Consider the following 125,684-nt stretch of genomic DNA (forward strand, 5'->3'; position numbering starts at 1 on the left):
ATCGGATGACAATGAGCTTTCTGACCTCCGGGGGGAGAATGGGATTTGGCCCTGACCTGCACAGTAATTGTCGAGGTTCTGGAATTTAACCCCTTGGAAACAGGGCGCCCTCTTTGAAGCTGTTCTTTTGTTACAACACTTCCTTAATTTGACTGAGATAGATTTGGTTGGAATTGACTCGATAGCTCTGCAGACACTTCTCATTCTTAAATTAATTATCTTACGTGGAGGTACAGTCTTTGCAATGCATCCTCGTATACCAGTCCCTGTGTTCAGCAGAAAGATAAAAGAAAGCTCATTTTAAAAGCACACATTTCACATTGCTTGAATAACTATTAGTTACTCTTTGTAAGTCTTTACGTCTCAACAACCAATTTTTGTATAATCATCACCATGGCCCAATTTCAAATAGTTGTTTACCCTTATGGGCTAACTGTAGCAGAAAAATGTGCGTAAGCATAAACGTATTTCACCATGATTTCTCAAGAAAGCAGACGTTTTGCATTGTTACGTCACTTGTGTGCTTACCGCGGGTTAGCCAGCATTTACGCTTGCTTAAGGTAAACAACTTTATGTAAATATTAATTTTGCTAGGGGGACGCTCCGTAAGCACAAAACGGCTGCTTACATGTTTTATAAAAATGGACCAACGGCATTGCGAATCTTGTTGATTTTTTGCACCTCAATTTTCAGGAATAATGTCAGGAAAGTTAATGAGAAACAGAAATCAGATGTTGTACATCCTATGTTTACATGGAACACAGGGGAAAGGGTCAACTTGGTCCTTTTCTTTGACCCAATTGTTGAAAAAAAGAAATTGCGGCTGTTTCGACCGATCTGGTGACGTATTTATTGTTAAGAACTTTCATAACATGGTTACCTACCCGTTTTCTGGCAGCAGCGCCGCCAACGGCGACGTGTAAGAGAACCCATGCCTGATCCACGGCTCATCTTAAACTCCCGACAGAGCCCTTGTGGATTTTCTACGGCAGAGTCTTGGTCGGGGTTTTCAATAATATTGTTATCGAATTCCTCGCTAGAATACTCCTCTTCTTCTGTAAAAGGATGAGGGAAAAAAATCAAAATAGTTACCATTGGACGGCGAAAAACAAGAACATTTCATAGGGGAAAAATACTTGTTAAAGCAAAAAGTATGGTATTTTGACATGTAACCTTATTCTTGAAAGCTAATTTGTTTTGTCTGTAGCTGGTTTGTTTTTGTGCTGAAGCAGAACAATGATAAAAGGCCATAAATAACATAGTTGTCCCGAAAGTTCTCAGCTTTCAACTACCTTTCATACAATGGGCTGTTCTTATCTACCTTTCATACAATGGGTTGTTCTTATCTACCTTTCATACAATGGGTTGTTCCTATCTACCTTTCATACAATGGGTTGTTCTTATCTACCTTTCATACAATGGGTTGTTCTTATCTACCTTTCATACAATGGGTTGTTCTTATCTACCTTTCATACAATGGGCTGTTCTTATCTACCTTTCATACAATGGGTTGTTCTTATCTACCTTTCATACAATGGGTTGTTCTTATCTACCTTTAATACAATGGGTTGTTCTTATCTACCTTTCATACAATGGGTTGTTCTTATCTACCTTTCATACAATGGGTTGTTCTTATCTACCTTTCATACAATGGGTTGTTCTTATCTACCTTTCATACAATGGGTTGTTCTTATCTACCTTTCATACAATGGGTTGTTCTTATCTACCTTTCATACAATGGGTTGTTCTTATCTACCTTTCATACAATGGGTTGTTCTTATCTACCTTTCATACAATGGGTTGTTCTTATCTACCTTTCATACAATGGGTTGTTCTTATCTACCTTTCATACAATGGGCTGTTCTTATCTACCTTTCATACAATGGGTTGTTCTTATCTACCTTTCATACAATGGGCTGTTCTTATCTTCTTTTCCTTTTATCTAAAGCTGATCCTTTACTTTGTCAGTTTTCTCATGAGTAAAATGCCGCAGAGCATAACCAGGCTTCACGCCATGAACAATTTAAGTTTTATTAGCAATTTGTATAACTATAACTCTAGTGTTTTCGTTTCAATGAGTTGGCACCTCATTTGTTGATATCAGAGAAACATTGAAAACAGCTATTAGCAAAATGTTATAGTGGGGGGGGGGGATGGATGGTAGGGTGGCTTGGGGGTTTTTGGTATAATTTTATCCAGTTAAACATTAAGAATACCGGGCAAAAGAAGAGACAATTACCTGAGGAAGGGGAGTTATCTAGATTGTCTTCAACAACTTCTGGGCTAACTTCCGCAAGGAGATCTTAATGAACAATATAAATGAGTAAATGTCAACATCATTGATATAGATATTTAACACAGAGCCATTGTTTCTGAAAGCTCACTAATTGCAAAGTTAATATTATCCGAAAGCAATCAAGTATAGCTCCGAGTCGAATAATGTCATAGCAAAGAAATAGCTTTTTAAAACCAGCTCTAATAGACATTGCGCATTGTTTACATGATGTGACTTAGTAGTCAAGGAGAGTCTAGTGCCTAGACTGCTCCCCTGCACTTAAAGACGGCGAATGGTACAGATGTTAAACCAATGATTTTACTGTGTAATTAATTGGTAATGCTTGTTTATATAACGTATTGCTGTTTTATATAACGTAGTTTTTTACTCTGAATCTCCATGTGAAACTAATGCGAAGCCAAAAGTGCTTTTAGAAGGGGATTGACGTACGTAGGCTCGGTCCCTGGCGTCAGATGGTCAGGCTACTTGGTGTCTATACCAATAATGACCTAGACTGGGCCCCTGTCTTTCGAGCCTCGAAGAATGACGTCAGACGTTCAGGCTAATAATGACCATGCTATTAAAACATTATAGCAGGAGGGCGCTATTTCGTGTTCAACACTTACCGTTTAGATATTCGTCCAACTCCTCTACACCAGGGCAAACTTTGATGGGAGTGAGAGTAGTTGGCTGTTTCGATGAGTCTTCATAAACTTTAGCTCTGTGAATAATTAATACATTATAGGATAATTAGGCATTCGTCCTGCTTTAGTCTGTCACCCTATTATGAAAGCATGAAAGGTCACACTAAAGCCTACATCATAGTGGGTCAGCTTGTACTCAATGAATAGTCAGTCGTACTACTGTACTTGTTTCCCATGACCAAATCATGTCTGGATACTATAGACCATTCTTTTGGTGACAAACGATTTAACAAATTGTTTTGTTTTTGGTAGAGTTACTATACGTCCATAATACTCACTTGTATACCACACATCCGCAAGATGGCGCCCTCCATTCGAGCACAAGTTTAGTCGTCTTCACCGGGTGGTCTGACACCACGACTCCTTCGCAGTCGTTTATATTCCTGACATTACCGTCAAGTGCGGGCACCAGATTAACATTCTCACATGTTTTGTCCAAGTTCTCGAAGGCCAAGATGAATTTCGTAAAAGAGTGAAACGGATTGTTTGCTTTGATTCGCACTATGAACAAAATACAGAATAGAGAAAAGACAATTAATGAAAACTTTAACAATTTATAGTAATAATATTAAGCAATAGAAATCTCTTTATGATTGTACGAACCCTGAAAAGGGACTATTTATTACTGACGCGTAGCATCGAACTTGGTTTTAAAAAGTCACTGCCGTACGCGAAAGCGTCACAACGATAAATGGTATATTGACTGCTTCGAGTGCTATGGTTAAAGGAACACGTTGCCTTGGATCGGTTTTCCTTTTACCTCGTCGACTAACATGGTCGGCCATTTATGGATTTTTGACTCCCATAAATGGCCGGCCTTGTTAGTTCGCACAGTAAAAGGAAAACCACGCAATTTTTCTTATCTTATCTTATCTTGTCATATCTTATCTTATCATCTTTGTACACGTAACGTTCGTATGCGCGTTTCAGATACACAGATGCACAACTGATATGGTTCGAGGTGGGTAAAAAGACGTCTGGGTACTGCACGCCGTGTGATAGTCGTCGGACCATCACACGGCAAACGACGCACTATCACACGGCCGCCGTCTAGTAAAACTATGACATGACATGTGACGCGCTCTAAACCAATGAAAAGGCAGAACATTTTAGGGGTGTTATAATACTAAATGTTCCACGTGTATTATGTTAGTACGGTACCACCAAGGACACACGTTTCAAGCTATGCTTTTTCTTTGTTCCACCCATAATTAAGATATCTGTAGGTTGAATATTTCATGGGTCATACCTCAATAGAAAGAAAATTGTAAAATAAAGTACAAAATCCCTGTAAGGACTTTGCTGCAATCTGCCTCCCTCTATACGGAGGACGCTCCATTCGAGGGACAGCATCACGACACAAGAGGGCGCTCTCGCGCTTCGGTGTTCATTAAGTTAGAAACTGAACCACAATGACCTCAACTGGGAAGTGTCAATGGATGATTAGTCTGGTTCCACAATCTCACGCCATGCGCCAGTGTCAGATCTAGCGTGAAGTCATGAATCTGGTTCATGATAAGGGAGGTTGGGATTACTTCGATCACCACAACACTGACGTCACAAAACGCACTGAATTATTTAAGTCCAAGCTGATCAAATACGAGTGATAATACACACTTAGGATACTGACAAATATTTCAGTTGCTTAATATAAATCCCTCTGTTGTAACAATTAAAGGTACGGAGCATCCTTTGTACATTGTAATGACTTTTAGTCCCGAGCGTGTTTGTCCTGTATTAAACCCCCAAAATATTGAAAATATATCCCTTGATTTAAAGGGTATATGTACTTTTTCCTAACAAAAAACACAATGTCCACAGATTTACATTAAACTTACACAATTTGAAAATTATGATAGTAGAAAGCTTCCCTTAAAATTTTACTTACTGAGGTGCTGTAGTTTTTGAGAAATGAGTAAAAGTAATAATTTTTGTCTCAGTTTTAGCATGTAAAAACGTATTAACCAGTTATGCTATGGTTTTGGTATAATATCATAACTGGTTAAGGGGATTTTACAAGCTAAAATAATTTTGGTCTCATGGGACCAAAACTATTTTGTGACTTGTTTTACTCATTTCTCAAAAACTACACAACCTTAGTTATTAATATTTGAAGGGAAGCTTTCCACTATCATTCTTTTCAAACCCTGTAAGTTAAATGTAAATCTGTGGACATTTTGAAAAAGTACCCAAATCCTTTAATAAACTCTTTAACCAGACAAGTTTGCCAACAAATGTTGTGCTTAGCAAGAATTAGCAGGATACCAGCTATAGATGGTTTATGTGACATGGTAGTATGGTCGGTAACCTTATTCTGGTAAGCACATTTTGTGCTTAGCTACGTTTTGTCCTTAACCAGCTATATGGAATCGACCTCATGTCTGGTTATGTTGTATTACACATAGCATGCCAAGAAGCGTATCGTATTATTTTAATTCGTCAGGCAATCCTCTTGAAAAGTGTATTATGAATACACATTTTAGAAATCATATTCCACTGTGTCATATAAATGACACAAACCGATGTACAAATACCCATTACCTTGGTATATCAGTAGATTCCTAACCTTGAGCCCAATGGTGGAACGCAGCCAGACAATCTTTGCCAGTAACGGCCAAATGGAATTTATGAAACGCTATACCACCTTCACTTTCAACTCGACTGAAAAACACAGACTAAAAAAAATCTAATTTGCAGTCTGTATTGTATAAAACGCAAACAATACATACATGAGCTTTGGTCATCTTAGAAATATTGTAATGTCTTCTGTGAAACCGAGCCTTTGTGCAGTGTGTATATTATTTTCCACTCTCAATACAGTTGTAAAAGCGAACTTTGCTTAGCAGCTCGAGTGCAATGCCATTAGTGGAAAACCATCACGTACTCTGTTTTAAAGGAAATGTACCTTTTGTAATTTGTCAGGACCTTAGGTACCCAGATTCTAGTCAATCATGACCCGGAGTATATTTCTTTAGAGTATAGATTAACTCAAATGAAAAAAAAAATCACTTTTGTTTACCTAGCTTATGCATAAATCGTTTTCTTTGTAAGCAAGTCTCGTACTGCTGATTTTCTTTTATTCTATATCAAAACAAACTCACAATCATATGTCCCGTTTGCTATGTATCCTTTCTTGGTGTCGCTCGTTGCCATCTCGAAACGAGGCTCTATGATGACGTCATTTTCCTCTGGGGTATTCAACTGGTCGTCAAAGCTAGGGCACCCGTCGAATGACTGACCTGAAAAAATGCAAAACTTAAATCAAATACACGTTAATTCAATTCAAATACACATTTATTTCAATACTTCCTTCAAAAATATCAACAATTTCTTGTCACCTGGAAATATATTTTTTTTTCTTTCAAACATAAGAGTATATGCTTACGAACAATAAAACAATTTTTTTAGTAATTGTTTGTAACGATTTATATGTTAAAAAAATATACAAAGTTGTTTGGGGGGCTGACTCCGCCTACCCCTTTTGTGACGTCAATCGAGGCAGACTTTGCCTGCAATGCGTATAGTAAACACACGTGCAAAGTACATGTACGTCCAAGTCATGAGTTGGTACATTTCAAAAAGTGTTTTTCTGCATTCAGCAGCAACACACCTGGTCGGCATTGCAGGAAAAACAAAAACAAATGTTTTGAAACGTACAAACTCACGACTTGGTCTGTACATGTACTTTGCAATTGTGTTTACTCTACGCATTACAGGCAAAGTCTGCCTCGATTGACGTCACAAACAGCGCCCTCTCGGGTCGGGGTCTACTCTTAAATTTGTTAATAACATAAGAACTGATTTTTTAAAACCTTAGTTAACTGTTTATTCACATTCCACTCAGCACATATTATTATTAGTGACAAAAGCTTTATTTTGAAAAAATACCACTTCCAGGCGACTTTATAACAGAAGACATAAATTTAATAACAAGAGTATTGGGCCGTTTTGATAAGCAGAAGCTTGTACTAAAAACAGCCAGACAAACAACGAAACAAAACAAACAGACAAACATGCAGACAAAGGGACAGACGAACATTATAGACATGACACAACGAGTTCATAATGTTAGCGACAACATGGCCGAACAGCGATTATAAAAACTTGATTAAATACATCAATATTTGAAAAGTATTACTTTTATTTAAAATACAATAGTAAAAGTGTAGGTGTCTGCTGACAGGTGCACTGAATAAAGTATAATACATGGTCTGACCGTGAACTTTTAGTCGTTTTCCCCTGCCGGACAGTAAGAATAATTTTAGATTATATCTAAAATTGGTTTGATTGTTTGCCTAACCCTAACCCTAACCCTAACCCTAACTCTATATTATAGGCTAACAAGTCAACCATTGGATACACTATAATGAGCTTTCCTGAATTTCATTTTGGTTTCTTTTCTTCTTCTTTCTTCTTCCTCTTGTTTCTTTCTGGGGATTTTATTTTTGTTTTTTGAAGACACTGACATTACTTGACTTCTTTTGTTGGCCTCATAAATCCAACAAACAAAACCACATTGGAGAATGATGTTCTTTGCAAGAACGCGATAAACTCTGATTAAATTGTTTCACCTTTTTACAGAACTGGACGGTTCACTTCTGCTTGGATATTTTAAAAAGAGTTCGTTTATGACTCAACACAACCAAACTGATTGCCTTTAGGGAAACTCTAGGTTTTTTCCCGTTTTTTTTCAGTTTCTTTTCAGTTTCTTTTTCTTTTGAGGGGTTTGGGTGGATTTAAAGGAACACGTTGCCTTGGATCGGTCGAGTTGGTCTTTGAAATGCGTGTGTAACCGTTTGTTATAAAATGCATATGATTAGAAAGATATTTTAAAAGTAGAATATAATGATCCACACTAGTATCACTCGAAATTGCGTGGTTTTCCTTTTACCTCGTCGACTACCACGGTCGGCCATTTATGGGAGTCAAATTTTTGATATAAATGGCCGACCGTGTTAGTTAGCAAAGTAAAAGGAAAACCACGCAATTTCGAGGCAAATTTGTGTGGATCATTGAATTCTACTTTCAAAACATCTTTCCAACCACATGCATTTTATAACAAATGGTTACAAACGCTTTTCAAAGGCCGATCCAAGCAACGTGTTCCTTTAAACAACTCACTTAATTCAACATCGATATCGGCAACAACATACCATCAAACAAAACAAACTTTAAGCGCTCCAATAAATACCGCTATGGTATTATAAGATAAAGAGAATCTATATATCTATCTATATTATCTACCTATATATATATATACCTATATATATATATCAAATAATAAACCACAAGGGAAACTGACTGGGAACATTTTTTTTAAATGATTTTGGATTGAACAAAGAAAATTGACTAGAGCGGGATTTGAACCAACGACCTCCGGTTTAGCGTGCCGGCGCTCTACCAACTGAGCTATCTAGCCCTATGTTGGTGGTCTCCCAATTTTGTCAATATCTTTGTTCGGGGGTGCCTGTCAGAAGCCATTAAACCGCAAACTGCCGTGTAGCCAGGGATCACACCCGGGTAACGATACAACCTGGGAAGCGGCAGACAGGGGATCACCTTAAGGGGATGCGACTTTTTTATATCAGATATCAAATAATAAACCACAAGGGAAACTGACTGGGAACATTTTTTTTAAATGATTTTGGATTGAACAAAGAAAATTGACTAGAGCGGGATTTGAACCAACGACCTCCGGTTTAGCGTGCCGGCGCTCTACCAACTGAGCTATCTAGCCCTATGTTGGTGGTCTCCCAATTTTGTCAATATCTTTGTTCGGGGGTGCCTGTCAGAAGCCATTAAACCGCAAACTGCCGTGTAGCCAGGGATCACACCCGGGTAACGATACAACCTGGGAAGCGGCAGACAGGGGATCACCTTAAGGGGATGCGACTTTTTTATATCAGATATCAAATAATAAACCACAAGGGAAACTGACTGGGAACATTTTTTTTTAATGATTTTGGATTGAACAAAGAAAATTGACTAGAGCGGGATTTGAACCAACGACCTCCGGTTTAGCGTGCCGGCGCTCTACCAACTGAGCTATCTAGCCCTATGTTGGTGGTTTCCCAATTTTGTCAATATCTTTGTTCGGGGGTGCCTGTCAGAAGCCATTAAACCGCAAACTGCCGTGTAGCCAGGGATCACACCCGGGTAACGATACAACCTGGGAAGCGGCAGACAGGGGATCACCTTAAGGGGATGCGACTTTTTTATATCAGATATCAAATAATAAACCACAAGGGAAACTGACTGGGAACATTTTTTTTAAATGATTTTGGATTGAACAAAGAAAATTGACTAGAGCGGGATTTGAACCAACGACCTCCGGTTTAGCGTGCCGGCGCTCTACCAACTGAGCTATCTAGCCCTATGTTGGTGGTCTCCCAATTTTGTCAATATCTTTGTTCGGGGGTGCCTGTCAGAAGCCATTAAACCGCAAACTGCCGTGTAGCCAGGGATCACACCCGGGTAACGATACAACCTGGGAAGCGGCAGACAGGGGATCACCTTAAGGGGATGCGACTTTTTTATATCAGATATCAAATAATAAACCACAAGGGAAACTGACTGGGAACATTTTTTTTAAATGATTTTGGATTGAACAAAGAAAATTGACTAGAGCGGGATTTGAACCAACGACCTCCGGTTTAGCGTGCCGGCGCTCTACCAACTGAGCTATCTAGCCCTATGTTGGTGGTCTCCCAATTTTGTCAATATCTTTGTTCGGGGGTGCCTGTCAGAAATATATATATTATATATATATATTTTTTTTTTCTCTTGATGTGGAGTTATATTACTCCGTTTATTCAACATTCATCAGCAAAGGCATACATCAAATAAACACACTATCAAAAGACACTCCAGTAAATACTTCTAATATATAACAGGCACAGTAAGTAACAGAAGCTCAGAAAATAACAATAATATATATATTTTTTTTTCTCTTGATGTGGAGTTATACTACTCCGTTTATTCAACAACAATTATCAGCAACAACATACATCAATACAACAAGCTCCGATACATACTGCTATTATATAACAGATTAAATGAGCTACGGGTTGTAATACATATAAATTAAATTGATAACATACAAACAAGAACAAGAGACATAAATATTTATATATACATTTTAGCGTGATCTAATCACGGTGATCGAGAAAAACAATGGGTAGAAATTATTTTAGACAATCAAGGTTAACAAAACAAAAATAAATAAACAAAAAGGTCATAAATAGGAACACGGCGACGGCCTTTGGTGAGAAAAGCAATTAGTAATCGAAATTGACATCATCATTAACAGTGAAACACAACGCATTATTTCTAGTGTAAATAGTTTCGAAAGATTCTGGGCTCAATCTGGTCTTCTCCATACGGAGAAAGTATTTCAAGGATTTTTTTAACTGACTGATGATGTCAATTTCTGCTGGTCTGGAATAACTGTTGAAAACCTTTTTGCATCTTATATTCCAGATCAGTCTGAGCAGTTTAGCTACGACAATAGCCTGAACTGGTTCTAAATTATAACCAAGAATTCTATTAGAGTCATTCAAGTAATAGTGTTTGTTACCAGTATATTTTCTGAGCAGTCTTTCCACAAAGATCCAAGCCTCCCAAGTGTGGGTACAATAAATAAAGATATGTTCGTGAGTTTCATTGTTAGTGTTGCAAAGCGGGCATGTTAGTTCTTTAACGACACCTATTTTCAGCAAAACGTCTTTAGTTGGTAGAATTCTATGTCTAAGTTTGTACATAAACTGTTTGTCATCCGGATCCATTAACCCATTTTTCCAATTACTCATCCAAACTGAAGCCCAAGGTAAGTCTTGTCCTAGGTGAAAAATGGGTTTCCATTTAACTTGCACCTTGGGAGAAACAAATTTACACATTATGCAGTTCATATAATTAGACTTCACATTAGTTTCACAGATAGGAACAGTTTTGCTTTGATGATCACAAATGGCAAGCCAGTTACTTGTGTGCACTGCCGGTCCTTCTCTTTTCTCTTTGATTAACGTATAATCTATGTGTTTTTCAATTCTCTTCAAAATTCTACCAGCATTAATATGTTTAATTTGACATGCTCTGGCTATATCATGAAAGGAAAATAGTTCTCCTTGTCTGACAACATCACCCACATTATAACAACCCACAGATTTTAGAAGAGGGCTCTTTAAAAGTGATTCATCCCTAGTAACCTTGACATTATTCCACAATGGAACTTCCATGGCTTCCCAAATGCTGGTAAAATTGCATACAAGCTTTCCTACTGCGTACTTAAAAGCAACGATAAGTTCATGGTAAAACGGGGTGATTTGAAGATTCTTACGAATGTTAGCAAATATGTACCATTCTAAATGATCGTCTGCTCCGGCACATTTCAACCAGTAATCAAAATACAGTTTCCATTTACCTTCAGAGGATGGGTACCGAACTAACCATTGAAGCTTAAGACTCATTAATTTACTCTCAATATTCAAAAGGCCCATTCCCCCCAATTTTGGGGGACCTATGATGGTATTTCTCTTGATTTTCTCCATTTTCCCACTCCAAAAAAATTTCCAAATAAGATCATTCATCTTTTTGATCCAGTAGTTGGGACATTCAAGCACGCTTCCCAAATAGTTAATCCCTGCTCCTATCAAATTGTTCACAATAACTACTTTACCATTCAAATTGAGGTGACGTTTGGACCATTTGTCTAGAGTAGAGCTAATTTTGTTAATTCTGGGACCCCAATTGTCTTCAGGCGTAATGTCAGTCCCAAATATGATACCGAGAATTTTAAGTTTCTTAACAAATTTGAAACTACTAGGGCTATCTTTTCTACTTCTCCAGTTCCCTAACCAAAGACCCTTAGATTTATCAACATTAAGTTTAGAACCACTACCTTTACAATACACGTTGAGAATGTTCTGAATTACATCGAATTCCTTATTGTCACTAACAAATATATTAGTGTCGTCAGCATGTTGGATTAAACGAACACTGCATTCCCCATTAGGGGTAACAATACCTTTAAGTTTACAACTACTTCTGACTAGGGAGGCTAACCCCTCCGCACAAATGGAGTACAACAAAGGAGATAATGGGCACCCTTGTCGTATCCCTCGTTCAACTTTAACGGGAGCGCCAATAAAATTGTTCAGGATAATACTACAATAAGGATTACTGTAAAGAACTTTAATCCACTTAATCAATTTCGGTGGCATACCCATTCTGTCCATAACAGTAAACATATAAACCCAGCTGATACGATCAAAAGCTTTTTCTTGATCTATACTTAGAAGACAAGCTTGTAAATTATTCCAGTTAGCAAAATCAATAACATCTCGTAAAAGCATAATATTCTCTTGAATATTTCTAGAGGTTACCCCACAAGTTTGCTCTTCGCCGATAATAATGGGCATGATTAGTTTCAATCTGTTTGTCTATATATCTATGTATCTATCTGTCTATCTATCTTGATGTAGCTATACCTATACCTATACCTATATAACTATACGGATATAATTGATTATAAATGCACATAACAATCCGTATAAAGCTGTGCTAAGCTGTGCTAAGTTTGATTGAAACGGTAATGCTACTTAAGACCACTCTGACAGTAGCAACGGTTTGTGTTTAACGCTTAATTGAACTCAAATAAGGGAGAGAAAAACATTCAGAGATTTGTTTTATTTCACACATCAAACCAAATCCCGACGGAATTGGACTCTCGGGGGGAAATTTATGTATAATGGTGATTATACTGACAAGCACGGGCTGTCAGCGATGAGCGGGAAAACACGTTAATAACAACAGAATCAGTGAAATGACAGAACGTGTTTGACATATTGTTACAGGTGCATACATTTTGATCATTCTGCCATACAGCTATACCCTTTTGGTTTGCTTGAAGCCCACATGTTTAAGCACCTGTGGTATTTCAACACCACTGCCTATCAGTACACAAAATACTATTGTTCAGTTCAGTGCATTTGGCACAATTATTATGTAATTGCCATGTATGCCTTTTGTGAAAGCTCTTTAAAAGACTGGGGTTTGCACCATGCTCTTCACATTCGTCTGAGCACCACCACCCTGTCAGCCGTAGGCTCTGCTCTGCAGTGACATTGCCAGATGTTTGTCACACCATCAGCCTTTGCCACACACCCTGGTACAGCTAGTGCTTTGGTGCTTCGGCCCTACAGAGAATCTTGACTGTTCTCGTTCTCCTTCAGACCACAAGACAGTGAGTTACCACTGTTCTGATCTTCTTCAAGTTGATGGCGCTGATCCCACGCCCGGTTCAGTGCTCTGCCTAGATGGCTCTGAACCCACGCCAGGTTCATTGCACTTCCTAGATGGCTCTGAACCCACGCCAGGTTCATTGCACTTCCTAGATGGCCTGGACCAGACTGGTCCAGTGCACCAGTGTGCCTACATCCTACCAAGCTGTTCCGGTGCATCTGTCCAGTGAGCTGTATCTTATACCAAGCCTTTCCAGTGCACCAGCGAGTCTCTAACTTCACCACAAACCGGTGCGACGAGCCAGCCATCAACTCGACGATCGCAAACCCAGGTCTATCATTTAGGGCCCTTTTCTTATATTCATATATATTGATTCTTGTTTTGTTTTTGTAATAAATGCTTATATGTTGTATATATAATTGCTGGTTACCCTTTTTCATGCATATTATTTGTTTCTGCCGTGCTCTAATTCCTTTTGGTTTTCATGAATTAGGCGCACGTAACAGAATTGATACCTGTAGAAGCAGTGATTTTAAATTGTTTTCAAACTAATCACAAGACAGAATGGCTACCACTTCCCCCCCCCCCCCCCCAACATGTCAGCAAGTACTTGGACATAATTTCGTGTAGCACACGTTCATGACATTCGATTTCCATGGACTATTTTAATTGAATTAACTCTTCAATTAAAACAATTCAATTCTTATCAGAATTCCATTTGTTAGAGTCTGGAAATAATTCACTGGCAGCACTGCATGGGGGTTGAGACCTGTCTAGTCAGATTGTTTATTTGTTGCTTTTGTTTTCGGTTTGTATTAATGTCAGTTGACATTTTACACAAATCTCATTTCGGCTTTTTACACAAATCTCATTTCGGATTTTGAAAATTCCCACATATTGGCTGCTATAAATCCATTTCATTGTTTTGTTTTAATCAATTAGTTCTTGATTGTCATTGAGATTCTGTTCTTAATTTTTATATTTTCACCAACATGGGAAGTAATGTCTCATCTGCTCTCAACAACTTCAATGACAATGCATAGGTTTATTAGTTATTACGATTTGGGTGGGGACAAGGAATTGAGCGGGATTTGAACCAACGCATTAGAACGACCTCGCGGTTAATGTTCTATAACTCGGCTTTAGCCCTATATTCATAGGGAAACTTTTTTTTTTATTGCAACCCCAAATCTTGAATATTTACCCAGTTAGTTTTCCCTTGGTTAGTTGTTTGTTAATTATAAAACAACAATTCTGGAGCTTAGTCTTCATAAAGTTCATATAAGTGAAAATCCTCAAGAGAATTATGTATCTTGTGGTAAATTACTAAAGAACTATTTTCGTCTGAAATACTCTACTGCCAACTGGTGTATATAAACAAGTAGACCTACTTTAAGGCCCGATTTAAACGTTGGTTTCCGCATAAGTATCTATTGGAGTCTCTTCTCAAAAGAAGCAATTAATTATTCAAATGGCTGATATAAATTACAATGAATTGAGCCATATTCACGAAACCTTCAAATTAGTTAACAGCATTGTCAAATCTTTTACAAAAAGAATAATAGTGATTAATTTTTTACTTTTTTATTAAATAGTGCCTGACATTATTTTGCCGGACGACTACTGCTAGATAAGATGAGGGTTACAATAGCTGGTTTGGGCTATCGACCCAAATCACACTGCTTGCCACCAGGGGCACGTTGCAACAAGGGGCACGTTGCCACATACTACTAGGGCTTAAAGAGGGTTAATCCCCTTACCTTCACAGGGATGTACTATAGGTATGGGTATCATTCACTATTATGAGCCTGGTTGATAGGGCAGAATGCACTACCTTACCAACTTCAACTTATCTTGATTTGGATTAGCGTGAAATAGTTCAAAACAACTTCTGCTTATCAGCTTATGTGTTTGTATTGCCTTGATTCCGGGAAAGGATAATATGTTAATGGGTCACTGCCACTCAATCAAGGGTCAAGACTATAATAACTTAAAGTACCTTATGTATGGACACTATTGGTAATTACTCAAAATGGTTGTTAGCATAAAACCTTACTTGGAAACAAGCAATGGAGAGCTGTTGATAGTATAAAATATTGTGAAAAACGGCTCCCTCTGAGGTAACGTATTCTTTAGGAAGAGGTCATTTCTCACTCAACTATTATTTCAGACCTGAAGCCTTTGATGAGGCATCTGCACCAATTAATTTGTGCAACAAGGTTTTGTTTTTTCATCCATTATTCTTCTGCAACTTCGATTACCAAATTGAGTCAAATTTTTCACAGATTTGTTATGTTATGCATATGTTGGGATATATCATGGAGGTAGACTTCTACCTCCATGGATACACGTGTCGGTATTTATTGCGACCGTTTGTTTCTACTTGACTGGCTTGACGTAGGGGGAACTTCAATGTCTTGGTGAATTGAGAAGCAACAACCTTGACTACTTACCAGGGTCCGAGAACACACCTTCCATTGCCAATAGGCTGACTAGGATGAAACAACGCAGAAGCGGCATCGTTCCCGATCGCTGCTGCCCCTGCTGCTCAATCAAACAAGTACCGGGATAGTACGTAAAAACGAAGAGCGATCACAGAAACAACTTTGCTGCTACTTGGCCGGTGCTAAAATGACTACTGGTGTTGTCGAACTCAAGCTTGAATTCTTTAATCTCCTTCCACTAAACATACAGGTTGTAGCTTTTGCAACGTGTTGTTCTGAACTTTTCTGATCAGATAACTACAATAATGTAATCAGCAAAAGCATTATGACGTAATCTTCGTGAAATCTTAAGTCATAAAAACAATATGTGTAGATTAGAACTAAGTGGGCATGCCAAGTTACATCCGTTCCTTTATGTCTAAGAGGGTAAGCCCTCCCCCCCCCCCCAATTGTTCCAATAGTTTTTCACACTCTTTTCATCAATACGCCTCTAAAGATCTCATAAAATTCCCAGAACACAACGAAAATATTGGGTGCGTTCGTTTAGCTTCCCTTGGTCGACCCTGGACTGCCCCCGGTGCGTTCGAATAGCTTTGACGTCATTCAAGGGGCTCACCCGTGTCAGCCCTCAGTGCCCTGCTTGTGGAGTGGATCACTTGGGGGCTGGACCCAGGTGCATGACGCCACTACTATACGAGAGAGTGGTGAGTGGTTGTTCGTTTAGCTCTTGTCAAGGGCTCACCCGAGTGAGCACCGCGGGGTAGACTCAGGGAAGCTAAACGAACGCACCCATAAGGGGATGGTTAAGGGTCGCCATGGTCGCTAAGACCATTTCAGAGATAGCGCTTTATCCGATAGTCTAATTCTACCTCCATTGTTTTATGTAAAGTAGAATTGCAAAATGTGCGTGGTGGAAATTAGATATAGACTATATACATGTCCATACATGTCTCCCTGTCCATTGCCTTGAATGTCTGTCATACCTTGAAAGCAACATTGTAGTGCAAGTTAATGACAGACCATGATAGAAACACAGATTGGATCTTTTAAATGCATAATTAGGCCTATACGAAAAACTACTCACTTATATGGCTTTGTTGTTTGAAACTTTTCAGTTTACAAATTAATGTTACAATATAAAATTTGTAAATAAAAACAGATTATAAACAAATAAATGAACAGGACTCCTCAACCCAGACGAGGTAATGGTGTAATATAAAGCAACCTAGTTAAATTATTGTGTTTTGGTTCCGTAGGTCTATACATGGCTTCGATGTTTCATGCAAAGGACAAGGCAAATATCGGATCGTATGGCTTAGGGTCAGAGGCTACAGTGTCATGGCCAGGACCGGAACCCACGTCCTGATAACCAACAGAACGTGAGTGCAGTGCATTAGACAGCTCGACCTTAACGTGCTACCGTGTGTCTGCAACATACTCACGACATATAGACTGGAGACACGGCTAGCAAGCAATAATGGACAACGTTTTGCGTCAGTATTGTAAGTGTTCACGTTTTCCTCGTTGCGTCTATTAAGATTTATCCCCGGTGCAAATTTAGCATCTATTAGATATTCCTTTTCTTGGAAGTGCATAGGTCATTGTGACAGAAGTTGGGGCGCTAACAAATAATGAATTGTCGACCATTGTTGCAAAGCACTTAGCGTACATTCAATTCGATCAAACCGTGGTCGCCATCTTCCACAAAAGAAAAACAACAAAGCACGTAAAGACAGCAAGTATGTTTTTTTCATGTCACACCCCAGCTACCATTGAAGTGTGGTTCCCCGCTGGACTACACACAACAAACTCTCCTATCATCAGTTCTTGTCTTTGTGTTCATCTGCTGTGACCATGTAATGTACCTCCATGCTTTGATACACACGAGATTATTAAAAGCATTGTCCTGTCAACAGCCTCTTGCTTGTAAGTCCCTGATAATATTGAAGGGAGATTGACTGGTAGGGCGTACCATGGAGGAAGCACGGACCTCCATGGAGGAAGGAAGAGTACGAAGGGAGATTGACTTGTAGGGCCTACAGAGTTGGTCTTCAGCGGGTTTGACTTTCTCAATTTGTTTCCTTCTAAATATCAAACAAAATTAAACATTTCTTTTTTTTTTTTTTTTTACTTCAGACTGGTGTGTAAAAGAATACTGTACTTTAAAATAAAAACAGTGGAAAATTACTGAAGTAATCGTTTCTCAAAGATAGTATATGCAAAAACCTTAGAAACGGAAATTATTAGATTTATTGTTTCATACCGTACTGCAAATAAAAGAAGTAATGAGAATGCAATGATTTGATCAAACACCATGGGTTTTTTTTTTATTGTGGGAGAGGGGGGCAGACATCACCACAATTAACACCATCTGTGAAGTTCCAGATTAAAACATTCTTCCAATCTCCACCGATGTGTATTTATGTATGTATTCCGATCGTTTAACAATCGGCGGGGTTGTCTCTTTCTCTATATCCCTGTTACGGTATAAAACCAGTCCAAACAAAGCTTTGGCTCTAGCATTGCCTGAATAATTAACTCAATCGGTCGTTGAACTTCACACGAATTATATCAGCGAGTAAGATTGGTCACATCGCTGCGTCACTGCTAAATCTATCTAATCAGAAAGCGTGTTATATTATTTCAGATTGTCAAAGACACAAGTCAGGTTGATCGGGTAGTCGCGACTGTTTCATGTCGCTCATCTCCGCAAATAGTTTAAGACACTACATTGTAATTAAAAATCCAATGCGATATTTGGATTAGATTTCATCGAAAAAGCTCAAAAAATACGGAGAGCCTGAAACATTTTGTCCGGAAAAACTTGTGACTAGCTTTAGCCTGAGGAGGGATGAATTATCGTAAAACCATAATGCACAGCCTTAGGACTGCCGGGCTTACCACGTTATGGCTACCCCATCTAATTGGTTTGACACTCGGAAGTATTCCCTGGGCATTTCCTTAGAAAAAGTTAGGTATTGATTCTGAATGTACTTTGAAACATAACTCATTGTATAATGCTTGCATTCAGGCATTGAAATACAATTAAATTAAACATTTCAGGAAATCTTTTCCATTTTATTTCTTTTACTTATTTGGCTGGTTTCCACGGCGGTCTGGCCACAATTTCTTCTTAGGTGTATAACATGTACCTAAAGGCAATGTGTACATTAAGTTTTTCCAACCGTTCAATTGTGTATTCCTATATTAAATATAGATGTTAACAAAACTATTAACCTTAAAATTTTAACCTAAAATTTTATTTGAAAAAGGTGGTCGTGTTTTTGAGATATTGCTGCAAATCCGGAGTGATGATATATCCACACAGGAGGAATAATCGCTATAGGAATACACAATATTGTATGAGGATATAGTCTAAATGTTTTAATGCCAAACACTGTACATCGTATCGAATAGCCCTTACTAAACGATAGCTTTAAACTAAATGTAGCCCAAACCATGTGCATCAAGGCAGCCCACAAAACATTGTACCTAAACGTAGCCCCAAAACCAATATGTCACCATCACATGTGCTACATTTAGGGCCATTCACACGTCTCACCTCTTAACTGATCATTGGGGGGGTGGTTCCAGAACTCCAAATGAATTATAAATTCTGACGTAAAAGACCGAGTTAGATCAATCTCAATTTAACGAAATAGTGTCTGATAAGAAACACAAACAGACAGACCAACTGACTGATCACCTTGTATAAACCCAGTATGGCTTGAAGAGAGATCACTACGTCACTATGGGTCCATCCGGTGAACCATTAAACAACCTATTAACACGATGCTACTTGGCGTGTTACGCCACTGGCTCGCCAGCTTTCAGGTGTAGTCGACTTGGCTCAAAGTGCACAAAATGGCTGGCTTTTCCGCCCCAGCTATCGATTAACCTATTACGGTGCCTCAGTACTCAATACGGCCACTTCCCAAGGTTTCCAAGCATGCATTTTCAGCAATTATGGAGCAGTCATACGACTCTGCCGGGCAACCATTATACAATGTTATTTACAATTTGAATCCAAGTCATTGTTCTAAACCCTTGTTGAATTGTTGATGATGCTTCTGAATTCCACCCCCACCCCACTTTATGTATAATCTACATGGTTACATGGGTGCTTACACGTCAATACCAAGCCTAATTGTCCCTAACACGTTGTTATTACACATTGCTTCAACCTGTTGCTGTGGCTGCGCTAGTTCGTCTTAGTGTGATGATCCACAATTGCTCATTTTGTTTTGAAATAATGGCATAGTGCACTTTATACTGCCATGTCGCTAGTCAAATCAATTGCATTGGAGGGACGATATGCAATAATGTTTAAAGGGAAATGCGTGGATAATGGTTGTAAATTTCGATATCTTTGCAATGTTGAACACATCTCTTGGGATCTTTTCGTTTCTACGAACACACTACATCAATGCGTATACAATCCACGACAAAACCTCCTGATGAACCAATATACATTTTATTTTTCTGCCACCATTTTGGTCGTGTTCCCTGTGTCCCATACAAGTATTGGTAGTCAAGTGTAAATTAAAAAACACAGACTTAAGGTTACATTTATTAGAAAGGGAAGAAAATCAAGATGGCCGCACCATCAACTTTTGTCTAATTTATTCATCAAATTATATATTTTTTTTAAACACTATCTTGCCTGGCATGCGACTACCGGAGCGCACAAGGTCACACTTTATGTTTATGATACCACAGTAAATTTGAAACCTACACTAAGTTGTCTCTCATCGTATGACACTATACTCGCCCATTCGACCTTCGAGCTCGCATCAAGCTCGATTTACTGGGATTAAACTACAGTATCAGGAAACAACAATTGTAATTATGTATTTCTTTTGTTATTAGTGTGTTGACTTGGTAACGTAGCCACTACGGTGTGACGGATGCGATGGGAAGGTTAGTGAAGGCAGAGATACTGACACTTCGTCCTTACGCATCACGAATGAACGGCAAGCTCAACATGAGTTAAACCTACAAATGATAACATAGCATGGAAACTAATTTTGCTAAACCTTAGTTAATTGTTTATTCATTCCAATCATCAAACACATATTTTAGTGACAAAAGCTTTCTTTTGACAAAATACCACTTCCAGGTGGCTTTAAATCAGGAATCTCATTATGTCCGTCTCTTTGTGGAAATCTTGATGTTTATGAGGGACATTGTGAAGGAGTCAGAAGAGGTACAATCATCTACTGGGTTACCCCTAATGCTGGACGTCCAGTGAGGACTGAGAGAATATAATAACCCGATTTTAATTTCAAATCATGGTTTCATTTTCGTGATTGATGATTGATTAGTCGGTGCAAACTAATCAGAGTTGGGTAAAACAAATTTCTCCTCGTTACATTCATGAAGACCCGCGGGGTAGGTTTTACATAAGCTGTTTGAGGTCATATAATATAAAAAAAACAATGTCATGATGTAAACCGTTATCCCGTGCATTAATAAAGGGGACTTGTTGTAGGTGGATAAAGATGGATAGAAAGCTTCCCTGAAAATATTACTTGCTGAGGTGCTGTAGTTTTTTAGAAATGAGTCAAACAATGTAAGGGAAATAACTAAAAACTACAGCACTTCAGCAACTAATATTTTAAGGCGTTCTACATCATCCAAACGGTGTAAGTTTAATGTAAATCTGTGGACTTTGTGTTACAAAAAGTACCCAAATCCTTTAAAGCCATTGGACACTTTCAGAATAGAAAAAATAAAAAGTTCACAGATTTACGAATAACTTACAGGATTTACAGAAGTTAATGGTGAAAGACTTCCCTTGAATTCCATGAAATGCTTTCTTTTTGAGAAAAACGTTAAAACAATTATCAATTCTCGATATCGAGAATAACGGATTTATTTTAAACACATGTCATGACACGGCGAAACGTGCGGAAACAAGGGTTGGTTTTTCTGTTGTTTTCACCCGACTCCGAGGACCGATTGAGCCTAAATATTCACAGGTATAAAATGTGATACACGAAGTGTGGGCCTTTGGACAATACTGTTTAACATTAGACTATTCCTCTTTTGTAATTCGTCACGGCAAACTTGCAACAAGCAACAAAGGAGCTGCTACTACGTATTCAGTTGTGAAGATAATAGTTGAGAGTCAGTATCAAACCAACGTATTTAGTTGTATAATAGTTGAGAGTCAGTATCAAACCAACGTATTCAGTTGTATAATAGTTGAGTCAGTATCAAACCAACGTATTCAGTTGTAGAGATAATAGTTGAGAGTCAGTATCAAACCAACGTATTCAGTTGTATAATAGTTGAGAGTCAGTATCAAACCAACGTATTCAGTTGTAGAGATAATAGTTGAGAGTCAGTATCAAACCAACGTATTCAGTTGTGAAGATAATAGTTGAGAGTCAGTATCAAACCAACGTATTCAGTTGTATAATAGTTGAGAGTCAGTATCAAACCAACGTATTCAGTTGTATAATAGTTGAGAGTCAGTATCAAACCAACGTATTCAGTTGTAGAGATAATAGTTGAGAGTCAGTATCAAACCAACGTATTCAGTTGTAGAGATAATAGTTGAGAGTCAGTATCAAACCAACGTATTCAGTTGTGAAGATAATAGTTGAGAGTCAGTATCAAACCAACGTATTCAGTTGTATAATAGTTGAGAGTCAGTATCAAACCAACGTATTCAGTTGTAGAGATAAAAGTTGAGAGTCAGTATCAAACCAACGTATTCAGTTGTAGAGATAATAGTTGAGAGTCAGTATCAAACCAACGTATTCAGTTGTATAATAGTTGAGAGTCAGTATCAAACCAACGTATTCAGTTGTAGAGATAATAGTTGAGAGTCAGTATCAAACCAACGTATTCAGTTGTAGAGATAATAGTTGAGAGTCAGTATCAAACCAACGTCTGCAAAACGTGTTATCGTACTTGGTTTTCTCAGCAATGATTGGCTATTATTAATGCAGTGAGTTTCTATTCATTTCAAATCAGGGTCCAATGTCATGTCTCTGCATGCTTACCGCAAATGTAATGTGTTTACTGTGCCTGTTTAAGCGCAGAATTACATGTTAAGCCGAATTGGAGCCGTGAAACGGGGCCGTGACAACAGGTTGAGGTTCTATCGAAAACGAGGCAAGCTGCCTCGCCTTATTGTCTGAATATAGCGTCGCTCACTACAGTTTAACCTACAAGGACGGATGTACATAGGTTTCTCACGTGCAGTTGAAGGAAGGAATTATAATGGGGTGTGACTTAAGTCTAGCAAGACCTGGGTGTCACTTGCTAGTGCTGACCAGTTATACAGACTTAAAGTGATACCTCACACCCACTGTTTAAGCATTTTCTTCCTCCATGGTTTAAGCAAACCTCAAAGTTAGAGTCAATATTTCACAGGTTGTGTGTTGTAGGGGTTTATTCCGCAAGGTGTGACAGTGTTTATGCAATTTTCTCTACATTGGATTACATCTCCGTATAGCGCGTCTTTACAAAGCAATGTTGCGCGTAAACTTTTTGGTTGTTAAACTAACGCCACATTTAAAGTGTTTCCAGTGGAGTTACGGGTAACGGTAAAGTGCCCAAGGATGCCAATCTCAAGTAAAAATGCATAGTCCAAAACGAGTACCCACTGTGGTGTTACAAATATGGATGTGTGCGTTAAGATTACTCCACGTGGCAATCTATATAAATTGAATATCACACGCTTAACTCCTGTGATATTTCGTCACCAGCGCGGAAGTTGTGGGCGTAATCAAATGAATTAAACAGCCAATGTAATGATTCTCAAGGATGGATGGATATCAAGCATCTTACACGACTCGGGCTCAAGACATTGGGAGACTTTCAAGACTTTTAAGGCCGCCTGACTTGGACGGTTTTCAGACGCAGGCCTTTCCTTAAAGAGACGGACTTTATCATTGGGGCTATGTGACGCAGCGAATTATATATTTGGAAGGTCGCCGTATGGTTCGGTTGCAAAGGATAGTCCATGCATAGAGGCCATGTATGGAGGCCATTAAACATGGCCTTAGTCGGATGAAGAGGAAGTCTGCAATGTATTAAAGTATCAAAATGAGCCTACAGCAGATCAAAATGGCGGACAAGTCACTCACACCCTTTGAAAGTACAATGCTTTCTGTCGGGTTCGTTTCTGTGTCGTCAGAACAGGGGTCAAATTAGACACTTTCGCTAAATTGGTTTCAAGAATTGTTTTCGTAGAATCTTTGACACAAATCTATTGTTTATTAATAATTGCATAGTGACAATGAACCATTGCTTGCCACGTGGGTAAATTTGTTTGTGTCACAAGACATCGTAGAAGCAAAGACGTACAGGAATAGCCCGGATATGAGCGTCTGAGAATAAGCCATACGGACTGGCCACAATATTTGGTTGGGACCTAATATATATGTTGGAGCTGTTGACTTGATAGACATGTGTGTGTTTTAGGTAACAGAATCGAAGATAAGTGTGTCAGATGCTGGTATAGTTAACAATGAACACCACTACGCTATGGTATGATATGGGAGTTTTAATCGATGGAAAATAGAGTCTAATCTTATATCAGAAACACTAGCCTTGCCCCGTATACAACGCGTTCCGAGCTATTGACAAAAAGAGAGAAAGGAAAAATTACCACAATGCAAAACAGGTTGGACTTGTTTAAATTAATTATGTTGCCTTATACCGTTTGGAATTTAATTCAACTGATTGATTTACAATTGCATTGACGAAAGTTCCTGCATCCTAAAAATAGATAAAATGGACCTTCACTACAGATAGACTATATAGTGTGATTCTTTCACAATAACCCAGTGCATGGTTCTGATCCAATACACGGTTAGACCTTGCGAATCTCATTTTAAAAAGACTCTTTCGCCTGAAAACTTAGACCTCTGTGCTATGCATTGCCTAATTGACCGAATTCATCAAAGGCAATTCCGAACTGTAAAATCCCACGTGTCTTCGAACAGAGTTTATAAAATCTGGTATTTTCCTGTTACTGTCCCTCTGGGCTTCAGTACGTGCTAGAGTAGAGCAAAGGTACCGCAGACTCAGTAACCAAAGAGAAAGGTTTCAGTTACCTGAAATAAAATAGTGAATCAATAATGATGATTGAAAGCCTTCAAAATATCTTATACGCGACATGTTTCGCTCAGCTTATTAAAAATGAATCCGCTAGATGTAATTGGGGGGGGGGGGGGTAAAGTCAATTTAGCGGAGTAAACAATTTTTTGAATGTTTTTCAATTTGTTTTAATGAATCACCACCTCCAGCAGAGCCGGCTTTATTTAGAATACAAACCCCCACGAACATGGAAGCCTTCGCAAACAAAACTATTTAAATTTGTTTGTAAATAAGAGGGCGTACAGACCGTGGGATGATCACCAAAAAGGGCTCTAGTTTTCGAGTTTTGTGATCTACCCTCTGCAACTACCTGAATTTGTCCCCAGATGTTCGTATGGTAGTCCTGAATAACATGTGAAAGTCGTCAAGGGCAAAACTTGCACAGTAATGAGTTATTTTAATTAGAAAATAATTATAGGAAAATAGCACCCTCTATTGGTAAAAAATTGAGAACTGTGCACAAACTCTATGGGCAAATCCAAAGTGCACAAACGAATGGGGAAAATATACTGGCTTATTTATTTTGCTTTCATTTACAGGTGTTCAGCTCTTTTCTCTCAGATCTCAATTAATTAATTATTTAACACCCCTGGAAATATTATTCTGTACATCAATCATTTCCCCAATTAAGTTATTTCAATTGTTTCTTAATGTCACCAACAAACTTTCTGGACCTCATTTTGGTCATTTACTAAGTCTTCAGAGCTTAGACAAGCCTTAATTAAATTTTAATCGAATGAATGAACTTAACAAAAAAAGGATATTGTTGACAAGAGACACACATTTAGATTTTTTTATTCCTTCTCTTCATATCATAATGACATATTTCTGGTACAATACTCATTGTTATTATAAACATTGAAATTTAATATTACCCTCATGATGAATTATGTTACTTTCTTGAAAAGGCCCTTTTTAAATTCCCCCAAACAATTCAATTTAAAACAATTCAAATTCAAATTTAACAGCTGAACACCCAGCGTTTGTTCTCTTAATCATCATTGGTTTAGAACACAAAAAGCTAACCAAGAAATTATGCCCATTGGATCTTCTTTGCAATTTACAAATTGATGATCATGTATTTAGTGTCTCAAAACACAGAGTTTTTTTATTAAGGGGCTTGCCACACCATGGCATATCACCTGCTTGTATGTTAACGTTTGCGATCGTTTGCGAAATATCAACATTACGTTTGTACGCTGATATAGGTTAGGGGTAATATGTCGCTTATGTTATTAGAGCACGCTGCGATACGCTATTAAAATTTGGAGCACGTAGAGCCCGCAACAAAATATTGAGCATGTTCAAAATTTCTCGTTGCCCGTGGTACGTTAGACATACGTCAGAGGTACGTTACTTGTTGGCTGGTATAGGGCTCTGTGATGTACTTTGGCTGACGAAATAAATACCTTATATAACCTATGCCTGGCGTATCCCCAACAAGTCTCGACGTATTCTGACGTATCCACCTGTGTAACATACATAACTTCATTTTAAGTTAGTGATACGCTATCAATTCATTAATCATTAGTCATACGCTTTGTATACATTCAGTACGCTATGGATGCGATTCTGGGAAGTTGGACGCTCTTGGACTTTTAAAATGCTCGAACTAGTTTCTGTAGGCCTATACGCCGGCATACGTTAAGGCGATTCGCCATGGTGTGACAGGGCCTTTAACAATTTCGAAGATTTAAAGATTTTACAAAATTGAATTAAAATTATATAGTTTTTCTACTTTTCTATTGAAAATGATGATTCAGGCAACATTTTGTTTAAATTAGTTATCATCAGAATAAACATCCCCATCCGAGTCCTTTGAAGTGTAGTGGAAAATTTCCACTCCACAATTGGCACAAAAGCATAAGTCTGTGCAGGGGAAATTGATTCGTTGACAGGAACATCTTCTGTGTGATATTTTCCTTTACATACTTTCTTCTTCAATCTGCATGATACACTGTACGGGGAGCACGTTCAGCTGAGGCGTTTCAGAATCACCAGTGTCAGAGCGTAGCAACCTTTTGATCGTGGTTCACCTTCAGTTGTCTCTTTGCTAATGGCATCACTATTCTCGCGTTCTGCAAGCGAATTAGAAAAGCATACTCGATGACTGAACAGACAGTACAAAAAATAAAAACAATTTGTAGGAAAAGCAAACATGTACGGTTTTGGTGAAGGTACAATATTACAATAACATAGAAAAGCAATCAGATCAACTCATTGTTCCGTAATTGCAGATACACATCCAATCCAAAGTTTATTTAGGCAGTACGAATTTCTCAATCCAAGTAGCATGACCTCATACCCTAGTCAACTTGTGCCCAATTATTAAAGGTCAATCCATACAAAACGTATGATAAAGAGCACTGGAAAGCTTTTGATATAAAGAGGACATTTTTTACCCAATACTTTGAACTTTTCATTATCTTGTAGCAAATTCTTGCCAAAATTTACACAGATTTTTTATTTAATTTGAGGGCTGTTATTTAACACATAAAGTGCAAATACACCTAATAATGGGGATACTGGTCCTGTTCACAAATACCAACAGTTTACCATATATTCATTTGATTTTTTTCTCTTTTTCCTTAAAACAAAAGAAAAGAAGGTTACGCACTTCTTCTGGTGGACGAGAGTAATGAACAAGTTATTTTTTTTTACCTTCAATTTTTTTTCTTCTCTAGCTTTCTCAGATTAGTTTCTGCCTTTCTTTGTTTCTCCTTCTACCTGCACGCTTCATTGTCAGCGAATTTGCAGAAGTGTTGATAGCACCAACCCAGAGCGGACATGTCTTACTGAAAAGAAAAGAAATACAAATAAATGAGGCCCTAGTTTACTCATCTTATTTTAAAACAAAATTAGGCTTGTTCCCCTTAGTTTAAATACAAAATTTAAATTTAAATACCACATCTCAAAGAAAGCTGGTTGGCGGGTTGTTTGCCTCTAGAATTTTAAGAATAAAGATGGGGATGTTATTTATTATTATTAAAGCATACTTCATCACGTGATTAGTATGGGGGTCTTGGGGTATGTACCCTTGCCCTTCCTCCACTTCAGTGTTTTAGTCTAGTAAGTAAGGGTCAGTTTTTCCTAAATCGTGTAAATTTTTAAAAGGCCTAGTGCATTAAATATTTAATGCTTATTGATTTTTCATACTGTAGTCTGTATGTAATTACTTATTGTAACAGTACATGTATGTTTTTGTTTTTAAGTATTAAGTAAATAACTAAAACCGATGTGTGTCATCATCATGATTCATCAACAAAATGTGTATCCTCAGCATGTGATCGTGACTCTGATTTCGTTTCATTTAATTGAGAGATCGGAGGAGCATTTCATTTTGTTTAACTTGACAAAATAAAAATAAAATAATGATTAACTGCTTTGCTTCGAATTGAAGCACAACTATTTCTGGAAAGAAATGTTGCGCTTCCACTAGTAGTTAGTACATCCACGGTACTCCAACCAGGAGCTGCCGGGAAGGTCTTTTGTATTTGTAGGTCGCTGTCATGTCATCATCCATCATCCATCATCCATGGCGTCCGTCGGCACATCACCGATGCTGATAGTTTTTCCTAACCACTGCTGGGCCAACGAACTCCTGCCAGCGATAATTATTTTCCCTAACTAGCTTGGATTTAATTTATGTTGTGTTCATGCAACACAACACGAGCCGATCTTCGCAACTTTCTTCCCCTTCACACAGGACGAAGTTTCCTGAGAAGTGTAGACGACGACATCTTTCTGAAACCCTTTTCGAAACCACGGCTTCGGCTCCGGATGCTAGCTTAGCCCGCGGTTGTTTTGGCAATTGTGCGTGCTTTGCGTACGCGCTCAGTCAGGGCTTCAGACGAGATAAGGGAGCCTGAAGCTGAATCAAACGCAGACGCCGTCGTTTCAAAAAGGGCCACAAAACCACAGGACTCCGAAACAAGCTCTTTCATTGGTCCACACATCCACATGCATGTCATATGCGCTATGATTGGCCGAGCTTACAAGTCATCTATTTTTTTGTTGCACGTTCAGCCATTTATTCTCGCTGTATTTTTGTGCTTCATTTCGCGAATAAATCCATACTGCGTAAGTTTTGTGCTTGACGATTTTTTTTTTGGTGGTAAGTTGAATTTTCTTTAAATTTTTAGACCAAATGTAAGTAGTTGTGTAAGGTAGATCACTGAAAAACAGAATTTGGAGCATCATCCCACGGTCTATAATGGGTTTTCGGCAGAACCGTTACACTATTAAAATGTCATTGACAGCTTGCATGAGTTCAACCCAAAACCATTCGTTATATTTCAAGTAACTCGGTGCGCTTTGGGCGCGAAACTCGAAGCACAAATTATAGAAGATGTGGGATCTACGCACGTGATTATTCTTTTATGGAAGTTTTGTCTCTTCTTGGCAACAATTGTGTTCGTGTGGTCATGACATTACCAGGGGCACCCTTGAATAGCCACTACACATCTCAAGAGTTTCGTTTTGCTTTAATAGCACGACTCTTATCAAATATTGGCCCGTCATTATAATGATTCCGTGTCATGACATTCCGTTTCAATTACATTTTGTAAGCAAAAAAAAAACGTTCGGAAAGAAAACCAAGAGAGAAATTGTGTAGAACTTTGACCTTGACATTCACATTGTCTTTCATTTAAAATGGGATTTATAATTATTCACTTGTCGTGAACCAAATTAAAAACAAAACACAAAAACATCCAACCTTAAAACGAAAAATGGTTTGATATCCATTGATTACTCCTATATAGTTATCATTGAACTCCTGAAAAGAGGGTGATTGTTCAGATTTTAAGAAGATAGCAACTTGGGTTGTTTGGAAGATGTGACATTTTACGACGTGTGAAATTGTCAAACTTTGAACTGAAATCGTGACCTAATACATGGATTGGAGTAATGATAAAGATGATAAATGGTGTACGCATTTCCTTCCTCCATGGTAAGGCAGACACGAGAAGTAACAAATATGACAAACTCTTGGGTTATAAGTCGCCAGAAACACTCACTGCTTTGCCACGGGAACTGTGGAATTCAACCTCAGACCTAATTGTGTTGTACCCATCGGGAGAAAAAACACACTTACAAGTGATTTCTTAAGATTAGCAGATTATGAAAGAACCAGTCAGGAGATGCTAAGGAGGTTTCTCTGTTATCGTGTTCTGTTTCTAAGATTAATTTACCACCCGAATATTTTGCTATTACCAGATTCACGAGATATGATTTTAGGTTAAAACAAATTAGGTCTAAGTACTTGATTAAATTGAACATTAAGACAATTGCATTTAGGGCACCTCAAGTTCTGACATGAAAAATACCATTGGTTTGGCGGTTATTAGTCATTCTAGTGCACCGAATCAGCAATTCGTTCCAATAAGACAAGTCACTTTAAAAACTAAATCGGCACAACTTAGTTCGCAAAATTCAATCAATCAACCAATATGTATTTATATATTGGTAAAAAAGGAGAATAATAACAATAAATTAAGTACATTTATTTCAAGTCAATGACAGTCAAGGACAGATCAAGGAAATAATTACTGAAAATGAAATGAAAAATATAAAGTAATAAATATACGAAGCAAACCAATTAATAAATCATATTATTGATTGGAAGCTGTATAAAAGCTTTTGTTTTCATTGGGTTGCAATGATTGTTGACAAGGGTTTAATATGTACATTATCTTGTTTGATGACTAGCTTTATACTTTTTAAATCCTTGACAGCCCTTTTGCAATCTGCAACAAGATTTTTTCATCATCTCTCATGCGGCAGTATTAGTCCATTGTCGGATGAAGTTCTCTTCATAAAATTTCTGGATTTCTGGATTTCATCTCCCCATCTTCTTTCCATCTCTCTGTCTTCATATTCTTCTGTCAGTGATAGTCTCTTCATCCACCTGTTGTCATGTTTTCTTTGTGTCCTGTCCATCTCTTGCCCATCTCCTGTCCATCTGGATTTCATCTCTCCATCTTCTTTTCTGTCTTCCAATTCTTGTTCTTTTTTCATTTTCTAGTTCTGTTTTCATTCCTACTCCCCATTTGTCCTTACCATTATTGCATTATTTTTTTCTGCATGTCTTAACATTACTGATTCCCAACAGTGGAAATATATCCCAAACTGTTCTGAAAAAGATTGTGTGCTGTTGTCTTTATATAAATTTACCTAATTTATTTTTGATATTGCTCGTATTCAATTCGTTTTTATAAACATATTTTTGTATTAATACAACTTTAAAATTTTACTGTGTATGTAGTTACTGGGCACTTCTGAAAAACAGTGTTTCACGGAGAGGTTTCCCCAGGGTAAAGAAGAAATAAATCACAAGTAAAACAACTTTCTAATGCTTATATAGGATTTGAGGCATTGCATGGTGAGGTATGGATGTATATTTGGTTTGCGGTAACACCATGTGTGTATCTACTTGCATGGTACATGTACTTGCCAACAATTCAGAACTGACTCCGCGGCAGTACAGTTAATTACGATCCTATAAGCTAAAGTAGTAGTCCAGTCTAATTTCTATACCATCCGCCCTGGTAATAGTTAAAAAGCAGGACAGTTCTTTTCAGAACTGAGAAGTCTCCCGAACCTCCGATTATCTACTCCACGGCAGTAGAATAAAGCAAGACAGTTCCCTAAGAACAACTCTACCTGGCAAGTAGATACGCACATGGTGTTACCGCAAACCAAATATACATTTCTAATGCTTGTTTTGAATGGGTATTCAACACCCATTACTTGCCTCATCAGTTCTAAATAGATAGAAATTATAGTCCAAAAACGACCTTAAAAAAACGGTTTTCTGAAATAGCGTTTCAGTCAATGTACTGTTGAGGAACACAAACTAAATCTTCTCTTATTTCGTTTTTTCGTTTCTCCATGCCCCTACGATAAGATATAAACGTTTGCATTCCTTGTTTTGTTTTACAGCAAGAGACAAGATGAAGTGGTTAGTGTGAGTGATGATCAATCAATACATTGGCGCAGATACAATAACAGAGTATAGCAAACTGAAACACTGTGAGTACAAACACAAACCCTTTTTCCAAACGTCTTTCAGATGATAATTTATGTTCAAGACAACGTGCGACGTATGTTATTCTGGAAAACTTCAATGGCGTTTTAATATGTGACATCACTGATTTATCATTGTCTGAAATTGTCTGAAATAATGTTCAAGATCGGAAACGAATTGACTTACACGACACCCAAGAATCACCATTGTTTTGGAGTAGTTTGTGTTTGTTGTTGTTTTGACTTACACGACACCCAAGAATCACCATTGTTTTGGAGTAGTTTGTGTTTGTTGTTGTTTTGACTTACACGACACCCAAGAATCACCATTGTTTTGGAGTATTTTGTGTTTGTTGTTGTTTTGACTTACACGACACCCAAGAATCACCATTGTTTTGGAGTATTTTGTGTTTGTTGTTGTTTTGACTTACACGACACCCAAGAATCACCATTGTTTTGGAGTAGTTTGTGTTTGTTGTTGTTTTGACTTACACGACACCCAAGAATCACCATTGTTTTGGAGTAGTTTGTGTTTGTTGTTGTTTTGACTTACACGACACCCAAGAATCACCATTGTTTTGGAGTAGTTTGTGTTTGTTGTTGTTTTGACTTACACGACACCCACGAATCACCATTGTTTTGGAGTATTTTGTGTTTATTGTTGTTTTTTCCTGGTTGCAATCGAGTCCATCATATCTTTCGAACTCGCTCAAAATCTCGGACAAAATGCAAAACCGTTTTTTGAGTGTTATCACAAAAACGGTATCTCCTGGTACAAACACAGTTATTTGATTTATAACGTTGATTGCGTCTATCTGGAAGAGACGATGTGAATAAACTCAGTTCCCAAACCAAAGATGATATAAAAGCTATAACAAAGATGGGCTTATACAATAAGTTTGTTTGTTTGTTTGTTTGTTTGTTTGTTTGTTTGTTTGCTTGCTTGCTTGCTTGCTTGCTTGCTTGCTTGCTTGCTTGCTTGCTTGCTTGCTTGCTTGCTTGCTTGCTTGCTTGCTTGCTTGCTTGCTTGCTTGCTTGCTTGTTTGTTTGTTTATTTATTTAAATATAACCATTCTACTTATGACTTGTTTATAAATGTGATTTTTTTTCCCTTGTTTTTCTTGATTTATTCTAGTTTTTGTTTGTCCTTTTTCTTTGAACCTCTTTTATATCAGCTAGCCAGGCTAAGCTGTATTAAATACAGCCGGTAAACGACCGTGCACTTGCTACTCAAAATTTAAATTGTGTTTCTCGAGCGGGTTCTCTTAAAAGTCGTGGGGAGCATTTTTTCAAATAAAATCAAACACAGTGATGAAAACGCTTAGTTAACCAATAAGTGGCAGTCCAATGCACTTTATGTAATAAGAACTGAAAAGAACCAGGTATTTCCTTAGGTTCAACAATTGTAAAGTGACTATTCAAATTTCTCCTTCTGCTTGAAAAGTGCGCTTAACCCCAACCTGGCATAATATTTCATCCGCTGTTGTACGTTGCTTGAATAAAGAGTCGAACCCTTAGCAAGTCAAACCTTCTTGTTACAGAGAACCATTTAGGTCGCGTCTCGTTTATTATGAGAGAAAAGCACTCAAGTTGAAACCGTACCACGCTCGTATACTATGTAAATAAACACAACTAAATGTCGCAGTTTTTGTACTCGTGTTGTTTTAACCAGACCGGATCACATTTGTGATCTTTTTTCCCCTTACACTCTCTTTTTCGACAGAGTTAGAACATTTGGGTTATTTTCGTACATAGTAGCTAACAATCACTCAATAACAGTTGTTGCATGCTTTTCAAGTAATTTGTCGGTCTGCTCATTCTTGGGGGTGGGGGAATCGGTTATCTTCAAATCTCAAGACACACTCCTGGGGTTGCACTATTTTTTTGAGGAGATAATTGGAGGTAAAAGGAAAGTCATGCATGGTAACGATAAATCACGGGATGCGGGGGCCTACAAACCCGCTGTACTTTTTTTTTAATTTGAAATATATTATTTGTCAAACAAAAAACAGTGTACCCTGAAACTGGTCCAATCAAACTTAGGGTCATATGTTCGTATCACAAAATAAGAGTAAAACAACAAACATTTTTAACAATATAACTACAACAACTAACAACACGATAACATTTATATTTAAACAGTAATAAAGATCAAATGTGCACAGCTATATTCCGGATGAGGATACAATTGTTCTCGTTTCCATTTTATGAACAGCAGTTTGGAAAAAAATGATTGTGTTTGAATACAAACTGTAAAGAGTTACTCTGTATATCATTTGGTGCATTTGTTACCAAAATGAACAACATACTGAATTACCGCAAGTTAATTCAAATGGCGGAATTAATGTAAACAATTTCAATTTCGTTCGATTGTTCATCAATGATGTATTTGAGCGACAGTTGTCATATATTATTGCCAATTGTCGCCGTAGAGGTTCATCAATTATTATTATCCAATTATTTATTTACAATGGCTCGGTTTATTTCCAAAATCAAGGCTTAAAAGCCTTTAGGAGGCTGAGTTTATTTAAATTTTTAGCAATATTTAGAAGAATTAAAAACGTACATTTTTAAAATATAAAAAATGAAGACGCTTAAAAGTCGTTCAGCAAAGTACGTGTGGCTTACAAGCTCAGAACATTTACGACCAATTAGTCCAAACCACGCATTCAACGCCTTCTATATGTCCACCAAGACAGGGTTAAAGGCAGTTCGGTAGTGGACATGGTCACAGTCTGACGAAGCTCCTAGTTTAATTTTTTTTAACGAATCTTTTAATTTACGTGGATGACTATTTTAAAAAATAATAAACGACAACAACGCAGATAATGGATGACAACAAATTGACAACATTGAAAGCAAGTCTCTGTCATAAACTAAAATAATTATGGACAAAAATTAGAGCAACTCAGACATAGATAAAATGAGGACGATATTTGAACAGAACTACTTTTATTATGAAGCACCTGCTGGGATGAATTGTTTTCTCATAAAAAAAAAAATGAGAAAATAGATTAAGCTGTTGCGAACTATGCAAACATACAAGTAAATGGCCTGGCCCGTGCAGAGTCTCACTCGAAAGCCACATACTCATAGGTGTCAATAATTTGGATGAAATTGATGAAAGCTAAATCGTTCATGAAGCGTAAAAAAGGCTTAATTTCTTTTCAAATATTTTATTGTTAGGCTATAAGTGCGGTAGAGGCCAACAAATTGCATTAACAATAGATTAGAGTCATTTACTACCAACACCTAATTACTAATTCTCATTAGTGCATTGCCCTTGACAGTGGATTTAAGAGATATCAGTGTTGAAATAACAAGTTTTCATGTGTTTGCCTTTCGAATGTTTCTGGTTCTTTCGAGTTTTGATTCTTTCGGGTTTGGGTTTAGATTTTTGACTTGCCCATGCAGGTTACAAAGTGAAGACGAATCAATCGTCAAAGAACGTGATAACCTCACAGTTTGAAACCTTGACTCGTTCGGTGGGATATCATCTGATGATGATGATGATGTAACATAATATGTGTAGTGCTTGAGTAACTGTCATTGTGCGTGTAACTGTATAGACTAAATTACAATAAACAACAAAAAATATAGGATTTAAAACTGTGCATGCGAAAGGTTTGTTATAACGCCAAACGAATATCTCTATTTGAGCAGCATCCAGCGACGAGGCCAGCATTCTCCTGAAGATGATCAGAGCATACTGATCGAAACATTGAGTCCTTAAACAACAGTTTTTTCAGAACCAACACTCCTCAAAAGGTGATTTTCACATGGTGTTACCGCAAACCTCTCTGTTAACTGTATACATTTCGCTCCGTATAAACGTGTTCTTTTCCGTATACATGTTTGTTCTTTGGATTCACCACTATTACAAGCTTCGTGATAAACAAAGGAATGCTTAATACGGCAAAGCAATGAGTGTGACTCTCTGACTAAAATGAAGTTATAAAAACATTCAAAGTTGCTGATAAAGCTAACAATACGAACAAAACCCATACAGTACACGAACCTCTTAAAATGCCTCTCAAGCGTAAAGCAGTTTTAATTGTATCCGATTCCCCGCCCCCTTTCTGGGATGTCGGTAATCTCCGGGCATTGAATAATTCTATATCATAACAAAACCTTCCCGCTCAGCTGCCTTCCAGTAACAAGAGGCAGTGACGTCACTTTTGTTCTAGCCAATGGCGATACCATTAGGACGAATTTGTCACGATCGTCGTAACGGTATCAACTCCTAACATGACACGTCGGGGACAACGGGTGAGGACAAGCGCCCCATCAAATAACCCCCAAGCGAATCAAACCATCCAAGCTCAATATAAGCGAGTATCTACGCATAGCATCCACCCACCGGTCTAACAATAACTCCTATTACATTGAAGGAAGGGCAGAGGACTACTGCACACGCAATACGGGAGCAGAGTGGTGGCTTTTTATTTTTACACAGTATGCTCTTTTTCAAGTGTCGCTCAGCCTCACCAGTCTTAGTCAGGTATCCACTTTGTACACGGTGCTCATTCTAGATGGAGCGCCTAATCAGCATTCACATCAAGCTTTTGGCGCTCATTTTACTCTTTCTCCTACCGTGCCTCCGCGCCGCTAAGCCGCATCTGCCTGTGGACCAGTGGAGATCGAGGTACGTAAAATACAATTTATTTGCTCTTGTTGTTTCCTGTTGTTTTTTTGTTTTTTTGCCTCTTCTTCATTTAGATGAAGACTGGCATTACTCACCATCTTGAAAAAAACTTACGCTTCATTTATTTTGTTGAGTTGCTGAAGTTGTGTTAGAACCAATTTTAGGCCTATCTACTAGGTGTTTATTTTTTAATTTTAACATCAAACCCATCTTCTTTTACAAATCTTTTAGAATAGACAAAAGCTGTTTACCAACTTAATGTTTAACTTATTTTGTTTCAATTACTTGTTTATGTCTTGCTTTTTGCAAGTAGTAAAGGGATTTCAAGTATCCACAAAGACGATAGAAAATTAAATTCGTGGACTTTATGATAAATTGTGATTTAAGAGAAAAACAACCAGTGGAACATGCTAGAACACCTATCCAGGGAATGAGGATGGCTACGTATCGATCTCATTTTCGGTGAGACATTCATATGACCCGTTTATGACAGATGGAGAAATGAAGAAATGACAATGTTAAGACACGTAGTGGTACGATAGTCCAATGAATGCCTCGCTAAGCAATTGACCGTCTTAATTCATTTGTCTTTTTTTAAACCGGTCGATTGTTAGTGAACATAATTATACCATAACATAACCAATTGGTTTCATTTCAAAATTTAATAGCATTTTTTGAGATATCGCCGAGAATCCGAAGAGGCTTTCCACGCAGGAAGAATAATCCGTATTTGGAATACACAATCTGAGAAAACGTTAGCAACAATGCTAAGATTCAAATTGGGGTTAAGGTTTTGCTCTTTTTCATATTCACATTGCTTCGAAATCATTCTCAAAATATTTGATCCTAACGAGAGTGTTTGTCGAATTCAAAGTGTTTTGTGGTTTTCTAAAAAAAGTTTGAGAAACAGCCGTAAGTAATGTAAACCAATTAACTATAACAATTTGTATAGCGCCCGTTACGAATAACACGATACAAAACGAATAACAGATGTTAAGATGTACATAATTGGGAAAACCAGATAAAGAAAACACACTGGACACCAGGCCAGTGCTCGCATTATAGAATAGGCATACATATACCACGCCAAGAGATAGTCGAAAATTACTTAATATTACAGATTTAAAAAGCAACGGGAAGATACAACAAATTGCATTTCAATAAATAAATAAATAAATATGCCCAAAATGCCATAGAGTCTCAGAACAACGAAACAAGATGGAATAGTGTGGTCATACCTAATTATGCGTACTCTCCTTTCTCGGCCTTTCAAAGCCCTTGAGATAAATAACTGAAGATTGTCGTAAAGCTTCAAGACGATTTCGGTGTTTATACAAAGCCTTTAAGTTCATGACTTTGGTTATGGCAGTCTCTAAACACGTTTATCACAACAACAAACAACAACAACAACAACAACAATAACAACAACAACAACACACAAACAAAAACAACAACAACAAACAAACAATCAAGTGAGCTTAGCACAAACAACAACAACAACAAACAAACATTTGAGCATTGGTTGACGACTCAACGTTTTGATCAGTATATTATCTGGTCGTCTTCACGATCCTCGCTGCAACGGTCCTTTTGTTCTATGTTTTCTATTGTTTTCGCTATTTTATCAATATTTAATCATGGTTAAGGCTATCTTATACATATATTTCTTTATATGTAACTTTTATTTAACACTTCATAGACTTGCCAGTTTTGTGAACAAGACATCCTTCTCACTTATTTTGAATCATTGCCGTATTTGTTTATAGTTTTTCAGCGTATCCATACTTTACTCGATGTAAATGCCGACTTGAATTCCCGTATGGGGTGTTACAGTGAGGAAAATCGAATTGATATTTTCATAGAAACAAAAACATAACAAAGAAATTAAAATTTTGAAGACAGCGCAATAATTATAACGCAGACGAAGGCCATGTATGGTTTCTAGGCAACGTGTAAAGTTGATAAAGCGACCGGAAGACGGAACGTTTTTTATTTTGTTAAGGATGCAGAAGTTAAAAACCTTGACTCATTGCCTGGCGTGTTCTCTCAAAGATTGCTACAACAAACTGCGTTTCAAATCAATTCGTCTGAAGCTTGAGCAGTCAACCTATCTACCCGTGTAATGCTCATTATTTTCCTATTTTGTTTTTAAAACAATCAATGGTACCTAGCAGCTGAGTTATTACTCTGTTGGGTCATTTGAATGAAAAGTGCGCTTCAAAACTGAACGTGTTTTTGTTTTGTTTTTTTTACCAGAAAATGTCAGCTCCATCGGGAGTTCAAATAATTACCGCGCGGCGGTTTCATATTACAAAAACAAAATCGTCGGAAGGATTTTGTGAACATAAAGAATATTCCTGACATTCAATACAATAATAGATTCCACTTCAGTCGAGAAAACAGCCAGGGCGTTAAGAGATTATACTAAATAGGTTTTTTTGTGGGTTTTGTTGGGGGGGGGGTTTCTTCTTCATATTGTGCTATTATGCGGCATGTTGGTGAACAACAAATAGCACTATTCCAATGATAACATACCATTAGAAGAATCATCTATGAATTGCCGAGAGGCAGAGTGTGCTGAAGTTTGCTTTCATCTAGAGGGTGGGAATGTTGGGAGGGGTGGGAAAGTCGGGAAGAGGTTGGATGTCTGTCAGGCCTGGATTTTAATTTTTATGCCAATTGTCACAATTACCCCGGGGAAACATATCTACTTACGATGGTGTCAGTCTTTGAGAAACGTCAAATCACATACATACAAACAAACATGAACACGTTCACGAAAAGAAGAAAGCTAACGATGTTAACAATTGTTACGAGAGGGACTGAGGAGGAACAATACAATTTAAAAGACATATTTTCCATCGAAACATCCATGAGATTCTGATTGATTGATCAGTCAGATTCATTGTGGTTTATTTTCTATTTGGAGTACCATTTAATACAGCCACTGTTGGATTTATCTTTGAAACCATAAATAATTCTCTTGCAAATTGGGAGTCTTAAATCCTGTTATGCAATTAAACAATTTCTTATTCGATTAAGAAAGTGCATATTAAGAAAAAATGGGTCGGTTGATTGGAATTATAACCATGAGTTATAAAGGCTTAGCAGGAAGCTTTTTACAACTTTTTCATCGATTTTTTTTACAACAAGAAATGAAATATTTTATTTCAGTAAAAATTTTGGAGCTATGTTTTCTTGCGTAGGAATGCGCGTCTTTGTAAAAAAAGAAAAAGAATCCAACAACAAATCTACATATTGGTAATCCATAAGGCACATTAAAAGCCAAATGATCAGTTTTAATGCCTCAATGATGCGATAAGATCAATAGATCTTGGAATCTTTTACCACGGACATACAATGTTGCGTACCTAGAAATCAACCGCTCTCCAAAGCCGTGTGTACGATGCAGTACCCCATAATACCGAACGCTGTGTAATAAGTCCACAATAGAGTAGATATTCCAGTTGTAAAAACATTGAATGCCAAGGTAATGCATTGTCTTCGCTCTTTAATTGGAGCAAATCAGATGTAACCCTCATCTTCAGCTGAAACATGAAGGTATGATTTTGTTGAGAGAGAGCCCGCCTTTTCCGTTTCTGTTTAACGCGGACGTTGTCCGTGTAGTTTCAGCTGGTTAGACTGGCCGTGTAGTTTCAGCTGGTTAGACTGGCCGTGTAGTTTCAGCTGGTCAGACGCTAACGTGACTCTTGAAAGAGAGAAACAGAGAAAAAACAACACTCCATTATATAGGTCATTCTTTATGATGATGTCCTGATCCTTCGGGGGATTATTGTTAATTATTGTAAAAACATAATCCCTGAGAATGATCCGCTTAGTATTATTGCGTGGATGAAGAGGTTAGCAAAATAACCAGGATAAACTGGCAGTGCGTTATAGGCGATCTGGATCTAGCTGGGAGACTTTTATTGGGGTTCTGAGCCGGCCGTATCTTCTAGGAAAGTAGGAGAGTATATAAGACCCTGATATTAGGGACTTACAAGGTTGACCTCAGGGAGTGAAGCTGTCTTATTATATCACTGGTATGTCTACTCCTCTCCCCTTCTTTTCAAAAGGCTGTCGGCAGTTTCAGCATTATTAATAATCCTTCAGAGTAGGTACAGTTGGGTGCTAGCTTGCACTGCGTTTGCAAGAACTTGTGCGGCATTTGCAAATGTTGATTTTGAAGAACCCCACATAAAGAATTCTGGTGCAGGACGGGAAGTTTTAATTTCAAATGTACTACTTCGAAGGTGAGGGAGTTTGGTACAGTTGGGTGCTAGCTTGCACTGCGTTTGCAAGAACTTGTGTGGCATTTGCAAATGTTGATTTTGAAGAACCCCACATAAAGAATTCTGGTGCAGGACGGGAAGTTTTAATTTCAAATGTACTACTTCGAAGGTGAGGGAGTTTGTCCATTGCATCTAAAGGTTTTCAAGAAGCACAATCGTATCTCATCATCCCACTGAAATATTAAACGACTGCTAGCACCTCGGGATCACACTTTTGGGTGTTAACTCTCCTGGCACACTTTTTAAGGCCACTGTCGATAGGGCGCCTGACTATTTGCTGTGCCAATTACATGATGTTTTGTATGAAGCATTTTTCTGTATAAGAAGTATTTGGGTTTAATAAATAATAAAAAATATTGCAAACTATCAAATGTCAAAAATATGTCTGTATCGGTGAATTCGTATTTTTTTTAGAATGTTGCGCTCAATACAGAGTTGCATGTTTGATTAAATGTGTATTTTAATGGTTTGCCACTCTCAGCTTTAAGCGAATGTATACGTTTGGTAGTCACTATGGCAATAACAACGTTTGATAAGAAACTTACAGAAGCTTTCAATAGTATAAAACATTTTGATATTCAGTCCACTTTGAAATAGTATTTGTCTTGGAAAAATGTATCCCAAAAATATTTAAATGTCGGAAGCATTACTGTCAGTAATTTTGCTCTGACTGTGTATTCCAATAACGGATTATTCTTCCTGCTTGGACATATCGCTCCGGGGTCTTCCTGCTTGGACATATCGCTCCGGGGTCTGAGCGATATCTCAAAAATACTACCACCTTTTGAAATAAAAGAGTCACATGTTAGTTTTATGATATAAAAGGATTTAAAAAACCAAGGCATACTTTGCCCTTTAAGAAAAAGTATGTACTACTTTGTTCCTGTACACTTTTTATTGTGGTAGCTTGTGGCTCAGTCAGTGCTTTAGTTGATTTGATAGCAATATTGCATTTACATTATTTAAAAATGTTTCTATGAAGGCCGTCCGTACTTTATGTGAGCCAAGGTTTGTGAGACTGCCGGGTGTGACGTAGCGCAAGAAATGTCTAGAAAACACACATTGATGACCAATCGTGACTTATCAGACATGTTTCTACTTCTTGATTTGGAGGTTTTGTTGTTTCCTTTCTCAGCATTCCATAGATTAATCCAACTTTGCAATTATTGTTGCCTGAACATTTCTGATGACATAAATGGGAATTCAATATACTGCGATACATGACTTGTCATTGATCCGAACGTAAACTATCTGTTGTTATAAAGGTATAAGGCTTATAATAAGTTGTGCTGCCATTTAGCCTTCAAGAAAGATTCTGCTAAGGTCTAAAAGTCAGGCCATTAACTACAAACTTTTTTAGTTTTATATCTTTATTTTAAATAGCAAGGCCCTAAAGGCTTAGACATTAACTTCAAAGAATTGGAACTCTTCTTTGTCGTTGACCAAGAAAAGGGTTTTAAATTAGATTAGTTTTGTACTTTTCAACCAATGAATGCACATTAATCTCAACGGTTACATTTGACATTGAAGACTGTTTGATTTAATTTGTTTTTTTGTAAAATCGTCGTGGAAAAAAGACCACTGCCATCATCGTTCATCAACATTCGAGAAACATCCAAACTCTTCTATTCAGATATTCCTTTATCTCAACCTAGAGATATCAGATATATTCCCCCAGGTGTTGTTTTGGGTTTGTTTTGTTTCTCACTCAATGCAACCGTCCCCTATAGATAGCCGTCAGGAGGAATAATATCCAACGTAATAATAATTGCGTGTCTCTGTATTTCACGGCCATTTACACAACAAACCTCAAGGGACGAATGAAAATTGAATTTGACCGAAGATTCTGTTGTAGTGCATCAGTAGCCATAACTATAAATCGCTACCTCTCACTGTATGCGGTGAAACAAGAAATGAATAATATGCATGGGGTATCACACCGGCAGTATGAAACACACATAACCCGCCAAAACTGACGGACAAGATGTCAGTGATACATTGATTGATATTACTAGGGAAAAACACCTCCCATGCAGCGAGGCAACTGGAGCGTGTTCAATCCAAACACACGCCATTTCAACAGTCAACGGTCTCCGTTGCAAGTCGCGTTGCGTCGGTTATTGCAATGAAAGTGGATATATTTATCTGCCATTCGAGTTTCAGAACTCATGTAATAAGTATGTAATCCCAGTTGCATGCAATTCAACTCTGTAAATATTTATTTATTTGAGAGTGATTTTAATGTATATAAAGAGTCGTTTTTTTTTAAAAACAACACTTGCTCCTATGACTTGGAAACAAACGTAAAAGACAATATTGTTTCAATCCCTGTGTTGGGGAAGGTGGGGTTTAGACATTGATTTTCCTTGTATAGTGGAGCAAAATGCTGAAATCAATGTTACAGTTCCTATATTCAAACATTATCTTTAGTTTATAAATAACTAGCATTCAGTGTGCACATTCAGTCTAAACAGATCTGTCTTGCAACATTACTGTATAAATTTGTACTTTGTGGTTACTGTGTTATTTTAAAAAAGGAAAGCAATAAAGATAATTTGTGACAATGACCTAACTTTGAATTTTCTATTTTAATATTGAATTATACATTTACGTTGTTCAAAATGTAACACGTGACCGAAGAAACTTGTCAGATTGGATTGCCCTTGATTCTGAGTTTCATAGTGCCTGATCCATTATGGGTCAGTTTGAATCGAAATATCAGAAGAGGGTCCAGAAATAGGTAAAACTTCTGCGCAGAATCCGAGCTCACTGAATTTTAAAGAGCCATTCCCACAGTGTTTGAAGATGATACAAAAATTACTTACTTTTCATTAGTCAAGATGGATAACTCATCCCGTTCCTTTTAAATGGCATTCGAGCCATAGGGGACTCATGGATAGATTGTGCGCTTAAAGGGCACTTATTGCTCGTGTTAAAGATGCAAGTACATGTATGTTGTAAACCCTTAAACGTGACGAAGCATGTATGACTTGATACATCGTACCACGTTATGCATCACACTTAAGTGGGTTAACCACAGGACTAACTAACTAAACTGTGCCACGTGTTTACAGACTAAAACACTAAAGATTCCATTTTGAAATCAATATTTTGAGTAAGGTATGGCGAACAAAATGGCGTGGTGAAATCGACTATACAGCCATTGCATTCAGATTGGTTTGTTGTTATCAAATAATTTGTAAAGGCAGGTTAACGATGCTCCTTAAATTCCATGTATTGTTTTACATCTTTTCCATCCATTTTATTCCGAGTATATCGACGGTTATTATTGCCCTGTTTTTCAGGTTTTAACTGTTTTGATTTCTGAAATGACGAAAAAAGGTTAAGTTACATCTGCTCAGTTTGGACGGTTTTACTTCGTATTTTTCTCTCAAATGTGATTTTAAAATGAGATAGATAGTAAAATAGAAAAATCTCAGCGGAGACACACTTACTGCAAAAACTGCGGTGTTAAAATTGACACGATGGGTGTTATCACATATATATCAAACAATAATTGTTTAATTTACAATATAATAATAAATGCAGACCGTATTTATTTACCGCATGTTCCAATGGGAATGGGATGTAAGCCTAATTCACGCATGCTTGTGACCGGCTTCGATCCTAGTAGAGGAATTATTTTCGAAGGCTAAAGGATAAACCTAAAAACATAAATATAACAAAACATAACTGCCGTAACAAAAGCAACAAAAAAGATAATAGAGATGACATTGCTCGTCGAAAGCAGGGGATGAACAAAGAAAAGGGTAAACAAAGCGAGATTTTAAAGGGAAGGGGCTGTTTTGACCGTACCCATAAGTAATAGACGAAATCAATGACAAGAAGAGGGGGGGGAAGTAATTAATTTGTGAATTATTGTTATATTCCTCCTTGTCCAACCCTGCTTTCTCTGTGTGCGTTCATCTCTCTCATCTATTTCCCCTTGACTGATTTTGTTGCACCAGGGTTGTAATTTTAGCCTTCGTGAAAGACTCTGCCTGAAGGGTCGAAGCGTCAGGCAACTTACTTTACTTTTTACATTTAAACCAAAGGTTCATTTGGTTAGTAAGCATTATGTAACAGATAAACTTGGTTTTTATTTTAATTTTATTACCTATACATACATTTAAATTGGATGAAAGTGGATGGTAAATGGCACCTTGTTCTTACAAAAAACGCATATTTACCCGTAATATTGTCACTCGAAAATTGTTCAATTTTATCCATCAAACAAAACAAGCTGTAGACTTTCCGGCCTGCAAACCAGTATGGAAACTAGCTGAGCCTAATATTTACTGCTAGAATTGAGACCTCTTTCTAATAACTCGTTATTGCCTCCCTTCATGCCGTCCATGCGGCAATTTGACCGGTACCCCCAAGGGAGCGTGCCCGCTAATATATAGTACCTCAGTGGTTCAATTAAGTGATGTGTATCTCAAGGTATACATCGGGTAGGGACGAGATACATCTAGCTCGCCGACGCTAAAATCCATCAAAAAATACAAATGGAGGTACGGATTGCTATCTTGGGATCGGACCTGTTGAATTGCCGGCAGCGTGTTTAGGGGCGGATCCTGTGTGCAAAAAGAGGGGAGCAGGCTGAAGAGGGGGTTGAATTGACACGTGTATGTAAGGAACTCATATTCCCCGCTTGTATAGTCTGTATAGATTGTCAGATTAGCATCAGTAGACTTTTGGGTTCTAGGCGGGTTTGGCTCAAGCTGGCGTTATCAGTTTAAACGTGTCGAGACGGACTGTTTAGCTCAGGTCCAACATTTCTAGCAACATTCATACGTATATGTTAAAGGTTGTTGTAGCTTTCCTGATTCTTTGCATAACAAATCACGATCGCATCCCTCAATATAACCCCCCCCCCCCGCCCAACGGAGCGGTAAAATTGTACCGCGAATTAGTGATTGGACATTTTTATCAAGAACTGCGTCACGATTACGAATTCATATTAACTGTCAGTGTTGTTGTGTATGGATACGAAGTAGCATTTTGGTTTCGTGAAAGCATGAGCTCATTGATATTTATTTGATGAATTTTGAAGTCTTTTGAATTAATATTTAAAAAAGTACGATTAGATTGTTCTTAAGATGGTTATTTTGTTGAATTTTGTTCCGGACTCGACATTTTTTTTTATAAATATGTTATATTTATTTTTTTCTTCATTATGTATTGTATGAATATACTTTGAAGATGATGTATGTGGCGTTAGAATAATATTGAATATTGTCATATGTGTATCAAAGATTACACATAAGGGTGATAAAATGACACTAATGTCTGCCAAAGCAATAATATTTGTGTTACTTTAACACAATTTTGATTGTATACCTTCAGTATCTTCAATTCTTCTGTTTCAGCTAAGTTCTGTCTTTATAAATCCCTAGTTCTCCCAATTTTAGAATATGGCATGCCAGCTTGGCTCCCTCATACATCTCTCCAGACTCAGGCCCTCGAACGGGTACAAAAACGTGCTACTCGGTTTATTCTTGGGCAGAGGATGGGTGAGATGTCCTACCCCGATAGACTTAAGTCCCTCAACTGGTCGTCTCTGTCAATTCGTCGTAATTTTTCTGTTTTGTATTTTATCATTAAGTGTAAGTTTAACCTTATTCACTGTGATGTGGCAGACATCATTTCTGTCAACCATAGATATCCTAATGTTCTCACCTTCAAACACCTGTATGCTAGAACCGATGCTCTGCACCTATCTGCTCCTCATCTTTTTCCCAGGCTTTGGTCTAGTTTGCCAGAAAACATTCGTAATTCACTACTGCTCTTGCCCTTCCACAGCATTCTCAAATCACTTAGATTTTCTGTCTATCAATCTCATGAATCTACTGAATAGTAGCTTTAGCCCAATCACTTGTGCAATATTTTAGGTTTTATTTATATATTTATTTCCCTTTATTGTTTATCCTTACCCCATCTGTTATTTTTACTTATTTATTTATTTTTAATTTAATTTATTTTTTATTCTTAGTATATATTTATCATTTTCTATTGGTTTTTAATTTTCTGCTTTTATTATTGCTTTGTGTACTATATTATGTTAAATCTATATTAATTTTATTGTGTACCCCAGATGTGGGGCAACAGATCTACGGATCACAGTATGTATTTGCTTTTGTTGTCCCTTGCCCATCTTGGGGTATAATGTTGTCAATGTATTTTGTTTTGTACTGTTATGGCGAATAAAATAATAATAATAATAAAAATAATAAATAATAATGTGACACGCCCGCGGTTGGTTTCAATTTTACACCCAGTAATTGCAGTGTAGGGAATACGTCATCGAAAGGCACATTATTCCAATCATGACATTGAAGACTGTAGCTAATTAGAAAAGCTGCATGAGCTTTCGATCACTAAGTTCGTTTTGTCATCTATTACTTAGACTACCACGGCTACCCTTTTTTATATGTTCAACATTGAAGACCTAATTCTCTGTTAGTAAATCAAGTACCCTTTATGTAACAGCCGATGTTCATTTTGAGCGCAACGCTCCCTCTAACCACTTCCCCCAGTCAACACCCTTGAGTGGCATATCCCCCTACAGTGATCCCCTGGGTTACGAAACTTACCCAACTTAAATTGCAATTAACCCTATGTACCTTAATCGAGCTATTTGGCATGACAACCCCTTCAAGTGAAAGAGATATATCTCATATTACCCAATGCCTCTTGCAATAACATGCACAGTATGAGAGAGGCCGACGGCACATATTTGTCATCGGTCCCTTTGCCGAACGGTGGACCGGAGGAAGTCTTAGTTGTAGACGGGTAAAACGGCTTCATTTCAAGGGTCATTACGTCTGTGTCGAAGCAGGAATAACAACCTCTTCCTTGATGTTTATATGGACGGCATTTTGTAAACTCAAACATTTCGAATTAGACAGAAAAATACTGAGTTCCAGAGATTCTAAAATGACGCGGGGATAGAAACCTTATAGTAAATGGAGAGAGCGTGGAAAGTTTTATGTGCTTATACTTATTAGGTATTTCGGTTGAAGGATGGAACTATTACGGTTTCTTTATTTTGGGTATATTGTTTTAGTAACACTGTTTTCGTTTTCATGTTTGTTTAATCAGACGCACATTTTTTATAGCGGGAACAGTGTGAAAGAAAAAATGATGTGGCCATCATAACGCTATAGCACAAAGTGCCCAATTAGTAACACATTATGATTGCTGTGGTGGTTTTTGATGCATAATTACCGTGACTGTATAGTTACACTCCTATTTCACTCATAAAGTATTTTTCTGTTGTGTTGCGTTTACCTTTGTGTTGCTGCTTTACTTCTAGAGATGTTTTATAAATTGATTTCGACAGCAATTAGCAAGGGTCCCTTGCTAAATTGTAGCATGGTTGTAACATTTTACAAAATGTACCTCGTGTGAAAGGACAACGATTTAGTGTCCATGGTCAAAATCTTACCTATCGGAGGTTTTGACCAAGGAGCTGCGCTACCTCATCGTGGGAAGGGAACCTTGTTTTAATATTGACCGATGTCCTGGGTAAAGTTGCCCATACGGAGCATGCTATTGTGGGTGCTATCTTGGCCAATCAAGGGGATCGGATTACCAATTTATCATATCCCCATGACTTCTTGCTCTGTACTCTCATGGCGCACACGGGTTGTTGGTCTTTTTAAACTTGGCAGTGTGAAAGCTCACAAAAATCAGTCACACACGGTGATAACAAACAATCCATGCTCGTAATTTTTTTAGCAAGGGTCCCTTGCTATATTTTTGCCGTGTGAAAAGGGCTATACGACGTTTGGTTGTTTGTGATTATGAGTTGTGGATGTTGTCGCGAACTCCACACTAAAATATAAACAAATTAAAAACAAAATATTATATTATAACAATAATTAAATTGCGTTAACATTATATAAAATGAACTCAAACACCACATATATACTGTACTTGATTATAGTACTTCACAACCATACATTGATGATAAAGTGTCATCTTTGCGATACCACTGTGTGTATGGTTCTCAAGATAGATGTTATCATGCCCTTATCAAAGCGCAAATTATATCCGTCCTTAATCGTAGACATTAAAGTTAGAAATTACTATAAAATATCCTTATTACCAAGAATACTGCATTGGTACCCTTTGTTGTATAAGACGATCGTAAACCATAACAGGAACTTCTTTTGTTCAACTAAATCGAGTTACCTTGACAACAACAAACAATAAAGCACGCAGCATCGTTGAGGCTAAACAGTGTTGGTCGATTAGCAGGGATAATAGAGGACCTATAATTAGGGTTGTGGCGGACTAAGCTTTAGGCTTAAAAACTACTTTGTGCAATGTATGTATTTAACTGACCGTATCAATTGTATTATCTTAATGGTCGTTGTGTTTCATTGACATGGAATGGTTGCGGTGGTAACCATTTACGCCCACCACGGCTATAAATACACACTTTGACTACATTATCGGACTTCCACAGCCTGCGTAGCCGAAACTATCTTAAAATACTGCTGCAGTTTCTTTCTGACGAGTATGATAGACAATTCTTCAAAAGAACAAAAGAAACACGGATAATAATAATAAGACTTGAGTGTGGGTTCCCTAACTGTAACCCGTGCCCTGCGTATAGCTCGACCTAAATGTAACCCGTGCCCTGCGTATAGCTCGACCTAAATTCGGCTTCAATATTATAGCTAAATGTATCCCGACCTAAATGTAGCCCCAACGTTATAACTAAATGTAGCCCGAACCATGTAGCTCAAAACTTGTAACAAAATGTAGCTCCGACCTAACTGTAGCTCAAAATATGTAGCCCGGGCTTTTATTGTGAGGTACTGATTGTATTTTTTGTTTAATGCAAACCTCGTTTTTCCTGTTAAAACGTTTGAAGATAGAGGACATGTTTGCACTGTCCACTTGTCGGGGTTTGTACGTACCAAACCATCGCCAACACTTTGTTTAGATACATCACTCAACTTAAAGTCATTGCGTCACGCGCTTGGAAAAAATGGCTAATCGTTTTTATATAAATTACCCAAAATCACCTTTTTATCTCTAAAAGGCTTTTACTTTGTTAAGGAAAAAACTGTTGCTTCAAGAATACTTCAGTCTGTGCGTGAAACTCAGACATAATGTTTAACTTTTCTTGCATGAAGTCATCAAATACAAACTAGCTCGATTCAGGCTGTAACTATGGGAGCCAGTTTTTGTAGGAGTGGCTTACAGTGGAATGAAGTCACACTTAAGAACAAATTTAGACACAAAATACAGTCGTGGATTCCTCCTTTGTGACTAAAAACTCCAGGGACTCTGCAGTCCCATGGGCCTGATCGATTTTCGGGACAGGCTCGACCCCGAGACTGGTTTTAAAAATTGAATTTTAACTCCGACAGTGCGTCAGTTTGACAAATATTTTTGTCGTTTTCAAACAGGTTCCGGGTCAAGCTGACATAGGAGAGGGTCAGGTCCCAGTCACTCTCGGGATTCTGATCTGGGAGAATTCATAAAGAACAGATTCGCGGTCAAGCTGACCTAGAAGAGGGTCTGGTCCCAGACTCTGGGGTTGATCTGATCTAGGAGTATTAAGAACAGATTCGGGGTCAAGCTGACCTACTAGAGGGTCAGGTCCCAGTCACTCCGGGGTTGTTCTTATCTGAGAGTATTCATAAAGAACAGATTCGCGGTCAAGCTGACCTAAAAGAGGGTCTGGTCCCAGACTCTTGGGTTGTTCTGATCTGGGAGTATAAAGAACAGATTCGGGGTCAGGCTGACCTACAAGAGGGTCAGGTCCCTGACTCTGGGGTTGTTCTTATCTGGAAGTATTAAGAACAGATTCGGGGTCAAGCTGACCTAGAAGAGGGTCAGGTCCCAGACTCTGGGGTTGTTCTGATCAACGAGTATTTATATAGAGCATCTAGACCGTATGTTGTTGAGATTGTTGGATACGTCAACGTGCCATGGTTTAGTACCGTAACACTTAGTGGTGTCCTTACTGAACTACACCCTACATTCAGAGTAAGCTGGTTCTGATGAAATAAAAACATTAGTTTGAAATGTCCCCTAAGGGTGTATAGAAGAGTAGGCTTGTTTCTCACCACTCCAATTGAATTAAGAAAATACTTAGTAGACGCACTCAACACGCATCTATTTTGGATGCGTCAAAAAGGCTTTGTCAGTCTTCAAACTCGCCCTAATGTGATAAACGGCGCCAAACATTTATCACATTTGATAATCTGTTAAGAAAGTGTTTGTATTATTGATCAGATCAAATTCGGTCATTTTTATTTTGTGTTATTTTGTAATACTGATTTATTTTTTAAGCACAGAGCGTTTTTTAATGAACTTAGGAAGACTTGAGCCTGCAAAGTAGCTTCGTTAAAACGGACTGTAGCCGCTGGACATGAGATAATACAAAATGGCTGTCGGAAGTGGACATTGTCATCACGCACTAGCTGACGTCACTTGCTGATAGAGTAACGATGTTGCACTAATAATAGGTTCCGTAGCTACAAGTTCTTTGTTTATTAACAGAAGTTTTGGTCAAAACGTTTCTCTACTTGTAGCTTTTTTCTCGTGGATATCCTTTAATATCGAAATAATTTTTTTATAAGTAGGCAAATAGGCTTTAAAGAAACTTAAAAACCAACAAAACAAAAACATATTCATTTGAACAAATTACATTGCGTTGTTGTTAAATTTATCACCACTCCAAAAGCTTGTTTTCCCATCCCCGTGCGAAATGTTAACCTTATGACTGAAGAACGGCAAAAATGTGGGCAAACATCCACGCTCAGTTAAGCGCAATTTGCACATTTTGCAAACGCCATTCCTGCGGGACTACTTTTCGTGACGTCATTCTTCCGTTCACAAACTGCGTCGTTTGGTTTTCGCTAGCTCGTACAACAACCATCGTGGCTCGCCGATCCTTGTCTTTAGACTTACATAGACTCAAGCACTGCAAACAGACATAGTCGAGTTATAATAGATGGTCATTCGTAACTTGCAGTGCTGTTTCATTGTTTCCAGAATTGAGAAACATCTAAGACGTAGATTAACAGCAATTATCACCTTGAGCGGCCAATCAGGGTCCCAATGCCCCCTTCCCCTTTATTAAGCCCCATTGGTATTTACTCTGACCTAAATAAAAACCTATCAAACAATTGATTGGTTTCCCCAAACCGTCACCGTGCAGCAGCGCGCTCAGAGTTCTTCCCCTTCCCATTGGAGAAGCAAAATGCCCGTAAGCAACCCAACAGGGATTCGAAGCCACAACCTCCTGTTTACAAGTGCAGCTACCTCGACCGCTCGACCATCGAGTTTGCCCGGTGGCAATTGTCGGGCTACCTCCCCTGTGATGCAATTTGAATTTAATTGATGGGTCGTTTGAGGTATAGTATCCTATCCATCAAAATGTATCCTATTCCAGTGAAACTCCGGCTGTAATGTCTTGAAGGGAGTAAAGGGGTATTACAAAGCACGTTTCTTGTCTTCGTTTACACATTTATTTCATTTCCAATTCATCTCGTTTCACTTTGTCCTTAGGATAGTGCGCAACAACATTTTCGCTTTACCCAGAGCCTTGTATAGTTTGCTACTTAATGTACCTAGTGCTGTGACTCGGTTTGATACAAACAATGTATAATTGCGTTTCCAAGGATATCCTTGGTATAAATGTATTTATTGAATTTAAATTATTGATAAGAACTGGCTCATATGCTTGTGTGATCGATATTACCATGTATATGTACAAGCAAATGTGTTAGTAATGTGGACATTTTATGAATCTAGGTTTAAACATTTAAAAGTGACTAAAAATATGCAGTATCACATCAATCAATTACAGTTCAGAATAAAAAGTAGTTTTGTTTATTCAAGATATTCAATGTGTGTCATATCAAACATTGACAATCACATGATAATACATCCTTCTGTTATTCAATCATGTCTTTTGTTGTATCCTCTTGCCGACAGTTGTATTGAGCTATAATTGTTTGGGGCAAACTTTAACTGAAAAAGAAAAGCAATTATACAATTTAGATATCAACGAATGATGACAATTCCAAGGTGATTTTCGATGTCTTGTTTTGTTGTTTTCAGACTCGTAGGCTTAACTATTAATTATTGTTTTATTTTTTTGCGATGCGGTGGCATTGGAAATTTGTAGATAATGTCTTTGTTTATTACGCAACCATAAATATGGTGTTGCTAATGCCGATATGTAACATCTGGTTATCAATAACAAACTTTAATATATCAGTTTATAAACATAGAATTAATTCTGGGAGAATCTTGTTCTGACCATTCGAAAAATCGCAGTACTGGATCATTGCAGATAGGCTTATGATCGGTGTGTAGTTTCATGAACTTCGCCCGACATTTTAAGATTTTGAGTTGAGACCAAGAATGGAGAGATCTGATTCGTTCACGTGGAAAGAATGAAGGCTTGAGGCCACGATAAAGCGTGATGTCATCAAAACTTAGACCAGAGAGCTACAAAAAAAAAGTGTTTTGTTAATAACAAAACATGAATCAAACCATGATTTAAATTAAATGTAAATGATATATATTAAAAACAAATCCTCTTAGCTATCCATCAATGTGTTACATTTCCGTTGCTTTGCCATAAAACTCGTCCTCAATCAATCTAATAATTCCCATCATCACGCTTCCGGTTGTCTCACCCACAAATGTAACTCAACATGTTTTTAGTACTTCCCTTGGATTTGTGTTTAATTACATTTCCTTGAGTAAACAAACACCCAAAGCACTGAGCGCGCAAACACAACATTACAATTTTAGAAAACGTCGGAAGAATATTCGGCAACAACCTCCTCACCGGAGGCGAACAAACATTAGGAGCAACGACCGAGCTCAACCAATGTATCACCCACTAAAGGAAAGGGATGAGCAGCGATTTACAATTCGCCCTGAAATCATCGATCTTTGGCGGAAAATTTATTTTATTTCAACTTTTAAATTGCAATCCCAGATGAGAATGTAGAAGTGACGTAAACACTTCAGAAGTTGTGTTCGGCAGATTCAATTTCACAAAACATTGTGACCAGAAGTGGTATTTCATTGAACGACTTCAAACAGTGGAAAACATGTTAAGCACTTAATAACATATATGGCTTTAGCAGTTAGGTGTTAACAATATTTAATTTTTTTCAATATCCGGCCTTTCCTCCCCAGAAGATTTGCTGTATAAGTGTGGCGTCTTATGTGTCTTTGTTTACCGTTGAACACAAATCTTTTGAATGCACACCACGAATAGATCTATGTTTGCTTGTTTGATCCTTTGACACATTTTTATGTGTTTGTCTCTTAATATTTATATGGAAAACAAAATGGAAAGAGGGCAGTGGCAGAGTGTTTTTCAACCCCGGGAAAAATTGGAAATGGATAGAGTGAAATATTTGAGATGAATACGGGCATAGTAGAACAAATACAGCATTGCCCAACACGTAATACGCTAGGAACTGGAACACAATCTACTTGTCATGTATTTGTTCTTTTGGGATTTCAACCTTCATCCGTAAATCTCAGCGACAAGGAAATGACTTTTTTGCGATCTGAGCATCTAGTATGACATTTCAAACAAATCTACCCGACGTAAACAAAGCAACCAACTTCATCGACATCATTACGTGTAAAATAATAACAAGAGAAATAGATTTAGCTGTTGTAAATTGCTTGCCAACCAAATGGAGCTATGGTAAAAGTGAAAACAAATCTATTACTGGACTGATGTTTCGACCGTAGTAGATCCTGTTCAAAGGCTTTTGAAGCCCTTGAGAAAGACTCTACTATAGCCGAAACGTCGGGGCGTTAGGCCAAACCATTATTTGTACAAACTGGAAACTATTATTTGGAAACTTTTGGTAATTTGTCAAGACCAGTCTTCCCACTTGCTGTATCTCAACAAATCAAAACAAAACAAATCCGTGAAAATTTGAACTCAACTGGTCGTCGAAGTTGCGAGACAATAATGGAAGAGAAAACACCCTTATCACACGAAGTTGCGTGCTTTCAGATACTTGATTTCGGGACCTCAAATTCTAATTCCGAGGTCTCGAAATCAAATTCGTGGAAAATAAATTCTTTATAGAAAATTATGTTTCTTCAGAGGACGCCGTTTCTCACAATGTGTTGTATTGTCAACAGCTCTCCATGGCTTGTTACCAAGTACGTTTGTATGCTAAATATTTTAAGACCAATAGTGTCCATTGCAATGTTTATTTCCACATATCATCATCAAAAAGTACATTCAGTGTTATTATAAGCTGCGTCTTAACTTTGAGAGCCGACACAAGTAATTGTTGTTTTCTCTAAATCCTTGGTGCCGTTGTAGGTGACCTCTCTGCAACTCAATGACTTTTGTCTCTCTCCGATAGTTAGTAATTAGGCTAGGTGCTTTGTCTTTAATATAATTTACATAATTCACATCGCTGTTTTAGGGGAAAGCATTTTCTATATAAAAGCGTTTTAGATAAAGTGCATGTACATTATTCAAAGAGTATTCGAACTAATTGCCTTAGAACTATTTAAGTTCACTTAAAATCAAAATGTATTTCGTTTAAAATATTTGATGAAAAATATATGTGAAACCTTAAAGTTTGTTCTATTCATGTTTCGCAATTGTCAATACGCCAATAATCACTCACATTATTTCAGTTTTATATGATAACTGCATCAATGATGAATAATCTCATACCGTTATCTGAAGCGAATTTTAAGAGGGTGTGGGGCATTTTTGGCCATACCGGTTTTGTTGCCGGGGCTTGACACCATCAGACGAAAATAGCGAACATAATTAAACAATCAATTGTTTAGCTCATTTCACACGAGTACTTATAGTGTACACAGCTAGAGAATAGAAGTTGTATTGGCCAGATTATTTTTATGGTTGTTTTACAATTTGAGACTGTGCTCTGTTGACAACCTTTGTATTTCAAATATATATTTTATGAATAAAATGCATCCCAGTTTGCTTTATATAAGCATGGAGCAGGCTACCTCACACATTGATCCAATTGTTGTTAGATATCATTCATTTCATTAATTATTTAAATATTTATTTATTTCAACCATAAAAAGAACAAAGTTCTGAATAATTATAAGTTATTTCAATTATAATGTATTAAACGGCTTATAAACACATAGGTGGAAAGTAGCACGTTCTGCTATCATTACGCGTTGCGGTGCGCAAGCTTACGCATGCGCTTATAACATATTCTATCGCCGGTGCACGCGAAGGTTCAGTGCGAAAAGTTGTAAGTGTCCTATAATTATCAATATTGGACTTCCTTATAAAATGTGGGTGTGTCGGTATACATGGAAAACATATAGTATGTCACGTAACGCATGTTCCACCAATCAAGTGACAAGGGTCTATAAAGTGCGGTCCTTCTACGTCTTTGCGTTGTGTGTAGATGCATTATATTATCTCAATGCATACTTGGTAATGAGCAACGGAGAGCTGTTAGTATAGTTTAAAACATAAGTAACATATTTTTTAATCTGAGAAAGACTTCAGGCTTAAACCTTTTTTCAGGCGTCTGAAAACATTGTGCAACAATGGTGTTTGTTCTTTCTTTATTCTCTTTCATCATCGATAATAAATTGAACTCAAATTTACACATATTTGTTGTTTTGTACAAATGTTGGGATACACCAAGTGAGAACACTGGTCTTTGGCAATTACCGAACGTGCACAATGTCTTTGAGGTAAAACCTTGACATATACAGAAAATGTTTGTCATTCAATTTAACTTCTATAAAAAGCAATCTTAAATGAGCCAGTCACATTACTCACGTCATAATATTAACTTAATTGTAATGATGACTTTAGGGACGTATTCGGTGTTTAAAAAAAATGCAATGTCATCATCGAGTGTTAGAACCAATCGTGTGTGGACAAGAAGCAACAAAGCCTCCCATTGGCTGGGTTTGCATTCTATAAAATGACGTTCTGACCAATCAAATAATCGGTTGATCTTGATGACGCACCTTCCTACGCAGTGTGCGTGGGCGGAGTCAAGTGGGAGTCATTTCGGCTCGAATCATTTTGTAATAATGGTGGAATAAAATGATGGCAAAACTGCAAAGGTATTAAAAATAAGTACATAATTTGAGCTTGAGCTGGATTGACACCCTCAGGCCTAAAATACAACCTCCAGTAATTTACTTAACTGTTTTAGCAGATAGTTGAAAGCAGTTATTGGTTTTGTGATCGGAGCCATTAAATTCCATCAGAGTTCGGTTCTTTGTAATATGATATATTTTTAAAGTCCAAATCTCAAAAATCTAACTGCTTAAATTTCGTCTATACATATTTCCAGGTCATTATTCTTTTGGTTTGAAACACAAGCTGTTCTTCTTCTTGTTGTTTCTGCTCTTTTTCTTTTTTTTTCTTCATTTTTTTTTTAATTTATGGTCTGTCTTTTTTATCTATTTTCGTTAATATCTGTTTTTCTTGTTTTTGTCCCTTTCTTATCGTTTGTATTTAATTGTGTGTTATCTTTATTGTTCGAGGAGGGGAAGGGGTGGGAGAAGTTTATTAGTACATCTTTTGTATTCCCCACCCCCCCCCCCCCCCTTCATACCCCCCCCCCCCTCTCTCTCTCTCTCTCTCTCTCTTCCCTCCCAATATTGACGTTTAGATGGAAATGTACACCTGGTCAGCCCCGGGGAACGAGTGTCACAAAAGGAACAAAAACAATTTCGTAATTTTTCTCCAAAATTATTTCATCAATCAAAACAGACAAAGCAAGCAGACGGTCCTAGACCAACTAAACATATTAATTATCTGTTGCACAAAAACTGGAACGTGATGAAAGCAACATGTCCTGAGGGATTTATACTTTAGGCTGTCACGTGGTCTGATGGTTCATATCTTCCCATTCTTTGTGTTTTTATTTCATTTGAATGGGAGTGAGCTGTAGGACATACATGTATTTGAATAGGAGTGAGCTGTAGGACATACATATAGGGACCTACGTACTGGTTCGTATTCCCTTTGTATACCAAAGAGAGTGCGTATTGCGTGTAACCCCCATAGGAAGTCAGGCCTAAGATGGCATCTTCATATCTGAATTAAATTAATTTGTCTTTGGCCAGTGTTCGGTTTTGCTTTCCCTGTTACTAAGCATCAATATTCAAAATGATCTTGCCAGTAGTGGTCAGGTCGGTTACTTCAGACACGACCCTGTTGTTGCAAAGAACCTAGGCCAGCTGTCTGAAACAAGGTAGTCTGACATGTTGTCGTTATAATTGTTTCTTTGCTAGAGGCTAAAGGGAGCTGTAATTCAGGGGCATCAAACTGAGTTTTAATTTGGAGTTGACATGCAAGGGTATTTATCTTACCTGAATGAAAGCTTATTTAGCCAAAGGCAAATGTTTGAATCAAAAAATGTAAAATGAAAGAAATGATTACCATGAAGTAAGAACATAATATAATGTTTATATACGTGGAGGTAAAAACACAGACTTAATTAAATGGTGTCAAACGAATGTTCATTTGGTTGGGGTTATTTTGTTGTTATTTATTTATTTATCTACAGTATTTAGCTATTTACTTTGTTGGAACACAACTTTAATTTAAATTTGTTAAAGATGCATTTCAAAGTATTGCTGGAGTTCGAGGAAACTCCTCAGTGGGAAGTGGGAAAGGGGCATGTGCTAAACATGGATAGAAACCTATTGCATCGTTGAAACCAATTCTTGTTTTCCATGTCTGTTGGGAAATAAGTGGAGAGCAACGAGATAGACTTGGCTCTTCATTCAAATCAAACTTAGTAAGTATATTTCACTTTATGTGGACGCCTTCATGAACAAAGAGCCTTCATATAACTGGAGACGGTGCTACCCTAAACTTACCAGAATCATAAAGCTGGTTCCTAGCTCTATGGTCTAAGCTTACCAGAATATCAAACTGACTATTTACCAGTCTAACCATAGAGCTGGTTCCTAGCTCTATGGTCTAAGCTTACCAGAATATCAAACTGACTATTTACCAGTCTAAGCATAAAGCTGGTTCCTAGCTCTATGGTCTAAGCTTACCAGAATATCAAACTGACTATTTACCAGTCTAAGCATAAAGCTGGTTCCTAGCTCTATGGTCTAAGCTTACCAGAATATCAAACTGACTATTTACCAGTCTAAGCATAAAGCTGGGTCCTAGCTCTATGGTCTAAGCTTACCAGAATATCAAACTGACTATTTACCAGTCTAACCATAAAGCTGGTTCCTAGCTCTATGGTCTAAGCTTACCAGAATATCAAACTGACTATTTACCAGTCTAAGCATAAAGCTGGTCCTAGCTCTATGGTCTAAGCTTACCAGAATATCAAACTGACTATTTACCAGTCTAACCATAGAGCTGGGTCCTAGCTCTATGGTCTAAGCTTACCAGAATATCAAACTGACTATTTACCAGTCTAACCATAGAGCTGGTTCCTAGCTCTATGGTCTAAGCTTACCAGAATATCAAACTGACTATTTACCAGTCTAAGCATAAAGCTGGGTCCTAGCTCTATGGTCTAAGCTTACCAGAATATCAAACTGACTATTTACCAGTCTAAACATAAAGCTGGTTCCTAGCTCTATGGTCTAAGCTTACCAGAATATCAAACTGACTATTTACCAGTCTAACCATAGAGCTGGTTCCTAGCTCTATGGTCTAAGCTTACCAGAATATCAAACTGACTATTTACCAGTCTAACCATAGAGCTGGGTCCTAGCTCTATGGTCTAAGCTTACCAGAATATCAAACTGACTATTTACCAGTCTAAGCATAGAGCTGGTTCCTAGCTCTATGGTCTAAGCTTACCAGAATATCAAACTGACTATTTACCAGTCTAAGCATAAAGCTGGTTCCTAGCCCTATGGTCTAAGCTTACCAGAATATCAAACTGACTATTTACCAGTCTAAGCATAAAGCTGGGTCCTAGCTCTATGGTCTAAGCTTACCAGAATATTAAACTGACTATTTACCAGTCTAACCATAGAGCTGGTTCCTAGCTCTATTGTCTAAGCTTACCAGAATATCAAACTGACTATTCAGCCAGGCTTCTAAACATCTATAGCCAGTCTTCAAATCGACACTCGATTTCACCGCAGATTGATCGAAAGAGAAGTTTACACGCAGTGTAAGCTCCGGTCGAACTTTAATTCAATTTACACGGACACTGGCTATAATAGTCAAACGGTAGAAATAAGAAGCGCGGCCAGACGGAAATTGTTCAACATTTTATTTCGCGACGAGTACAACGTATCTTCCCCAAATACCGACAGATTGTCGGTATCTCGTGGTTTCACAGTGGCATGATCACGTGCTAAATGCAGCTGTCCACCCTGCGTCAAGTTTTAATTCCACAGTTTGATCATCGATTCGCTTGCCTCTAATACTTATGCATAAGTAGAGTAAGCGGTGAACTTGTTCATCTGGCAATAATTCTAACTAGATTTCCATATTCTGAGTATGCGGAACGTAAAGTTGACATCACAACAGTATTCTCGAAGCATAGTTTATTCAAGTATTTTGAGTTTGTTACTTTTTTCAATCAGAGGTTTGTACATTTGTATGTCATTCATTCATTTAAGTAAATTGTAAAAGTTTTATTCTTCAATATTGACTTTCTGAATGCGGTCGAGGACGCATTTCAAATACCTGTTCAATAACTGGATTGATCCACTCTATAATTAATTATATCGGCTCAAATACTTGAATTTACATTGAATTTATACGGATAAAAGAAAACAAGAAACGTTGCCTAAAATAGTAAATTACAAAGAAAAGCCCCCAAAAGCTAATGGGTTTGTTTCCATACGGGACTAATATAGAGATAAGGATACAAAGCACGGAAGCAGGCAATAAAGAACTGAAGACTAATCATAATTACCCATTTGTCAACTTGCTAGTTACCTTTGAACTGAGATCCTTGTAGATGAGTACCATGTATATCAAGACAGTCTGACAACTATTGTATTTTAGATAGGTTCCCTAGATATTCTAGCAAGTAGTAATCAATTTTAAATACAACTATTAGAAATATAGTTTGGGCTAGCTCCGAGGTCTATGTAAAAAATCTGCAATTGCAATGCAAAGGTCGAGGGTTCAAATTCAAACCAAGTGCATTTGCCTGTTGGCTGTTGTACAAAGACAGACGAAAAGTACTAAGTACAGCACACATCTGTGCAAGTTTAGAGGCAGTGGACAATATTGGTAATTACTCAAAATAATTATTAGCATAAAACCTTACTTGGTTACAAGTAATGGGGAGAAGATGACAGTATAAAACATTGTGAGAAACAGCTCCCTCTGAAGTGACGTAGTTTTCGAGAAAAGTAATTTTCCACGAATTTGATTTCGAGACCTCAGAGATGTAGGACTTGAGGTCTCGAAATCAAGCATCTGAAAGCACACAACTTTATGTTTACAAGGGTGTTTTTTTCTTCTTTCATAGTTATCTCGCATCTTCGACGACCAATTGAGCTCAAATTTTCACAGGTTGGTTATTTTATGCGTACATTGAGATACACCAAGTGAGAAGACTGGTGTTTGACATTAACTAATAGTGTCCAGTGTATTAAAAAGCTAATCATATTTATTATGCAAAACATATATCATACCCGTTTGATGTTTCCGGAGTTTTTTCTTTTGTAATCAAGTTTGTAGATTTTTCCAGTAAGCGTTGTTTGATCTATTGTGGTCTAGTTATCGATTGTGCCTATTGCGTATAGAGAGAGCTTCTGTGTGATCGATTTCTTCTCCTATCTTTTCACCATTGAAAATTTCTGAGGGGCTATAGCATCCTCTTCTCTGCAGGCTGTGCATGTAAATGAACCAATTTGTTCCGTTCAAGACCAAATTACCAGCATATCTTTCCCCTAATTGGAAAAACTTAATAATGTTGACGAAGAACCCACACTTAGCGTCCCTGCTCGATCAATGTCCTGTTTTTCTCTCTTTTGTTTTTACTTCTTTTCTTTAAAAAAGTAAAAAAGCTGGACTAAAGATAAAACTGTTTACATGTTTTCATGTGCGTTTTGCAAAACCGGAGCAATAGAGCAGACCACATATGAATATTTATACAGCGTACTTAGCCTATATCGTCGTCATTCATCATCAGATAGGCCTAGATGGGACGCAGTCACGTGTTATACTTTTATTCTGCCAAGTTCCGACACTCCAAAGTTTCGTAGATGAGTCCTCCATTTATAGCACGCTTGGGATGCTTAGCAGCGTGTGTGATATACTCCGGGTCGGAACTGACCCGGATCCCGGGTCCAGGGTCCAGGTGCCGTGGAGCCCGAGCCATTTCTGGGTCAGGATACATTACCCGGAATCAGTGTCAAAATTACCCAGAAATGCGGTCAAACTGAAAACGAACATGAGTTTAAATCATTTTTTTTTTATTTAAAAAGGTTCAGGCCCACATGGACCAATTCTTTTGGTCACTTCTGACCCGGGCGTGCGGTTCATACTTCATGCGGAACGCGCTGCCCATCAAATTGGTAAGGCGCAATAAAATAAATTGCTTCACACAGTATTTGTCAGTCTTAAATCATGAGTCTTGGTTTTGTTAAGGAACAATATTTGTTCCTTTTATTTGAATGGATTGTTCAGTCGGGACATGAACCGGCAAGTAATGCTTACAATACGCCCAACAACTTTTAGATGTTTACCAGAATGTAACAAGGTTTGGTCGGGTTTGACGGGATCTGTAAACACTAATTTGTAACGGGACTTAGGCAAATTGTCGACTGCCCCATCACTAGCCGTGACCTGGATTTGTCAGTAAATTTGTTTATACAAATAATACATATACGACCCTTTGGGTCAAGAGAACACAAGGTGTTTGGAGTGAAGTTAGTTGGGTCTGTGGCCGTCTATCAGAAGCATAACATGTTGTGTGCTATTCGCTGAGAAGCATAATATGTTCCAAGACTAGCTGTAAATGTCTCCGGGTGCTCTCTGGTTCGGTATGGGTGTAATTGCTGTAGGAGTGTGAAGCATGACTTGGACTACGAGAGGCTACTCGTGCCGTTTCAGCCTCTATTGCTTCGCTCAAATTCATAACCCCCGGTAAACTGAGGTAAAAACCAACAGCCATTCAATGCTATTATCACGTTCTTTGGTTCTGCTCACGAACTGTGAGGTGCAGTACTGGTCTTATTTATTAGAAAAATACGTAACGTGAAATGTCAAGAAGTGTGCCTATTATGAGAGGCTACTTCTCGTGTTCGTTTAGTTCATGAGATTTGGGTCTCAATATGCCGACGGCCTTTTCCAAACAGAGGAAATGAAAAAACACAAAACACAAATTAGCCTTGGGGACCATTCAATGATATCGTTTTATGAAAATTTTTGCTTTTCTTTGTCTCAGATCTTTGGTCATTTCTAGATATCAAATTGGGTTATCGCTTATAACATCTTGTAAAAAATACAAATTACAGAGAACTCAAGAAACGAAATTGACCCCAAGGCATAAATCAGTTTTGTGTTTTCAAACGCTCTTAGAAAGTGGGTGAAAGTATTACAAAATGGGAGCCCAATGCGAATTGCGTCACAATAAACAAAAACATCCAATGACGTCACATTTGAAATATAATAGAGTTGTAAATTCTTGTACAAATTCTTGTTTGGTTAGCCCTAATTCTTGAATTGTTATGATAGTCAATCACAATGGCATTAAATTTGACTTTTTGACTGACGTACTAATTCCTGGGATGGAATGCACAGTCTGATTTGTTGTTGATGATGCTTGTTGTTGACATTTAGCTCTAAGAGAATATACAATAATATTATGACATGTGTACACCATTTAAACCTGAGGTTTAGAGATTCGTTATCTTCCCCCACTTTTATGAGCACTCTTTCTATTCCTGATACTTTGGAACCATTTTTCTTTTCTACAATATTTATCGGTTAACTACGGAAGAAGGGAAGTCTAACTGAATTCTATCTTGACTATATCCATAGACAAGGATGTCTTATTAAGGTTTTTCTCCTTTGTTAGCCCCCCCCCCCCCCATTATTTCCCCTTTTTCGCTTCTTCTTCCATTATGTACATCTCGTTTTCAACGACCTCCTTATCTTGGTTTAGTAAAGGAAAGCGAAGCGCTTGACGTCCTAGCTCCTTATCTCGGTTTAGTAAAGGAAAGCGAAGCGATTGACGTCCTCGCTCTTTCTAAACACACGGATCCCGGTTCCAATAAGTTTCCATTACACAATACAGTCATCCAAACTATTAAAAACAAGAAAAACTAAAAACATTGTTTTTTTTCTTTTTTTTTCCAAATTTTCATATATGGAAATAAATCGACTGTGACTTTCGTACCTTCTATGGGGAAAAACGAATTGTGTTTTTCTAAATTATTTACTGATGTGATTATTTATGTGCAAGTGTGATTAGGATAATTGCCAAAGGCTTCTTTTGACAAAGATCCTGACTATTTTAACATGGATTATTTTTCTTGTGTAACATCATTAAGAAACAGCTACGCTATTTGGTGGAAACCCTGACCCAGTTTCCTCAGGACATCATCATTGATGTTTGTTCTTATTAAGTATCGGCACGAGCTTGGCGCATGACTTCCGTTGGGAAGCTTTTGTAAAGTTTACTGTTCAATTATTAATCAACTGACGCTTTATTACAAAGGTAGAAGTGATTGAATGATGTGGTGTAGTGTGGTTAAAATTGCTGTTGCCGCGTATAGATAAAAAACAAAGAATCGACATTATATCATTAGCTAATAAAATAACACTAATTTGAGCAAAACAAAACAATTACATTTGGTGTGTGTTAACAACCATTATGTTAATAAACCTCTCTTTGGTATTTATATGTGACAACACCCGTGTCAATTTGAACACCCCTGTACTAGCAGTGTAAGAGCATTACTTCAGTTCTAATTCCATTTTCTTTTTCTAATTCCAGTTCTTTCTGCCCCAATCCCACGATAACTTTTAATTAGTGTTTGTTGAGGTTTGTGAACAATCAACGTAAACCATTTGATGTACATGTACAGTTATAAAGGTTATACAAACCATTATGGTTTGCATACAATCTCATGAGATAATCGTGGAATTCACTTAACGACCATAGCTTGAACTAAACCGGCCACTAGACATCCGCTTTACTAACAACTGTTTTGCGTTTATATAAATACTGTAGGTTCTTCTGGATGGTTAACAGTTTGCAACAGCTCAATTCTAGTTTCTTCTGGCTGGTTAACAGTTTGCAACAGCTCAATTCTAGTTTCTTCTGGCTGGTTAACAGTTTGCAACAGCTCAATTCTAGTTTCTCGTTTTGATTACAGGAGTAAAGCTGATTGGATACGATTATGGAACACAGAGCGACACGTTAATGTATGTAACGAACATCTTCAGCCTGTCTTTGATGCGGCCTGTCAGAATGATGTACGCAAGATCACGAAAAGAACCGGAGAAGGTATAAACTAGGCTACCCCTTCCTCCTAACACTGCAAACAATGGTTGACGATCGATACTCAAGATAATCAAAATTAACATCTGTGTGTGTTACAAAGACATCAGTGTAATGGTGTTTGTAAAAATTAGTGTTAATATGTTCGCCCTAGTTTTTGCAGTTTGGTCTTACCCTGTGTCAAACTACAATTTTTCTCGATCCTTGGTCTACGAGGAAGATCCACAAATAAAAACTAAAATTACGTAGGAACCCTTTCGGCGTATCCCTCCGCTGCAAACTTTTCAGACGTTTTTTTTCTTCGAACTGAAACGAAACTACTGCCAATCACATTCTATGAAAAAGTAAAGCGGTTTTATTTCGCTTCGGTGCCAGCCAAAGACCGGCAATTTTAAAATTAATGTTTGGATTGGTATTTTGCTGACAATAATATTTTCCGTCTGAAAATCAAAAAACAAGAAAAAGACTTGGAAATACATTGATCTAGTGAATCAAATGTTCAACCTGCCTTTAATTCTTATTCGACTATATGGTTCGCTTCCACAATAAGTCCAACATTGTCTCTTTATTCGATTAAGTTGAGCAACCAATCTTACCAGGCTATTTATTGACCATTTTATGCAATGATGGTTAGAGAAGTCAATTGGAGATATCTTTGGGATAATGGAACTGCATTATTTACAAATAGTTGCACTCCACTTTGGCGTCGAGCGTGTTGAGCTCTCCAGCCTAACTCCATGAGTGTCACATCGTACGCCACTTCAGCTGAAGACGCGTACATTCAGTATGTAATTGCTGGCAATGTTGCGAGAGCGATATTGATGCCTGCTGACCATGAGACATGGCTTCATCTCTAAGGGGGTAAATTGAATCACAGACCCGTAAAGTGGGGAAGCGAGAGTAGGGGTTGGGGGTAACTTCCCGTTTACATGAAGATGAGTATTTCCCCCTCCTCCTGCCCCGTTACTCCGTGCCACGCTAATTTCGTGTTTAACTTCTCAACCTTTCTGTATTGATCTGTACAGTGAGACAGTGCGCACATAATGTGTTTATCGATAACACTCAATCTCATCATTCATCCTTGAACAAGTCAAATTAAAAGCAGACTCTCTTTAGTTTGACTGTGAAATGGACAACCATCACAAGCTGAATACATACGATCATTAGCTAATGCAATAAAATTAACTTCACCCTGGTAACTTACAAGCTGCAAAACGGCTTTCCAAAGTATTTTTAAGTATACCGTTTTTCATGTCTCAAAATACAGCCTCTTTTGAACAGTGCATTGTTTAGCTATCTGACCCCTCTTTATACAACTTTTACACATGGGATGGTCTTGAACTAAAGAGTACTTCCGGTCCAAGTAGGCAGCAGAAATTTGAAAATGAAGCGTGTAATGGTAACAAGTGATTTGATATACGTGCAGAGTTTACCAATGTAATGTACGAGTGAGATAGCATCGAGAAAAGAAACAGATCTCACATTCCATCATAGTGTGAATACATCAAAGACACGCCATTCCTCTCGCGAGTGATTTGAAAGTGAAGCTGTCATCTTAAGTGACTTTCTCATCTTTGAGTATACGGCCCATATCACGCGAGGCAAATTACAGGCAACCAGTTGCAGGCAATCTCCGAGAAGAAAAGCCAGTCACATTTCATTATTTACCTAATCGTCAGACATTCGAAACATAACTTAAAATATGTGCTACCAATGGTGAATGTTCCAGACAACTGCTGTATGCTTCTACTCCAAAGTTGGTAGTGCAATTCATATTAAGAGTGATTTCCAAACGTTCACCTTCCATTTAATTGTACCATTTTGATCTTGTATTATTACATTCTAGTATATTTGCCCGTGGGTCACGAGTTGACTGTGATTGGACCCAGTACCAATTCCTTTGCCGGCCAAACTACCACATTTTCATTGATCATTTACCGTCTGCTCCTGTATTTTTTCTTTTCTTCCAGAATTTGTAAAAGAATGGGCAGCCAAGGACTTTTTGATCGGAAGTAAGAGGAAACGTGGCTTGAATGAGGAATGTTGCCATGAGGATACGGGGTGTGTTTGGGAGGAGGTGGCCGAGTACTGTAAGAAGCATGGTAGAGAGAAGCATAAGCCGGGAAGTACAGTAGCACAAGGAAAGCAAGGCCGATAGCGTGCACAAGGAAAGCAAGACTGGTAGTGTGTTGAGACATACCACGTGGAGATGTTTGAATCACTGGCACCGTTATAGATCTTATGCACATGACGTCATTATTGAGTAGGGCGCCCTCTCCTAGAGATCACAAAAAAGATTGTTCATTGGCCAATCATGTGCGCTGCGCTACTAATCTGTGCGTTTTCGATTGGTTGATCATTGGTTGACCTCTAATATGGCAGATGTATCACGTCAATGCATAAGGTTTAACCTGTAAAAAGACATGTTATATTATATATAAACGTACTTTATCAATCATTGAATTATTTTAATATGTTTTTGCCTACGACTATTTTGTGTTTTCCTTCAATGATAGGATCTGACTACATTAGTATTTTGAGATATTAACGAGCTTTATATTACATTCCTTCATATGTGTACGAACTATCACAAAGAAAATTTGCATAATTCTATTTTCCCATTGTATGTGATGGAATGATTAAAAAAAAAATTAAAAACAACGATTAACCTAAACAACTTCTTATTCCTGTAACATAAACAAATGTGTGATTTAAAAACAATTGTCCGCAAGTCCCTTTCGTAATTCTGGTACCCGTTGGTAGGTCCGTATCATCGGTTTTTACATTGTTTGTTGTGTGGGTTTTTTTTTTTTTTTTTTTTCACCTGGCCTGTAGTTACGAGATTCTAAATTATTACTTTCCTCCAAAATATGTCATTCAAGGGAAGTCATTACAACTGGACGTAAGGAAAATAACGATGGTTTAACAAATAATAGGGGTGATTTTAATCGGTTTCAGTTATAGCATGCCTGAAGATGTCCTTCTTTAATTACAGAAATACAGAATGGCTGAATGGGAATTACTACAACCTAGTTGGGGAAAGACCTACATCTTGAGAGGGTTAGACATTGCAGTTTGACCAACATTGCATAGTGTTGGGTGTTTTAATCTTAATTGATAAGTTTCAGTGGGCAATCCGTACATTTCATTGCTTTGACAACTTGTAAACAAGACCAACTGCATTTAAACTAGAGTTTAATCAAATCAAGAAATAGAAGTGAATGTAAAGCTAGATATAGGTTGTCCTTAGGATTGATGTTTGGACCACATCAGCTGATCATGTGGGTCTCACATTGTATCAAAAATACATCAAAGACAAAATGTGAAGTAATACATCACGTAATTAACTGAATGAGTAAAATATATTAAATTAATTTTGGGTTGAACAACCTCAAGATAAAATACAAAAAACGAAAACACTTAGCAGAAACGGCACCGAAAGGAAAACAGTGGGTCTTATTAAATGAAATAACGTTTTAGCTAACAGTCTTTGTTGTGTATGGTCATAAAAGATGCAAACAAATATGATAACTTATTTACTGTCGTTGCGCAAGTTAGACTAATATTGGTATTGTAAATTTAACCACTTAGTTTAAAGTCGAGAGCCACTGCGTTATTACAAGCTTAATGAATCGAATAATTGGCTCCAAGGATAGTCAAAGGTGACTCCATTAAACAGACTACTAACAAGAGCTTACATTTGTTAGTGTGGATAATCTTCTTATATAATATTCAGTTATAATGTGCCAGTTCAAAGAATAACTAACCTGACGTTTTGACCCTAACAGAGTCTTTAATTAAGGCTAAGACACAAAACTCATAGGTTTTCTATATATAAATGAAACAATAGCAGTCAAGTGGAAGTGCATGAATAGAGAGAGAGGCAGACAACACACATCAAAACCAAGGGGGAAGCCGAGCATAATGGAGACAAAGGGGGGGGGGGCTGGTTTGAACACAGGAAGTTGCAAACACAAAGGACAATATCAAAGATGGGAAGATGGAGCAAGAGTAATTAATTAGTGAATGGGGCAGGCTGAAACCGAGGATATGTGTGGGGAAAAGTAAAAGGCAAAGACAAAAGGTTATAATGAATTTCCTTCTTGGATATTTAGACTGCTTTGAGTTACATGGTTGCAATATCTAAGTGGTGGTAGCGAGCGGTCAGAGGTGGGGTTGTGATGGCGGTGGTCGGCATGGTGGGGTTGTGATGGCGGTGGTCGGCATGGTGGGGTTGTGATGGCGGTGGTCGGCATGGTGGGGTTGTGATGGCGGTGGTCGTGCATGGTGTGGTTGTGATGGCGGTGGTCGTGGTTGGTTGTTGTGGTTGTGGTGTGGTGGTGAACGTTATGCTAACTTTACATCCAATGTTAAACCTCCTTTTCCTCCGTAAACAGAGCTTTTTGTTGGCTTAATATTGTAAAACAGTACTATTACCTAAAGCTCGGCCCCAACCCCATTAATGTAAATGAATTGAACACCCAATGAAAAGTGGTTATGTAAGGAAATGTTTACTTTACTTGTAAACAAATATTTCGACCAAGAGTACCAAATTAATATGTAGCACATTTCTGTGTGTTGGCCTATATGCTGAAGAATTACAATTGTATTTTATGACCACATTATTTATGTGTAGTGTACCGCACAGCTATACATTGTTGTAATTATTTACTTGACGATTATAAACATCAGCCCTTTTAAGTTATAGATGTAGCATATATAATAAAAGTAATGGAATAATTAACTATAACCTAAAAACTGCCATCAAAGTAATGATCATGAATCCTAAACAGACCTACTGCCACCAAAAACATATAGTTGAACCCTATACCCACCGTAAAATGAGAGCTAATGTGAAACAATTACCACCAAACTTAGACCTTCTTGACCTTTGTGTAATCCATGTCCAAATCGCCATGTTCATTAATACGACTATTTTTATTATTACTTGCGATTTTGTGTCGAATAACATTCATGTTTTTTCGTGAAGTAGTATTCGCCTAAAACCTTCCGTTTACATGTATAATAACATAAAACGATTGAGAATTTCATCGCATACAGTATGATACTAAACGTTTGTGGATACACGGAATATAATAATATTTCGGCCGGGGCTTCTCCGTGTGAAAGGAGATTAATGTGCAACTTTCTGCCCAATAAATATCCTGATAGAATTCGTGAGTCCCAGAGAATAATCGCAATTTAAACCTCGCGCCTTTGACCTATAAATGGGCACAGGGGGCTTTATAAAAGTATTGGACATTCATACAATATTCCTCACTGACGTGTGAGTTTGCAGGGCCACCTTGGTGTCTGAATCTCCACGTGATTGAACGAATGAATTAGAACCCGAACAAAAATAAGGGGAGAGATATACCAATCTAAGCCCAATGTCGGTCAGACAAGCAGAAACACCTTAGCCTGTAAATACCGTCTTCTATGGACACACATCAATCGATATCATGTTTTCATCCACGCGTATATACCGTAAAAGCCAGACTGTGTTTAGACCCCATTGACGCATCATTACCTGTGGATTTATGCTCCCTCTGATCTCGTTGATTACTGCTGACATTCAACAAATGATCAAACAATTATCTCATGGATGATGGGCACTAAAGAGGCGTAACCATACCTTTTCAGGTGGTAACAAGTCCAACAGGAAACTTACACTAACAGTATATTTTATTCCATACAAAAGTTGTACTCCTGTGTGACCACAAACCTTACACCTAACTGACCCCTACCGTTAAAGGTTTTCGAGGCATACTTTCGCCATAACAAAATAATAAACCAATGTTGGAAGTTTTACCTTTTTATTGATAATAATAAGGTTGACTTTGGTAGGATACCACACGGCACTTTAAGGCATGGTGTCGGCTTGGGTATCCTATGTTTATGCGTGGAAGTAGTATTGTCAAGCTACAGAAAGAAATGGTGGAGTTTTCTCCATTGTATATAATTGTCTATAAAAAAAGCATTCTATATGTAGTCCTATGCGTAGTTATTCACATCTGCTTTGCATAATAATATTATTGTGTCTCTCAAACCTTGGTGTAGATCTTGAAATTAAAAACATACAAATATTGCAATATGTGTAGAAAGAATAAATGGAGGATTGTAACGCTTTGTGTCAGGGCAACATTAATTTTATGTACAGCTTAAAATAATATGGATGTAAACATTTTAGTGAAGTTTTAAAATTATACTCTTTGTTTCCACGTGTATTCCTTCAGTTTGAATAATGTGATGATCATTAAAAAATAAAAGAACATTTATTTCAGATGACCTTTTAATTGTCCATAGCATCTTATTTGTTGTAGTAATTTACATGAGGGTTTAACGTTTAACATAATGCTTAACAGAAATCACATCACATCGTTGTCACGGTTCTCGTTTGTAATAAATTATTATTGGTACATTTTCATGAAAATATGAAAATGTACCAATAATAAATTATTACAAACGAGAACACTTTACAAATACCTATTTCCATAACTAATTCTTTTGAACAATTTTGAGAAAATATAATTAGCTGTTTTAAACTAGCAACCAACAGGATTGGTGGTATGCCTCCTGCAAACAGTAAGTAGTAAGTGGCATGATGTTTCGACCACAGAGAGTCGCTCTCGCTTTTACCTTTCGAGAAAGACTCTGACGTTATCGAATACGTCAGGCCACTAATGATTTCAAGAATAATTATATTTTCAAACACTTGAAACAATGATCCTCTTATTTGCCAACCTTCAAAAAATAGTTAATGGCCTGACGTTTCGACCCTAGCAGAGTCTTTCTCGAAGGTTAGAAAGACTCTGCTAGGGTCGAAACGTCAGGCCATTAACTATTTTTTGCATTTATACTCTCGTTCCATTTGGTTGGTAAGTTGTTTGCAACAGCTAATTCTATTTTCTCATCTATTTGCCAACATGTTAACAGATTGGTTGTATATGGAGTGTCTACTAAAACTAAATTATAGGTCTGAGCTGAAATAATCACACCAATACAAAGAAAGCAAAGCTTTAGCAAAAGTTTAGAAATTAACAACAACTGCTAAAACTCAAGAGTCAAAAGAGTTAACACAATTTCATATATCACAATCAGCGACCAATACTCTCTCTCTTTCTCAGAACGCTGTCTGAATGTCACTCTATTATTATTAATTGTCCTTCAGTGAATGTTGAGTTATTACTTACATTTCCACAAACCTTGAATGATTTGACGATTTTCTGAGCTTTGCTTCTCAGCAACCTTTCAAACCTTCACTTTTAAAATATTGCAATACTTCAAGTTGGGATTGATAGGGATTCAGGGAAAGCTCACTCTGTAATAGCTTCCCGGGGTTATACTTGATTGAATTGTAATCCCTTTGTCATACTGCGATAAATCTGATGATTCTTGTGAATGTCAAGGTCAAATTAAAGATTGCTCAACTGGACATAAACATGTATTCCCCTCGCTAGAGTAATTACAAACATTATCTCGATGCTGTCACTACAAATTAGTCATTTCGGTGATTTATATTCACTTGCCATTTATCAATAAATCACGTTGTATTTATTTCCTTTCCTATTACATCGCATCACACCTGCCCGGATTAGTCTGTGATTGTTTTAATTTCCTGTTTTGAACAGTCTATTGGGTGATGTTCTGGTACGACAATAGAATACAGACATATCAAATCAATTGGTGTTTGTATCTCTTGTACTAGCAGATTGTATCAGCTTTAGTCGTGGCTAATTTGCACGTTGTTCTGTACAGTGACTGTCCGTACGCTGTGAGCGGCTGTTAAAACCATGCAGCGTAGCGACCTGTTTGGTTGCAACGCTCCTCGTAGCACGTTGTCTGAGCATTCTGACAATTTTTTTTCATAGGTTAAGGGAGTTTGTTTTAAATTTACTAGCGATTTTTGTTATTTTGTGTGTTGTAAACAGGCTCTTGTAAATTTTAGCTTGTTTATCTGCTTAAAGTTGTTGGTATCTTGTACCAATGACATTATTGACAGAACGTTTTTGTACATTAAGAATGTTTTGTCATGTTTTGTCATGCCCTCTTCAAACCAAACCAATGTCTCATTTGATGTGACGCCCCTACGACAAGTGGCGTGTTCCAGCTTACGATCATATTAAATATGAGCTGACAAGTGTCTGCGATGTGGTGAAGAGAATATGAAATATTAAAAGATGCCAAAACACGCCAAAACATAACGACAATTTATTTGATTCAACCGGAAGGGGGCGCTGTTCACACTTCACAGATTCAATACATTTTTCCGAATCAATAACTCACTCAGTTGTAAAGAGTGAACCATAAACGCACTTTTAATAATAGAGGATTATGTCTTTACGTTGCTGATGCGGCATGCCTTCTCAGGGTTTACTCGTCTGTTTAAAAGTTTCCGTTTATAATTATAGTTCATGAACCCAATTAATTAATCACATACACCATATATTTGTTTTATTTTGTTATAACATTGCCGCCGACTTTATTGAAAGCCCGTTTGGTGTTTGATATACAATACCTATTTAGTTGTATTCGTCGTGTTCCGAAAATCTCGGTAATTCTTAGAGGTTTTAATAAGGGAAACGTTCATACAAGATGAAAATAGTTAGTTGAAGTATGGGAACTTTGTGTGAGACGCCCTGTGTCAGATAAGTGGGCGTGGTATAGAAAAGACAATCACCAAAACAATGCCCCATCCCAGAAAACAACAACAACAATAACCCCAACACCCACAACAAACATTCAAACAAACAAACGTTTTATACTGCTATTCTGGGGAAGTTTGAGGTACAATTCTTGTGGGCAAACTAGAAAGCCCCTAAGCGTATACTATTGAAATAATGTCGAAGTCTTTAATCAGTGATCTTTTTAACAAAGGCCGGTTTCATTCCCCAATAAGACTGTAGTGTAGCACCCGTTTAGTAATTCACAATGGAATAGTCAAAATGGCAAGTGAATTGGAAAGAGGCGAGCAAGAATGTGTTTTGTTGCATGTCATCAGAAACGTGCTCCTTTGTGTTGGAAGGGATGTATGGTAATGAGCTGTATAAACCCAAAGAGTTCGTGCGTGCAAAAAGACTTGATGGGAGCTTAAATTCTGAAAATGTCTGCATTTCTCTTTTCAGAAAGTGTATTTTGTATTTGGAGCAGACACTGTAGAAAAGTGTGTTTTATAGCACGGGTTGCGACACCTGTTGCAGGAAAATGCTGGGGCCTGTGCCAATCCAACTTAGTTTTTTAAACTGAATGCTTTCACGGCGTGTGAAATCAAAAGATGTTTTATAATCATGATGGAGCAGTCGACTAACTGGACCCAAACTTCAACCCTCTGAAAACATGTGAGTAAACCATTTAGCCTTGTATGATTTCAAAATTTACTTTAAAATTACGTTGTGGAACGTCGTGCTCGCAAAGGAACCATTATGTCGAATCAGACCCACTATCTTATCATTTTGGTGTTGTATGATACAGTATTTTGTGGTCACAAGTATTAATGTGTGTTGAACGACTTCCCAAAAAATACCATAGTATGCAAACCGTGCGTCGCATCTTAGAGTTATCGTGCCATGAGTCCACTCTCGAACATGAACGAAACTTCTTCAGTTTTGAACATATCTCAAATTAATAGAATGATCTCGGATTGCCCGTGCATGAAGCTGCGCTTACCATACGGGCCTAATTTCCTTAAAGCAAAAAGTAGCTAAGCACAACGAAGTTTTTATCGGGAGGTTACCGTATACCAGCTGCAACACCAAATAATGTGAGTGGTAGCGTGGCCATTGCTGCTTCTAGAAGACTGTAAAGAAGCCCCTTTCAAACAGCGCCCTGACATTTGACCCTGGTTTGGTTTTGTTCCTTTTAGCTTTGAAACCTACCCCTATATTGGTTTTGACAACCCTTGTGCAACACATAAACACACATTTTGTAGTGTAGTCACTAAAATAAGACAACCAACTAAATAGCAGCCACTGTTGATTTATTCTTCTTCTGAATCAGATCAAGAGGTTTAAATCTACTCAGAATAGAATTATTCCTGTTCTTCCCGAGTGTGTTGATGCCTTTAAAAATCATGTCGAAAAAAGAAAGACTTGTGGCAGAAAAAAAAAATAAGTCTGAAATGTGAATGTGTCCCCCACCCCTCTCCACGCTATGTCTCACAGAGTCAAAGATGAACAATATATTATACCGCTAAAAACAACAAATATTTAACATAACAAAGTTACATAAACACTACCACCCCTATAAAATACATTCAAAAGAAATCCTTTACCAATTATAATTACATAATTATTCAACTCATTTAAAGGAAGATGACACTTTTGTTAACTACAACAAAAAATTAATGAGCATAAAAACTTATTTGAAAAAGGCACTGCACTAATGGAAAGCTGTTGATATTATAAAGCATTGTTACAAGTTGAAATAATGTAGTTTTAGAGAGAGTGGTAATTTTTCACCAAATCCAACAAGGGTGGGTTTTTCTCTTTTATTAATTTCGTGCAACTTCGATGAACCCTAATTTTCCCAGGTTTGTTAGTTTCGATAAACCAAGTGATGATTCTGGTGTTTGGCACTTTAAATAACAGCAGCTAGAATATTAATCATTTTACATATTATACAAAAATTACTTGTCAAAATGACAATCAAGCTAGAGTCATAGACCAACTTATAGTCTGCACACACAAAGAGGAAATACAAAAATATAGGCCTATGTCTTTCAATTTATTGTATGAAAATAAACATAATCGACTGTGCAAGTCTCGCGCTTTTCGAAAACGAGAAACCAACTCGAACGAAGACTATTAATTCGTTGTTCGATGAAATCAAGTGTTATATTATTTTATTAATTATTTTTAGGCCTATACAAAATTCATGAAAATTAAAATTACCCCCAGCAAGTTGTAACAAATATAATTCCAACGTTTATATATTAATTATTACTAAATATCTGTTCAAAATATCTTTGAGAGAAAATTAAAACTTAGGACGATTGAGATGCTTTTTTTTTCTTTCTTTGCGAATCACGCCCGAATTCGTGCGTCCATTTAGATTAATGTATAATGAGTGTTTTGGGTACCCGTGACCAGATACCAAGGTCAATGCTTACTCGTTGATGTTCTTGGTTATTTTGTTAAATTGGTTTTACTTTCAAATTGTTTATCAATGAGTATTAACTCTCCTAACAACAAATTTAATTTTTATAGCCAAAAACATCGTTAGATTATTAACTAATCGACAAAACAAAAACCCGCTCACTTAAAACTCAATCGGTCGGGACGACAAAATTGTCCGGGATGATCAAATACGCACGAGACTTTAAATAGTACATTCAAAAAACACCCTCTATCTAAACACCCTCTACCTAAAACTACTTAAAATACTTGATACAAGGCCCACAAATGACTCAAATAAAAAATACCTAAAACTACTTAAAATACTTGATACAAGGCCCACAAATGACTCTAATTAAAAATACCTAAAACTACTTAAAATACTTGATACAAGGCCCACAATGACTCTAATAAAAAATACCTAAAACTACTTAAAATACTTGATACAAGGCCCACAAATGACTCTAATAAAAAATACCTAAAACTACTTAAAATACTTGATACAAGGCCCACAAATGACTCTAATAAAAAATACCTAAAACTACTTAAAATACTTGATACAAGGCCCACAAATGACTCTAATAAAAAAAAAACTAAAACTACTTAAAATACTTGATACAAGGCCCACAAATGACTCTAATAAAAAATACCTAAAACTACTTAAAATACTTGATACAAGGCCCACAAATGACTCTAATAAAAAATGTTCGTATAAAAACAGAATCTACAATACTTGGTTATACATACATGTGTTCGTATGAACTCCTTAGACAATTAATGTCTATATTTACACAACATAATTATAATAATTTAACAAGTAAACAAAAACATGTTGCATTCATGTGTCACTCCAGCTTTAGAAAGTGGCCAGCATGTCTAACGGCAACATCAAACATTCTTTCTCAGTATACTCAGTTCGGCATCACATATAATATCAGGATTAAACGAATTCGCCAAACCAAAACTTAATTAATGTTTATAAAAATCGAAAAACTACAAACTAAAACACTACATCGTGTCTATACACGATGTCAATTGATTGTTTTCTTTTTAGTCAGCTTATTATAGTTGACGTTGACGGCTGTCTAACAAATAATAGGAGGGTTGAGAACCTGACATAGAACGTCTTGTGGGCTACGTGGGCTTTCTTGTCAAACTTGATGTTGATGTTGAAAAACAACTTGTTGTCCTGGAATGAAGCCTTACTTGGCCTGGGAAAGAAAGTGTACACAATCTGAATACTGGGGTTGGTTTGGGTGTGGTAGACAGAATCTCTTGGGTGGGGGTGTGGGAGAGGGCGGAGGACACTCACGAATACGGTACGACCCCCCCCCCCCCCTCATTCCTCTCCCCATCATCTTTGTATGAGTGGGTTTTGGTTTTTTTTTATTTAGTAGGCCTACGTGTAGCTCGAATACCTTTGATAATAAGTTAATGTTCGTAATTCATTGAAACAGTAAAACTTCTCCTGATTCATCCTCTTATTATGCTTGGAACAGTACAAACTAAATACCAAATAACTAATTTAAAAAAGTAGTAATGGTGTGACGTTTCGACCCTAGCAGAGTCTTTCTCAAAGAGTCACCAAAGTCCGTGTTTTAACATTCTGTAACGAATATCTAACCAGAGGAAAACACCCATAATTTTCATATATAGGTTAATGGTTTCTGCAAGTTTAACAGTGACGGGCACTTACATTGCTTTTTCTCTTTCGCCTCTCTATGGTTCTGGGGAAACTGTTTGCCTCAACCACTGCTTTCTTCGTCTCGTAGTGCTTTAATAAAGAGTTCCATGTCTCGTCTTTACGGAGTAGATACTTGTTTCCTGATACGAAACAAAAAGTCTGCGTTACTTAGACTGGTTAAGACAGGCACTGGTTTAACAGACACAATTCATTGGATACAGTGATCTCATTGAACAAACAAACGTGCAGTGACTTAAGCTTTCCATATCTGTGTTTTGATTGGTCCGAGGTGCTGATTGGCAGGTGCAAGATTTAACTGTGAATCTCCATGTGAAATGAATGTGGGGTTAAAGGTGATTATGACCGAAGATTGCCGTAGGCTCAAGGCAAATCTCTAAGGTAATTAATTCACGAGCCCTGAAGTTTGACGTCAGATGTTCAGGCTATACTAAGTTTTGATTGATTGACACTGCCTCTATGGCGTTTGGTATGGTCCAACTTTAGGATACCATGGCATTTATGTACTGACTATTGTGTAACGTGGTTAAAACAATGCATCTTTAACCATTTGTCAGCATGTGCTGACAACAACCCTCTTTGAAGGGTTTTAAAGAAACAGAATATAGTATTTACAACTTATACAATTGAACCATAGTACAAATTACAAACAAAGTATACGTTTAAAACTAAAGTCTTACCCAGAATGATAAGTCCGAGTTTTGGGCGCGTAATGGCAACATTGATCTGATTGACGTCAGTTATGAATCCAAGGTGTCGTTTCCTCCAAGCAAGTGGCGGTTTCTCATCAATCTGCACCAAGGGCAGTGATCGAACTGTAGACAGGATCACGTAATCCCACTCATTTCCTAGAATAAAGAAATTAAAAACATCATAACAAAAGTACCACGCTTTGTTTCCATTCATTCATTCATTCGTTCGTTCATTCATTCGTTCATTCATTCATTCATTCATTCATTCATTCATTCATTCATTCATTCATTCATTCATTCATTCCGAATAGTGTTGAAGAATGTTTGTTTACAATCTTTGATCAAAGTGGGATAAGAATCAATTTGATCCACCTGCTGAAGATTTATTTGTAGGGTTTTTTCAGTTTAGGTTTCTGTTCGATTTGGCCAAAACTTCAGAACAGATAGAGTATGATAGGTTTCCCCAATGTCGGTGCAAAGCTTTATAAGCATTTTTAGCATTAAGTTACTCTTTTCAATAACCACTCAATCGTGTTTAACTGGTTAGTCTGGTTGCCGGATTCCCCTACCGAACTGGCTTTTAACTCTCCTACCGGATCAGGTAATTTTTTTGAATCGAGGTTGGACAAGGTTTGATCATGATCCCTGATCACCTAATGACACATTTGCCCGAGTCACAATTCTTTAAAAACGGTTCCCTCATTAATCCGAACTTAACTTAAGCTCAGATTGATCAGCCATCTCGGCCAATGTGCTGATCCATTTAACCCTATCCCTCATGAAATCGTTAAATGCCTGCAAAACTGTTGTCTAGAAAACTGTTTTTAGCCAATCGTCCCAAATTATGAAAACGGTAACGATTGAATGATTTCCTTAAAAACGCATATTTTATTGAGCTTTCTTTTATCAAAACTTCATTCAACAAGTAAGAAAATGAAAAACTAAAATACTCAGAAGGAGCTTTTTACCTTGACTTGTGATGACTGTGCTAACATTGATCTTAAGACCTTTCGATTTCATGCTTTCTTCGATCTTGAATTTCTGATGTCGATACTGGGTTAGTACAACAAGATTGTCTGGTTTCACATGCAGATCTCCCACTAAGGATGATACCATACGTACCTACACATAAATCAGTGTTGAGGGAAAGATGTGGTTGCTATCGTAAAATCAATGAAGTTTATTAATGCGTGAGTGTCCACTGAGCGGTTTAAAGTGTTGAGTTCAAGTTCTGATGGCTTCAGTGTGGGTTCGGATCCCAGTCGTGACATTTTAGGATCTTCGGCAGTAGCCTACACTTACTTTCATGTAACTACGTGTCATCACCCACGAGTAAAGTGGTAGTAATTATGGGCGTTTATATAACACCCAAGCAGATCCTTGCCATTTGATTGGAGGATTGTCCGTCACGTGATAGCAAATAAAAGTACCATTGCACGCTGAGTCACTCGCCGTGCTTTTTCGTTCCATCCGAAAAGTACCATTGCACGCTGGCACGCTGCCAGCGTGCAATGGTACTTTTCGGATGGAACGAAAAAGCTGAGTAAAAACATCACTGCGTGCGCGTGTCTTTGGTAACGCAGCAGGTGTTACTGCAAGAAGGCATAGTAAAATTACTAGCATTCGGCTTCTACAGTTGAAATTGTTTGTTTTGAAAGTTGTTTCTTTCAATCAAAATGACACAGTTCTACTTGGATGTTATATAAAACAAATAATGAATGTTTTTCATTCGTGCAATGGTGCGAATATGTTCATTCGTTGAAAGCTGGAATGTTCCATTCAACTCGGCTCCGCCTCGTTGAATAGTATACACATAATGAATGTTTATGAGTGCAATGGTGCGAATATGTTCATGAGTTGAAAGATGGAATGTTCTATTCAACGAGGCGGAGCCGAGTTGAATGGAACATTCCAGCTTTCAACGAATGAACATATTCGCACCATTGCACGAATGAAAAACATTCATTATTTGTTTTATATAACATCCAAGTAGAACTGTGTCATTTTGATTGAAAGAAACAACTGTCAAAACAAACAATTTCAACTGTAGAAGCCGAATGCTAGTAATTTTACTATGCCTTCTTGCAGTAACACCTGCTGCGTTACCAAAGACACGCGCACGCAGTGATGTTTTTACTCAGCTTTTTCGTTCCATCCGAAAAGTACCATTGCACGCTGGCAGTGCCAGCGTGCAATGGTACTTTTCGGATGGAACGAAAAAGCACGGCGAGTGACTCAGCGTGCAATGGTACATTTTATTTGCTATCACGTGATGGACAATCCTCCAATCAAATGACAAGGATCTGCTTGGGTGTTATATAAAACATTTTATATAACACCCAAGCAGATCCTTGCCATTTGATTGGAGGATTGTCCGTCACGTGATAGCAAATAAAAGTACCATTGCACGCTGAGTCACTCGCCGTGCTTTTTCGTTCCATCCGAAAAGTACCATTGCACGCTGGCACGCTGCCAGCGTGCAATGGTACTTTTCGGATGGAACGAAAAAGCTGAGTAAAAAGATCACTGCGTGCGCGTGTCTTTGGTAACGCAGCAGGTGTTACTGCAAGAAAGCATAGTAAAATTACTAGCATTCGGCTTCTACAGTTGAAATTGTTTGTTTTGGAAGTTGTTTCTTTCAATCAAAATGACAAAGTTCTACTTGGATGTTATATAAAACAAATAATGAATGTTTTTCATTCGTGCAATTGTGCGAATATGTTCATTCGTTGAAAGCTGGAATGTTCCATTCAACTCGGCTCCGCCTCGTTGAATAGAACATTCCATCTTTCAACTCATGAACATATTCGCACCATTGCACTCATAAACATTCATTATGTGTATAATGGCTAATGCAAATGTCAGGGTATCAATATCATTATAACGAACTAAGAGTTTGATAAGAGTTCTGTATTATTTGTGGAAATGTGTTTGTTGAAACAAAATAAAATGTGAATTGAATTGAATTTAATTGAATTAAAGGGGTAAGGGTCATTTATTTGCAATCATAATCGGGTTGGATTCGTTCTAAAAAATGCATCAAAAGTTACAAAAACATCACAAAAACTTAAAACAAATAATTAATCTCTTATTTGTTGAAGTTGTAGCCGATGTTAAAAAGGTAAACGCTCCTTATTAAATACCTTGTGTAGCTTATTTATGAGAACTAGTATGAAGGCAGGACTAATTTGAAGTGAGTGGGGTTCTACATACCACATGTAGCTTATTTATGAGAACTAGTATGAAGGCAGGACTAATTTGAAGTGAGTGGGGTTCTACATACCACATGTAGCTTATTTATGAGAACTAGTATGAAGGCAGGACTAATTTGAAGTGAGTGGGGTTCTACATACCACATGTAGCTTATTTATGAGAACTAGTATGAAGGCAGGACTAATTTGAAGTGAGTGGGGTTCTACATACCACATGTAGCTTATTTATGAGAACTAGTATGAAGGCAGGACTAATTTGAAGTGAGTGGGGTTCTACATACCACATGTAGCTTATTTATGAGAACTAGTATGAAGGCAGGACTAATTTGAAGTGAGTGGGGTTCTACATACCACATGTAGCTTATTTATGAGAACTAGTATGAAGGCAGGACTAATTTGAAGTGAGTGGGGTTCTACATACCACATGTAGCTTATTTATGAGAACTAGTATGAAGGCAGGACTAATTTGAAGTGAGTGGGGTTCTACATACCACATGTAGCTTATTTATGAGAACTAGTATGAAGGCAGGACTAATTTGAAGTGAGTGGGGTTCTACATACCACATGTAGCTTATTTATGAGAACTAGTATGAAGGCAGGACTAATTTGAAGTGAGTGGGGTTCTACATACCACATGTAGCTTATTTATGAGAACTAGTATGAAGGCAGGACTAATTTGAAGTGAGTGGGGTTCTACATACCACATGTAGCTTATTTATGAGAACTAGTATGAAGGCAGGACTAATTTGAAGTGAGTGGGGTTCTACATACCACATGTAGCTTTTTTATGAGAACTAGTATGAAGGCAGGACTAATTTGAAGTGAGTGGGGTTCTACATACCACATGTAGCTTATTTATGAGAACTAGTATGAAGGCAGGACTAATTTGAAGTGAGTGGGGTTCTACATACCACATGTAGCTTATTTATGAGAACTAGTATGAAGGCAGGACTAATTTGAAGTGAGTGGGGTTCTACATACCACATGTAGCTTATTTATGAGAACTAGTATGAAGGCAGGACTAATTTGAAGTGAGTGGGGTTCTACATACCACATGTAGCTTATTTATGAGAACTAGTATGAAGGCAGGACTAATTTGAAGTGAGTGGGGTTCTACATACCACATGTTGAACCTCTTGGACATTTGCCTTGGATTGTTCACCACCTTCCTCGCCCCGCACACTCGTATGTTCTTCCCGGCCGATATGGTGGCAAAATACTATGGGGTTATCCGCACCGCCAGGCCATTTCACCTTTGAAGTCTGTCTGGGCGCCACCATACTGGCTGCAGGAACCAACTCCCCTTTATAAAACTCCTGGGAAGGAAAGTCGCAAATCGACTTGTGCTGCAATGATCAAAAGATAAGTTTTTAGTAAGAGGTGTCAGAGGTTGTTAGAAATTTAAAACCGTGTAATATAACATTGGGTTTCCGTGTCAACTAAAGCAAACAAAAAGCATATTTCACCGAGTCATTGAATTGTAAAGCAATTTGTATTAATCTCATATTAAATCCTGACTTTAACAAAATGATTATTTATTGTTCGTTATATTCAACATTAACCCTGCAAGCACCGAGTCAAACTGTGTATGCGCTTGCCTGAAGCTGCTCACGCGGTAGGCATTTGATGTGGGGGTGTAAATAACTGTGTTTTGCACTGCTCTATGATTGTATTTTGTGTGGGGCAAAAATCTTGTTCTAATGGTTTGAGAAGTTAAGTTTAGTTCATCTGAACACACACTTATAAAGATGTTAACATTCTGGCAATTGACACACAGACAGACAGATGACATACAAATTGTTGATACAGAGGATGTAAGTTTTGGTACTGCACAAATGAATGCCGCTTCGGCTCCGACCCACGTGACAACTTGCCTACCCAGTGAATGGCCTCTAGGGCAAAGGGTTGGATGAAATTTAATTTCGGCGAATTTGAATTAAAAAAAGGTGTTATAATTAACAAAAGTAAAAAAAGACTCACCATTCGGTACTGAAATGTAAGCATCTTAACCACTGGTTTGTTGTCGTACTTCTCCAGTAATGATATTTCCATCCCAAGTTCGATGGCTGCATTGTCTTGAATTACGGGTCTAAAAGAAAAATATGATTCAGTTTAATTCTTCCATATTACAAGTGAATCGTCATCGACCCCCCCCCCCCGCCTCCGAATTATCATTATTATCTTCATAATTATCCCGACCTCTATCTTTGCTTCTTTTGTTTTGTTAAAAGGCAAAGTTTTGACTATTTGATGCCATGTTATAGAATGATGTTTCATAACAGTGCAGCATCATTCCATGTACATTGAGCGCACATAACCCAGCGCCGCATAATAGTATACGTATTTATTGTAAGTAATGGTTCTAGAAGTAATTATCCAGTGTTCAACTATCTAATTTGCTGAACACTGAAACAAATATTAGAATAAAATTTTTACAAAGAAAACGCGAACCATTTTTGAGATGTTGAATGAGTATATCAATGTGTATTGTGATTGACAGCCTAACTAACTACTTTTCAATAATAAACTTGACTCTCAGAAGAGCGGTAGATATTCAATATTTTCGATCCTTTTTAAAGCGAGACAATTACCTTAGTTGTTTATGATCCCCAATTAGGACGATCTGACGTGGCTTGGCTCCAACGAGTGGTATCAAAGTTTCTGGTTCATTACACATACCGCCTTCATCAATTATGCATTGGATCACATTCAAATCTGTTATTTTTGTACATCCTGCCTTGTTGCATGTGCACAATACCACTTTGTATCTGGGTAGTTCCTCAGCCTGTTCAAATCAAGAAGTCATAATAATACTCTCAAACTTAGTTACATGTATCAGAATTTATTTTAAAAGTTGCCTATTTTGTTTGTCGACACTGAGAATCGTAATCTGGATGACTATTTTAAAGGAAATGACAAAAGAAAGGCATCCCTAATTAGATCCTCAGAAAGTTACATGACGCATTAGAATGTTGATTTGTGTGTCTACTTGGTTTTTTTAAGATAGGCGATTTTGTAGATATGGAGAATGCCTTAAAATTTCAACTTTCTTTTTCCCCATCTCATCTTCCTCAATTCACTAGTACATTTCATATTCTAATAAAACATAGAGCAAGGAACTTCTCTGGATTGTATAAGTATTGAAGGCATGTTTGATGCGTTGAAAACCAGACGCGTATTTTACTATAGAGGCGGCGCCAGGTGAAAGAGAAAAGCTAGATTTCACCGAATGATTTTTTTTCTGCGAAATCCACAAACGAAATGTATTTAACATTAATTTGTCATGTATTTACTCACTCATAATTTATATCCTTGGCATTTGAACATTCGCTGAGAACACTTTGTTTCAAATACCAAATGTGTAGGCGTAAACCATTATGTAAAAACCAATGATTTGAAAATTCAACTTGCGACTGCTCTCTGTTCCGACAATCCAATGTTCCAATAACTTATCGTAACTTAGCGTGATATACACGCTAGGGTTGCAGTAGGGGTTATGGTAAGGGTTTGGGTTAGAATAAGGACAATAACTTATGAACACACACTCAAAGTGTGTAACCCTTTTAACCAACCTCTGCTAGGCGTATTGTTCTCCTATACCGAGACAGGTCTGTAAGGACATCAACATATGAACCCACACTCTAGGTGCGTAACCCTTTAAACCAACCTCTGCTTGGCGTATTCTTCTCCTATAACGAGACAGGTCTGTAAGGACATCAACATATGAACCCACACCCTAGGTGCGTAACCCTTTTAACTAACCTCTGCTAGGCGTATTGTTCTCCTATACCGAGACAGGTCTGTAAGGACATCAACATATGAACCCACACTCTAGGTGCGTAACCCTTTAAACCAACCTCTGCTAGGCGTATTGTTCTCCTATACCGAGACAGGTCTGTAAGGACATCAACATATGAACCCACACTCTAGGTATGTAACCATTTTAACCAACCTCTGCTAGGCGTATTGTTCTCCTATAACGAGACAGGTCTGTCGGGTTGCTCTTGTAGCTTTTACTCTGAAATCGTTTATCAAATCCCAAGAGCCTCTCACTGTAAGAATTGTGCTTCATACGGATAAGATGATGCAGGGAGATGATCTTAAGACCGGGATCCATCTTGGCTTCGTTTGAACTTGTGTCGATGTGAGATCCTGGGATTGGAAAGTCCTTGTCTTGTACCATCTTATTGTAAACACGGATGACTGGGAGCTTCAGTTTCAACAGATAATCTGTCAAATACATAAACAATAGTTGGGAGTAACTTTAACTCGTAATAAACTATTTCTGTGACGTCACTCTACTGATGAAAGTGTAGATTTTTTTACGAATCTTCATTAACTGAATATGAGTTATGAGTTACGAATCTATCGTTCAGTGTACAAACTAAAGTGATAGTTCAATTTGAAAATGACTGTCTTTCAAAAAATAACATGATGTGAAAAGCTCAGGTGAAAATACGTTTTGCATGTATTTCAATTTCCGAACACATTTTCCAGTTTTAGTAAAAACAAAACACTTTACTCGATAATGTTGCAAGCACTTTATAATATACTTATACATTTTGCAAACTGGATATAAATGTGACCTAACGCCGTTTGACCCAAGTACAAAGATTAGGGGGAAGTCAGAAAAAATCGACTCTAAAGTGTAGATTCGTGACTAATGTCCGCGAATCTACACTTTCTCGCCCATTCTCTTTGACGCAAATCAGGAAAGGATAAAAAAACAATTAGAAATATTCATATAGCATATATAAAAACAATCTGATATGTACAAAGTTAACAATTAAAATAGAATCATCTTAGGAAAGAAAATTAAAGCATACATTGAAGATTAAATAAAATAAAATAGGGAACAAAACCAGACCACCATGAACGACTGTGAAAATATATTTAAAATAAATTTTAAAAGCAAAAGCCCACATTAAATTATAAAATAGAATAAACGATAAAAGACAAGGGAAATAAATTTAAAATCGAATAAAAAATAAACAATAATATAAACAATACCGAATCAAATAAAACAAAACACTGTAAATACATGTATACGTTAGTTACTGGAAGAGAATATGGCACTCAAAACCTGATCACGAAAGGAATTAAGAGAAGGGGTTCCGAACACATCACAAGAACCATGGATACTATTATATGTGGAGGAAATCCTTGACAAAAAGGCACGCTTTGTCACATCTACCTGATACCTTGGCACATATAAGATGTGTTTATTAGACTGTCTAGTATTACGGTTAGGTACATGTAAGCCAAAGGGGTTGAACTCAGTGTTGCTAAAATGATTATGGAAACATAAAGGATATGATATCAGACACGTTTTGTTAGAAAGACTGACTGCTAAGGTGTTGGAAACAAAATAAACTGATCAAGCATTTGTGTGGACATAAACTCACGGGCAACAACGTCAACTGACTTGTTGGAAGGTCCGCAGTACAAGACTTGTGGGGGTTTTCCAGAATCTAGCAGTTTCTTATTCACTTCAGTGAAGAAATAAGTCAGATGGGCACCAGTCACGGTCTTTCCAGTTCCTGTAACGTCATACATGTAAACAAAACTAACATCAATTCTCCAAGAATAATAATTAGCTCTTTCGTTTGTCTGATTGTTTGTGTTGGGGTGTTGTTGTTGTCGGGATGTTTTTTTTTAATGGGGGGGGGTGTTGTTGTTGTTGTTGTTGTTGTTGTTGTTGTTGTTGTTGTTGTTGTTGTTGTTGTTGTTGTTGTTGTTGTTGTTGTTGTTGTTGTTGTTGTTGTTGTTGTTGTTGTTGTTGTTGTTGTTGTTGTTGTTGTTGTTGTTGTTGTTGTTGTTGTTGTTGTTGTTGTTGTTGTTGTTGTTGTTGTTGTGTTGTTGTTGTTGTTGTTGTTGTTGTTGTTGTTGTTGTTGTTGTTGTTGTTGTTGTTGTTGTTGTTGTTGTTGTTTTTGTTGGTGGTGTTGTTGTTGTTTTTATTTGGGGTTTTTCTGGGGTTTTGGGGGTTTTTTATTTGGGGGGGGGGGGGGGTCTTTCGCCCAGGTCAGTTCGCCCTTACCGGGTGGTCCATGAATGACTGTGAACTGTTCCTGCAGTGCGTGTCTCAGTGCATCTTCTTGGGGCCCATTTGGAGCTGGCAGTGGCGATTCTGGTATACAGAAGGACCTGATTTCTCTTCCAGCTTCAAGTACGTTTCTTATATCTGGTTCTGAAATGAAAGTGAAGAACAATGGTATTGATAGACTCGCATTATGCAATATCAATAATAGCAAAACTATTAATGAATAATCAAAACAAAACTACAAACAAACTACCCCCCCCCCCCTCCCCCCGAACTTGAAACGAATACCTTCTTTGCCACAATAACTCAAAGTCCAGGTCAAAAATCACACTGTCAACAGTGATTTAAGAAATAAACCAAACTGTCTATGATGGGAGTTGACTCTTCCAAGAACCAGTTTGAACTGCTAACACTGCATCCTGAAAGATTGTTCCAGGACCAAATGATACTTGCAAATACTCACCAGTACTGCCTTGCTTTGGAATTTTTTGCAGACATATTTGCTGAACAATTTGTGGGGCATGTGGCAAATCACGTACAGCTTTCTCAAGACGTCTGCCAAAAGAAATGGTCATCTCATTAGTTTATAGCGTTGAAATATCACTAGTAATAACTAAGCAAAAGTTGGAAAACCCTTACCCTAACCCTTAACTTGTAGTCCTACTGTATTTATTTGAGTACTGCGTTGATGGTAGGCCTACTCGTATTCGATCTCTGGCTATCAAAATACTCGTACTCGAATCCTGACTCGATACTCGACCAACAAATAATCTTTTATCGGAGGCATGTATTCGATACTCGTACTGACTCGTGGTCCAAATACTACGTGTGATAATGCAAGGTAGAGGGGAGCTCTGAAAAAGGTGTTCATTCTGTTTTCATAAACAATCACATATTGGTTCTAGATAAACAAAACAGTGAATGTGTTTGAGCCTCATTTTGCAATTGTATTTTGTTAAAAAAAGACCGATACTCATTCATGAACAATGAAATCCAAACACTTGTTTGCAAGTTCGACTTTGTATTCGGTAATCGGACACTGTCCCTGGTCTCCTACTCAAGTGCTACCTGACAACCCTCGTGCTCGGCAGTAGGCCTACTTGATCAACTCAAAAGTGCATGACTACAGTATACTGCAGTTAGATGAGGCAGAATAATGCCTATCATTTATTGTGATGGCCGGAACAGAGATTTCTCGCAATGGGACAATGTTACGGGGGTGGGGGTCACCAAACATTGGTTGGATGGGGGCAGCTTCTTACTAAAAACTCACCTTTCTGAATGAGATTTGCGTATCCATTCGATGGTGCACAGTTTGTCTCCTGTTAACAGAACTCCCGGAAACTGTGAAGCTGAATGTTGATTTATGTCAACTGCACAGACCTTCACCGTTGAGGTCTTGCCTTGAACTTGACGATCTTCATCCAGTACATTAGATAATACCGCATGAGCAACGAAAGTTGTTTTGTTCTGCTGTGCCATTGAAGGTCGCCCGGTCTCCGCGGATTGTTTGTTCAACAAACTGAGGCGTCGTTTTATCTCAGGATCCAATGCCAGGTCGGTGTACCTGATACAGACGTAGTCTCCTCTGCAAATTTTCAACTTTCGTTCCTCGCAGAATGCTTTAGGAAGTTGAAATGTCCCCGTGACAGGTTGAGATTGTCCCGTTTTCCACTTGATGTTTACGCCGTGGATAACGCTTCTCTCCCCGTCGAGAACTGCACTGTAAGCAGAAACCATTCTGATGATTGGAAGCCAAACAGCTATGTACTCCTCAATGCTGGTTACTTTTCCACTTTTTTTCTCTGCGAAACGAGCGAAACACTTGACCGCATTTTTCCGATGCTCAATACAGATGTCTAACTTTGGTGTCAGGCCAATCAATTGGATACTGGGCGTGAGAATACCCCTTTCTATCGTCGAATGGAACACTACCTTGATAACGTCACCTGGCTCATACACCCTCATGAATTTGACCGAAAATGCAGGGTTGCTGGAATCTGCCTTTTCACATGTTATCTCATCAACAACGTCGCTGCGTTCTCTCTTTCGGATTTGCCCTTGGCCTCGTTTGTTTTCTTCTTCTGCAATCCTGACAGCCTCTGAAATATTGCTGGGTCGTTGCTGCCGAATACCTAACAAAATTTGCTGCCAACTTTGTTGAGAAACCTTTACAACTGATGCCTTTGTGTCTAGCCTCAATGTGGTTGCTGCCTTCCGGAAAATGGTGATGGAGCCATGCAACTCATACACCCTCTCTCGCCATGTGAGCTCCATTTTGGTCTTGTCTTCATCTATTTGGGGTTGAGCCTTAGGTTTAAGGAGTGCAAGCGGAACACTTCTCCCTCGAATGTATTGCTTATTAGGAAACAATAGGTCCATGCTGCCTTCGGAAAAGCCCTTAACGAACACTTGCATTGTCTGTGGGGCCTCCCTGAGTGCGAGGGAAAATCTCAACGACCTTGTCTCTGATTCAAAATCTTTTGCTTTTTTGGTTTGGCTGTTACATTGAAGACATACCATTTCAAGCTTTGTGTCGTCATATGGTTGACTTTTGTCGTTTGTACAAACGTCTGCGTTTAGTGTGCTAATCACAAAGCGATGCACCATGATGTCAAAGTAGCGGCGTATAGGTGAGGTAAACTGTGTGTAGCTTGCCACATCTAAGGAATGATGTCCTCTTTCGTCAACAGGATGCTCTCCGGATCGGATGAATTCGGCCTTGTTTTGGATGCAAATATAATTAGCTTTGGCCACAGCAAGGCGTGGGTGATTCTCATCACGACAGATGAGGTCAGTGATCTGAAGCATCTGATTCGTATCCTCTTCCTCTGTGACAAAATGACGAAGATGTTCCCATTTGTCTTTCATCATGTATACGTCATTTGGATCTTCTCCTTGAAGATCTGCCTTTACCTTTGACTGCAGTTCAACACTGTTTCTAAGATCTTTACGGTGTTTGCTTAACCAGTCGTTGGTTGCTGCTTCACTGGGAGGAAGTTGCCTTCGTAATGGGGCACACTCAGGGTATGTCTTGGTAAGGTAACGTGCCACTTCTTGGTTGGCTAGAATCATCATTTCTTCAACCATCGAATGAGATACAGGATGCCACATCTCATTATCTTCAGGGTCATGAGAGAAAGCAAACCTGCCTTCTCCTAGACGAGTAAGTCGTCTCTGCTGAGCTAGTTTACTCAATATCTGGATTTCTTCTTTGATGTCCTGATTAACATCTCTTAGATCAACGTTATTCTGGATAATCTTCTCAGCATCCTCATAGGTCAGTTGTTTTCGGGATTTTATTACAGAACGCTTGATAACGACGTCGTCATTTATCACAGATCCATTCTCAGCAAGAGATACAAATACAGATAGTGTCAATCTGTCACGACCTGGGAGCAAGCTACACAAATCATTGCTCAGCCGAGGAGGTAGCATGTTGGTGGGTTCATCTATTGACGAGTAGAAAGATGTCGCTCTGTTTTTGGCGTCTTCGTCCAGAGAGGTGTCTTGGGAAACAAAGTAAGAAACATCTGCGATGTGAATGCCGACTTGGTAATTGCCATCAACCACTTCAACACTAAGAGCATCGTCAATATCACGTGAGCCAGGCGGGTCAGTGGTGAAGGCATTCAGACCCCTTGCATCAAATCGTGCCTCAATTTCTTCATCTGGTATCGTCCATTCATTAGGAAAGTTTGATTCACATTCTCCCAAAACAGAGGAGTTCCAGTTATCTTGGACGCCTTGGCATAACTTCAGTACACGAAGACTAGACTCTTTGCTATCACATAGTGGAAGTTCTTCTCTGACTCTTCCCATCGGGAAGCGACTACCTTCAAACCAATGCGAGTATTCAACAACGAATAGCTTGTTTGGTTTATCTACCCTTGAAACATCAATTTGAGATTCAGTGCCATCGTCATGCACGGCTGTTACGACGGTGGAGTCTTGAGAAGATGTTTTGGCCTTTTTATTGCGAAGACAGAACTTGGGCAGTGAACGATCGATAGGCAACATCAGGTTTCCCGTATACTTGTCGAGTCTGCAAACTACTTTCATCTTTGGAAATAATGTTGGACCCCTCTTGCGTACACGAATCACCTTGCCATGTATGGTCTTGCTTTCCACATCATTGACCAATACTTCCACCATTACCTCGTCGAGATTCATGGCTGTGCCGCTCCTCCCTTCTGCAACGGATATCTTTTTGGATCCCTCAACAAGTGGAAGGGCATAGAGTTCCCCTGTTTCATTGCGGTGGAAGCGGCAAACTTTAAATTTGTCTGGATTACTCTCCAATTGGTCCAAATCTTGCCGAGAAGCTGCTTCGTTGCGGCTGTCATTCTCTACGTCATTTTCCGGATAAGACACATCGTTTGATTTGATTAGATCTCTTTCGGATCTACGTTCCAATTTGATGACAATTTGGTCTTTTACTTCGAGTTGTCGAAATTTGATACCTTCCTTGCGAAGTATTTGTGTGGCCTTACTCGCATCTGTATTCATTTGCCTGAATAGTTCCTCCAAAATGGCATCTGTATCACTGATATGTGCTTTAGACTGGTTCAGTGTGGGCAGGTTGCTGGTAAAGTCTTGTGTCTGTGCTTCTATTCCTTGCAGGATCATATCCATTGTAAATTCCTGTGTAAGGAAATATCACAAAAATAAAAATAGAATAAGCAAACCGCTTACCAACCCAAATGCCCTATGTTATAATGAAAGCAAATGGTTAGTGGCCTGACGTTTCGACCCTTAATCAGAGTCGTTTTCAATGCTTAGTTGTATGGCGTTGGTGTCAATTACAGTATTTATTTCTACCTGATGTTTAGGTCAAATCAGTTTAGATATGAATTTTAACGACTACTAACCGTTGGGAGCAGTGTTCCGTGGTCCTTACACTTGTTCAAATAAGCCTGCCATATCGTTGAGCATTTACCCACGGAACACAGGGCCACTGAGTCACCCACGACCAAGACCAGTGACTGTGCTCGTGTCATAGCCGTGTTCAGAAGCCTGATGTCTGATAGAAACCCATGGTCGTAAGTCTCATCAGGCCGAAGCATTGGACTAATGTGGGACCATGACTGCATCTTGGATGTATTGAGTGTGTTGCGTGTTCGCACTGTACTAACGATCAGCACACGGTATTGTTTTCCTATACAGTGGAAACAAAATCAAAATACAACGTCATCGAAAAAGTAATTTCACCACATTATATAGAACAAAAAATAACAACTTTCAATAAGTGTAGAACCCTGACAAAAAACGGAAACAGCTGGGATTTTTTAATCGGTGGTACAGTTTACATGTCTATTTTTTAGTAATATTGGCGATGCTTGTTTGTTTTGGTTGTTGGGGGTTTCGATTTTCTTGTTTTATTTAATTTTGAAGACATTTCAAAATGGTTGGAAAATAATATTATATTTTTGTTAAATGACGGAGTTAATACTAAAATAGTTTACCCTGTACATTCTGTACGTGCTGCACGTCAACATGTTTTAGTTCGAGCTTCTGGAGTCGTTTACGGATCTGCCTCACCTAAGCGAACAAAAGAAATCACACAACTAGCTTCAAAGCAACTCTCTGTTTACACTATGAGAACTCTCCGTTCTTCCATTCTTTCTTTATTTCTTAATAACTTAGATATTATTTATTCATATTATTATTTTATAATGAGCCATGGTTAAGCTTGTGCAAATCTTCTTCTTTTTACTATCTTACCTGTAGAATATACGGTGTTACGATTCCAATGCTATTCTCTGTGAGTTGTCCAAATATTTCCCTGGGCCAATTATCGTGTATGTTTTTGACACTGAGGACTACTTGGTCAACCTTGAATGACACATTTAAAAAAACAATATTTTAAGGTTTAAAGGCACTGGACAATATTGGTAATTGCTCAAAATAATTGTTAGCACAAAAACTTCCTGTGCTGTGGGTAATATAAAACATTGTGAGAAACGGCTCCCTCTGAAGTAACGTCGTTTTCGAGAAAAACGTTATTTCTCACTAAGATATTTGAATTCTATTTCGAGGCCTCAGAATTTGATTTCGAGGTCTCGAATTCAAGCATCTGCAAGCCCACAACTTCGTGTGACAAGGGTGTTTTGTCTTACAGTATTATCTCGCAACTTCGACGACCAATTGAGTTCAAATGTTCACAGGTTTGTTATTTTGTGCATAAGTTGAGATACACCAAGTGAGAAGACTGGTCTTTGACAATTACCAAAGGTGTCCAGTGTCTTTGATTATCACACAATCCCGTGTTACCGAGAACCTACAATATAGATACTGATGTTATTTTTAACATAAATTAAAATTGTATTAAAGGTATAGGCTTTTAAACACAGTTTTTGATAAACATGAGGGAAATTCTTTTTATAAAGCTTACTTAAATTATTTTTCACCTGATACAAAATCATATGTTGTTTGGGGTTTGTTGTTGCCCAAAAATACATGGAGCAATCGTTACCTCGTCGTAGTTAACAAACGACATTCCAATTCGTTGGTCCACTCCTTTCACTGTATGGAATACCAGAGGATAGTTGAACTGTGGATGAGCTTTCTGATTTGCAACAGCTTTCAATTTCCTTCCCATAGACGTTCCCTTGTAAAACGCCGCGGAGATGAAATCCAAAATGGCCTGATTAGTTCGATAGTTTGAAGGAAGTAGAACTCTGGTGATCTTCAGGTGGAAGAGTCTTTCAAGGAGGGACATGTCAAAGTTAGCGTGGCGAGCTTTCTTTGAGAAAATCTGCAAAAGATCGGAGATCAGTAATTGATTGCAGAAATAGAGATGCCCTACGAGCTATACATACATGTCAAAAAATTTCTTCAGAAGTGTGTAAAATGTCAGATTTCAGTTCAGTCCCAGGTTGTCATAAATAAAAGCCTACATCGTTAGGAGAGGGAGCAAACAGCTATTCGTATTAAAACATCGACCAGCTGAAGTACGTCCACAAAACCATTCTCAACTTCAATTCGTACTCAAGTTTTACGAGTAACTTATCTAAAGAAAAAGGTCCCTTTAAGATTGGAAAAGAAATTGACAGTTTCCAACCTCAAATTAAAATGAGGTAAAATGCACTTTTCTTTTAATGTACTTTTTCAGCGTTTATATTTAAACATGACTTTATTGGATACAAAAACGGAATAAAACATTCTGAGTTTCTTCGTCCGTAAAATCAAGTATCTTTGTGATTCAATACCATCACATTTCGGGACTGAAGTGTATATTATCTTTACAAAAAAACCTTGCAGACCCAGATTTAAAGAGTGACGTAATTTACGGTGTTTACACAATTCAAACTGGAATGCTATCAAAATGCAGTGGCATGTGAAAGCCTTTTAAAACTGGGGTTAGTAACTTAGTTCTTTTCCCACTTCCGTTTATAAGGAATTCATCTTTTGGAAAATCATTGCATTAAGTTGACTTTGACCTTGGCGACCCTTGTTACCCATCTTTACATACCTTTGGACTCATTTGTATGTGATCACCTGCAAGGACGACACACGTGTTAGCTGTGGCTAAAGTCAATGGTTGTAGAGTCTCCGTCTCCAATGCCTGACCGGCTTCGTCGACCAAGATGTGGCTAAAGTGACCTTTCAACTGACCGGAAAGCAATATGTGTGACGAAGCCAAAGTCATGATGACGACACTGAATGTCTTTATCTCAGCCGTTTTCGGAATCCTGATGTTTCCCTCGCCGTCAACTCGAACATAAGGTTTAACCTTCAAATTTATGCTTTTTATGTCTCGATTCTTAGCGTAAATTCTCAGGATCTTACTACCCCGTGTTTCGTTGTGCAGGTGTTCGGTGATGTACAAGTCAGCAGCACTTTTTACAAGTAACGAAAGAAAAGACACAATTGGAACTATATGGCTAACGGTATTTTTTAAGAGTGTGTAGTAAGGATATTTTGAATATTAATTTAGCCACAGGAGAGATACTTTCAGTGCGCGGTCGTTAACTATACCAGTACTTGTTTGCCTTGCGTAGGTAGTTCACATCACGTACAATAGTCATACATTCTGTAAGTATTCATTTGTTTTTTACCCTTATTTTGTATAGTGTTCCTTACTTTCCCGATTGTACGGAGCCCGAGAGGGGACAGTGGAAGAAAAAAATATGCAGGGGCTAATTCGATTGCACGGTTTAGTAATCCGTTCAAACGAATTAATAATCCGTTCGCACGGTTTAGTAAACCGTTCAAACGAAATAGTAATCCGTTCGCACGGATTACTAATCCGTTCAAACGAATTAGCAATCCGTTCGAACGAATTAGTTATCCGTTCTCACGTTTTAGTAATCCGTGCGTGCAGCGCCATTTCATGCCTTAGTTAAACCGTGCGAACGGATTACTAATTCAGTCGAACGGATTGCTAATTCGTTCGAACGGATTGCTAATTCGTTCGAACGGATTACTAATTCGTTCAAACGGATTATTAAACCGTGCGAACGGATTACTAATTCGTTCAAACGGATTGCTAGTTCGTTCGAACGGATAACTAAACCGTGCGAACGGATTATTAATTCGTTTGAACGGATTACTAATTCGTTCGAACGGATTATTAGACCCTGCAAACGGATTACTAAACCGTGCGAACGGATTATTAATTCGTTTGAATGGGTTACTAAACCGTGCGAACGGATTATTAATTCGTTCAAACGGATTACTAAACCGTGCGAACGAATTAGCCCCTGCATATTTTTTTTCTTACCACTGTCCCTTCCCGGGCTTAGTACGATTGGCTATTTTGGGCAATAACATTTGTAAAACTGTATATCAACTTACACTTTATTTTCTACATAATATGAAAAGCGAGAGAGCATACCTGTTGGACCTGGTGCAAATCAGAATTTTAGCATCAGGACGTAACTGTAAGGTTTTCTTGACCGCCGTTGCCAGTGTGTGCGTTTTACCCGTCCCAAACGGACCGTATACCAGTACCGGTCCAACTCCGGATTGCACACCGTCACCTTCATGTCCACAGATAAAGTCGATTACCTGATTTTGATATTGATCGCCTTCACCAGATACGTCAGTTGGAGGTAATCTTAAAGAGAAGGTAAACAAAACTTATACCAGCACAAGTAAAAAAGAAACAAACTATTTATATCAATATAAATACTGTTGTGGAACCCCTTCGGCAATTACATACCACACACCTCTAAAGTTCTCTTGTGTTCTACCTTGTATAATTAACCGGTTAAACCGGTGCAGTTGCCTGGGCGTTGGCTTCAGCTTTCACATAAGAATTGTATTGAAACTTTCTTTTCAGCATTTAAGTTTAAACAAAAATCTATTACCCTTTAACCTTGTAAGTACCTTCGTGCGACAAGTACAAAAAAAACAAGACATTACCTCTGTTGATTATCCTTCGCCGGGAACACTATATCCATGATACCAAGAATGTCAACTGTGTTGTGCATGTAACAGAATTGGAGTCTGTTCAGCTGGAACTGAATTTGAACTTGGTGCTTGGTGGAATCGCGAAGTTTCTGCTCCCTCACGCACGTTTGACTGAGTTGTAAATACACCGTATCTTGACTAGTTGATGGCTTTTCGTTATTAACTATCGTAGCTTCGTAAACCTTGGAATATCAACAGAGACAGCAAATTTTTAAAAAGATGTTCCTTTAAACTATTATATTCAAACAGTATCCATGCTTCAAACAGTGTCCATTTTGACAAAGATTCAGGTTAAATTTCTAGGTAAACTCTGGGTCTTATTCTATTAGGCACTATGTTTCGACTCCCGGAATAATTGCCTACCGTTTCAGAAGTTTTGAATTTGAGCATCATTCTCTGCACGTATCTTTCTATAATTTGGCTGGTTTCCGAATCGTCCATCAAAGCTACTTTCAGATCCACCTGACCGTACATCCTGCCCCCAGATGCTCTTAGTTCAAGACTGACTTCAGTTGCAAACCTGTGAGAAAGAACCCAATATCTTGTCCGTTAAAAACGTCCAGGTACTTTGACACCCTTTTAAACCCTATATGTTTGATACCCTTTTAAACCCTGTAAGTATATGGATGTCCGACATCCCGAACATACACGAGAACTTTGCTGAAGACTCCTTTTGGCCTGCAAGTTTAACACAGAGCCTTTGTTTATTGTGCACTTCTTTACACAAACCACGAAACCAAGGAATAAACTCCACGCACTCGAATTCTCGGATTCCACCACTCTTTTCTTCTTCTAACTTACTTTGATATCTTGTGATTACACTCCACTTCCTCCAAATACAGCATTTTGTGCATGTAGTCTTTGTAGTTCTTTCGGCTCAGTTCTTCCATCCTATCCGTAATCAGCGGGGATGGCACCTTGTACTTAGTCATCAAGTCATTGTGTTTCTTTGAAAGGTTGTATTCTTTGACGATTTTCATGTTACTGCTGTCCCATACTTCAGTGCAAAGTCTTTCTCTTTGGCTTATATCAAAGTCTCCATGAACTTCCGTTGACGAGACATGCACCTGGTTAAGGAAAATAAACTTAACAAATTACCAAAGAACTTTCATCAGGAAGCCTGATGAATCAACGCAAAGCCACTCCCGAATAAAATAAGTAAAAACAAATACATGCGTTACTCGTGTTTTTTTTGTATAATGCCATGTCACATTTTTGACAGTAATTCGGTGACAGCAAGATCTCGAATCTTTCTCAAATAAATGCATGACAGGATTTGGGTACTTTTTTAAAATGTCCACAGATTTACGTTAAACTTACAGGGTTTGAGCATAATGATAGTGGAAAGCTTCCCTTCAAATATTACTTACTGAGAAGCTGTAGTTTTTGAGAAATGAGTAAAACAAGGTCATGAAAATACGTTCTACATGCTTAAAATAATTTTCGTCTCGTGATCCGTGAGACGAAAATTATTTTCATGACATTGTTTTACTCATTTCCCAAAAACTATAGCACCTCAGCAAGTAATATTTTCAGGGAAGCTTTCTACCATAATTCTCTTCAAACTGTGTAAGTTTATTGTAAATCTGTGGACATTGTGTTTTTTGTCCTACAAAAAGTACATAGACCCTGAGAGTAGCCTGTGGTTTGACAACTCCGTGTTTCTCTTCTTAAACTGCTGCATTTTCAATCGTGATTCTTATTTCGGCGTCATCGAATTATTAACAATCATTATTGCGAAACCTTCTGACTAAAGGAGAACAACAAATAACCTGCAACTTCCGAGTGAGATGGGGTGCAGAACCGACATCGAACAAGATCCACTGATTAAAACTTCCTAAGATCTGCGAGTGGAAGATGACGTTAATGTCATACGTATTTCCATCGTCACGAATGATCTGATTGCCTGGGCATAGCTGGGCATCATGCTCATCAGGGGGTTGAGACAATTTGAAATGGGTTCTATGTTCATCATACAACAGGAACACCTGCTTCAAACGTTTCTGAAATAAGAAGATTAAACAAACATATCAAATTCAGCTGTCTGTAAGTAGGTTGACGAGTTTGTTGTTGTGTTGTCTGTTTTGTCTTTTATTTGCTGTTAAAGAATTTAATGTGTGCGGCGTCACTTTATTTCAGAAATTCATTTCATCGAAAGTCTTCAAAGTATCAAACTGCTTGTTTCAGTATTGACTATTGGCATATTATCTGTCTCTACCAAACAACACGGTAAGAAAGTCATCCAAGCGTTTTCAAACTAAACAAATAACATTTAAGGTGCGAGGTAAAATAAGTTGAAATTAGGGATTTTAAAGCTGATCGTAGTGGTTATGATATACGATGATATGTTTTACATTTTGTGACGTGTTCAAAGTAAACTTCCATGTGAACTTGTTTGATGAATCCATCTCCTGTCCTTCAGTTGAGAGAAACTGCTTAACGTCATCAGGACAAGTCAAGTCCATCCCTGGTAGTTCGTCCGCGATCTGAAATGTTACATGTAAATCAAAACTTCATCGGGGCAACATTTGACTTGATAAGTTGACGATAGACAGTGCGGCAAGTTCATCTGGGTTTTGTTATCTTTCAGTTTCAGCATCTAGATAATTTTCGCATTTCATGTGTGTGGAGGTAGGTATGCTCTTTCAAACTGGGGACCTAGAGCTATAACAACAGAGGGTTTCCGATTGGTGATGATTCCCATCAGTTGGCTAAAAAGGTAAAGTACTAACAAAAGAGGGGCAATAGGCTGCGGGTTGCAATAGGCTGCGGGTTGCAATAGGCTGCGGGTTGCAATAGGCGGCGGGTTGCAATAGGCGGCGGGTTGCAATAGGCTGCGGGTTGCAATAGGCTGCGAGTTGCAATAGGCTGCGGGTGGCAATAGGCTGCGGGTTGCAATAGGCTGCGGGTGGCAATAGGCTGCGGGTGGCAATAGGCTGCGGGTGGCAATAGGCTGCGGGTGGCAATAGGCTGCGGGTGGCAATAGGCTGCGGGTGGCAATAGGCTGCGGGTTGCAATAGGCTGCGGGTTGCAATAGGCTGCACTTTGTTTTTCATGTACATGTCTACGCAATCAAATGGGGGTGAGGGATAACACTATTTTCCTGCCTGTGGGGTTAACACTATTTTCCTGCCTTTTTATCCGAAAACTCATGTTTTCATATCTGTCTTTAGAAATTCCCTTGCCAATGACAACAAGCAGCTTCATCACGAGCGCCAAAATATTTATTTATAATCAATGGTACAATTGTGGTTTTCGACCTAAATGGCGAGACTTTGCAGTTGCATGTCCATCGTAATGTTAAACTTCAGCAAAACGTGAATTTATAACGTCATGGCAATGCTCTGGAGTGGTTGCAAAGTCGAAAGTATTAATGCACAGATTTTATCACATTATAAGGAAATAAAAGGGTAGCGGCGAGTTTTTACACGGCCGTTTAAAGCCGGCAGGGTCGAATTGCCGTGTGATAGCGCACGGCAACGACCCTGCAATGTTTTTAACGGACGTTTAAGAACGAGTCACTACTCTTGTATTCCCATTCATAAATGCCCTTTTGTTGAAAAACGTTAACAAAATACAATAACAGACACTTGACAGTTGAAAATTCTAGGTTTGAAATATTTTTTTCAAAAACTTTGTGACGAGTCTGTTGCGCGTGGGTTAGAAATAGATTACGCGCTATTACTAATAGCTATGAATTGCGTTCTGCGTGATAATCTTGCGCGCCCGACACGCGGAACGCTCTCCACCAATAGGAGTAGTAAAACTGTCTGGGGTATTTATGAATTAAACTTACTACATCATGACCGAGATTGTAGCTGAAGAGAACATGGTCCATAAACGCGTATAACTTCGACTCCTTGGCCTTTCTTATTTTCATCACTATGTACCGATGCCTCTCCATCCATTCTTCTAACTCGTCTTTGCTATGAGCTTTGGTGCAGCTCTCGGGTGAATCACTAAATAAACAGGTGCCTCGTTTATGCCTGTATAAAACAATTGTAACAATTGTTATTTCACAGCACTATGATTTATTTCATACCAAAAGGCCTTGATTATGGTGCGGCCATCTTGTTTCTGTTCATTACAAATCAGTGTGGCCAAACTGAGTCTGGAAAAAAGTCTGGTGCCTTTATGCAATTTTGTAATCAGGAAACCTGACAAAGATTACAGCAGAGTGATAAGGGTTGAGACAGTCAAGGCGTGGATATGAGCAAAACTGTTTAAAGATTACAGCAGAGTGATAAGGGTTGAGACATTCAAGGCGTGGATATGAGCAAAACTGTTTAAAGATTACAGCAGAGTGATAAGGGTTGAGACAGTCAAGGCGTGGATATGAGCAAAACTGTTTAAAGATTACAGCAGAGTGATAAGGGTTGGGACAGTCAAGGCGTGGATATGAGCAAAACTGTTTAAAGATTACAGCAGAGTGATAAGGGTTGAGACAGTCAAGGCGTGGATATGAGCAAAACTGTTTAAAGATTACAGCAGACTGATAAAGGTTGAGACAGTCAAGGCGTGGATATGAGCAAAACTGTTTAAAGATTACAGCAGAGTGATAAGGGTTGAGACAGTCAAGGCGTGGATATGAGCAAAACTGTTTAAAGATTACAGCAGAGTGATAAAGGTTGAGACAGTCAAGGCGTGGATATGAGCAAAACTATTTAAAGATTACAACAGAGTGATAAAGGTTGAGACAGTCAAGGCGTGGATATGAGCAAAACTGTTTAAAGATTACAGCAGAGTGATAAGGGTTGAGACAGTCAAGACGTGGATATGAGCAAAACTATTTAAAGATTACAACAGAGTGATAAGGGTTGAGACAGTCAAGGCGTGGATATGAGCAAAACTGTTTAAAGATTACAGCAGAGTGATAAGGGTTGAGACAGTCAAGACGTGGATATGAGCAAAACTGTTTAAAGATTACAGCAGAGTGATAAGGGTTGAGACAGTCAAGACGTGGATATGAGCAAAACTATTTAAAGATTACAGCAGAGTGATAAAGGTTGAGACAGTCAAGACGTGGATATGAGCAAAACTATTTAAAGATTACAGCAGAGTGATAAGGGTTGAGACAGTCAAGGCGTGGATATGAGCAAAACTGTTTAAAGATTACAGCAGAGTGATAAGGGTTGAGACAGTCAAGGCGTGGATATGAGCAAAACTATTTAAAGATTACAGCAGAGTGATAAGGGTTGAGACAGTCAAGACGTGGATATGAGCAAAACTATTTAAAGATTACAACAGAGTGATAAGGGTTGAGACAGTCAAGGCTTGGATATGAGCAAAACTGTTTAAAGATTACAGCAGAGTGATAAGGGTTGGGACAGTCAAGGCGTGGATATGAGCAAAACTGTTTAAAGATTACAGCAGAGTGATAAGGGTTGAGACAGTCAAGGCGTGGATATGAGCAAAACTGTTTAAAGATTACAGCAGACTGATAAAGGTTGAGACAGTCAAGGCGTGGATATGAGCAAAACTGTTTAAAGATTACAGCAGAGTGATAAGGGTTGAGACAGTCAAGGCGTGGATATGAGCAAAACTGTTTAAAGATTACAGCAGAGTGATAAAGGTTGAGACAGTCAAGGCGTGGATATGAGCAAAACTATTTAAAGATTACAACAGAGTGATAAAGGTTGAGACAGTCAAGGCGTGGATATGAGCAAAACTGTTTAAAGATTACAGCAGAGTGATAAGGGTTGAGACAGTCAAGACGTGGATATGAGCAAAACTATTTAAAGATTACAACAGAGTGATAAGGGTTGAGACAGTCAAGGCGTGGATATGAGCAAAACTGTTTAAAGATTACAGCAGAGTGATAAGGGTTGAGACAGTCAAGACGTGGATATGAGCAAAACTGTTTAAAGATTACAGCAGAGTGATAAGGGTTGAGACAGTCAAGACGTGGATATGAGCAAAACTATTTAAAGATTACAGCAGAGTGATAAAGGTTGAGACAGTCAAGACGTGGATATGAGCAAAACTATTTAAAGATTACAGCAGAGTGATAAGGGTTGAGACAGTCAAGGCGTGGATATGAGCAAAACTGTTTAAAGATTACAGCAGAGTGATAAGGGTTGAGACAGTCAAGGCGTGGATATGAGCAAAACTATTTAAAGATTACAGCAGAGTGATAAGGGTTGAGACAGTCAAGACGTGGATATGAGCAAAACTATTTAAAGATTACAGCAGAGTGATAAAGGTTGAGACAGTCAAGGCGTGGATATGAGCAAAACTGTTTAAAGATTACAGCAGAGTGATAAGGGTTGAGACAGTCAAGGCGTGGATATGAGCAAAACTGTTTAAAGTGCAAAGGACAGATCAAATAATGAGAATGTTTTAGTGTACGTACTCTTGACACTCTTCGTACTGGTCACCAGCAACTTTCACAGGAGGTATTCGATGTTTCCACACCTTATCTTTGTCAAACTTTATGTTCGACTTGTGTTGGTTAGTTAGAAAATGTCGCTGAAGTTGCCAGTGCTCGTTGAATGTTTCATTGCAATAAGAGCAATGTGTTTTCTCTTGAGGTGGAGGTTGGGCCAGTGTTGAGGAGGTTGCGTAAGCAGTCGCTGTGTTAGGGGTTTCTGGTGGTGCCCTTCCAGCCGACATAACTTCCTGCAATGTTTTGACTATTAAATACAGACCAGGATTATTATTTAAAAAAAACAAGGCTGTCGTGTTTAGTTTTTCGCGTCCTTCTTTTTCCTACTTCTTAAATTCAAATTACTCCATTCCCTTCAACCCCCACCAGTTATTTTGTCAAGTACTTCGTTGTTTACCAATTTTGTGTGTGCTTTTTTAATGGGTTCACATTCATTGATAATGTTGTTATCAAATTGCTGCTTAAATCTGAACTGCCTCGCGGCTCTTGGGCTAGATCGTTGGTCTGGTGGTAAGACGTCTGCTAAGGAATGGAAATGTTTATGGGTTCAAATTCTACCTGAGTTATATTTCATATACTTATTTTCCACAGTAAAGACTCGTGAATGTATATCATATCAAATGGCGTACTTACGTTTATATCTTCTCATGAAGATCCATAGCTCCCTTTCTTCATTGGAGTGTGGAAGTGTGCAGCTCATATTAAAGCACCTGTCGCCAAATTTGCACATTGTAGGAGTGACAGTGGGTGGCAAAGCTTTACTTACAGGTGTCACTTTGCGCCATTTTCTCCGTTCCTCACAGGAAACAAAAATCACCTTTTTAGTCTTGCCACATTGATGTACACTTTTGTCAGCACATGTCAGGAGACCATCCGACAGTGATTGTAATCTCGCACCAGCGTGTCGTGTGAAGCAAATACCACATGCGTACTGCATTTCGTAGCGAAACTTGGGTATACTCTCTAATTTTGTAGCAGATGAGCCCTGGCTTGGGGGTTTCTTGATTATTGTTTGACTGGAGATCTTCTGTTTACTACATTGGAAGAGAATAATGAGAAAACAAAATTAGGCAGTGTTTGTTTTGAACGAGTCGTTTTATTCCCTGATTGATGAATCACGTATCAGAAGTAGGCCTTCCACTTTGAAGAAGAATGTTGTGAATGAGAGCTAGTATAGAGGTAGAACCTCCATGGGACATACATGGACTATTACAGAATGAGAGCTAGTATAGAGGTAGAACCTCCATGGGACATACATGGACTATTACATAGTGAAAGCTAGTATAGAGGTAGAACCTCCATGGGACATACATGGACTATTACAGAATGAGAGCTAGTATGAGGTAGAACCTCCATGGGACATACATGGACTATTACATAGTGAAAGCTAGTATAGAGGTAGAACCTCCATGGGACATACATGGACTATTACAGAATGAGAGCTAGTATAGAGGTAGAACCTCCATGGGACATACATGGACTATTACAGAATGAGAGCTAGTATAGAGGTAGAACCTCCATGGGACATACATGGACTATTACAGAATGAGAGCTAGTATGAGGTAGAACCTCCATGGGACATACATGGACTATTACAGAATGAGAGCTAGTATGAGGTAGAACCTCCATGGGACATACATGGACTATTACATAGTGAAAGCTAGTATAGAGGTAGAACCTCCATGGGACATACATGGACTATTACAGAATGAGAGCTAGTATAGAGGTAGAACCTCCATGGGACATACATGGACTATTACAGAATGAGAGCTAGTATAGAGGTAGAACCTCCATGGGACATACATGGACTATTACAGAATGAGAGCTAGTATATAGGTAGAACCTCCATGGGACATACCTGGACTATTACAGAATGAGAGCTAGTATAGAGGTAGAACCTCCATGGGACATACATGGACTATTACAGAATGAGAGCTAGTATAGAGGTAGAACCTCCATGGGACATACGTGGACTATTACAGAATGAGAGCTAGTATAGAGGTAGAACCTCCATGGGACATACCTGGACTATTACAGAATGAGAGCTAGTATAGAGGTAGAACCTCCATGGGACATACATGGACTATTACAGAATGAGAGCTAGTATAGAGGTAGAACCTCCATGGGACATACCTGGACTATAACAGAATGAGAGCTAGTATAGAGGTAGAACCTCCATGGGACATACCTGGACTATTATAGAATGAGAGCTAGTATAGAGGTAGAACCTCCATGGGACATACCTGGACTATTACAGAATGAGAGCTAGTATAGAGGTAGAACCTCAATGGGACATACATGGACTATTACAGAATGAGAGCTAGTATAGAGGTAGAACCTCCATGGGACATACATGGACTATTACAGAGCCCCTGTAAAATGAACTGGTAAAGAAATAAAAGAGCAGAGAGCTACTTGTTTTGTGGGAACAAAATATAGAATTTTCAATCGAAAATCGTCCCCTAGAACAGTTTTAGCTCGATATAAATTAGTTGGAATTGAGACGCCGTGTGGTTTTAGTTTTTGTTTAATCGATGGGTCGTTTTGCAAACTGAAATCACAAGGGGTTCCAACTTTTTTTTACTTACGTGTCACTGCGCGCACTCGTTACTGAAACATTCCCTTCCCCAACGCGATTTAAAACACCTTTCTTTGGAGATTTTTCCTTGTGCAGAGATGACGCTAACTTTGAGCAAGATGACTTAGACGAACTTCCAGATTGTGAATGAGATTCTTGCAAATATAAACATGGAATAAACATCTTTAAATTGTCAATGTTAGGATCATGCGTCGGAGCACAGCTTAGCTATATTGTGGTGTTTGCACCTTTTTTAGCTTGATGAGCTTCGTTATCTGAGCGGGTCAAACGGTGTTCAGAGTGTTGGGTTTTTTATAGAGACCGCCTAACAGGAATATGTTTTTTGTTACTGGAGGTGGGAGAGTAAACCAAATTTTATTTTTAAAGAGTTAATTTTTAATTTAAAGATTTAGCTAACATTGTACTTATACTGATTGAGGAATTGGAAATAAATGGTGTTGTACTGAAATTTAAAAGCTAATATTAATGCATTTTAAAACACAATAATAAGTTTAAACGGAAGATGGCGATAACTTAAATATTGTTCAACTACCAAAGTGTCATAACCACAGATAAGTAATCGGTTAATAATTCTGTGAATGATTGATAACCAAAAGAAGAACAGCAAAAGAAAACAATCATACAAATTTAAATTTAAATTCATATGACTAAACAAACTTACGAGCAATTGGGAAAACAGGATCTGCGTTGTCACTGATAGCTTTGACTTGTTTTCGTTTACCTTTGCCTTGATGTTGAACTTGCTTAGCTTTCTGGAGAAATGCAGTTACAACATGATATCAACATAAAACTGACGGTACGGAGTTGTCACATCGCTAAAATTACTTTGTGTTTTTGTATTGCTATTGGTTGGTTTGCTTACACGAGCCTGCATAATATGCAGGAAAAATTGTGAAATTGCGTTTTCGTTGGGGGTAGAACAATTGATTGCTGAAGAGGTCGGGAAAATGACTTGGTGGAGTAAAGGGGGGCAAGGGGGAGTGGTCATTAAATGGTTGTTAACAATTTCTTTCAAAGGGCTACAGACATGAGGTTCAGCCATCGTTCACATTGCAAAAACATTGGAAGTCAATGTGTGAACGGTACCAGTAGTGAAGTAGCACAACGTTGATAATAAATAACACAATCATAAAATAAGGGAATAACAGTGCGAGTACCCGGTCTTTACTGTGTGGTAATGACCGGGTCGGTGACTGGCGCTGTTAACGGACCGAGCCGGAGGCGAGGTCCGTTAACAGCGCCAGCCACCAACCAAGGTCCAAGGTATTTATTAATATCAATTCGAAGTTTTGTCGGCTTTTAAAGGGAACATTGTCTAAAAACGAAACGGCGTTTGGGGCACATTAACCGTTACTAATAAATACCTTGGACGGTTTCAAGTCTCTGATTGGTCAAAACCCGGTCACGTGTGGGAGTGTTAACAGTGGTATAAAGACCGGCTTTGGAAAATAGCGAATAAGTGGCCACTAAATCAGCATACATTGTGTAAACCTTGCGCGTTGCACTGTATCGCACGCTTATTTATATCCCTGTTAGTTTCATTGCAACTTCGCGCACTTACGCGTACGCGCGCTGAAAATGTATCAATTTTGAGTGCGCGCGTGTAACATGTGCGCGCGTATAAACTGACGCCGAGCTCATGCGCGCGTTTTAATGCACAAGGAACAGCTATCGTCCAATCATTTGCCTCCTTTGACCCCAGTGAAGGCGCTGAACAGATCATTATTTCAAAGAGTCACTGGTCTCAAAGATCAGTAATGTGATTAACGCACGAAAGAGATGGGAACCATCAAAAGCTCAAATATGTCTGAAAGTACCGCCGAGAGAAAAGTCACAAAAATTGGGAAAATTTTTGCCGTTTAATTCGCTAAAAAAGGTATTTATTAATGGGAATAACAGTGTTCGTACCCGGTCTTCACTGCGTGGTAATAACCTTGGTTGGTGGCTGGCGCTGTTAACGGACCTCGCCTCCGGCTCGGTCCGTTTACAGCGCCAGTCACCAGCCCGGTCATTACCACGCAGTGAAGACCGGGTACTCGCACTGTTATTCCCTAATAAGTTCATTTCCAATTCATTTGGTGCAATGTTTGTTATCACTAACCTTTGCGATTTGCACATTCTCTTTTGGAATCCAATCCGGATCGGGGGCTGTGGATGACGCTGATGCAACTTCAATAGGGCTACCCAAGTGCTCACTCATTATCTGTAGTATATCAGCGACTTCGACCGTTTCTTGAACCTGAGTATGTATAAAAGTATTGCTTGATTATGTATCTCTTTCTCATCAGGGTAGTTGGAATTTTCTCTCACCCCCCCCCCTCCCCCCTCTCTCTCTCCCTCTTTAATTTCATTGTTTTCATAATTAATACAGCTACAGATTAACTTGCTTAGGAAAACCCTTGTTATAAAAACAAAAAACTAAATACCTCTAAATACATTACCATTTGTGGGATTTCGTCTTGTAAAAACCTTCCAAATTCGGTCAGTTCTCTGTCCCCTCCTGCTTTGGCGATGTTGTATTTTGCTTTCACTTGCTCTACTTGTGCACCAATATCATTGGGACTCATACCTAGGGCTGTATAAGAGTAATACATCAGCTGATTTGTAGTATTAAAGTAAAAACTATAAATCGTATGTAAAAGAGGCAACAAAACAATCTAAGAAACGTCTCTCCATCAGGGATTTAAATACAGACATAAAATTGTTATAGAATTCAGAAAGTTTGCTGAACAGTTGCAAGCCTAAAGTATCAGTCAATAATATAAAAAATAATTGCATCAGTGTCAAAAGGAAGATAAATGTACCTGAATGTAATGGGGCCCTAAATCAGACCAATACGTGAATAAAAAAAGTCACTCAATCAATAAATCAGTCAATCAATCAATCAATCAATCAGTCGATCAAACGAGGTGGACGTTTTGTGATGTATCTAAATCATGTTTTAACAAGCAAACTAAAATTACGTATTTACATACCGTTATTTTAATAACTATGTTCATATTCCTTACCACTTACGGCAGCCTTTAGCGCCCTCTGTGGGTCATTCTGTAAAGAAAATCAGCAACTTTGTTCAACAACAAACAGTTAAATTTAATTTCAATCCTAGTGGAAGTGCGCAAATGGAGAAAGAATGCTACTTTGTGTAAAACAAAAACTTTAAAAAGGTAATAAAGCATTAAACGGAGTACTGGTGTTCACCGTTCAAAGAATATTTTAATATATCTTGGCTGTCAAGGCAACAGTGATTTCATTGGTGGATCCAATTTCTTTGGAAACCATTCGATCAAGACAATATTATTTGTATTATTTCGAAGCTTTCTCTTTGTTTTAGAAAAGGATGTACTGCTATCTTACCATAAGATTGTAGCATTTCGCCCTGAGTGTGTACAGTTTCATGTTAATCCTGCCTCCAGGAGAACCTTCATGAAGATCGCTTTGAAGCGAAAACACAGGCAGAAAATCTTATTATAATAATTTATTTCCATTTAGGTTTTGTTCAGATAATTCAAATTCTTATGCAAAACATTAATTGTTTATAGTGACATTGGATATTTTACTGACCTTGTGCTTTAGAACAGACGAAAATAAATGTCATGAACAAGACACAAATTATAGTTTTCTCCGATTAGTAATTAATGAACGTTATATACCTGCCCGCAGAGAGCCCTAGGTCAACTCCCATGAGAGCACTGTCGTAGTTTTTTTCTTCCAGAAGCTTCTCCACTTCATCTTTGATGTCATTTTGAAGATCCCGAACGAACGTTCTATACTGTTTATGGATATGAATGTAGCATTGTTATATATAATACATCCATTTATATGTAATTTCCCAATCGTCCGAGCATCAATCTTGAAATAGTTTCCCTTCACCTCTGAGCTATTTTACAGGGCCTAGGCTTGCACCCATACAAGGTGGTGGAAAAGCCATATTATAGTCTATGCACACTGCGCGTAATTTCCCAATCGTCCGAGCATCAATCTTGAAATAGTTCCCTTCACCTCTGAGCAATTTTACAGGGCCTAGGCTTGCACCCATACAAGGTGGTGGAAAAGCCATATTATAGTCTATGCACACTGCGCGTAATTTCCCAATCGTCCGAGCATCAATCTTGAAATAATTTCCCTTCATCTCTGAGCAATTTTACAGGGCCTAGGCTTGCACCCTTACAAGGTGGTGGAAAAGCCATATTATAGTCTATGCACACCGCGCGTAATTTCCCAATCGTCCGAGCATCAATCTTGAAATAGTTTCCCTTCATCTCTGAGCAATTTTACAGGGCCTAGGCTTGCACCCTTACAAGGTGGTGGAAAAGCCATATTATAGTCTATGCACACTGCGCGTAATTTCCCAATCGTCCGAGCATCAATCTTGAAATAGTTTCCCTTCATCTCTGAGCAATTTTACAGGGCCTAGGCTTGCACCCTTACAAGGTGGTGGAAAAGCCATATTATAGTCTATGCACACCGCGCGTAATTTCCCAATCGTCCGAGCATCAATCTTGAAATAGTTTCCCTTCACCTCTGAGCAATTTTACAGGGCCTAGGCTTGCACCCATACAAGGAGGTGGAAAAGCCATATTATAGTTTATGCACACTGCGCGTAATTTCCCAATCGTCCGAGCATCAATCTTGAAATAGTTTCCCTTCACCTCTGAGCAATTTTACAGGGCCTAGGCTTGCACCCTTACAAGGTGGTGGAAAAGCCATATTATTATAGTCTGTGCACACTGCGCGTAATTTCCCAATCGTCCGAGCATCAATCTTGAAATAGTTTCCCTTCACCTCTCAGCAATTATACAGGGCCTAGGCTTGCACCCTTACAAGGTGGTGGAAAAGCCATATTATTATAGTCTATGCACACTGCGCGTAATTTCCCAATCGTCCGAGCATCAATCTTGAAATAGTTTCCCTTCACCTCTGAGCAATTTTACAGGGCCTAGGCTTGCACCCTTACAAGGTGGTGGAAAAGCCATATTATAGTCTATGCACACTGCGCGTAATTTCCCAATCGTCCGAGCATCAATCTTGAAATAGTTTCCCTTCACCTCTGAGCAATTTTACAGGGCCTAGGCTTGCACCCTTACAAGGTGGTGGAAAAGCCATATTATAGTCTATACACACTGCGCGTAATTTCCCAATCGTCCGAGCATCAATCTTGAAATAGTTTCCCTTCACCTCTGAGCAATTTTACAGGGCCTAGGCTTGCACCCTTACAAGGTGGTGGAAAAGCCATATTATTATAGTCTATGCACACTGCGCGTAATTTCCCAATCGTCCGAGCATCAATCTTGAAATAGTTTCCCTTCACCTCTGAGCAATTTTACAGGGCCTAGGCTTGCACCCTTACAAGGTGGTGGAAAAGCCATATTATAGTCTATGCACACGTGGCTTTCTTTGTTTTACAAATTGGTGTTTGATAGTATAATACAAATTATTTTCATCACCACCATTTTAAGAGTCTCACTTACAACTTTAAAAGGTTCTATATACTCACACGACTATCTGCCGGTGAAAACAATCTGAAAGCAATGTCAAGAACAATCCATGTCAACATGTGTACTATATAATATTGTTGTGAGAATGAGAGAAAATAACATCTAGTCCGATCATATTCATCAATTTGCACAAAGAGAAGACGGCATGAGAAAGGACAATTTTCAAAAGAAAATAATAGATAAGTTACGACAATATCAATACTAATTCAAAACAGCAAATTCAACATAACTAATTCAACATGTCATGAACCAGTGGTTAAAAGCACCGGATTTAAACAGTGGTGTTTCTGATCAGCAGAGTGTAGGTTCGAGTCCCAGTCATAACATATGTTTTCTTAAAGACCCTGGACACTATTGGTATAAATTGTCAAAAACCAGTCTTCTCACTTGGTGTATCTCAACATATGCATAAAATAACAAACCTGTGAAAATTTTAGCTCAATTTGTCGGCGAAGTTGCGAGATAATAATGGAAGGAAAATCACCCTTGTTACACGAAGTTGTGTGCTTTCAGATGCTTGATTTCGAGACATCAAATTCGAAATCTGAGGTCTCGAAATTAAGTTCTCGGAAAATTACTTCTTTCTTGAAAACTACGTCACTTCAGAGGGAGCCGTTTCTCACAATGTTTATACTATCAACCTCTCCCCATTACTCGTTACCAAGTAAGGTTTTATGATAATAATTATTTTGAGTAATTACCAAAAGTGTCCACTGCCTTTAAGCAAATTACTTAAACATGCTTCTTCCTTCGGATGGGACGTAAACCCGTTGCACCCGTTGCAACACGTCGGTCCCACGTGTTGTGTAACGCACGTAAAAAAAGACACAGTGCACTTATCGTAAAGAGAAGGGGTTCGCCCCAGTGTTCCTTTGATTGGCAGCATATTGCGCCACAGCACCTTGTACACCATTACATGGTGCTATGTAAAAGGAGTAGTTCTCATAATTCATACCTAATCCCACATGCCTTACAAGAAAATACTATATGTTAAAGCGCAAGGAGCGTCACTGAGTGACGGATATGCGCTCAACATAAGAAGCCAATATTGTATCATTAATAATCCACACCATAAATTCAACATTGAGTTTAGTTTACGTCGTGGAAGTTATTATAACGTACCAATAAAGTTATTTTTATTTTACTATATATATTTCCATTACGAGTTAGAAGTATGGCATTTGCTAAAAATGTAAGTGTTATTGATCTCATGGAATGAGGTTGTTCAATTATTCTTACTCTAAATACGCGAGTCTCTTGATGATGCTTTGAAATTGTGCCACACGGTCATCATCCATAGTGCTGAGATGAGGAGCGCCCTCAACCTATCCAATTAAACGAACATGATCTCAATAAATATTTACCACATGCATTTTCAAGGCGACATTGGGTGCGTTCGATTAGCTTCCCTGTGTCGACCCCGGGGTGCTCATTAAGGTCACCCCTCACAAGAGCCAATCGAACGACGACTCACCCTCTTGTGGTGACGTCATGCACCTCGGGTCAGCCCAAAGTGACCCGTTCCACAAGCAGGGCACTTGGGGGTGACCTGGGTGAGCCCCTGGAATGACGTCATAGCTATTGGAACCTACCGGGGGCAGATCGGGGTCGACCCGGGAAGCTTATCAAACGCACCCATTATTGTCATCTCACGTCACACTTCGAGGCCCGTGAATAACTCCAGAGCGTGTCTGGCCTCTAGCCTGCATCAAACCCCGTTCATAATCACCTTTCACCTACATTCATTTCACATGGAGATACGCAGTCAAATTCTACGTGCAAGCAAATTCATTTCAATTCAATTCAATTCAATTCAATTCTTTATTCATCATGTCCAGCATGAAAATAACTTCTCGATTTGCACATTAAAGTTAGTTTTACTGTATATGTGGAATGTGTCACATAAAACAGAATAATGATATTACATTTATTTCATCTACATTATTGGAAGTGTATCTTGACGCATCTATGATGACAGTTTTTTGGTTGTATTCTTGACCCGGACATTTTTAAATGTATGTGTGTATTCATGTCTAAAGCTTTAAAATATATAAATAAAAATGGTAAATGCAGCTTTTGTGTCAGTTCCCCCAAAACAAGAATGATTACTTGCGCGTAGATGCTGATAATTACTTTTGAAACATTAATACATTGTAGGCCATGACAAATATTGATTAAACGTGTTAAGCACCAAAGTAAATATTACAATGTGTGCAGTCTCTTTGTCGTTGCGGGGAATTCCCGAATGAGAAATTTTCCACGATTGAAAGGTCAAGGACTGTGCAATTATTTTTAACAAAGGCAATGACGCACGTCATTGCTGTTTACTAGACTTGATTCAAGTCCGTTCTCATGGGGGATTGTGAGAGGTCCCTAAGCAAACAAGCCGAATAGCAGTGCGCACTCGCCGTCAAAATGTAATAATAAATAATAATAATAAACAGATATTTATGAAGCGCCAAATCGCCATATTATGGCCTCAAAGCGCTAAAAATACAAAGGTAAAAAAAGGAATTATCAAATAACAACTGTACAATACAAATGGGTAACCGAATATTTTTGCAAAAAAAACCCATTTAGGCCTATAGCTATTGTGGTCGCGCGGAACAGGTTATAGGGAGACAGTGTAGAGCATCACAAAACGATAGTTTTCAGGGGATGGTGGATTGGGACTTGAGTCAAGTCTAGCTGTTTACGGGCGTGATGTGTTCTCATGCATATCAATAACAAGGGTGTTCCGAGGGTTGATCAAGTTCAGGATCGTTTATATGTCGTGCTCGTTTTGGGAAAGAAATATGTATCACCGATTTTGAAAAAAAATTGACATTCGTAAGTTAAAAAGAAATAGTAATAATAGAAGTGGCCTGACGTTTCCACCCCATGAGACGTTTCAACCCCCCTCAAGGGTAACACCATAGTTGCAGTATACCTGTTCATGTCTTGTACATTTTTAACACAGATCCATTTTGGTTGGTAGGCATGTTGCAACAGCTGTTTCTATTTTTTCATAAAAACAAAAATAATACAAAGATTACCAGCGTTTTGCAGATGTTGTGTTGTAGGCCCATGGAGTTCAAATACGAACATTTGAATTAATATTATAAATCATTGAATATTAATATCGATGTGTACTCCTTAAGGAGACACTGGTCATTTATAATCATTATTAGGGTTTAATACAGTGGAACTCATTGACAATCTTGTACACGTATGTCGATACTTTAACTATTTGTAGAAAATTCCGTCTATATTCCAAAATGCTCACCTTTAACCAGTCCAATCGCTACATTAGACAGTGGTTTGAAATCGTTTCATCACTGGATATTTCCCACTCAGTTTTTCAACCTTTCCAAAGTCGATGTCCAAAAACAAGTGAAATTGTTTTGTTTGTGACTGCTAATGAAGAACCCGACAGGAACAGCTTTAGATGATCTCGAACTGACGACTTAGTTCCGTTCTGTTCAGATGCTGCGATGAGACTGCTGCGAGAAACTAGGGGACCTACGTCATTTTTGTTACAAAGGAAAACTTGGAAGTGGTATGAACGATATATGCACGAGTGCCTCGTGAACATTGTTATCACGGCTGATTTGTTTAACAACAATGTATTTATAAAACTAGTAGGGGAGATGGCCTTGGCTTTCGATTCAAACTGGACCTTCCTAAGAGGCATAAACAAGTACAAACCAATACATATCCATTCATAGCCAAAACAAGAGCAAATGATAAGGGAAGGTGTATCCAGAAAATGTGAGTAAAATAAAGCCAGTCAGTATTATTAATTTACGAAAATAGGGTAGCTATAAGCCAATCAGAGTAGAACAGTGGGCACAAAGGATAATCAACATGTAAAAATCTGGCAATTCTGGTGTTAAAATGATATAATATTGTTCGTGCACAAAAAAATATTGTGAATATTGAAACGAAATGGAAAAAGGCAAGGACTGCATGCACTGTATGCACTGCGCGTGCTTGATCACGTGGATTTGTGTTCACAGTTTAAAGTTTGTGACAAAAATTAATTGTGTTTTGTGTTTAAAAAGAACAGCCTACGTCAGAGCAGTGACTTGTTCCGTCGGAGTTGTGACTTGCTTCCTTGATCGTCGTTCTGGGCACGACAGACCTGTCTTTATATGACCCCAAGGTTTATATTTGCGGGTGTATGACTATCAAGTATACTTACATAGCCAGTCTAGCACACTCACATAAAGAGTTGTCAAACATAGAGCAGAGTTTTTGTTCAACCATTTTTGCCCTCTTGGGTAAATGGCCTTACTCTCTGGCCCCTCGCGTTGCCAAAATTTACACCAAAGCCAGACGGTCACAATGAACTGGAAGCCCTTGCTTAGGACTTTCAAACTGTACAAAGAAATTGTACAAAACCAGCGCTAAGTGCCAAACGGCCGCCGGTTCTAGGGAACAGCGAAGAATTGTTTCTTATTATTTTGAACATTACTGTTCGTCAGTAGTCTAGTTGGTAAGACACTGCTCTAGAATTGCAAGGGTCGTGGGTAAAATACTTGTTGCACGCTGTGATTTGGGGTCCATCTAGGTTTGTATACGCTAGGGTCTAAAAAACGCCATGGACCCCGTCACAGCGTGCAACAATAATTGTACACTCTACACTTCTGGGTCAGTTTGACCCAGAATCCGTGTCAATGTGACCCAGAATCCGAGTCATTGTGACCAGAAATTTTGTTAAAATCGGGGATTTTGACTCGGATTCCGGGTCACGTTGACACGGATTGCGGATCAAATTGACCCAGACATGGGTCTGGTCTGGAGTGTATACTGAAAGTCAACTCGGAGTATTCTCTCCGAGTCTTGCTCATCAAAATAAATAATATAATAGAATATTGTCTTTTAAGCAGCAGTCTGCGAGGGTCCACGCCCCATCTCCGTCCAAAACGTTGGAAAACAGCAGGGCCACGAAAAAACGGCTGCCGAAATTACAAATAATACAATAACACATCAGACTTGAGATCATCAAGTACCTGCAACAAAATGGTAGGTTACTTTCCAAGTTTGTTTTCGTAAAACTGCACTGATTTCATGGTGACCTCTTTATTCAAGGTTTGAGAATTGAAGTCAACATAATTGCAGGTGTAGCTTGTTATTATTAGAGCGTTTTCGAATCGAAGGCTCAGGCTCAGGCTTGGGCTTCAGACTGATGCAGCCATTTTGAAGCCGCGTACGAATCGGAGGCTCCGGATCGGGCTTCGAATTTGAGGCTTCGATTTTGGCTGAAAACAGCGCCAGGCGAAGCCTCCTCAAGAGGTGGCTTTGCCAGGCTTCATGACGTCAGATTCGTGATGATAAATCTTTTTCTTGCGGCAGCCATTAAAATCCTCGGTTACCGTTCAATAAAATTGACAAATTTGGCTCTTTTGATTGTGTTTTACTATTAATAACAACAGTCTTCACCTGATATATCACCCATGAGAAGGCGAACAATTTGCATCAATGATATTAAGGTAAGTTTTGATATATAATGTAAATTTTTATGATAATTTACTTCGCGTTAAAAATGACGTGTGCCCATAAACTTAGTGCTGCATCTAATTCGTGAAAATTGTCTTTTGGTTTTATTCTCAACATTTACTGATGAAGATAAGCTACATTCGGGAATTATTTGACAGGATAATATTTGTGAAAGTAGGGCCTGTCTTCTTAACTTGGTTATGGTTTATTTTTCGTTGGCAGAAAATTAAAATTCCTTGTCTGCTGATTAAAAACGACAGTTGTTTATTATTTTTTATAATCCCAAGGCCGAGAGCTGGATAGTGATATTATTAGTTATAAATCTTGCGGTTTCGTTTAAGCTGAACCGATTATTTTATATAAACATTACATTGAACACTCTTGTTACTTATGAATAATATTTCGCTTTGTTCCTTTTTTCAAGAATGTTTTTGTTGTAGGCCTACTTTTTTAATAATAATATTTCATATTGTTTACTTCTGACTGATGTACCGGGTAGTAATTTATTTGAGTTTTCTGAAGGGAAATACATTTCTTAGAGGGCGCTGCACCGCGGCGACCACCTTTTTGTACAGCTAAAAAAAACATTCAACCTGTACAACCTGTTAAAATTAATGACATGTCTGTTGAAGTGGTAAAGGAATGCAAGTATCTGGGAACTGTAATTGATGATCAGCTGAACTGGAACTCTAACACCACGAAAATCTATAAGAAGGCTAATCAACGGTTGTACTTTGTCAGGAAGCTGAAGTATTTTAATGTTAACACCCGGATTCTTAATCTATTTTATCAGAATACTATTTTATCCTTGTTGACTTTTTGTGCAATCACTTGGTTTAATTCACTTTCAGTTTTTAATAGGCAAAAACTAGTTCGCATTACCAAACAAGCCAGTAGGATTATTGGTTCAGACAATGACGGTCTTCAGGAATTAGTTAAGAATAGACTTATGAGTAAGTTCCACTGTATTTTGTCTGACAACACACATCCCCTTTACCCACTGATTGTTCACAACAAATCTGGTAGGATCCGTCAACTAAGCCTTAAGACTAACAGGTTCAAGAACTCATTTTTACCTATTGCTATCCATAATTTTAACTGTGATTTTATTAGATAACTGCAATGCATCCAGCCCTATGTACTGTCTTAATTGTTTATTATTGTTTTATTTGATTTTCTGGCATCTCCTGTGCAATTTGGCCTCTTTTAATTTGGGGAGGGGTCTACTACCCAATCATGCTTTAGCGTTTAACTGTTTGTTTGTTTGTTTGTTTGTTTGTTTGTTTGTTTGTTTGTTTGTTTGTTTGTTTGTTTGTTTGTTTGTTTGTTTGTTTGTTTGTTTGTTTGTTTGTTTGTTTGTTTGTTTGTTTGTTTGTTTGTTTTTTATAAACGTTCATTTTTTTTAACTTACATTAAGGTTATTGTTTATGTAGTATTGTGGTAATTCTTGTGCAATTTTACATTTTAATATTTTATATGTTGCTGTACAATAAGATTGTAAATTTCATGTATTTTTATATACTTGACGAATAAACCATTCAATTCAATTCAATTCAATTCAATTCAATTCAATTCTTGGCAACTAAAAAAAAAGGTTACATGATTACATAAATTTAAATATTAGCCATGAATGAATGAATGATGATACATGTACACCTGCATCAACTTATCAAGCAGAGGCTATATGGGTTGGGTGTTGAGATGGGGGGGGGGGACTTTGCTAGAAAAACACCTTTTGCTTGTGGATTAAGGATTCCAACTTTTTTGTAGAAGAGGACTGGCATTCATCAACATTCTTACTTGTATTAACTTTCATTGTACAATGTAGAGTTGGAAGAGTGACTTTGGTGTGAGGAAAACCACCCGGCCGAGGTTCAAGTCTAATAGGGGCAAAAGGATACTTGAACACTGCCCATATCTGTCAGGTACGGTATGAATCACAAAACTGGTTTTCACCCATATACACCAATGTGTGTTATATAAGCACTGTATACTCAGTACTTACCTGAGTTTTGTGAAAACAAAAATCACAGGCAAATTACTCAGGTGGGATTCGAACCCACAACCTTTGCAATTCTAGAGCAGTTTCATGCTAAACTAGACCACCGAGTTTGCCCAGTAGCTGAGGCAGTTTGAATCCTAAATTTTAGCAGCCGGAACTGCAAATGATATTAAAATTGCACCAGGTTACGAGTATTCAGTTTGGTTTTTACTCCGGTAAGTATTGAGTATATAGTGCAAACACCACATCGGTGTTTATGGGTTAAAACCAAAATGAATACTATAAATATCAAGGCTGTGGTTTTATTCACTCAGAAAAAGACGACGGTCTAAACCCACCCGTATACACTGTGCGTAGTGTGTAATCACACCGCACGACCCACCCGTATACACTGTCACATTGCTGAAGTAATCCGCACTCGTACCACTAACCGCATGCGGAGGCTGTGTACGGGGGCGTCGTGTCGTGCGATGTGCCGGATGTGGTTAATTTTACGCTCAGTGTACAATGTATACGGTAGTTGCGTTTTTTCGGAGTGACAATTTGACTGCCTTAGCAAGGCTTAGCAAGGCTAACCCGACATCCTTTTGAGATGTTTCCAATAATCAGTGGTGATCTGGAGTTCGAGAGACTTCCAAGTCAATCCCCTCTTGAATGTTAACCTTTGTTTTTTATATCTAAGAGGGGGGGGGGTAATAGAAAGAAAACTCTCTAAACCAACATTAAATCCCAAGAGCTAAAAATCAATTTTGTTTAGATACATTGTACAATGATCACCCAAATGGTATGATAATGCTATAATTTTGCAATTTATAATGTTGAGGGCTGCGTTGATTATTTGATCATACATGTACTCAAGCATTGATTATTTGATTATACTCAAGCATTGATTATTTGATCCTACTCAAGCATTGACTATTTGATCATACTCATAAGATTGTATCTTCTTCTCATTTCAGTTACAAGGATCTGCAGAAAAGCATCAATGTGAGAAGCGTAACATGTGCTAGCCAGTTCCGCATCAAAGCGAAAGACCTGTTAGTTCATTTCAGAACAATATAAGATGTCACCAGTAGGCCTGGGCAACAAGTGAAGTTTACTACTCATCTAGTGTCCAAAACATTGTAGTTACGACTTTGACACTAGTTGTGACTATTTTAAACTCCTAAGATACATTGCGGCAAGTTGTTTGCCACAGGCCCAATCAAGTAAAATTTGTGCTAAAAGGATTGAAGTTGTAGGGAATAGGCAAGAGCGACACAATGGGAGACTTTCCAACGCTAGGTGGCAGCAGACTTACCGGGTAAACTTCCATTGTTTACGTAGTTATGAGCTTGCACATAATTCTGCGAACATGGCTTTACCCGGTAAGTCTGCTGCCACCTATCGTCCTAGAAAGTTTCCTAGTCGTGACTGTTTTTTAGTAGTCATGGTAGCACGTCGAGTAACGTGAGTAGTTGAAAAATGGTATTTGTAACTCGACAAGGCAATCAATAGTCTCCACTTCGACACTTGTCTGTCACACTAGTCGCTCAGGCTTAGTCATCAGTAGAGGAAATATCAATGGTGATTAAGCAGAAGAAACTTCACCAGTGTCGATAAAGATATAAAGCTCAATTCTAACTCTGTAAAGTAACATAAAGCAAACTGACCTGTCCTTATTTGCAATTTTTTGCTAGCAACTATTCTACAGCTGATAAATACAATTAGAAAAAACTTGACAATTCCGAAATACTAACCTAACAGTTGACGAAATAATCATGTTTCTTGACTTTAAAGTGGAGATCATCCTAATTGCAATGAACTTAAAAGTTGTTAAGTAACCTAACATTTTCCCAGCCTAATGGGAGAACACAAACAATTATTTATTAGCACCGTCTTTGTAATCTTAAAAAAAGTTATTTAAACAATCAATTGCTGTAAATTGATACTTCTTTTGTTTAAAAGTAACTCAATTTATGATAAAATAAAGTTTTCATTGTAGTGCAGTATAGCTTGTATGCAGTTTTTACTTGATAGTCAGAGTAATGCTATTTTTATTCTAAAAGAATACTATAGTTTTCGAAATTTCCCTGCTTTCCAGTTTCAATGCAAGGCATGTTGTTGACATATATTACAACAAAATAAAGCTATGTTTTCAGAACATTTTTGGTCCGTTTCGTTGTTGATGAAAACAACCATCATTTGTTGGCTTTCACTAAAATAAGTCATTTTACAATCAAGTGAAGCTAAAAAGTGGGCTGCTCTAAGTTATTGAGGTATTTTTACAATATTAAACCATCAGAAAGCAAATATGCGTTTGTTACAATACAAATGGTATGATTATGTGTTTTGTGGTGGTGTTATTTTTTGTTTTGTTTTACAATCATTAAATAAATGCCTCACACACAAAAAGCAGACGACGCACGTTTGTTCTCGTGCATTATTATTTCCCCCATGATCCACCACGAGGGCCACATGAAGCCTAATCCCGTGAAGCCGAAGTGTTCGAAACAATTTCGTCGCCATGTTGTTTATTGTGAAGCCTGAGCCTCACTGAGCCGGAGCCTGAAAATCCCAAGCCTGAAGCCTCAAGCCTGAGCCTTCGATTCGAAAACGCTCTATGTCACCCGGAGAACTGTGTACAAGCTTCGTCTGCATAGCGCCCTCTTTTGAACCATCCTCCCGCAACGCATGTTCATTTAATTTCCGGGGGACAGATTTCCTGATAATGCTGAAGAATCTTTGTTTCTACAATGAGAGGGGTTAATTTACAAGACGAAAGAACTTTATAGACAGATTTCCTTATAATGCTGAAGAATCTGTGTCTCTACAATGATAGAGGTTAATGTACAAGACGAAAGAACTTTATAGACAGATTTCCTTATAATGCTGAAGAATCTTTGTTTCTACAATGTAAGGGGTTAATTTACAAGACGAAAGAACTTTATAGACAGATTTCCTTATAATGCTGAAGAATCTTTGTTTCTACAATGAGAAGGGTTAATTTACAAGACGAAAGAACTTTATTTTGGGATTTCTGCGGAATCGTTAGTCATCTACTCTTCCTGACCGTGGGGATGTACACACATCATAGAGGGCGCGTTCCATGGTTGCAGGCAATCCAACAGGATACACAGTTCTTTTCCTTCAACAAGATAGAAAGCTTGGGAATCACGACTGCCAAATCATTGACTTTTATCAAATATTCAAAATTGTCAGTTGCAATGTCTTGTGATGATCGGAAAAATTGATCAATGGTTGAATGTTTGGGGGTTGGAAAGGGTTGTTTTTCGTATTTTGTGAAACTATATTGTTGGCATTATAAAATAAGAGTGAATGTATACATAACCCACAATGTTTAAAGTTATTTTTTTTTGACTTGCGTATTTGGAAAACAAATTACATGTCTTTTTTATGTTTGTGTTGAAAACCTGTGTCTTGAAGTTAATGGGTTTTTACTAAAAGTAAACGGTAGTCATATCCTACGTGTGGGGTGTATTTGACACGGGGTTATGCACTGCAAAATAATAAAACAAAAAGTCTAAATAACTGTTGTATGCAAACAAAGTAAATCTGTACACTTCCATTATAAATTAATTTCTTCTCTCGTTGTCCTCTCACCACGCCATGTCTCCTTACGTAGTCCTCTCACCACGCCCTGTCTCCTCACGTTGTCCTCTCACCACGCCCTGTCTCCTCACGTTGTCCCTATAACAGGGACTTTCTTCTAGAGGTACTTCGATGATAGTGTGCAGCAAGTCTCTTACTCGTTGGACTTTCTTCTAGAGGTACTTCGATGATAGTGTGCAGCGAGTCTCTTACTCGTTGGACTTTCTTCTAGAGGTACTTCGATGATAGTGTGCAGCAAGTCTCTTACTCGTTGGACTTTCTTCTAGAGGTACTTCGATGATAGTGTGCAGCAAGTCTCTTACTCGTCGGACTTTCTTCTAGAGGTACTTCGATGATAGTGTGCAGCAAGTCTCTTACTCGTCCGTTCTCTTCGCATTTTCTCTCACCATCCGCTTGTCAGCATCTTCTCACCCACATTCTCTGTTCCAAAGGCCTGTAGCATACTGTGTTAAATGACTTTTTCTCCCGAACTGAAGAATTTACCATTTCTTGATAAAACACATAACTCGAAAGAAAACAAAATCATTTTGAGAAAAGTAAGTACAGAGATGAGCTGTGTATCTATAAAACTGGGATCAAAGTGTAAACAGAGGCAGAGATAAGACACGTTATATTAAAAGCCATTGGACATTTGAATGGAAATAAAAACGCCCTCAATTTACACGGAATTGATATAATAAAAGAAACCACCTAAGTTTTCGTGTTAGGCTTTTTCTACCATGGAAGTGGCCTTGCCTAATTATCTAAGGTCACACTTCGAAGCTCGCGAATAAAGACAGGGGTGAGTCTTGGAAGGGGCCTGCTGCACTTTGGTACCCTCTCACTGTGTCTTATTTTTCACCAGCATCTTACAATCTAATTCGATTTAATTAAGAGCAATATCATTAGATACCTTCTCTTTCTCTATCCATTTTTTTTTTAAGGGCCTTCACATTAGGTGGACCTTCGGCCTGGATCGGCGGTTTCTGTTATTACGGAATTAAGTTTCACTATTGGTGGGATTCTCCCTTTAAAACCCGAACATTTGCAACCATCGTCTGATACACTTCCACCCCCGGTGCTCACTTCCCGCTATTCTATAGGAGAGACACTTCTGAGTAATCAAATGAACCAGTTTAACCGACGCAACCATTTTAAAGGTACAGTGCTTCTTTAAAAAATGCATATGATTAAACCTTAATAATTAAACCTTAATTAAACCGAAATAGATTGTAAAACACGATGTAACTCGATGTAATCAACATCTTGACAAAACTTGACCGGCGCTTTTGAATGTTCCTCTTTTTCAGTAAAGTGCGCCTTATAAATGCTGTAGTTTATTATTATGTTGTGACAAAACAGTCTTGTTTATCTTCAGCTCGTTTCATTTGATGTGTTTGCTAAAACAATAAAAACGCTTTTAAAAGATGAATGATTGTCATTAGCCGCGTTTCATTTCAAGGTTGTTTTTAATAGGTTTTCCCGGACAATTTCAGAGAAAAACAGTCTATTTTACTTGCATGCATACATTCGTGTTACAGTGAGTTGGCCTCGTATGGTTTTTAAGAAACAACACAAATATAGGGGCTATACGTTTTATAGCTCCGAAAACGATCTAACAATGTTTCATCATGTGTGTAGACCTGTTTCTGTGAAACTGAAATGCAATTTTTATGTTTACAATTAGTGTCATTTGCCACTTTTTAGTTGAGAGCAATTAAATATAAACTGTCATTTGAGTATGAAAGACGGTTTTTATGCGGAATTGCTTGCCACACGTTGCCATCAAACATGACAAATTACAAAGTAAGTTGTGTGGCCATGGAAATGACGAAAGGCTTTGGTGTAGTTAGCTGGAAATTGCAATGTTTAGCTTTCTGAAAGCCACAGGAAATTCTATGTTCTTTAGTGTCTACTTTTCATTCGGTCTTCGCTATAACATAGGGAAAACCTGACGGTAGTCCAGTTGCATATGACGTCACAACAACAAGCCCAACAAGCCCTCTCATTTGGGTCAATGGCGACCTGCCATTGGCTGGAAGTTGTGTGCGACGCGTTTACACGTTTCTGTTTGATCTCAGTGATGAACTCATTCAGTCATTGCAATGCTCACACGCTGGCAAAACCAGCCTTTAAATGACGTCATCATGAAAGTCTTGGTCATGTTGTCTTTCTTTCTTTATTTATTTTCAGGATTGGGGTTGCCATGTTAGCTAATGCACCATGTACATCAGGGACAATAACAATTCATTAATTCATTCAGTAGATTCATTAAAGGCACTGTACACGTTTGGTAATTGTCAAAGACCAGTGTTCTCACTTGGTGTATCGAATCATAAGCATAAAACAACAAGCCTGTGGAAATTTGGGCTCAATCGGTCATCGAAGTTGCGAGAAAATGACGAAAGAAAAAATACCCTTGTTGGACGAATTTGTGTGCTTTCAGATAGGAATAAAAAACTTCTAGCTAGAAGTCTTTTAATATTTTAGTGAGAAATTACCTCTTTCTCAAATCTACCTTACTTCAGAGCAGTTTCCCACAATGTTTTATACTATCAACAGCTCTCAAATGCTCGTTACCAAGTCGGTTTTTAAGTTAATATTTGTTTTGAGTAATTACCAAACGTGTACCTTCCCTGTAATGCGTGTGGTAGTTTTCAATTCATTCTGTTTGTTTTGTGTGTTGTTGTTGTTGTTGTTATTGTTGTTGTTTATTTGTCTGGGTTATTTTTTCTTGTTTTTCTTGTTTGTTTTGGGTTTTTTTGTTT

At 38.1% G+C, this 125,684-nt stretch overlaps 2 protein-coding genes, 1 long non-coding RNA gene and 5 other non-coding genes across 8 annotated transcripts; 2 read left to right on the plus strand and 6 right to left on the minus strand.

Annotated features, from left to right (window-relative positions):
• Positions 1–8,325: 8,325 nt before the first annotated feature.
• Positions 8,326–8,398, minus strand: Trnas-gcu. The gene has a single exon. It is a non-coding gene; the product is annotated as a tRNA-Ser (tRNA).
• Positions 8,399–8,643: 245 nt separating this feature from the next.
• Positions 8,644–8,716, minus strand: Trnas-gcu. The gene has a single exon. It is a non-coding gene; the product is annotated as a tRNA-Ser (tRNA).
• Positions 8,717–8,961: 245 nt separating this feature from the next.
• On the minus strand, positions 8,962–9,034 carry Trnas-gcu. The gene has a single exon. It is a non-coding gene; the product is annotated as a tRNA-Ser (tRNA).
• Positions 9,035–9,279: 245 nt separating this feature from the next.
• Positions 9,280–9,352, minus strand: Trnas-gcu. Its single transcript has one exon. It is a non-coding gene; the product is annotated as a tRNA-Ser (tRNA).
• A 245-nt stretch (positions 9,353–9,597) lies between these two features.
• On the minus strand, positions 9,598–9,670 carry Trnas-gcu. The gene has a single exon. It is a non-coding gene; the product is annotated as a tRNA-Ser (tRNA).
• A 26,420-nt stretch (positions 9,671–36,090) lies between these two features.
• LOC117291714 (probable insulin-like peptide 7) lies at positions 36,091–69,169 on the plus strand. The gene is made up of 3 exons (XM_033773575.1): positions 36,091–36,450; positions 65,064–65,194; positions 67,159–69,169. Exons 1-3 carry the CDS (start codon positions 36,338–36,340, stop codon positions 67,344–67,346), a joined length of 432 nt encoding a protein of 143 aa, XP_033629466.1. The 5' UTR covers positions 36,091–36,337; the 3' UTR covers positions 67,347–69,169.
• Positions 69,170–77,085: 7,916 nt separating this feature from the next.
• Positions 77,086–110,110, minus strand: LOC117291715 (helicase with zinc finger domain 2-like). The gene is made up of 33 exons (XM_033773577.1): positions 109,998–110,110; positions 109,702–109,780; positions 109,356–109,392; positions 108,789–108,922; positions 108,449–108,586; positions 107,009–107,099; positions 106,337–106,481; positions 104,382–104,782; positions 103,716–103,995; positions 101,160–101,349; positions 99,718–99,849; positions 99,136–99,366; positions 98,165–98,430; positions 97,727–97,883; positions 97,316–97,545; positions 96,786–97,007; positions 95,421–95,787; positions 94,422–94,703; positions 93,671–93,781; positions 93,412–93,487; positions 92,818–93,104; positions 89,220–92,590; positions 88,410–88,501; positions 87,944–88,093; positions 87,311–87,445; positions 85,858–86,135; positions 84,497–84,690; positions 83,886–83,994; positions 83,027–83,251; positions 79,662–79,815; positions 78,682–78,849; positions 77,996–78,123; positions 77,086–77,510 (listed from the first exon to the last, which is right to left on the minus strand). The coding sequence occupies exons 1-33, from the start codon at positions 110,027–110,029 to the stop codon at positions 77,502–77,504; spliced, it is 8,901 nt and encodes a 2,966-aa protein (XP_033629468.1). The 5' UTR covers positions 110,030–110,110; the 3' UTR covers positions 77,086–77,501.
• A 7,023-nt stretch (positions 110,111–117,133) lies between these two features.
• LOC117291916 lies at positions 117,134–121,639 on the plus strand. Its single transcript, XR_004519223.1, has 3 exons — positions 117,134–117,316; positions 119,152–119,248; positions 120,285–121,639. It is a non-coding gene; the product is annotated as an uncharacterized LOC117291916 (long non-coding RNA).
• The last annotated feature ends 4,045 nt before the right edge of the window (positions 121,640–125,684 follow it).

The sequence above is a fragment of the Asterias rubens genome, chromosome 6 (assembly GCF_902459465.1).
Source record: "Asterias rubens chromosome 6, eAstRub1.3, whole genome shotgun sequence".
Lineage (NCBI taxonomy): Eukaryota > Metazoa > Echinodermata > Asteroidea > Forcipulatida > Asteriidae > Asterias > Asterias rubens.

What these genes read in the sequence shown, in the direction of transcription:
- LOC117291715 (XM_033773577.1), bottom strand. Translation starts at nt 110,029, where the DNA reads ATGGGAGTTGACCTAGGGCTCTCTGCGGGCAG. An exon ending in AGTCATTCATGGACCACCCG is followed by an intron (nt 87,446 to 87,943) that starts GTAAGGGCGAAC and finishes ATGACGTTACAG; the next exon opens with GAACTGGAAAGACCGTGACT. An exon ending in TCCAAGAGGTTCAACATGTG is followed by an intron (nt 79,816 to 83,026) that starts GTATGTAGAACC and finishes ATTTATGTGTAG; the next exon opens with GTACGTATGGTATCATCCTT.
- LOC117291714 (XM_033773575.1), top strand. Translation starts at nt 36,338, where the DNA reads ATGGAGCGCCTAATCAGCATTCACATCAAGCTTTTGGCGCTCATTTTA. An exon ending in GTGGACCAGTGGAGATCGAG is followed by an intron (nt 36,451 to 65,063) that starts GTACGTAAAATA and finishes TTTTGATTACAG; the next exon opens with GAGTAAAGCTGATTGGATAC. An exon ending in CACGAAAAGAACCGGAGAAG is followed by an intron (nt 65,195 to 67,158) that starts GTATAAACTAGG and finishes CTTTTCTTCCAG; the next exon opens with AATTTGTAAAAGAATGGGCA.